This window comes from Megalobrama amblycephala, linkage group LG24 (genome assembly GCF_018812025.1).
Source record: "Megalobrama amblycephala isolate DHTTF-2021 linkage group LG24, ASM1881202v1, whole genome shotgun sequence".
NCBI classification, from domain to species: domain Eukaryota; kingdom Metazoa; phylum Chordata; class Actinopteri; order Cypriniformes; family Xenocyprididae; genus Megalobrama; species Megalobrama amblycephala.
In genome coordinates, this window is record NC_063067.1 from 24,976,769 (window position 1) to 25,094,144 (window position 117,376).

At 39.4% G+C, this 117,376-nt stretch overlaps 1 protein-coding gene, 1 long non-coding RNA gene and 1 other non-coding gene across 3 annotated transcripts; all 3 read left to right on the forward strand.

Moving 5' to 3' along the window:
* Positions 1–43,303: 43,303 nt before the first annotated feature.
* LOC125260197 lies at positions 43,304–46,647 on the forward strand. Its single transcript, XR_007182988.1, has 3 exons — positions 43,304–43,446; positions 43,895–44,009; positions 46,259–46,647. It is a non-coding gene; the product is annotated as an uncharacterized LOC125260197 (long non-coding RNA).
* Positions 46,648–78,380: 31,733 nt separating this feature from the next.
* LOC125260846 lies at positions 78,381–78,544 on the forward strand. Its single transcript, XR_007183141.1, has one exon. It is a non-coding gene; the product is annotated as a U1 spliceosomal RNA (small nuclear RNA).
* A 1,246-nt stretch (positions 78,545–79,790) lies between these two features.
* LOC125260275 (EMILIN-3) lies at positions 79,791–109,817 on the forward strand. The gene is given in 6 exon segments (XM_048178559.1): positions 79,791–80,754; positions 100,611–100,733; positions 101,678–101,955; positions 102,652–102,902; positions 102,904–103,185; positions 107,243–109,817. Coding segments are annotated over 6 exon segments (2,397 nt in total). The 5' UTR covers positions 79,791–80,593; the 3' UTR covers positions 108,545–109,817.
* Positions 109,818–117,376: the final 7,559 nt, after the last annotated feature.

Sequence of the window (117,376 nt, forward strand, 5' to 3'; positions counted from 1 at the left end):
AAAATGAAAGAGAAAAAAATTGAAAGAAAAAGAAAATTTGTTTTCTTTTTACAGTGTTCATGAAGTAATGCTACATGAATAAAATTGTTTAATCCTTAAACGGCTATTTGTATTATAATACATTTTTATATCATGCATTTGTGAATTCTTAAAGAATTAATTGAGCATTTGAGAGCTACTTTTTGCTTTGTGGAGGATGAATGAATCACTATTGCAATGTAACTCTATTCACATAGTAAGAATAGAATGTGTAATTGTACATTAATTTATTTTTTAATATAATTACTCCAGCTGTGCATTCTGATTCATGAAAAAAACATAGTGACTTGCCCCGTTGTAAAATGTAAACTCCAACATTTAGCATACTCTTTAACAGAGTAAGCTTCTTTTACAAAACAGAAATCAGGGCAGATCCATCAGAAATATAAAATTGTTTATCAATGAATAGCTACATTTTCAACTATTAGAGATTATACAATTTCTAACAACTGAGCACTGTTCCCTTTCAAAGGCTACACTCTAAGCTGCGCTTTATTCGCGCTGTGGGAATGTCTTTAGTCGTGACCAGCTGTGAATATATGTGTAAAACAATGTCAATGAAATTGACCTATATTTATAGCCTTGCGTGACATCATTGGAATGCGCCGTAAGCGAGGCTATAATTAGATGTGCCACCTGTACATCAGCAGGTCTTTTGTCTTCAGAGGCCACTCTGTGAAGTTGTGTGTGAACTATTGTCTCAAAGCATCTTTCATTTCTCTCTTTCCCTCTTGTCAGGAGTTAGATTTGATAGGCAGAGCACAGAAAACTTTCTCTCATCTGTTCCTCCTTTCACTCTGCAGTGCAAGTGAAAGTGAACGTTGCGTATATCATATATCATATATATATATATATATATATATATATATATACATAATATTATATTATATTATTATATATATAGAGAGAGAAAGTATGACTGAACAAGGCAGACGTTGTGTTCCTCCATGTTCGCGTCCGATCGCCAAAATGGACACACATCCATACTGTTTTGTTTGTTTGGGGGAAGAGCATGCTGGTGTCCTGGTCCTGCCCTTTCGCCCGATCCTGAAGCGCACTCCAGTGCTTCTTCAGCTCACGCGGGGGACGATGAAACTCTTCTCAAGTTTGCTGCCTCTGAGCGTTCCTCACGTGATGATAAAGCCGTTGAGGAATTACTCGAGGTAGTAACTCGAGCTGTGGCTAGATTACAGCTAGACTGGCCACAGGAAAAACAGACCCCCAAACCATCTAAGCTTGAGGATAGGTTTTTGTCCGGTGGCAGAGGGGAGGGGCCACAATGCCAGTCTCTCCCCTTCTTTGAGGACCTCCATGACGAGTTATCTAAGTCATGGAAAAAGCCATATAGTTCCCATGTTTTTGTGCCCTCAACGTCGATTTATTCGACTATCGTGGGTGCTGTAGCACGGGGGTATACGATGATGCCACAGGTTGAAGAGACGCTGGCGAGCTATCTCTCGCCTGTGTCAGCATCATTGTTAAAGAAACCTACCCTCCCCACAAAGCCCTGTAGAACCACCTCAGCGCTTGTGGGAAAAGCTTTCCAAGCTGCAGGTCAGGCTGGTGCCGCGCTGCACACTATGGCAGTGTTACAGGCGTACCAAGCTGACCTGTTGAAGGATCTGAGTGCTGGCACTACCATCACAGAGGAAGCGCTCACAGAGCTTCGTCGAGCCACAGATCTGTCTCTCCATGCCACCAAGCAGACGGCACGCACCATCGGCCGTTCTATGGCTACTATGGTTAGCACGGAGAGGCACCTGTGGCTAAACCTCACGGGCATCAAATATAAAGATCGTGTATTCCTTCTTGATGCCCCAGTATCACCTTCTGGCCTGTTCAGAGACTTGGTCAACACAGTTGTGAGCAGGTTTCAGGAGGTGAAAAAATCAGAAAAAGCGTTTGTGAAGTTCCTTCCTCACCGCACTCAGGGGGAGGGGCCGTCAGCCACCCAGCCCCAACCCGGTCCTTCTAAAAGAGAGGTTCAGAAGCAGAGTGTGGCGAGCTGAGCTCCCCCTCGTAAAGACTGGGGACCGTCTCGCCGCCCCGCACAACCTCCCAGGCAGGACCTCAGGACTATTCTCCAATAAAAGAAGAAATCCTGATGGTCTTGCGCCCAGCCCTGTGGGGATGGCCCCCCTCGGGATGGGGCGCGTATTAAATCTAAAACTTGCTCCTTCTCGACATCTCCACAAAAACCCTCCTTCCCCGCCACCTCTGGTGCTTCGGGGGGCAGCGGTTTCCAGCGAAATGTTAGGTGTTCCGTTAGCTCCTGTAACACATCAGGATGTGGAACACCTAGTATCCCCTCAAAAGGAAGTGTCAAAATTAGTGCCCATTTCAGAAAGCCATTTCAGAAGGATTTCCACATGGGTTCTAAAGACAGTAGAATTTGGATACAGAATCCAATTTTTCCATCGTCCTCCACGTTTCAACGGCGTGGTCTCCACTACCGTGAAGCCGGGGCAAGCAACGTTACTGTCACAAGAGCTGCAAACTCTTCTGGAGAAAGGGGTGTGGGATTACAAATTTAAGAATCTGTTTAAGATCTGCGGATCCTACATCCTGACCATTTGGCAGGACAAGCTCAAGATACAGCAGTGCCTTTGTCTCTATGATAATGTAAAGGTATGGGCGATACTGTCAGACTGATTGGATTAGCACCTATGCATTTGAATGACACATTTATGCTGATTAGATCATGGCTGGGAAATGTAGGGAATGGGCTGATTCCTGTATTGCATTTGCATGCTTTGTTTAGATTGTCCACACCTCTACTCTATGTATCCCTCCCCCTTGAATGTATATGAACTACCAAGTCACTGCCTTAGTTAGATTTTGGATGACCACAGCTACGCACAGCGTGTTTCTCAATAAAGAGTAACTTCTGCTTCAAGAGATCCCAAAGTCTCCTGGTCTATGCTTCTGAGATTTCCAACAGTTTTGGTGCCGTGACCCGGATAGAGCTTCTCACCTCAATCCAGATTGGAACTTCAAGCACAACAGAGATCTGATCCAAAAGAAGATCCAGGCTGAATTTTCCTGTACACCCAAGGGTTGGAGAGTGATACTCTATCCAAAAGAACCATTAAGACCAGTACAAAGTTGTTATCCTCTGCACCGTCAGAGAAGAGTTAACAGACAGCTGTAGGGTTTGGTTAACTAAGTTATCCTCTAAAATGTTCTTTTAGAGATGAAGTTTATCCTCTGTTCAGGCAGGGAAGATTAACATTAAGTGCTAATATTGGTAACCTCTGTTCAGGCAGGGAAGATTGGCATCACATGCTAATATTGGTTTATCCTCTGTAAAGTTAGAGAAGTTTTATCCTCTGCTTTATAAGGGAAGGTTGTTTATCCTCTGTTTAATCAGGGAAGATGGTGTGTTAACAGAATAGCCATCCTCTAATTTGCTAGAGAAGAGAGTTCATCCTCTGTTAATTCAGGGAAGATTACAATTGTTACAGTGTGCTAGCAAGTTGATTCTACTCTGCTCACCAGAGAAGGTTGAATACATTATGATGTGTATTAACTAGGTTAACCTCTGCTCTGTTAGGGAAGTGTTGAAGTGTATTGTTGTGCCAGAAAGACATTACACAATTTTGAGAAAGAACGCTAGACTAATTCCAACAACTGAGAAAGGTGGACTAGCTACCCCTTTATGGACAGATAGTGAGTTCAAATCATTGTTAGGAAAGCACATGGACTCAATAGTGACTGAGTCAGTCAGACTGGATTTGACAAAGAAATTTGGGATTCATCCAGAAAAAGTTTGGTCCATTGAAGAATGCAAAAAGGCACTTGGTGCTTGTATTCGGAAGAAAAATATGAAGGGCATTATCTGCTGCCACAGAGAATTTACTCTATCCATTGCACAAGACCAAATTCAACGTATTGCTAAGTTAGAAGAGCAGAACAAACAGTTGCACACTCGAGTGTCTCGTCTCACTCAGAAGTTGGGCCTTAACAAAGCCTCAACCAAATGTGACTCAAAAGACGAACAGTCAGATGAAAGCTATCCTGATTTACAATCTTTCTGTAGACTAGAGGGCAACAGCAATACTGAATTGATGGATAAAGATGTAAATGCAGTTGAAGTGTGTGGAGCGAGACAAAAGGCTCAGAGTAGGGCAAAATGGGTTGACACAGTTCCATTTGTAACCCCCATACTGCAGTTACAAGCAGTCATTACCGCTATAGGTCCTGAAGACATAGAAAGAATTGCTGAGAATTTGCCATCAGTGCATAGAAACTTTTCTGAGTTTAGGACAGAGTTGTCCAGAAAAATGAAGCTCTATGATATCTGAGCTAATGTCACAAATCCTGAAAGAGTCAGAATTCAATGATTTTGAAAGTGCTGTAAATAATTCTGAGTTTCAGCATTCCAGCAAAGGTGAATTGAGAGAAGGAGTTCTGAGAGTGTTACAGAACCTTGTTGGACCAAAGGTAGACTGGTCAAAGATCACTAGTTGTGTACAGAAGAAGGATGAAACTGTAAGTGAGTACACTGAAAGATTTTGTCAGTTAGCTGCAGCATACAGTGGAATAGCTGACACTCCAGAGAAGGTGTTAGAGGATAATGGACCACTGGTCCGCATGTGGTTTGATGGGCTCTCATCAGAATACAGAAATGCATTGTCTTTCTTAGACCTCACATGGTCCAATGGAACTCTGCAAAACAACTTTAATAGGTTAGCTGTTTGGGAAAGAGACTCTGATGTCAAGACAAGAGTATAAATTGCAGCAGCATCCTTTAAGGTCAACACAGAGAATCAACAGAAACGTAAATGTCCTAAGAGAAAGGGCAGTTGTCATTATTGTGGTAAACCTGGACATTGGATGAAAGAGTGTAGGAAAAACAAAAAGACATTTAAAGAAATGAACAGCTTTACTCAGCTCCTACTCAGTCTACTTGCTACATTGAAACTGCCCCTCCCCTCTTCTCCAAACTCTTGGAGCAGCAGCTTGCTGACATGCTAACCATTTGGGCTGTGAGTGCTTAATTTCCCCAGTAATCTACAAGAAAGCTGAAAGACTCATTCTGAACAAAAGAAAGTGACTGTCACTTCCACCATTTGGGGGACACTGGTTAAGTACACTCACAGCCTTAAATGTTATGCTACAGCACACTCCATTCACTTGTCCATCCTCAATGGGTTATGATGTCTACTATGACTGATGTTTCAATGGAAGATGGAGATGTAGCACCTTAAATTTGGAAATTAACTACAGGGAGAGAATAGGACACACAGACCAGTGAGGAGCCCAGGGAAGAACCGAAGTGCATAAGACCTCGGGGGCTAACCCTGTGGTGAAGACTTCCTCATAGGTTTCCCCCTCTCTCATTTTATCCCCACCTTACTGGTCTATAGGTGTCAAATTGATTAAGACTAGGTTAAGAAAAAGAAGAACAAAACCACTATACGATCACTAGAAGTTTATGATGATCAGAGTTAGACAGAAAAACTATACGATCATCAGATGTCTAACATACTAAAGTCTCTGCATGAATACTGCTGGTCTGCTTGTCTCTTTGTTTTCTTGTGTGCAGGTATGTGTATATGCCATGACGTCTCAAGCAGCACCTGGTGTAAAGCATCACCTCAGATAACCATGAAGAACCTTCATGATGACGGAGTCATCTGAGCAACTCGGAGTTGCACAACGACAAAATCATCTTGGGACAAACATGGAAATGGACTCTACAGGGAACAGACTCCACAGCTATTCAGGCACCATGGACTTTTAGGACTTCCACGCTTATGCTACATGGTTTTTTCTGTGTCATCATGTAGTTAATACAACATGTTACCACCCTGCATTGTATATGTGTGTCAACAGTATACTCAAGTTAAAGAACAACACTTATGTAAATGTTGGACACGACACAGAATAAGATGTATGTGCCTGTAACTGTTACAAGTTGCATGACTAGAAGATGGAACTTATGTTAACAAACATATGTTATAGAAGGGATTTAAGAAGGTTTAAATTTGTATTATGTGAGAGTTATTAGAACTCTCAAAGGGGGAACTGTGGGATTACAAATTTAAGAATCTGTTTAAGATCTGCGGATCCTACATCCTGACCATTTGGCAGGACAAGCTCAAGATAAAGCAGTGCCTTTGTCTCTATGATAATGTAAAGGTATGGGCGATACTGTCAGACTGATTGGATTAGCACCTATGCATTTGAATGACACATTTATGCTGATTAGATCATGGCTGGGAAATGTAGGGAATGGGCTGATTCCTGTATTGCATTTGCATGCTTTGTTTAGATTGTCCACACCTCTACTCTATGTATCCCTCCCCCTTGAATGTATATGAACTACCAAGTCACTGCCTTAGTTAGATTTTGGATGACCACAGCGACGCACAGCGTGTTTCTCAATAAAGAGTAACTTCTGCTTCAAGAGATCCCAAAGTCTCCTGGTCTATGCTTCTGAGATTTCCAACAGGGGCCATAGAACGTGTTTCCCCTCTACAGAGAGAGTCAGGTTATTACAGCCGATACTTCCTAATTCCCAAAAAGGACGGGGGGCTGCATCCAATTTTAGATCTTCGAGGCTTGAACCGTTCAGTCAAAGCTATCAAGTTCAAAATGTTAACAGTAAAGATGATTGTGTCGCAAATCCAACAGAGCGATTGGTTCGTCACGTTCGATCTCAAGGACGCATATTTTCATATCGAAATATTGCCACAACACAGGAGGTTCCTGAGGTTCGCTTTCGGGGGCGAAGCTTACCAGTATCGGGTTCTTCCATTTGGCCTAGCCCTATCACCCCGCACATACACAAAATGCATGGATGCAGCACTGGCTCCGTTGCGACTCCAGGGCATTCGCATTTTGAATTACAGTATATAGACGACTGGCTAATTTTAGTGCAATCACGAGAGATAGCATTAAAACACAGAGATGTCGTTTTAGCTCATCTAGTTTTTCTAGGGTTGAGACTCAATGAGAAGAAAAGCGTTCTCTGTCCAACCCAGAGAACGACATATTTTGGGGTCATTTGGGATTCTACTACGATGCGTGCACAATTGTCTCCCACTCGAGTCGAGACCATTCTACACACCCTGAAAAATGTCAGGCTAGGCCAAGATTGTACTGTTCTACAGTTTTAGAGAATGTTAGGTCTCATGGCATCAGCGTCCTCGGTAACTCCTATGGGCCTGCTGCATATGAGACCGTTTCAGTTGTGGCTCAAAGCCAGGGGGTTTCATCCATGGGCCAAACCCCTGAGGCAAATAAGGGTTACGCACCGCAGGCTTCGTACCCTATCTGTGTGGCTCAGACCCCGGTTCCTCACCTTGGGTCCCACTCTAGGGGCGCCATGTCGTCGCAGGTTGCTAACGACGGACGCCTCCCTGACGGGCTGGGGAGCGGTCTTAAGCGGCCGTCCAGCCCAAGGGGAATGGGAGGGCCAACAGCTCGTCTGGCACATCAACTGCCTAGAATTGATGGCTGTATTTCTGGCCCTGAAATACTTCCTCCAGCAGCTGAGGGGCTGTCATGTCCTAGTGCAGATGGACAACACAACAGCAGTCTCTTATATAAATCGCCAGGGAGGTCTGCGTTCGCGCCATCTCAACAAGATAGCGCGACAGATCTTTCTCTGGGCCCAGGACAAATTCCTGTCACTGAGGGCAGTGTATATTCCTGGGGACCAGAATGTGGGAGCGGATTTACTGTCCAGACAGAAACTACTGAGCGGGGAATGGAAACTTCACCCCGACGTAGTGAAACAGATATGGCTGAGATTCTACGAGGCGCAGGTGGACCTCTTCACCTCCCATCAGACAGCACAATGTCCCCTTTACTTCTCTCTGAGTCACCCAGCCCCCCTAGGTCTGGATGTGATGGCGCATACATGGCCATCGATGCGCCTGTATGCCTTTCCTCCAGTTGCTCTGCTCCCGGGAGTTCTAGCCAGAGTTTCGCCAACAAGGGACTTGCCTCTTACTGATAGCGCCGCATTGGCCGAACAGAATATGGTTCTCGGACATAATATCTCTCCTCGACGGCTCGCCTTGGGCGATACCGAGCAGGAGGGACCTTCTGTCTCAGGTGCAGGGGACAATATTTCATCCCCGGCCTGAGATGTGGAATGTTCATGTTTGGCCCCTGAGGGGAACCAACTGAGGGACACAGGGCTTTCACCTGAAGTTATCGAGACTATTTTAAATGCTAGAGCTCCCTCTACTAGAGCAAGTTATACCAATAAATGGGGTGTCTTTGAAAGATGGTGTACTGCACACAATGCAGATTCAGTAAACTGCCAAATTGCTACAGTTCTGGACTTCCTGCAGAAAAAGTTATCGACAGGTACATGCCCCACCACTCTCAGGGTTTATGTGGCCGCTCTCTCGGCTTGCCACGCTCTGATTGACGGGATACCATTGGGAAAGCACGTCCTGCTCTCTCGCTTCGTTCGAGGAGCTAGACGGCTTAGGCCTCCTTCTAGAACCAGGATCCCTTCATGGGACCTAGCAATAGTCCTAGAGGGCCTGGTTGAGACCCCCTTTGAACCATTAGAGTCAGTTGTCTGACAAGCTGTTAACTCTGAAAATGTTTTTTCTTATGGCTATAACTTCTCTGAAAAGAATTGTGGATCTGCAGGCGCTGTCCATTGTGCCATCCTGCTTAGACTTTGCCCCAGGTATGGTAAAAGCTATTTTGCATCCTCATCCTGACTATCTGCCTAAAGTTCCTTTCTCGAACTTGCATCCGGTCACTCTTGAAGCCTTCAGTCCTCTGCCATTCAGTACGCCGGAGCAGGAGAGACTTCACAGACTGTGTCCAGTCCATGCTCTTCAGACTTATTCCACCGCACCAGAGTGGCTAAGTCAGAGCAACTGTTTGTTTGTTATGGCGGCCATAACAGGGGTGCGGCCGCCACGAAACAGACCATGTCACATTGGGTGAGAGATACTATTGCCCTTGCCTATGAGGCACGTGGTCACACTTATGCCAACGGGTATTAGGGCTCATTCCACCAGGGGAGTTGCCTCTTCTAGAGCTTTGGCAGGGGGCGCTCCCTTGCAACATATTTGTGATGCGGCAGGATGGTCCTCACCGCACACATTCATAAGGTTTTATAGTTTGGATGTTCATGTTACTCCGGGCTCTCATGTCCTTGAGTCGACCATCATAACCTAGTGTCTGAGACTCTCTGTGCTTTGTGACACACTTCACAGCCAGGGGGCCCGGACACACAGTGCGGCAGCATGGGTATTCTCGTTCCACAGCGCTGAATAAAGCGCAGCTTAGAGTGTAGCCTTTGAAAGGGAATGCTCCTGGGTTACTTCACTGTAACCCTGTTCCCTGAAAAGGCGGGAAGCTGCACTTCATTGCCGCACTGAGATGTCCCTGGACTGCTCTTCAGACAAAATATCTGCTGATGTACAAGTGGCACATCTAATTATAGCCTCGCTCACGGCACATTCCAATGACGTCACGCAAGGCTATAAATATAGGTCAATTTCATTGACATTGTTTTACACATATATTCTGGTCCAGGCCCTGGTCATTTCTAAGCTTGATTACTGCAATGCACTTCTGGCTGGATTGCCATCATGCACAATCAAGCCTCTACAAATGTTTTAGAACGCAGCAGCACGTCTCGTCTTCAACGAGCCCAAAAGAGCCCACGTCACGCCTCTCTTCATCTCTCTTCACTGGCTACCACTTGCTGCTCGCATCAAATTCAAGGCGTTGACGCTTGATTACAGATCTACCACAGGCTCAGCACCCTCCTACTTCCACTCACTCTTAACGAGTCTACACTCCTACCAGAAGCCTGCGCTCATTAAAGGAACGAAGGCTTGTGGTACCATCACAGAGAGGCACGAAACCACTTTCCAGAACATTCTCATTCACTGTCCCTTGCTGGTGGAATGATCTTCCTGCCTTCATCCGGAATGCAGAATTCCCTGGCAATAATCAAAAGACAGCTGAAAACCCATCTCTTTCATGAGCACTTGACCTCATCTTTAAAAAAAAAAAAAAAAAAACCTTCTTATTCCTATCCTTTCACTTCCTCTAATCCCTCTCTATTGTAGTTTATGATAATCTGAGCACTGCCTATAACTTGTATTATGAGCACTTCTTGTCTATTTGCCTCATCATGGCAACTCGCTTGTTGTATTCCTCACTTGTAAGTCGCTTTGGATAAAAGCGTCTGCCAAATGAATAAATGTAAATGTAAATGTAAATGTAAATATATTCACAGCTGGTCACAACTAAAGATGTTCCCACAGCGCTGAATAAAGCGCAGCTTCTTGTTCCCGCCGTTTCAGGGAACAGGGTTACAGTGAAGTAACCCGGGGCGTTCTTCAGAAAAATCCTCCAGGTCCTGCAAATTCTTCAGTTTTCCAGCATCTTTTGCATATTTTGAACCCTTTCCAGCAGTGACTGTATGAATTTGCAATCCATCTTTTCACACTGAGGACAATTGAGGGACTCAAACACAACTATTAAAAAAGGTTCAAACATTCACTGATGCTCCAGAAGGAAACATAATGCATTAAGACCCGGGGGGTGAAAACATTTTGAATTTGAAGATCAAGGTAAATTCTGTTTAATTTGTCTTCCGGGAAACATGCAAGTATCTTCTGTTGCTTCCGAAGGTCAGTACTAAAAAAAAAGAAGAAGGAAAAAAAAAAAGATATTTCAACAAAATAAGAAAAAATTTGGACATCTTCATCCTGTTCAAATGTTTTCACTTGAGTTTGCATGAGTTAACACCAAAGGTTGGGTGATTCTCAAGACAAAACTCTTAAACTTAAAACTTCTTAAGACCTCTGAGTTACCTCTGGAACACAGGACTGAAATCCACTCTAAAATCCACAGAGACTGCCTTTACAGATCAAAATGCATCAGATGATTCCAAAACAATGCTAGACAGAATAATCAAATGTCAAATACTCAAATGTCATTTAATTGCATGATTCTACATAACGTCTGCAATGCACATTTTTGAATATCATTTAATCACTCATTGTTTATGTCCTTTTGATAACTATTTATAGTTCATAGAATACCTGTGGTATGAATCAAATCTGTGTAAAATGTATCATATTCATATTATAGAAATAATGTTTAAATTATCCCCTGCTACAGCAGGTAAGTTAAGAGACCATGTGACTAATAAGATAACAGCTGTAATTTATTTGAGAGGAGAAGAAACAGTCACACCCTTGAACCAAAGATGTACTTGGTCAGAACTCTTTCAAATGGTTGGACAAACATCTAAGTTTAAAAACTCTGGATACAAACAAAGCATTAGGAGAAGGATGTGGATAGTACTGGTAAAATGGGTTAGAGCCTAACAACATCATGCAAGCCATCTAACAATTCTCGTCTCATTTAATTTTCCTTCTTTTACTTAGGTTCTTTTCTTTTCCATTGAGAGTCTTGTACTCTTTCAAAGGCTACACTCAAGCTGTGCTGAGCGCTGTGGGAACGTCTTTAGTTGTGACCAGCTGTGAATATGTGTAAAACAATGTCAATGAAACTGACCTACAGTGGGTACAGAAAGTATTCAGATCCCCTTAAATTTTTCACTCTTTGTTATATTGCAGCCATTTGCTAAAATCATTTGAGTTCATTTTTTTCCCCTCATTAATGTACACACAGCACCCCATATTGACAGAAAAATTGACATTTTTGCAGATTTATTAAAAAAGAAAAACTGAAATATCACATGGTCCTAAGTATTCAGACCCTTTGCTCAGTATTTAGTAGAAGCACCCTTTTGATCTAATACAGCCATGAATCTTTTTGGGAAAGATGCAACAAATTGCTCACACCTGGATTTGGGGATCCTCTGGCATTCCTCCTTGCAGATCCTCTCCAGTTCTGTCAGGTTGGATGGTAAACGTTGGGTTTAATTTAGGGTTTAAGTCAGGGCTCTGGCTGGGCCATTCAAGAACAGTCACGGAGTTGTTGTGAAGCCACTCCTTCGTTATTTTAGCTGTGTGCTTAGGGTCATTATTTTGTTGGAAGGTAAACCTTCAGCCCAGTCTGAGGTCCTGAGCCCTCTGGAGAAGGTTTTCATCCAGGATATCCCTGTACTTGGCCGCATTCATCTTTCCCTCGATTGCAACCAGTTGTCCTGTCCCTGCAGCTGAAAAACACCCCCACAGCATGATGCTGCCACCACCGTGCTTCACTTTTGGGACTGTATTGGACAGGTGATGAGCAGTGCCTGGTTTTCTCTACACATATCGCTTAGAATTAAGGCCAAAAAGTTGGTCTCATCAGAACAGAGAATCTTATTTCTCACCATCTTGGCAAACTCCATGTGGGCTTTCATGTGTCTTGCACTGAGGAGAGGCTTCGTCGGGCCACTCTGCCATAAAGCCCCGACTGGTGGAGGGCTGCAGTGATGGTTGACTTTCTACAACTTTCTCCCATCTCCCGACTGCATCTCTGGAGCTCAGCCATAGTGATCTTTGGGTTCTTCTTTACCTCTCTCACCAAGGCTCTTCTCCCCCGATAGCTCAGTTTGGCTGGACGACCAGCTCTAGGAAGGGTTCTGGTCGTCCCAAACATCTTCCATGGAGGCCACTGTGCTCTTAGGAACCTTAAGTGCAGCAGATTTTTTTTTGTAACCTTGGCCAGATCTGTGCCTTGCCACGATTCTGTCTCTGAGCTCTTCAGGCAGTTCCTTTGACCTCATGATTCTCATTTGCTCTGACATGCACTGTGAGCTGTAAGGTCTTATATAGACAGGTGTGTGGCTTTCCTAATCAAGTCCAATCAGTATAATCAAACACAGCTGGACTCAAATGAAGGTGTAGAACCATCTCAAGGATGGTTAGAAGAAATGGACAGCACCTGAGTTAAATATATGAGTGTCACAGCAAAGGGTCTGAATACTTAGGACCATGTGATATTTCAGTTTTTCTTTTTTAATAAATCTGCAAAAATGTCAACAATTCTGTGTTTTTCTGTCAATATGGGGTGCTGTGTACACACTAATGAGGAAAAAAAATGAACTTAAATGATTTTAGCAAATGGCTGCAATATAACAAAGAGTGAAATATTTAAGGGGGTCTGAATACTTTCCGTACCCACTGTAATTATTAACTTAGGGGCCGCTTAAATTACACCTTTTTAACTGAAAACAGAAGACTTTTAATGCGTTCTTGCCATTCATTTACGTGTTTAGTCTATAGGTTTGCACGTTTGAATGTGTATGTGCGCAGACGCTTAGTCTTTTTTACAAAGTGACATTGCCAAATTACTTGACGCTTGTATTACTCGCATAATACAGAAAAAATTGTCGTTTCTGCGGATCTATGCGAACTGGAATCATTTTGATAACATTTTATCTATACATAGGGAAAGGAAAGGAAAGGAGGCCTTCGCAGGGGATACTTTAGTTGACACTTCAGGGCTGCGTTTTCATCGTTTCTAGGTGCAGGTTCTTCATCTCATCTGGATACGGCCTGGATCTGGCAGACTACGGCAAACCTCGGGATAAACAGAGAGAGACTAATATTAGTGTAGACGGCATTCTTCTTATGACGTAGCGAGTTCATCAGGTGTTATGGGAAGTGTTCCCGGTTCTGGCTGACCTAATTTATGCAGCCTAACAATTTACATGATTTGAATTATAGAAGAAGATAATGTGTTACGTGTATGCCAGGTTAAAGAGATGTGGTTTTAGTCTAGATTTAAACTGACAGAGTGTGTCTGCTTCCCGAACAATGCTAAGAAGACTGTTCCAAAGTTTAGGTGGTAAAAAAGAAAAGGATCTACCACCTGCAGTTGATTTTGATATTCTTGGTATTATGAACTGGCCTGAATTCTGAGATCGCAATAGACGTGAAGGACTATAATGCATTAAGAGCTCGCTCAGGTACTGGGGAGCTAAACCATTTAGTGAGAGAGAGAAAAAAATGTTCACATGAGCATCATGGATTAACATATTAGAGCATTTGTATGCCCTGACACCATATTTATTCAGAATCTCATGGTATATTAATTCCAGTATTTTTTGTTTACATAAAGCCCAGCTGTTGACTTTTTGACAAACACAGGGTTTTGATCTCTGATGCCAACCAGAGTGAAATGTGATCTGCCTAAATTCCATTTTCCCACACCGGATTAGTCCTGGGCAGATTAGTTTGATCGCACACCAGTCTGGCTGGATTCATGTTCCTGGAAACCACAATGACCCTAGAAAAGTCATAGAAGGATCTTCTTTTTATGCTTCTGGGATAAAGGGAGTATGTTTTAACAGCATGTTTTGGCACAGTTTCCCTGAACTTCTCCCTGGAGATGAGCTTAGCCTGTAATACAGGATAAATGGTTAATGCATCATGACTATTATAACAGATTTATAAGTATAAATACACAATCTGGTATATAGACAACACTTTCCTGTTTATCTGAACCACAGAGGCTTAAAATGTAATGAAAATGATATGATGCTGCCATCTTTCTAAAGTCAGTTTTACACCCCTCTAATTTGGCTCCAAATTTCATAATCGCAGATGAATCGCCTTCGATTATGAACGCGATATTGCGTAGCTTGTCCGCGAACTACGGCTCTGTATATTAAGTGCCGCTCCATTTGAAAGCAGGTGATGGACATTTACCGCTAATCACAGAACCGGCTTTACTGACGAGACACGCATGACAATCTCATGCGATTAATCGTGCAGCCCTACACGGAATGACCCGGAATGACTTGACTTGACTTGATTTAAATATAATTGTAATTACACATTTGAAATTATGAAATTGCAATTTATTATATTTAAGATACATTACCTTTAAATGTAATATCACTTACTTAACATGTGCTTTAGTGTGCTGGTCAACGCATCAAAATAAGTTACTTCTTTAAAGTACTGTATGTCAAAGAATTAATAAAACAGTAATATACAATGTACTTCAAAACTTTTAATTTGATATTATTACAAAGCGCACATTTTAAAAGTGTACTTAAGTGTGTTAAAGGGGGTCATGAACTGCATTTTTTGTTAATTTTAAAATTTTTATGTTATCAAGATTTTTACATCAAAAAACATCCTAATTTAGAAGTATTAAGCTATTTTCTAACCTGTTTTGACCCTCTCTTTCGAACGATCCATTTTGATAGGCATGTCGCATTCAAGACTTGGAAGTAAACGCCCACTGCTATGATTGGGTAACAGTTTTGCATAATAAAATAAGTAAGTACTTGGAGTTACTGCAGTTATAATTGACAAAGGATGACTTACGGTGTTTTGTGTAAACAGAATTGTGAATGAATGTATCATCAAATTGTCACACTGTCGTTCTTATAGGCTATTCATCGTTCATCCTTTTCGACAAAGTGAAAAACATATGCATTGTCTTTTGCAGTGTTGTGTTTTAAATAAAATGAAACATGTTGTAATGTCTTACTGAAGACAAAACAGATGTCTCTCACTGGAGCTTTTATTTCTTTATTACAGCAAATGGCTTAGATCAAAACAACAAAAGCAGTGTTCTCTATGTGCTTTCTTCCATATCCTATAGTCCATTTGGGAGCATACGTCACAGTTACGTCACTCGCAGCTGCACGCGCATTGTGGTGGCAGAAAAACATTGGTAACAAGTGGAGGAAAATGGACAAAATTGCGGGATATAAAATTGGGATATAAACTTGCAGTTCTGTGGACAAAAGACAAAATATCGAGTTTATGTCTCACAATTCTGATTTTTCTTCTGAGAATTGTGAGATATAAACTCAGAAGTGCAAGGAAAAAAGATAAACTCGAAATTAAATTTATTCTTTTATTCCGTGGCTTCCATAGACTGCTAATGCAGAACTGTCATTTTCTACTACCAGATAGACTCTGCCCACAAAAACATCATCGTTGTTTGCACCTAAAATGGTGGGCCAACCCCCAAATGGTCTATAATCCAACACATTAACCTCATAAATGTCAAAGAAAAGGAAAAAACAGCAAATCACAACTATCACGACTATTCAGTTTGACTGTGGTGCTACAGTTTAAATACTCAGTATACATATCGAAGGATCTGTAACAGACAAAGCAATAAATTAACTTCTTCTTTTTCACAAAGGTAGTGTTTGCTAAGGAAGGCAACAATAACAATTTTGTTTGCTTAGTGACTCTAAGACACAAAGTATGAAACTTCAGTGTGTAACTGGTCCTGTGCTGTTTGAACAAAGGAAAAAATGCCTTTTGTCAAGGTGATTTACAGAGAAGGAGCAGTTACCTGTTCAGCGTGATGATGTTTAATGTCCTCTGTATTATAAACAGTATATTCCCATTTAGCCAATGCTAGCAACTGCCTTATTCAAGACGTAAAAGCTTTAATAAAATCACAAGTGGGATATTACTGATGCATTTTATGTTATAGAATAAAATGTGAAAATATCTCAAGCTTTTGTTCACCATAGACCTTGTTTCAGGCATTTAACCAAAAGCTCATTCAAGGACTTGATGTCAAGGACAATTCAGGATGATGAAACCGGAAGTGCAAAAGTGCTAACTTGCTTCCAGGTTTTAGGACTCATTCCTGCAGCACTATTACTGTCAATCCCAGAGACAAATGAATGAAACTGTTGAAACAATGAGAATGAAAACATACTTTTTCTGTTTTTTAATGTTATTTTTTTCTTTTACTGAAGACACCATGTCATTATACACACGGTCTGACCTACGGTTGTTATCAATTGCTGTAGCCAAAAGATTGTGAAAATATCTGATTGAATAGATAAACATGTTCACCCTAGTGAAGAAAAAAAAAAATCTATACCAAAATGTATTTAAAATACATTTACTTCATATACTAAGTATAATTAAACTTTATTTGAAGAACTTCTTTATTGCACAATTCACATTTCTTAATATTAAGCCTAAAATTTGTTTTAATATCACTATTAGTGAGGATAGTATGATCACTATATAATATCAGTCTGTAAATGCAAAGTCAAAGTATACCTAAAGTATACTTGCAATAGTTCCATTTTAGCACAATCAGATATTAAGTACACTATATTGTCAAAAGTTTTGGAACGCTGCCTTTACGTGCACATGAACTTTAATGACATCCCATTCTTAATCTGTAGGGTTTAATATGGAGTTGGCCCACCCTTTGCAGCTATAACAGACTCAAATCTTGTGGGAAGGCTTTCCACAAGGTTTAGGAGTGTGTTTATGGGAATTTTTGACCATTCTTTTAGAAGTGCATTTGTGAGGTCAGGCAGTGATGTTGTTGAGAAGGTCTGGCTCGCAGTCTCCGCTCTATGCCAAAGGTGTTCTTTCGGGTTGAGGTCAGGACTCTGTGCAGGCCAGTCAAGTTCCTCCACACCAAACTTGCTCATCCATGTTTTTATGGACCTTGCTTTGTGCACTGGTGCGCAGTCATGTTGGAACAGGAAGGGGCCATCCCCAAACTTTTCCCACAAAGTTGGGAGCATGAAATTGTCCAAAATGTCTTGGTATGCTGAAGCATTAAGAGTTCCTTTCACTCGAACTAAGGGGCCAAGCCCAACCCCTGAAAAACAACCCCACACCATAATCCCCCCTCCACCAAACTTTACACTTGGCACAATGCAGTCAGGCAAGTACTGTTCTCCTGGCAACTGCCAAACCCAGACTGGTCCATCGGATTGCCAGACAGAGAAGCGTGATTCGTCACTCCAGAAAACACATCTCCACTGCTCTAGAGTCCAGTGGCAGCGTGCTTTACACCACTGCATTCGACGCTTTGCATTGCACTTGATGATGTAAGGCTTGGATGGAGCTGCTCGGCCATGGAAACCCATTCCATGAAGCTCTCTATGCACTGTTCTTGAGCTAATCCGAAGGCCACATGAAGTTTGGAGGTCTGTAGCTATTGACTATTGGCTATTGAAATTTGGCAACTTCTGCACACTGTGCACCTCAGCATGCTCTGACCCCACTCTGTGATTTTACGAAGCCTACCACTTGGTGGCTGAGTTGCTGTTGTTCCCAATTGCTTCCACTTTGTTATGATACCACTAACAGTTGACCATGGAATATTTAGTAGTGAGGATATTTCACGAATGGACTTATTGCACAGGTAGCAACCTATCACGGTGCCATGTTTGAATTCACTGAGCTCCATTCCTTCACAAATGTTTGTAGAAGCAGTCTGCATGCCTAGGTGCTTGATTTTATACACCTGTGGCCATGGAAGTGATTGGAACACCTGAATTCAATGATTTGGAGGGGTGTCCCAATACTTTTGGCAATATAGTGCATATCTTTAATTGGACCTCAGCACTATTTCTGGATAAATAAAGTGCATTAAGTACAAAATTAGTTGTTCCAATTAAGCAGACTTTAAGTATATTAATTTAGTATACCAAAAGTACAATTGCAGGGTATTTATATTAAGAAAAAATGTAAATGTATTTGTAGTAAACTTTGTAGTAAAATAAATGTATTTCAAATACATTTTGGTATATTTATTTTTCACTAGGGCTCCCCTGCTTTCCTTTTAATATCACACTTAGAAAGGAGCAAAATCACATTAAAGTTTACTTTTCAATTCATTAAATCTCTCAAGTATAATCCCCTGATGTTTGGCAAAGATTCAAACATATTAGTTTATGTCCAAAACCACTTATGAGAAAAACATGCCTTTATCTCCAAAATCTGTGTCCCATTTCACAGAGCTGGCATCATTTCCACCTTCATCTCTGCAGTCTTTCTGCAATTATATTTATTTTGCGCTAAGATGTGAAACCAAGTCCGCTCATTTGAACCCAAATCAAACATTGCGCTGTATATTCAGCACTTTAGGAGGCATATTTTCCCAATGTTTCCTACCGCATCATTTCCATTTTTAACATTCAGTTACTGTTACTGTCTTTATGACATCAGGCGGTAAAGTGTTTATTTTCGTGTTGAATGTTTACCCAACCGCTTTGTCTTCTTGTGAGTTGGATTTTCACTTGTCTGCCTTGCCTTTGGTTGTTGACAACTTGTTGTTTCAACATTATCATAATAACTTAACATAAATAACCCATTTACTAACATGCATAACGATGTCATTATATTAAGAGTGCAAAATTTTTGAGAGACACAAATGTCATTGATGCAAGGAGGCAACAAACAACAACAGTGAGACTTAAGATAATCAAACGCTCTTACAAGCCCAACTGTGTGTGCACCATTCAGAATATTGTATGTGCACGGGTATATATGTGTGTGTGTGTTCAGAGGGTTCAGACATCTGTTAATGATTCTGCAGATGTTGGGGGGAGGGAGGGGGGTCTTTAACAACAGGAGCTGTATTGTGTTGTCTCTCATTTCTGCTTTGCATTGGGCTCATTTCTGTGTGTGCTCAGAGTCTGACGTACTTCTCAGTGTGCATTCACCAATCACTTGCACCATGGAAGCCTATATTACAGGAAACAATGGTTTCATAATAACATTCATTGATAAGAAGCATCATTAATTGAATGTAAACAGTTGGGAGAAAATTGGATGTGTCACAATAGTTGTGTCCCAATTCAGAAGCTGCAGGACTTGAACTTCAAAGGCCATGCCTTCGAAGGCCCCAAAGGTCAGACTGAGCATTGTTAAATGGGATGGTCTAGCCTACGGAGGACTGCTCTTATCAGCGTCTGTGACTGCAATGTTTGTACTAGACTTTTTTAGGGCTGCCCATGACTAAAGATTTTTCTAGTCGACTAGTAGTCATTAATTTAAGCCATTAGTCAACTAATTAGTTGACAGTTTATGTCAATAAGCCATTAATCATAATAATGAACCTTTAATTGCTTATAATACATAGCAGCCTAATCAGCACTCAAGAGCACACATAAAGTTTGCCACAGCGCACCAGCAAATGTAATGATTATAAGTGTGTTGTAAAAAAAAAAACAGGAGACTGTTTAAACATTTCAATATTTCAGTGACAATTTTTTTCTGTGTTTTTGGCTGCAGAGATTAAGTCAACGGTGCTGACTCGTCATCTCCGCAGTAGTGGATGTCTAAATGCATGTTTCATACGGATTACATAATCTAAGAATATTTATTTTCCATTTGAATTGGTTTGTTTAAAAGTAGACATTCCAAGCTTTCTATAGATGTATTTCTCGTAGTTGTGAGACAAGTATACGCTGAGTTTCGGTTCATGTTTGTTACATGCTCAAGTTCACTGAGACTGAGACGGCAGAAAGCGCATCGTGATTGTTTTTATTATTTTACAAAAGCACAACATTTTGCTGTTATTGTGAGTTTACAGAATTAAAAGTGGACCCTTTTACAGTTTGCATTACTCTTATCTGTATGACCAAAATGACTATGGGTATTTAAGTTAAATGCAAGTGATCGCACCGGCACCTACATGTCATGCAGTAAGTGCGCACCTCCACACAAGCATGGATATGCACCTAATGATAGCACACATTTATCTAGGACTAGGTTAACATTTAGAGTGAGCAGACTTGAAGAGTTGCTAATACTTACAGTACATGTTGCAAGTGATAAGCCATATTTGAGGTTGATGAATGATAGGCAAATGTTTGGATTTCCTGCCGTTAATGATCTCTCCCTCATGGACTGTGTGACTTCACCACTTCTTGTGGAGTTATTTTTTTCTGTGACTAACCAACTATTAAAATCTTTTTTGAAAGTTATATTAAATTATCTGAAAACAAAACAGGGTTCACAAACTGTCTAAATATGTTCAACATGGTCCAAAATCTTGGTCAACAAAGCCTCTTCTAGTCGACTAACGGTTAGTCAACTATTAGACTTTTTTGAAAGTTATATTAAACTGTCTGAAAATAAAACAGGGTTCACACACTGTCTAAATATGTTCAACATGATCCATTTCTGCATATAATAAAGAGAATTCTGGGATAGGCAAGGGGAACGAAGGATGCATTTGGAGGAGCCTTTGAACTGGGACAGACTTCGTCATGCTGCGGTGACACAATCGGCCTGTCATTGTGACTTTAGAAGGATGCAGCCTCTGAATTGGGACGCAGCATGTCAGTATATTCGATCCGTGCATTAGATCTTAAAGTGACAGCAGCCTAATGAACTTGCTGCTGTCTGCGTCCTTAATGATAATCAAAGTACAAAAGCAAAAGAGAGAATGATTCACTGCTCTAGATTTAGTAACTTTAATAATGATAATTTATATTTAATTTATAGTGTAAAGATTATGTTGTAGAGAGCGATACATAAAATGCATTACCATTCTGATAAGCCTGTATAATTCACTCTTCCACTTCTTCTGAATCATTATAATCCATGTATACTAAGTGAAGCATGGGTGTAGAGTTTCATTCAAGCTATGTTAAGGCATGAATTCTTTTCTTTTTTCACAAAATTTTTTAAATGTCATTTTGTTGATCAAAGATGAGTTTTAAAGGATGAAATTATTGACTACAGTCCCCTGTAGTCAACTTTATCCCTTAAAACTCATCTTAATCTTCTTAAATTTAAATATTACATTTATCCTATTATAGACATATTATAGTGTGATTAATAAGTAGATTATAGATTTACTTTGTCATTTGTGTAGACTACATAGACTTATTGTAAAGCTATAGTAAAATTGGTGATATTAGAGAAGATGTCTTGTTTTTGGTTCCTGTTTTGGGTAAATGTCAGCTTTTAAAAGTGAAAAAATTCCATTAACATAAATGTTACGTGCTTAAAGTTGTTAAATTGAATGACCGCAACATTTAAATGAGATGCAGCTGTTGCGGTGTGGGGAGGAACAAACCAAACAACAAGGGATGCAATTAATATCCGATATTTATTAACACGGTAGAAATAAGTCAACAAGTAAGACATAAACTCAATGAAAGTAAGAAAAAAAACGAGGATGTCGCCAAAGAAAAGAAATAATCAAAACAAAACCCACTAACTAGCGCCCACGCCCCTAAACTAACTACCAAAAATAAAATGTAGAAACAAAACCGAAAACTTTGGCGCGGCGCCTTAACTAAACTCCACTAAATAAATAAACAAAAATACAAGGGAGGCGAGCACCCACATTATAACTAACATTAATTGCTAGCTACCAAATCGAGCCGACACGCACTATACGGAATTAACAATGGTTAGTGAGGTTGATGTTATCTCTAAGCTGTCCGCAGCAAAAGGTTTCATTATCGGTCAACCCTTCGGTTGACAGATAATGACTTCACGCCAGAATTCGAATGGATTCAAACATTTAACACGAGAAACTTGTCTGCAGCAAAAGGGTTCATTATTTGTCAACCATTCAGTTGACAGATAATGACTTCACGCCAGAATTCAAATGGGCTCAAACATTTAACACGAGACTTGTATCACTCTCTAACTCCGTCAGCTTAACTATTACACAGAAACAAACAACCAGGTGCTGTCTCAATAAACCACAGACAGTAAACCACAAACAGTTCGCAGACACAAAGGATGGCTGGCTCTGGCTCGACAAGCGTGAGTGAGGTCCGAGCCCAAACGCTCACTGCAGATGGAATGCCGCCAAAGCCTTTTAAATGATCAGCCACCCGCAGATTGGCAGAACGCTGGTTGGGACGTCAAAGCGTCATGACGTCACCAAGATGAGCACCGCTTTACCGTTAACCTAAAATTCGACAGATAGATAACAAAAAAAGAAAAAAAGAGAGGGAGGGAAAAACAAAATACAAAAACATACGTGGAACGTAACAACAACATTCTGCAGTATTTTAATAATAATAAAAAAAGACTTTAAAATAGACATACAAGAAAATGCTAAGGTGCTCAGCGTGAATGAGTACACCCCCTTTGAAAAGTAACATTTTAAACAATATCTCAATGAACACAAAAACAATTTCCAAAATGTTGACAAGACTAAGTTATATATAACATCTGTTTTACTTATAACATGAAAGTAAGGTTAATATATAACTTAGAGAACAAATTTTCAGTTTTACTCAAATTAGGGTGGTGCAAAATGAGTACACCCCACTGAAAATCTCTGGAGCAAAGCTAAATTTTAGACTACAAATGTCTAATTTAACAAGAATTCAACCACAGGTGAGTGTAATTATTCATTACACAGGTGTCCAGCAGACAGTTGATTATAAAAGGGTGTTAAAACCCCTTCCCATTTCATGCTGCCAGCAATGGCACCACATGGAAGAGAAAAGTCACAAGAAAGGTGAAGGCTACAAGAAGATCAACAAATCTTTACTTATCAGTCAGAATACTGTAGCAAAAGTGGTTCAAAAATTTAAAAAAGATGGAACTGCAACCATCTCACAAAGATGTCTAGGTCATCCACAGAAGTTAACACCTCGACAGGAGCGTCTTCTAATGAGAAGGGTCGAAGAAAATTGCATGCAAGTTCACTGCAGTTATCTAAAGAAGTAGAAAGCCAAACTGGGGGTGACTATTTCCTGTGACACAATACAGCGTACACTGCAGAGGAATGGCATGCATGGGCATGCAACACCTATGGGGAATTCTGAAGAGACATGTTGAGCATCACTCTCCAGTCTCTAAAAGAGAGATGGATGTTGCAAAACGTCGCCAACTTGTTCATTCCATGCCTAGAAGACTTGGTGCTGTCATTAAAATTCATGGAAGCTTATAATGATTATGGCAGGAGATTTCAATTTGTTGATGGATGAGGAATTAGATACTCAGAGTACAAGAAAACATAAATCAGTAAAAGGGGCTACACTTCTGCAACAAGCAGGTGAGGAACTTGGATTGACAGTTGTGTGGCGTTGCATGCACTCACAGATTAAGGAATTTACATATTACTCTGAAGCACATAATATTTATTCCAGATTAGATTATATATTTACATTCAAAAATGATGTGCTAAGGATGAAGAGAAATTTTACCAATAACTGTAGTAGATCATGCAGCAATGATAATGGAAATGGATCTTGGGAGTATAGAAGGAACTTCAATATGGAGGCTGAATAATTATCTTCTTGGGGATAATATTTTTAAAGATAAAATAACATGCTGTTTTAGAAATTATATACAGAGTAATAAGAATGGAGAAGTGGCACCAGTTATATTATGGGAGGCTGCTAAAGCCACAATGAGAGGGGAAATTATAGCATATGCATCATGGAAAAAGAACAGAGAAGTTAAACTTGGAAAATAAATTAAAAGTTTACAAGAAAAGCACAATACAAATAAAAATAAGGAGGTTTATGAAGAGTTAAAGAATGTTATGAAGTCTTTGGATAAAATAGAAATTGCAGAAATCGAGAAGAACTTAATGTATACTAGACAGAAATATTACGATAATAGTGCAAAATCTTTAAGAAGGTTACCATTTAAATAAAAAACAAAACAAAACAAAGCAAAAAAAAAAAAAAAAAAATCTGCAATAATGAGTATAAGGGATGAAGGGTTAGTTGAAAGAAAGAGAAAGCTAGAAATAGTTTTGTGCTTTAGAGATTATTACCAGTCTCTTTATAAACCAGATTCTGAATGTTTGGATACAAGTAAAATTAAAAATTATTTGAATTCCTTGAATCTTCCTACAATAACAAGTCAACAAAATAAAGGGTTGACCTCTCCAATAGCAGAAGAAGAGATTTTAAGAGTTAATAAAAAAAGTAAAACAGAAAAATGTCCAGGGAGTGATGGATTTACAAATGAATTTATAAGGAATTCAATAAACTGCTGTCCCCAATATTATGTGAGGTTTTTAACTGGATTTTAGAACAGGATGAGTGGCCACAAACATGGAACTCATATATTATAACTGTAATATTAAAGTCAAGTCAAGTCACCTTTATTTATATAGCGCTTTTTACAATGTATATTGTGTCAAAGCAGCTTTACATTGATAACTGGTACATTATTTTGGCTGCACAGCAGCTCTTAAAGAATAGTGTCAATACAGGCAGGTTTGTTATCATTGCCAAATTTGGAGTATTATTATTACACAGCCCAGATTAAGCCAATTCTGAGCTAGATGCAAGCAGATAACACATCAAAGTGGAAATGTATGGAAACTGGGTCACTTGACGCAATGAGTACAATGATATTTTGTGGAAGAAATAAAAAGGTAAATACTAGTTATTATTGTATAGGTGAAACTTTTAAATGTTGGAGAATAATTTGTAAAGTAATGAATATTAGTGATCATGAGATGGTTTGTTTAAGAGAAATAGCAAGAGACCAAGATTTTAAACCAAATACTTTTGATGATGTATTTAAGTTCTGGGCCACTCTATGGAGAGGATAACACATGAAATGAAGAGCAGAAGTATACATTTTGAAAAGATTTGGGCACCTTTAAAATTAAAATTAAAGTATATATCATAAAAAATAAAGGAATGCATATTTTAATTACCTCCCTTTTAACTTACTTATTATCATTAAAATTATTACTATTATTATTTCCTTTTTTTCTTTTTTTATATTTACTTATTTATTATTACTATTAATTGATGTTTAAATAATATCATTTGAATTACTTCTCAGGAAATAGGTGTCATAAGATTTTGAAATGAATATGTTAATGTCAATTTTTTTTTTTTTATCTGTGTGTGTATATATTTCTTTTTTTTTGTAAAAATGTTTAATTATGTATGTATTGACTAGGTCTTTATTTATTTATTTATTTAGTGTTGGTGATGGGGATTATCACAAAAGAAAAAGAAAAAAGTGAAAGGAATTAGGAATAACTATTGATAAAAAATATTGTGTCTTTAAAGGAAATGTCTTTTGGTATAATTGTATTAAATATGCTTGAATTGGAAGACGTAATAAAGTACAAAAAAATCAAATAAAAAAAAAAATCATGGAGGACATACAAAGTACTAGATGTAGCAGTTTTTGTTGTGGAGTGTACTCATTTTTGCATCACCCTAATTTGAGTAAAACTGAAAAATGTGTAATCTAAGTTATATTATTAACCTTTCTTTCATGTTAAGTTAAACAGATGTTATATTAAACTTAGTCTTGTCAACATTTTGGAAATTGTTTTTGTGTTTACTGAGATTGTTTAAAATGATACTTTTCAAAGGGGGTGTACTCATTGACGCTGAGCACTTTAATTGAAATTTTGGAAGGAAAAAAATACAAATATCTAATACAAGAAGCCTAAACATACTGAGCAGGTTTTGTTTAAAGCAAGGTTTTCAGGTGTTATAAGCACATGATTTGGTTTGGATCTGTGTGTGAGTGTACACAGGTGCATCTCTTAAACCTCTGTACAGATGTGGAAACACTCTTTGATGATATTGGTTCTGTCACCTATTGAGAGAGAGGCTAATTGGCCATTGCTGTTGGCAGCAGGGGGTGTTTAATGGGGTTATTAGACTGTGTGATGTAGAATGTTATGAGGGCTTGAACTGTTGTGAAATGAGCACTGTTCAAATGAAACTGGTTTAAAAGAGTGTGCAGTACAAAGTAATCTACATAAGACAAACATGACTGACCTGTAGTAATCACGACAACAACAGAAAACTAAAAAAACTGTTTTTGTGTTATTTGAATTTTGAAAATACATTTGCAACTTGGATGGAAACTTATGACTAGCACTGTTGGTAAGCAAACCTTTAGGTATTTGCTTTTGCTTTGATGAATGATAAGAGTGGCAAAAACCTTGTGTTTACTGTAACTTTGCAATCATTTTAAATTTTTGAACAAAGTCTTAATTTCAGTACATTTTGGGGATTCGTTGTGGTTTTGGTAACGTCAGGCATGGATCATACTCATTTCTAACCACAGTAATAAAAAATGGTACTTCATGCAGTGAGGAAAGAGAAAAACCAGGCACAAAAATTTACAAGCCTTAACAAAATAGTGGCACCCTGTTTATGTTAGCGGGTTACTGGAAGCAATCCCAGAATAAGGTAAAGTGACCAATGTGTGTTGGACTCCATGTGTGTAAGATAGGGGTTGGAGCCTGGACTAGTGGTCTGAAAGCATGCTGTTTTACTATTGTGTGAAGAATAAAAGCACAATGCCTTTGATTTTGTTTTTGAGATGTGATTAACTTAGTTTGACAGCTACTTTATATTAAAATATGTGAGTCTACAATTAGTGACTATTTCACCGGCTGTCAATTTTTATATATTAGTAAAAAAAAAAAAAAAATAGAGGGTAAATGGTTTGGAAAATAACCCCTGTGCCAGTTTGGCTGGCGATATATAGCTACACCTCTGGTCACTGTAGGGCTTCTTTTTCATTCTTTGCTTATGGATAAAAACACATTTGAAATACCTTTGCAGTGGTATAATGTTAGCATGGGTGTAAATTTCATCTAACAGTTATTGGGGACAATAAACTTAAAATTTTCAAGCGCAATTTTTGAAGGAGACACAAATAATACAGCCAAATTTGTGTAAAAATGTAAGGATATATGTGTGCCTTTTGGTGGACTGAAAAAATAATCTTATGTCCGTTTTTCTTTTCTTTTTCATTTTATCTGGCCAACAACACAAAGCAATAGTTGTTTAAATACGAGCTACTGTAGATGCCAAGGCAACATTGCTTTTTTTAAGTTTAAAATATGAATATTAGATGAAAAAATTATTAGCTTCATTTAAATGACTGAAAACAACTTGTAATAGTTGTAGCTTTTGTTAACAATAACATAAATGTTTAGTTCAATTAATGTAGTTAACTAATGTTAAATGAATGAAACCTAAAGAGTTACCAGTGTTCTTTACTTTACATGTAATAATTGGGTTTAAATCAAGAGGACTGTGTTGTAGGAGCTGTGGTCTTGTTGGAACACCAGCACCCCAGCATAAAAAAACAACAACATAACTTTAGGAATCTATTTAAATGCCCCCTTGCATATGAAATGAGTAGCAGACAGTACTTAATCATGGACTCACAAGCCAAGTTGCTGAACACTGAATAGGGACTGTTGATGTGTACATCATAGGATTTCAGTTTTGTGCATTTTGCAGCTTAGTTTCAAGAAATGCTGTATACAAAAAGCACTATATAAATAAATGTGACCTGACTTGACTTGACTTGACATGATATGACCTCTTTAACAACAGCATGTTTTAAGATTTGAGCAGGTGCTTGAATCACCTGCTCTGGCAAACATTGACTTTCACTGAATGGAAAAGAGCAGCATGAACATTCTGATAATGCTCTGCTGATACAGGTTTGGAACAACATCAGGGTGCACAAATGATGATAGAATTTTGGGGTGAACCATATTTCCTCTGATGGTCGATAATTGTGTTTTAGTGGATTTGATTGCCAGCCCATGTTACTGGAGCTCAGGCTTATGTCTGCCAACTGCAGCTGCTGCTTTATGCATTCACCATTTTTATGCATTCACAGTCTTTACTCTGACTTCCTGTCTCTGCTGCCCTGGCACTCCAGGAAGGGCTCATGCCTGTATGCAAGCCATATGAGCTCCCTCTGAAACCCTTCCATTGAGGGGAAATTAAGACAAACCCAGCTCTGACCTGACTGTTTTCATAGATTTCAGGAGACTCTTCATTCCTCTGCATAAAAGTCATCCTCTTCTAATCTTCTCTCTTACATAACCACCTCCCCCTAAACTCCACCTATTCATCAACACTGTCCTGCAAAAAGTCCAGTCTCAAAACTGCAACACCCCTCTCTGAGGACCCATCACACATCATCCAAAACTACTTACAGCAGATCAATCAGTCTTCAAACTCAGTCCCTTCTCCACTTATAAACAAGCATTTATAATGTCAGCCAGAGCATCATCTTTTACAAGTAGTTCAGCCAAAAGTCTGTTATTATTTACTCACCCTAATCTTGCTCCAAACACATGACTTATCTTTTCTGTGGTCATTTAACTTCAGAAAAAAAGCAAAAGCACCATAAACATTGGTCTCATGTTCTTCTATAAGTTTTCTGAAGCCATATTGTAGCTTAGTAAGATCTCATTGGTGTACTCCTTGCTAGCAAAGTCAATACACCATCTGATGTATTTAATTAATAGGTTGATGAAATTGAATTTGTAATGAATCAGACTGATCTGATATCAATAATTCAGTTGCAGCAGCTCATTGGAGGGAAATATTTTTAGTGAATAGCTTAAATATGGGTTACACAAAGCTATTATATGACTTCAGTAGACTTGGAACATAGCACACAACTCATATTCACTACTTTTATGATACATTTAAAATGTTTTTACTTCCTGGTTGTTGAAAGCCTCAATTCTCCAGTAATGGCATGTACAAATACAGAACAAGACCAGTATAATTCCTCAAATATTCACGAGTTTGGAACGAGATGTGAATGAGTAAATGATGACAGAAATTTTTGGGTGGAATCTTCTTTTAAGTTCACACTAATTCTTATGGAACTGTCTGCAGTGTTCAAAACTGCCAAACCAAACCAAGTTGATCTCCAGACTGGCGACTTCTCTGACCACTGTTATGCTGATGACATTCAATTGTACATAACATTCCTGTTACACAAATAATCTTTGCTTGCTTTTCAACATACTAAACCTGATATCTACCTTTCATCTCATGGTCAAGCTCCAGCATCTTGTCTTGGTATTGGTTTACAGTTGCTCAATATGTACAATTGCCTAGCTTAGTAAGCACTTTATTTTCTCAGTAATAATCATTAATGTTATTTAACAGGATGACTAAAGCTCAGGACTTATAACCAGAAGGTTGCTGGTTTGATTCCAGAAAGGACACTTAACCCCCAATTTACTGTAGTTCATGGCACCATTCAGTAGTAACATTATATGACAAATTTGGTGATGTATAGATCAAAATCTGTTGCTTTAGTATGAAAGCATGTAAATGATGTCTGATCCTGGTAGAACTACGGTGGCCGAGAGAGCTCAACACGCTGCAAATGAAGAAAACACATGCAAATAGAAAAAACACCAGCAAATAAAGAAAACATCTTCATCAGTTTGACAACACATTTGCTGCAAATTCCACAACACTTACAAATAGTGAAACGCGCTGCAAACTCCACAACACTTACAAAAAGACAAATGCACTGCAAACTCCACAACACTTACAAATAGTGAAACGCGCTGCAAACTCCACAACACTTACAAAAATTGAAACACGCTGCAAACTCCACAACACTTACAAAAAGACAAACGTACCTGTATCTTTGGAGTTTGCAGCGCGTTTGTCTTTTTGTAAGTGTTGTGGAGTTTCCACAACACTTACAAATAGTGAAACGTGCTGCAAATTCCACAACACTTTTGTTTGTTAACATTCTGATCGTATGTGCATTATGAGCAGGCCTATTTGCAGCGCATTTGTCTTTTTGTAAGTGTTGTGGAGTTTGCAGCGCGTTTGTCTTTTTGTAAGTGTTGTGGAGTTTGCAGCGCGTTTGTCTTTTTGTAAGTGTTGTGGAATTTGCAGCATGTTTCACTATTTGTAAGTGTTGTGGAGTTTGCAGTGCGTTTCACTATTTGTAAGTGTTGTGGAGTTTGCAGCGCGTTTGTCTTTTTGTAAGTGTTGTGGAATTTGCAGCGCGTTTCACTATTTGTAAGTGTTGTGGAGTTTGCAGTGCGTTTGTCTATTTGTAAGTGTTGTGGAGTTTGCAGCGCGTTTGTCTTTTTGTAAGAGTTGTGGAGTTTGCAGCGCGTTTGTCTATTTGTAAGTGTTGTGGAGTTTGCAGCGCGTTTGTCTTTTTGAAAGTGTTGTGGAATTTGCAGCGCGTTTGTCTATTTGTAAGTGTTGTGGAGTTTGCGGCGCGTTTGTCTTTTTGAAAGTGTTGTGGAATTTGCAGCGCGTTTGTCTATTTGTAAGTGTTGTGGAGTTTGCAGCGCGTTTGTCTTTTTGTAAGAGTTGTGGAGTTTGCAGCGCGTTTGTCTATTTGTAAGTGTTGTGGAGTTTGCAGCGCGTTTGTCTTTTTGAAAGTGTTGTGGAATTTGCAGCGCGTTTGTCTATTTGTAAGTGTTGTGGAGTTTGCAGCGCGTTTGTCTATTTGTAAGTGTTGTGGAGTTTGCAGCGCGTTTGTCTTTTTGAAAGTGTTGTGGAATTTGCAGTGCATGTGTTGTCAAACTGATGAAGATGTTTTCGTTATTTGCTGGTGTTTTTTCCCAGTGCTAGCACGCTGGGTTTTTCTCCTAGGGGTTTTTTTCCACCCCTGGGAGTCAGCCGACATTGGCTTAATGTAGCACCATCTTGTATATGTTACATATTACCACGCTTGCTTGTACAGCTTATTTTTAACCATTTCTCTTTTTTCTGTGCTCCTAATATGTAAAGCTGCTTTGAAACAATTACAAATTGTAAAAAGCGCTATATAAATAAATTTGACTTGACTTGTTTTCTTCATTTGCAGCGCATTGAGCTCTCTCGGCCACCGTATAGAACAAACACATCACATATTAAAATACAGAACCAACTGTCTGAGAATTTGCTTCCCTGACACCTCCAACACTGGTGCATCATGGGAGTTGCAGTCTGAGTCTTTGGGGAAGCTTTGAAAGCTTAACTCTCTTTTCCTGAAGGCTCTGTTTTTCCAATCTGCCCTCATAAATTTCCCAGATGCTTATCTGAGCAGCTTACAGCTTTTCAAGTAGACAGAAATAAGCTAAACAAGGCTTTTTTATATATATAAAAAAAAGGGGGGAAAAAAGATGACAAGGTGTTAACAGATGTGTTTGTCATTGCCAGAACACTGAGACAATGTGCTATTCATAGAGACCAGAAAAGAAGAGAAATCAAAGGAAGACCTTGATCTGGAATACTTTCAGAGCCTACTGTCGATATTATTGTGATTTATTAAAGAATGTCTTACGGTGGAATGCACATTGACATTTTGCTGGAATGGATTTACTGTACATGAAAATGTGCTTTTCTTGACAAGAGAATTTGAAAAGAGAATCCAACTCCCATGATAACTTTTAGGAATATATTTTTCATTTTAGATATTATATAAGTCTTGTTTTATATAGAATTTTGGTACAGCAGATGGTTTTTGCTTGGACACTGGTTAAAGAGCAGTCATGTGGCATAATGATGAAATCAATGAAAAATCATATTAGCCTACATAATCTTATCTGTTTATTGATTGTAATTCAGTTTTATCCTAACTCACTTAACAGCCAGTGAGTGTCTGCTAATGTGGAGTAAGGTCATTTAAGTTCATTATCATGGACTGGAACAATGAATGAGCTTTTAAAGCACTCTAAATCAGTGCAGAGCTCCAGAGACCGTCTGTGATCCCAGTGCTTGAGGGAGGATGGGATTTCACAGTCTGATCTTTTCTGTTTCTCAGGCACCTGAACATTGTGTTATAGGTCTGTTCTGGGAGGGCTTAGGGACTGGTATATTGGAGGTGGTATGGGTGGTTTGGGTGATGGGTACCCAGGTTAGTCCACTCACTGAAAATTTACAACAGAACTATCAAATGAAGTTGTACTTAGTATAGGGTTTTCCTCACTCCTTTAGAAGTCATCATTGTATCAATTCATTTTAAGATCAGTTCCAAACCAAGACTGACTCCTAGCAGGGATTTTTTTTTTTTTAATTATTAGACTGTTGAAACAATTTCAATTAAGACTGGATTACTAAGCCTTCATAATACGTATGTTTAAATAAGTAAATCTTTTGAAAAAAAAAAAAAAAATGAGAGTAAAAGCATGGTCAAATTTACCTTCTTTTGGCAAAATATTACAGTCAAAATCACCATAATCTCAATGGGAATTCATATGATTTTTCCCTGTATTTTTTCCGGTGAAATGCCCCTACCTGAACTTCTCATCAGGTTCATGTTTGGTGAACTTTAAAACTTTAATTCACAGCACTGACCAGTAGAAGTTGTTTGATTTGGCAGTGACCTCTTTGTGGTCAGTGCTTCATCAAAGCTACACTAAACATCCACAATGAAAGAGGTGTTGTCTTCTCAATCACTTCTGTACAACGGCACTATTATGAAGAAGAATGCATTCATTGTTTGGAAGGTGTGTTTCACAAAGGCCTTTTTCGCCTGCATAATTCTGCAGTGCAGAGTTAAAGGTGCCTTAATGCTTACCTGTGCAAAAGTCAGAGCCACTCTGCAAGTGTGTTTTGCTAGGCTGTTGTAACACTAAACATGATAGATACATCAGTCCATTTATTTTACTCTTTACTGTTTGTGCTACAGGATGTCTGTTGGATTTGTATCAGCAATCATGCAAGATTTTGAGATAGAAGAAATGTGGCCAAAAGCATAATTAAATGCCTTTTTCTAGACAGCGGATGTAGCTTTTATGATACAACTTACTAATCACAAAGCTCAAGGCCTGTCCATGGGTCTGCACACATAATTGTGTTGTCCAGCACGTTTGTGTTGGTACACATGTTGATGGATGGATGTACACACACAGCTGCTCTATGAACAGGAGACATAATCAGTGGATGGGCTCCATGTGAGTTTGAACAGTGAGTTTGAACAGTGAGAAAGGCCTGTGTGTTAAATAAAGAGAGACATTGTGTTGAGCTTGCATGCACGTCACTGCTGAAGTTTCAGTAGCAAGTGAGATGTGTGTATGTGAGTGTGTGGGTTAGGAAGGTAATTAAGTCCAGATGCTTAGTTTACACAGGGTAGTATACTGTTTGTATGAGAAACAAAGCAAAGACAACTGCTTAACAATCCAATATAATTTCATCTAAACCACAATAACTTAAATGTGAAATGATCATGACAGTAAACATGATCTCAGCCTTCTTATGGATCTCAAAGAATAATTTCTCACTGCAAGCTCTGATATAAGAGAAACATCATACATACCTGTACATACATGCTGAACAGTCTGATTACAATGAGAGTATTCATGTTTAATTCAATCTTTTGAGGTTTAGTCTCTCTCTGCATTACAGTGATATGAGATCTGCTCAAATGCTAAACCCTTCCTGTTTATGTGACAGATTTTGGCACATGATCTCTGGTTGCCTTTCTGGTTTGTCTGACTGTTTCTTCAACATTTTCTACCTTTAAAAGAAAAGCAGCTGATTAGAGAATGCATTCCAAGAGGAAATCTGTAGATGCCCTTTCATTGCTCAGAGGATTTAATTGAAATTTACCCCTGATTTAATTTAGTTCTGTTTAATTCAGCTTAACTTTGTCACAGATTTTTTTTTTTTTTCTATGACAAAGTTAAGCTGAATTAAACTAAATTGAGAACTAAATTAAAAGAGTCCATTGTTAACATTAAAAGCACAGAGTTTTCTTGAAACCCTCCCGAACAAGTTGTGGGGATGTAGGTGCTGTTTTTTTTTTTGGTTGTTTTTTTTTAAACTTTAGTGAGACTCAAGACTCAACTAATCTGCAATTCTCCAGCTGTGATCCTAGGAGAGTCCTGGGCCACTCAAACTTTCCTCCTCACAGCGCATTAGGACGATTTAAACACACGTCCTCTTCCAGGAAGATTTGTAACTGTCAGCGGATAGACGAGGAACACAGAGGTAAGTGATGTAAACACCAGTGGGTTTATTGAAAGCAGACGATTGAATTGATCAACACGGCAGAGAAAGCAGTCCAGGTAAGTGGGATTGGTATAGTTGTGGAGTAATATTGGAGTGACATTGGTATAGGGATTGGTGGAAAGCCTTGGTACGGCTTATCTGATACTGATGTAGTGTTTGTTTCATTTCCAGGTGATCCAGCAAACAACGAGTCAAGAAGCAATGGAGAGCAGGGACTAAGGAGAGCCAGGACGGCACAGGAACCACAGGTGAGTAGCACAGGTAAGGCGATCCAGGAACACAACAAGGTAAGGTTGTCGTGGAGCTTGACATAGGGGTTGACAAAGACGTGTTGCATATCCAAAGACGAGACCCGACATTGAGTGAAGTGAGTGAGGACCTTATGAATGGTGTAGAAGTTGAGTGGCAGCTGGTAGTGATCAGTGATGAGAAATGAAGTGCAGGTGAGGAACCAGAGGGATGCTGGGAAGTGGAGTCCGGGGAAAGTGAGACAGACGGTGACAGTGACATTACTCCCCCCACCCAATAGGCGATGTGGCGGCGGCCATCTTGTGACGAGGCTCTGAAGTGGCGGTGGCCATCTTGAGAATGGACTCTGGACTGGCGGCCATCTTAGGAAGGGACTTTGGATTGGCGGCCATCTTAGGAAGGGACTTTGGACTGGCAGCCATCTTAGGAAGGCACGGGAACCACTGGTGAGTGGCACAGGTAAGACAATCCAGGAACAAAACAAGGTTGTCGTGGAGCTTGACATAGGGCAGGGGTGCCCAATAGGTCGATCGCGATCTACCAGTCGATCGCAAAGACAATGTTGGTAGATCGACACAATTATAATAAATGCTTTTTTAAAATTTTTATAAAAAGATATATAACAATGCCCTTTCTTATCATTTTAGTTTCTGTCTGACTTGCATTTGACTAATACATTTTTACCAGGCAAGATTTTTGTTTATTCAGTTGCCATGACAACTAGCCGGAGAACAGAGCGCGAAGTCGGCTTCCTCCAAATACGCACGAAACAAACAGCCGTGAGCGTCTGAAGTGAGCGTGCACCAAGCGGCAACCTCCCCCTTTCTCTCGTGAAGCCAATACGGAAGTAACTTAAACTGCGATTCATCGACTGGCCGCTAGGGACAGGCTCCAAAAGAGAGCAGAATCTCATAGATTCCCATGTTAAATTGGCCAAGTTTATAGCAGAAAAAAACATGTTTACAAGTTGGTTCAAATTGTGGTTTTGGTCTATACTGCTATTTTTGCCCTTCATGACAACTCTGAGGGGGGTGAATTTTTTTATAACTTATCCGTTTAAATTATATAAAGCCTTAAAGTTCTGCATAATTAAGGGCGTGGTCACTTGAGTGACAGGTAGATTGCGCTGCTGTCTGTGAGCCGTCATGTTACCTCAGCTGCCGCTGAATTTGGCATCTCAGCCGTTTTTGTGCTTTTTTTCTCGATTATTTTATACAATTATAAAATATGGCTTGCTGCATAATATTCGAGACTGATGCGTGTTTGTGTAGATGTGCATGCATGGGGAAGAGACACAGAACACACGTTGTTGGATCGTGGCATTGGCTGAAAGTTTTGATTGTGAGATTTACTACAATGACAATACCAGGAGGATATACAACTATGACAGCACTGCTTGGATATTATAACTAAAACTGCTGCACTATTTTGAAAAAATATACTTTGGACACAGGCACATTTTGTTAGATACGATCGTATACAGTTTTACAACATAAAGGCTGCTCAGATTGCATCCTTTTCTTGAAGAACGATGACAGAGAGCAGATCATTCAGAAGAAATGTGAAATGTTTTTTGCAATGGACACTCATATTTTACCCAAGTCCCACAGATTGGATTCATCTCGCGATCTCTATTTCATTATAAAGGTATGAAGTCCCATTTGATTTTCCATGTTGTTATTTGCACACCCAACACTACTGGTGTTGGAGCATCTATATCTTAAAGAAACACCGTAGATTGACAGTAAACCTTTAGAACTTTCTGATGATAAAACTTATCTTCATTAATATTTTAGATCGTATCTAAGATAGATAGCTCCTTTGCTTGCTAACATGGTCACGTCGAGCTAGGCGGGCGTGGTTTCAGCAACCAGTCACATCAGCTCAAACCACCTCCCCACCTCTTTGCCCATTTTCAGTTATCCGGGAGTGACGTGCGGTGACGCGCAGCTAAGATGGCCGCGGCCTCATTTTCGCTTCAAAACTGCTGTTCAGAACTCTATGGGTGACGTCACGGACGCTACGTCCATATTTTTTTACAGTCTATGGCGTGCACGTATAGAGGGTATGCACGTGACGTCACCGTCGACCATTATGACTGCTGTTACGGCCACTGAGTGGCACAAAGACTGAGCGGCAGCATTGATTTTCAGCGTGAATGCCGCGAAAAACACACAAAACGCATCCAAAACGGGAAAGAGCTTTGTGATTGACTGTACAAATAGCTTTGACACAAAATCTTAGGTATATATTTACAGACTGCCGAAAGCTACAGAAAAAAAGAAGCAAATGGATTGCTGGGTGATACACATACCAATGAAACGCACAGAGCTCCTCTCGTGCGTCCTCCACTGGATGAGGCAATATCACTTTCGTTTCTATTTCAGATATCTCTTTTATAGATGCCATCAATGCTTTTGCCTTTCAAGATGTAATTACCGAAATCAAAACAGTCCATAAACTATAAATCCTCACGAAAACTTTAGTCAAGTCAGCTCGCGCGTCAACCTGAGAGATCAGCCTCCTTACCTTAACGTGTCAAATTTCTCGGTTTCTGAATGGACGGTTTGATTGACAAACGCTAACGTTCGGGCATGATTTATATACCATCAACCTGTCCTAAAACGTTAGCACACTTTGATCGATGGTTTGGAGATCGTGTGTTTCTCCGTTCCACAGCGCATTTCCTGTTCACATCCGCGACAAAACAGCTTATTATTTACGAACGGAAGCTCACAGAAACGTGAAAATGGTCTCATTTGAAAGAAAATATCCTAAGCTAAAAGATGATATAGTGTGACTAATTAAAGCAGCCCTTATCAAAAGTGCGGGGTCGACTTCTATCTTTTCAAAACTGCGGGGGTCCTGACCCCCCTGTCCCCCGTGCCAACGGCGCCCCTGCATAGAGCTTGTTAGTGTATAATACAGTGATAATTAAGGAAGTCAGGGAAAGCATCCTCCTCCTTGTAGCTACTTAATAATGAATCCGTTTTAACGGCCGACCATCGCATGTGCTATTGTGCTCCGTCAGTTGATTGACACCAGTTTAGACATTGGCAGCTGTGTTTTGTCGACAAAGATTATGTAAAACTGTCTGATTCTATTCAGTGCAAGTCATCAGAATAAGGTAAATGCCCTGGCTAATGTAATCTGTTGTGCTGTAAGTATTTTGAGTTTAGTGTTAAAATTGAAAATTGTTAAAATTGAATATCAACAATTAACATTTATTTTTATTGTCCTGAATTCCATGTAGAGATTAATGCAGTAGTACACAGTAAAAAACGTTGGGTTATTTTATTAACCCAACCGTTGGCAGGGCTCTCAAGTTTTGGAGACAGGCAAGAGTGACATCTCCAAAACTTGAGAGCCCTGACCCCCCCCCCCCCCCGCCCCCCCATAAAAAAAAAAAAAAAAATTTCGCCACCTTCTCTGGGCTAGCATCCAGGGTGAATGAGATGATGCTTATTAGTTGCCTTTTACCTGACACCTTTGATTAATGAATCCACAGTGTTTCCCACAGGATTTCGTGAGACTGTAGTGGGTGGACATCGGTTCCTCTAGGGGGGTCCGGGGGCATGCCCCCCGGAGGAAAATTTTGTACATTTTAAATTTAAATGCATGAATCTAGTGCATTCTAAGAGCAAAATTAAGTGACTAGATCAATGAAGAAATTTGTTCTATTGTAAACAATTTTGTGCTCTAAAAGTAATTTATTTATTGCTGATGGTTGGGCACATTAGTCATGTACACAACATATAGTAGGCTAAATGAGAGTTCGTAAGTGGTCAAACATGTAGAGTACACATTTAAACCATTAAAAATATGTAGCAAAAGAGGTTACCTTTGTTGAATTAATGTATTAGTGGGAGCCTGTGACTGTATTTGTGGAACTAATGGTCACTCTTTGATTTGTTAACCAATCCAGAATGCACTAAACACACCACTTCATTATAGATACAAATAAAAAATGAATAAAAATATATAATCATAAGCTGACCAATAAATAAATAAGTAAACTAGGTGAGTATATAATTCAGCAGCAAAAAGTATTCTAGCCTAATTCTTGGAAGGAAAAAAAAAAAAGCTATGGAATGGCTTCAGATGACTTTGAATATAATGCACGAAAACTTAATTGGTGCTAGTCTACTTATTTTGCTCTATGACTCCCACTTTTGCCATATAAAGGAGCGCAATTATCAGACGGTAATTTAAATATCGCGTCATATCCGTATTCATATTTTGAGACTGTGGCGGGACCAATTAGAATGTGGCGGGCTGCTACAGTCTAGTCAATGTATGGGAAACACTGATCCATGGCCTGGATATAAAATGTGACATGATTTAAAAAGTGACCTATAACATTGACGATGCAATACACTTTAATTTATTTAGTGCTAATAAAATTATTAAAACTATTTGGAGAGAGAGAGAGATGTTTAATGTAACAAAATGTCAGTCATCGTGTGATAGCAAAATATAACTAGGCCTAGACTACTTGTTCTGAGCAGGTGTTGTCAGTGAACAGGCTGTAAAACTGCTGGCTAAGTTCAGACACTCATGAAAAACTGATTCTGATTATCTAACAGCAGTCAAGTTGTCATTGTTTGTGTCAAACAAGTTGTGAATTTGTTGTAACATTAAAACAGGAGATCATGACTTACTCTGTGCTCAAAGTGATGCTCAGAGCTCCATTGGTTTCCTCTGTGGGTGAACGAGGATGATGGTGAACAATTCCAGGATATGCTTTTTTTTCATTGGTTGTTGCGTTAAATCTTACCCAGATACAATAGTGCTATTTTCTGATTGGCTATTGTGTAGCCTCTTTCTTTTTTTTGATTGGCTGATAAGTGGCAGGTTCGAGACGCGCTTGATTCCTGTCCGGTTCCATAGAGAGAGGCGCGGCCAGATACATTTTGGGCGCTGCGGCATATTAAATATATGATAAATAGTTTTTCTGCGTGAGAAATACAATGTGTGGCGTGAGTGCGTGACAAAAGACTGAAATGAGTGACTGTCACGCTCAATGCGTGACACTTGAGAGCCCTGCGTTGGGTTACACATATTGGGTCACTAGGTTGGGTTATTTACCAAAAATGTTGGGTCATTTTTAAAATCGTTGGGTTATTTTTATTAATAACCCATCTGTTGGGTTAAATGCGGATCCCGTGACGGTTCAAATTTTAACGGTCCCGGGACAGTCAACGGAAAGAAGCTGCTGCAGCCTGATTATGAAGGTAAGCCATGTCGTTTTCGTATATAAAACTTTTATAACATTAGGTATTGTGTAGTGAAACATTAACTTACGTAACGTTATATTCTAAAACTGAATTTTATATTTTTACTAAGGAAGAGTAGGTCTTAGCAATCACTATCCAATATTACGCATGTTTTACGGTCTTCGTGATAATCTTTCATAATATGACAACTAAATTTGAGCTTCAGACTTTAAAAAAGTACTTTTTTTGTACAGGTCTTTTAGAAATGCGGAACGAAAGTGCCGTTTGAGACGAGCCGAGCCGCGCCGCACGGACCGTTTATCAGCTCGGCCTACGCAGCGTGAGCTCAGTCCTCGATCATACGGTACTACAACAGAGCTGTTTGAATTCGCTAAAATCTAAGATATTGTAAGATGAAAAAGCGCAATATTCCCAACAGCTTCTATGCAAAACCTGGAAAAACGTTGTGCAACCAATGAACGATTAGTTCATGAGTAGTTATCGATAAATAACCTACTGTTTATTAGATTTACTGTAGTAACACTAACTGCAAATCTGGTATTTGCAGAAATGTGGTCTATTAATAATGCATGTTCTATATAGTAATGCATGTAAATGTATTACAGGGGTATCTGAAGCATCTTTGTACTATTATTTCTTATGAAGCTAACATTATGTTAGTTCTTGCATTTGTGTTGTACTAAATGTGTTTATTCTTGTGTTTTAGACAAATGGAATAATTTGTGAAGCAAAGACTACAGCAACCTGCTATTTAATGGAAACATTTGAAGGTAAGCTATTTAAATAAGTGACAACTTATTTGTTTTGTTGTAACACAGGATGAAAGTTTTATGCTGCTGGATGACCGTGGTTCTCAACTGGTCCTAGATTATCCCCAACAATACACATTTTTGATGTCTTCTTTATCTGACACCCTTTTACGGCCTTGGAGTCTCTCTGCTAACAAGCTGGTAAGTTAAATCAGGATTAGAGAGACAAAATGTGCAGTGCTAGGGCTACTACAGAACCAGGTTGTTTGGGAAACACTGGGGTACAGTTTATTACTCTTGTTTTGTTTTTTTCTCAGTTGTCTTCCTTCATTTTAATACATTATGTTTTAATTTAAACAGAATCCAAGTTGTTTAATGACTGACAACGATTTAGTATCAAAAGAACGCAAGAAGTCATCACAGCCAAGCTAATGTGTTCATTAGACGTACAACACCTCAGCAAACTGCATGGATTTGATCCTTTGGAACAAAAACTATTGAAGAAATGGAATACTGAGTTTAATGATGTTCAGAATAGTGAAGGGTTGTTTTATTTTGGGAAAAAATGTATTGACCATGTCATGCTTGTGAAATTTGTCCACACACATGTGGTATAAATACAATTTTTTTTAAACTTGTCTTTCAAAGATGGTCATGGAGAAACTGCCTTCAAAACCCTTCCCGCTGTCCTGCCATCATCGCCATGTCTCACAGATGGGAAAATGGTGCTGAAATGAAGCACAGCTTAACTGACAATCACCCTGTAAGTAAAAGCAACACTACAAAATTAGCTTCGATAAATTACACTGCTCTGTACATATTGATTCTGCTTGTTAATGTGTTAGTTTACCCAAAAATGAAAATTCTGTCATTAATTTCTCACCCTCATGTTGTTCCACAACTATAAGACCTTCACTCATCTTTGGAACGCAAATCAAAATCTTTTTAAAGATATTTAAAGGTCCCGTTCTTCGTGATCCCATGTTTCAAACTTTAGTTAGTGTGTAATGTTGTTGTTAGAGTATAAATAAAATCTGTAAAATTTTAAAGCTCAAAGTTCAATGCCAAGCGAGATATTTTATTTAACAGAAGTCGCCTACATCGAACGGCCAGTTTGGACTACATCCCTCTACTTCCTTCTTTAATGACGTCACTAAAACAGTTTTTTGACTAACCTCCGCCCACAGGAATACGCAAGAGTTGCGTTTGTAGAGTGTGTTTGTCGCCATGTCGTCGAAACGCTGTTATTTTCATCCCGCAGTCCAATCACCGGGTCTGATTCCGGCTCAAATTGATAGGGTAAAATTAAAGACATGTTTACAATAACACTGAGCGCGTGCATCTCCACGTTATGGTAAGAGGCGTGATCTTTCCGGGCAAGATGCGCTCAGAGCTGTCGAATCACAACACAGGAACCGCTGGCACAATCAGAACTCGTTACGTATTTCTGAAGGAGGGACTTCATAGAACAAGGAAGTCATCAGCCCGTTTTTATGACAGTGGAAACAGCGGTATAGAGATAAGTAAATTATGTGAAAAATACTGTGTTTTTTTACACGCGAAACATGAACACATGTTATATTGCACACTATAAACACAATCAAAGCTTCAAAAAACCACGAAAAACGGGACCTTTAAAGAAATTTCTGTCCCTCCATTAAGAGTCCACGCAACTAAAATTTTTAAGGCCCAGAAGGGTTATTTGAAATTATTTAAAAAATGAAAAGACACTTTAAACCTGAAATTAAACCCGCCAGTAGGTGGCAGCAAGTCCCTGCTAAAGAGCGAGTCATTGAGATTCAACCGGATTCAACCAATTCATTCAAATGGCTGATCAATTCAGCCTTCATAATTGATTATGAAGGTAAGCCATGTCGTTTTCGTATATAAAACTTTTATAACATTAGGTATTGTGTAGTGAAACATTAACTTACGTAACGTTATATTCTAAAACTGAATTTTATATTTTTACTAAGGAAGAGTAGGTCTTAGCAATCACTATCCAATATTACGCATGTTTTACGGTCTTCGTGATAATCTTTCATAATATGACAACTAAATTTGAGCTTCAGACTTTAAAAAAGTACTTTTTTTGTACAGGTCTTTTAGAAATGCGGAACGAAAGTGCCGTTTGAGACGAGCCGAGCCGCGCCGCACGGACCGTTTATCAGCTCGGCCTACGCAGCGTGAGCTCAGTCCTCGATCATACGGTACTACAACAGAGCTGTTTGAATTCGCTAAAATCTAGATATTGTAAGATGAAAAAGCGCAATATTCCAACAGCTTCTATGCAAAACCTGGAAAAACGTTGTGCAACCAATGAACGATTAGTTCATGAGTAGTTATCGATAAATAACCTACTGTTTATTAGATTTACTGTAGTAACACTAACTGCAAATCTGGTATTTGCAGAAATGTGGTCTATTAATAATGCATGTTCTATATAGTAATGCATGTAAATGTATTACAGGGGTATCTGAAGCATCTTTGTACTATTATTTCTTATGAAGCTAACATTATGTTAGTTCTTGCATTTGTGTTGTACTAAATGTGTTTATTCTTGTGTTTTAGACAAATGGAATAATTTGTGAAGCAAAGACTACAGCAACCTGCTATTTAATGGAAACATTTGAAGGTAAGCTATTTAAATAAGTGACAACTTATTTGTTTTGTTGTAACACAGGATGAAAGTTTTATGCTGCTGGATGACCGTGGTTCTCAACTGGTCCTAGATTATCCCCAACAATACACATTTTTGATGTCTTCTTTATCTGACACCCTTTTACGGCCTTGGAGTCTCTCTGCTAACAAGCTGGTAAGTTAAATCAGGATTAGAGAGACAAAATGTGCAGTGCTAGGGCTACTACAGAACCAGGTTGTTTGGGAAACACTGGGGTACAGTTTATTACTCTTGTTTTGTTTTTTTCTCAGTTGTCTTCCTTCATTTTAATACATTATGTTTTAATTTAAACAGAATCCAAGTTGTTTTAATGACTGACAACGATTTAGTATCAAAAGAACGCAAGAAGTCATCACAGCCAAGCTAATGTGTTCATTAGACGTACAACACCTCAGCAAACTGCATGGATTTGATCCTTTGGAACAAAAACTATTGAAGAAATGGAATACTGAGTTTAATGATGTTCAGAATAGTGAAGGGTTGTTTTATTTTGGGAAAAAATGTATTGACCATGTCATGCTTGTGAAATTTGTCCACACACATGTGGTATAAATACAATTTTTTTTAAACTTGTCTTTCAAAGATGGTCATGGAGAAACTGCCTTCAAAACCCTTCCCGCTGTCCTGCCATCATCGCCATGTCTCACAGATGGGAAAATGGTGCTGAAATGAAGCACAGCTTAACTGACAATCACCCTGTAAGTAAAAGCAACACTACAAAATTAGCTTCGATAAATTACACTGCTCTGTACATATTGATTCTGCTTGTTAATGTGTTAGTTTACCCAAAAATGAAAATTCTGTCATTAATTTCTCACCCTCATGTTGTTCCACAACTATAAGACCTTCACTCATCTTTGGAACGCAAATCAAATCTTTTTAAAGATATTTAAAGGTCCCGTTCTTCGTGATCCCATGTTTCAAACTTTAGTTAGTGTGTAATGTTGTTGTTAGAGTATAAATAAAATCTGTAAAATTTTAAAGCTCAAAGTTCAATGCCAAGCGAGATATTTTATTTAACAGAAGTCGCCTACATCGAACGGCCAGTTTGGACTACATCCTCTACTTCCTTCTTTAATGACGTCACTAAAACAGTTTTTTGACTAACCTCCGCCCACAGGAATACGCAGAGTTGCGTTTGTAGAGTGTGTTTGTCGCCATGTCGTCGAAACGCTGTTATTTTCATCCCGCAGTCCAATCACCGGGTCTGATTCCGGCTCAAATTGATAGGGTAAAATTAAAGACATGTTTACAATAACACTGAGCGCGTGCATCTCCACGTTATGGTAAGAGGCGTGATCTTTCCGGGCAAGATGCGCTCAGAGCTGTCGAATCACAACACAGGAACCGCTGGCACAATCAGAACTCGTTACGTATTTCTGAAGGAGGGACTTCATAGAACAAGGAAGTCATCAGCCCGTTTTTATGACAGTGGAAACAGCGGTATAGAGATAAGTAAATTATGTGAAAAATACTGTGTTTTTTTACACGCGAAACATGAACACATGTTATATTGCACACTATAAACACAATCAAAGCTTCAAAAAACCACGAAAAACGGGACCTTTAAAGAAATTTCTGTCCCTCCATTAAGAGTCCACGCAACTAAAATTTTTAAGGCCCAGAAGGGTTATTTGAAATTATTTAAAAAATGAAAAGACACTTTAAACCTGAAATTAAACCCGCCAGTAGGTGGCAGCAAGTCCCTGCTAAAGAGCGAGTCATTGAGATTCAACCGGATTCAACCAATTCATTCAAATGGCTGATCAATTCAGGAAGTGTTGCTCAGAGAAGCAAAACAATTGTGTGGACTTTGTTTGGAACTATTTTCGTTGGCGAAATGGAGTGAAACAGGCGATTTAGTGTCTAAAATGAAAGTCCATTGATATTAAGTTCTTGTTCATTAAACTGTACGCTGAATAAAATCAGTATCACATTTGTAATTGTTGATATTTGGAGAAAAATGGCACTGTGTAATATTGGTTAACTATATTAAGTAATATAAATATAAAGGATATACTGGAGCATTTTTGCCTCTTACCTTGAATTCTGGGTCATTCTAAAGGCATTTTTATAGAATAAACCACGCGCAGTGAAAGCGTACACTCTAAATATGCACGTGCACTAGTCTAACCTAACTGTTACTAGACTACGTCACATATTGCATGCGTGCGCTCAATGGGTGTGTTTATGTTTGGTTTTGTAAATTGAGGGACATACTTGATAATTTCAGATCGTTAAATCAACAATTACGATATCATAGACAGACGATATATATCGCATACCCTACAACACTGGCCCGATCAGACAAGTGACCGTTCCGTCTACTGTCCCGAGCATCGTTCACACTGGCCCCGGGCCATCGGGCAGTCCTTATTGTCGAGCCCTGAAACTTCATCCACTGTTCCCTTAACACTGTGCTCTTTGGGAAGCTGAAAAAGGCAGTCTTTCCATCACAACCAAAAACACACTTCTTTGGTGACCACTGTTGAAAAATCTCTTAGCTTCCATAACCCGAATGAAATGCGTTGATGGGCGTGCTCTTGCTTATCAGAGAGAAGTGCCCATACAAGGAATTCCGTCCTTTATTACATGATAAGGGATACGATAAAGGGCCATGCTCGAAAAAAACTATCCGAAACCAGAAATAGTGAATCCGTCATACATCCAACTCGTGTTTTGAAATTTTGGGCATGTTTAGCATGAGAATACAACTCTAAATAAGTCAGAATACATGAAATAGCATTAGACTCCCCTCCCCCCTTTATGTAAATGTAAAATTTACATTTACATAAAGGGGGGGGGAACTAACCCTTTAACAGCAGGTGTAATGCAGTGACTATATTTTAATTCAGTACAGCACTGCTTCAGTGTAACTTTTACATAATTTTACATTGCTTATGTCGTCACAGTGCGTGCCAACTAAACTTTATTTATTCTTTTGAAGGTTGGCACTAATACAATGCATTACCTGAGCAGTGAGACAAGCCAGGATCCACATGACTTGATGCCTTGAGGACAAAGAGAACTCCCAAGTTTATGTATATTTTTTTTTTTTGGATCCACTTCAAATGTTGACTATTAAGAGGGGTTCCTTCAACACTGCTGCCTCCTTAAGAACTTTGATCATCATCATTAGGTCCAACATATTTGTGGTTTTATTACTTAAGGTATGTTTACAACACATCAATGCATACAATGTACAGTGTTGACCCACAAAATAGAACCGGAGTCCTATTCCATTATTCCTACCTGTGGCCGACCTCACTGTGGACCTCAAGCGCCTGCTGTACGCGTGATATGTTTATTTATTGAAGAATTTAATGTTATGAATTTATGTGTACTCGTTTTCATTTAGTGTTCATTTTGTATTTGTGTGTTCTGTATATGTGCATATTTTATGTATGTTTTGAGTTTACATGGTTGCGAAGGTTTTAAATATAGGTTTTAATTGTGTACTGTTTGCAAATTTATAGGTTTTGAATTTAATATTTACTGTACACTTTTGTGTATGCTTTAGTATAATTAGGCCTACTACTAAATTAGTAGTGATTACCATAAGATTAGTTAAAAAATAGTGTAATAATATTTTAATAGTGTTCATTTTGAATTTTTGTGTTCTGATCTGTATACATATTTTATTTATGTTTTGAGTTTACTCTGTACATGTTTGTGTAGGTTTTGAATGTGTACTGTCTGTACAAATTTGCATAGGTTTTGAATTGATTTACACTTGTGTTTTGATAATGTACACTTATATTTACATTAAATGGCTCCACAATATTTCATTTGTAATTTAAAATATATTTGTTAAAACATATTATTTTATACAAATAAACAATCTAGAAAACAAAGTGTATTTTATATATTAAAATAATGTCATGAATAAAAGTTAATAGTCATAGTTAGTAAATAACCCAACAAGTAACCCAACTATGGGTTAACATAGCACCTTCCCAACTGTGGGTTATTTTAACCCAACTGTTGGGTTATTCTTTTAACCCAACTGGCTTTTAACCCAACCATTGGGTTAAAAATAACCCACAGTTGGGAAGGTGCTATGTTAACCCATAGTTGGGTTACTTGTTGGGTTATTTTTAACCCAACATTTTTTAGTGAGTAGCAACAAGCATTTGAAATTAAGCTTTTTTTTTTTTGGTTGGTAGATCTCATTTAGTTGATCATTTTAAAAGTAGATCATCAGGCAAAAAAAGTGTGGGCACCCCTGACATAGAGCAATGTCCAAATACAATTTAGATTTAATTAAGTTTATCATTAAAGTGATTTTTTCATTAAAAATCAAATTTTCATAAGCCAATTTATGACATGGTAAAGTAATTGTGCAGTAAATAGGTAAAAAAAAAAAAAAATCCACAAAAACACAGCATAAATGCATAGATGAGAAGTAAATAAAAAAAATGATATATAGTTTATGTTATAAAAAATGTATATTTCCTTATGCAATCGCTCTGTAAAAGTTTGGGGTCAAGGGACTAAATCGTTGGTACAATTAAGGGACCTACAAGGGTTAAATGTGTCTGCAACTACAGATTGGCAATAATGGAGCAATTTAGTACATTTAAAATGTATTAATTGTGATACTGAATAACACACTTCAGTTCAAATTAAAAATGAAGTACTTTACATGTGCTTTATAGAATGTTACATCAAAGTAAGTGTTCTTGTTTAATGCACAACAAAATACTTTATTTAATTTAAAATGTACTTTAAAGTAAAACTTTTAATTCGACATCATTACCTCATTACTTTTTGAAGTGTACTGAAAGTGTTAAGTAGGCCTACACTTAATTGGTCTTTTATTGAATTAAAATTACATTATCTGCAAATTCAGTTTTTTACAAAAATACTTTTAAGATTTGAAATAAGCTACAAGTGTGCTTCAGTACAAGTAAGCATACTTCTTTTTCACAAGGGATTTAATCTCTTTAAAGATTTTTCTTTCCTACGGGTTGACAAGTAAAAGAAACAAACAACTCTTCAAACTCTGAATACCTAGAATATTTGCTAGGTCAGGTTTAGGCCGGTGTCTGCTGAAGATCAAGATGTCAAATTAACAGTGTTAAAGCTGTCCAGGTATTCATCAACAAAGAACTGCAATCATTGAGTCCAGGTGTGAGAAAAGCTATTCTTTCCCAGCCTTCTAAAGCACTGAGGAACCTACAGTATGTGCTTCCAAAACCTTCTAAACATTCCTTATCTGTGTGAGGAAGTCACAAACCTTCTGTTCTTAACTGTATTGTCAAGAAGTTTTGTGCACACAGACTCTGAGCTGAGGTATTTATGGTTCAAACAGATAAATCTAACTCACAGTCAGTATCCTTTTTTTGTATTGTCACCAGGACTTGACATTAACTTTTTTGCTCACCAGCCACTGTGGCTAGTTGTTTTTCAAAGTTACTAGCCACTCAGCATTTTAACTGGCCAAAATTTTGATGTTGGTAAATTACATTTTATATGATTAAAGTTGACTTTGTTATGCTTAAAATACTTCATTTTTACTTGATTTAGAATATTTAAAACCCTTTCAAACTTTTAAATGCAGATTGACCACCCAAATCAAGACTACACTGTATATCAGCTGGTAGTAGGAGACCAGGTATAGTTGTAACATGGGGAGAGTTGTAACACTAGCAATTCCACGAATCAGGGATAAGATAGGAGTCATGTGACAGTTTCAGTCTCATCAGGCTTCCTTTACGATCCCACATGGAGGTTTTCCAGTCTGTGTTGCTATCTCTCCTGAAGCTACAGCAGAAAATCTAATTCTGAGGTAAGAAAGTAAAAAAAAAATAACAAGATAATATTTTGTTTAGTACTTCTACCGTTGTAGATAATGTTGTATGAGTTATATCAGGTCAAACTGTAGTTTCTCTAGTAAAGAATCGTGTATCAACCTCCTGCCAATTTCAAAGCACCATGCTAATACAGCTAGCTAAACAATGGGTGACAGTGGCGGGTAGGTTGTAACACGTGTTTAAAAGTGTTACAACCATCCCCTTATATACAACTAAGAACATTTTTGTGATTTTAATAATTTTACAGAATGCCTAGAACTTGGGTGAGAAAAACAGATTGTGGAGTCGATGCCAGTCTTTTAAAAAGAGCAGCAGAGGAAGTAAAAAGAGGAGGAAAGGAAAGTCTGTTAGGGCAGTGGCACAATCCCATGGAATCTGCCATGTAACCTTGAACAGATATTGGCAGAAATATAAAGAACTGAAAGACCAGGGATCGAGGGACCTTCCTCATGTAGGATACTACAGTCCTCACCAGGTCTTCACCAGGGAGCAGTAGGAGACTTTGTCACAGTATATAAGCCAGGCAGCCGATATATACTATGGGCTAACTCCACGTGAGGTGAGCATGATGGATAAGCGTCTTGAGAACAGGGTAGAAAAGGCAAGATTCAAGACCTCTTAATGTGTATTAGACCTTTCATGCAAACTCAATTTAATGTTTGTGAATGATGAATAAAATATTTAAAATCAGGTAAAAGTTAAATAAATACCAACACATACATTTGGCAGAGGGCGCTGGTGATTGCTGCTGCCTGCCTGCTGTCTGACCTACGCTCGGAGCTTCGTGGAGTTTATCCTAAATCCTTCTCTTTATTCCTATTCACATAATATAACTTTCTTATTTTTCACTAGATTACTTAACCTATTGCATAGTATTACTAAACGGAACAATTTATTACTAGCAATCCACCAGCGTAATCACCTAGTGTTAGCCATAGCCTGCTAGCTACCGTCTACTTACTTTTTTCCTCTAAACCAACCTTCCTTGTCGATTTAATGGCAGATTTATCAGATGTATGTTATTCTGATCAGTCCTCGCCAGATCAGGAAGCTGTGGAGACGTTGCTGCCCGGCATTCATCGATCCACCGCGAGGTACAGCGTCCCGCACATCACCCTTGCCCCAGGCACCGGCAAGCGACCGAGACATCCAGCCAGCGAGTCCCGTGTGCGTTGCAGTTTTTCGGACGGCGTTCATCAAACACACGGTCAGTCATGTCCGTCGATTATCATGTGTATTAAATGCAACATGTACAGCTTAGCTCTTTCTGTCAGCAGTGAGCCTTACACATGTGATAAATGCAGGGATATTGTCAGGCTGACAGAGAGAATCTCAGAATTAGAGACACACATCCAAACTTTAATTGAGGATAGTGAGAATGAAAGGGCCTTAGATACTGCTTTGGATGCGACTAGCCTAGTAAACACTGCACATTCGGTTCCGATTGTAGAAGCCACGCAGCAGGCTAACTGGGTGACTGTGAGGCGGCATAGTGGCAAGAACAAACACCACTCTTCCGTTCCGATTAGAACATCAAACAGGTTCTCCCCACTCAGTGACGCACCCACTGAGAATCCTGTTGAAAGTGCCCTAGTTATTGGCGATTCTATTACACGGAACGTGAAAATAGAGACACCAGCCACCATAGTCACATGTTTGCCGGGGGCCAGAGCACCTGACATCAAAGCAAATTTAAAAGTGCTGGCTAATGCTAAACGTAAATATTCTAAAATCATTATCCACGTCGGCACAAATGATGTTCGACTTCGCCAGTCGGAGATCACTAAAATTAACATTAAAGAGGTGTGTGAACTCGCAAATTCAATGTCAGCAGAAGTAATTTGTTCTGGCCCTCTTCCTATTCGTCGGAGTGATGAGATAGTTAGCAGGTTATCATCACTCAATGGCTGGCTGTCTAAAGTGGTGTCCGCAGAATAATATAGGTTTCATAGACAATTGGAAAAGCTTTTGGGGCAGACCTGATCTGTTGAAAAGAGATTCATCCCTCCCGGGATGGTGCTGCTCTTCTATCTAGAAATTTGGCAAATAGTCTTAGAGCTGAAACATGACAAACCAGGGCCCAGATCAGGACGCAGACAAACTGGCTAAACCGACCGTCTGCTAGCCGCCTCACGTCACAGAACTCAGATAATTCACAGCACATAGAAACTCTTTCACCTACATATTATCACATAGAGACTGTGTCTGTACCTCGAACTAATAAATACAAAAAACTTCCGAAACCTTTTAAGGGTAAAAATTTAATTGATGTTCAAAAAAATGAAAATCACAGATAAATCAGATAAACAAATGATAAAGCTTGGGTTACTGAATATTAGATCTATTTCTTCAAAAGCACTTATTGTAAATGAAATTATCACAGACAATAAACTAGACTTGCTGTGTTTGACAGAAACCTGGCTAAAACCAGACGATTACATTACTTTAAATGAATCTAGTCCTCAAGGTTATGATTATCGACACAATCCTCGACAGAAAGGCAAAGGGGGAGGTGTTGCTGTAATTTATAGTAATATATTCAGAATCATTCAAAAGAATTTCAAATATAATTCCTTTGAAGTGATGGTGCTTTATGTAACATTATGTAAGTTGACATTTGTGCTGGCTACTGTATACAGGCCACCAGGGCACCATAATGACTTTATCAAAGAATTTGCTGATTTTATATCAGAGTTAGTACTGGCTGCGGATAAAGTCCTTGTTGTTGGTGATTTTAATATCCATGTAGATAATAATAAAGACGCATTTGGATTGGCATTTGCAGACATTTTAAACTCTATTGGAGTTAGACAACACGTGTCAGGACCCACTCATTGTCGTAATCATACCCTAGATCTAATACTGTCGCATGGAATTGATATTGATGCTGTTGAAATTCTACAGCAGAGCGATGATATATCAGATCATTATTTAGTCTCGTGTATAATACAATTAGCCAAGGCTACAAAACCACCACCCAGCCATAAATATTGTAGAACCATCATGTCTACCACTAAAGATTGCTTTATAAATAATCTCCCCGAGCAGTTTCATCGCCTTAGTATACCTGACAACTTAGAAGAACTCGATGCTGCAACAGAAACTATTGGCTCTCTCTTTTCCAGCACATTAGATGCAGTCGCTCCTTTACGTCTAAAGAAGATTAAGGAAACTAATCCAACGCCGTGGTATGATGAGCACACTCGGGCTCTAAAACGAGCTGTTAGAAAAAGCTGAACGTAGTTGGAAGAAAACAAAACTAGAAGTTTTTCGCCTTTCGTGGAAAGAAAAAATGATTGAGTACAGAACGGCTATAAGAAATGCTAGATCTACTTATTTTTCAAATCTCTTAATAGAAAACAAACATAATCCTAGGTATTTATTTGACACAGTGGCTAAATTAACTAGAAACAGAGATTCAACTGCTGACGTTTCCATAGAGCACAGCAGTAATGACTTTATGAACTTCTTTACTTGCAAGATTGATAATATTAGAGAGAAAATTAAAAACATGCAACCGTCTACAGTTTCGCTTCAGACAGTGCACTGTAGTGTCCCTGAGGTAAAACTAGAATCATTCGCCGCTATAGGAGAGGAAGAATTATCTAAACTTATCAAATCATCAAAATCAACGACATGTATGTTAGACCCAATGCCGACTAAACTACTGAAAGAAATGCGTCCAGAGGTCGTAGGTCCACTTCTTGATATAATTAATTCATCTTTAACACTAGGATACGTGCCAAAAACCTTTAAGCAGGCTATTATTAAACCTCTTATTAAAAATCTCAAGTAGATCCGAGAGATTTAGTAAATTACAGGCCAATCTCGAATCTACCTTTTCTGTCAAAGATACTAGAAAAGGCAGTTTCAACACAACTGTGCTCCTTTTTAGAAAGAAATGGAATCTGTGAGGATTTCCAGTCAGGATTTAGACCATACCATAGTACTGAGACTGCTCTCGTTAGAGTTACAAACGATCTACTCCTATCATCCGATCGTGGCTGTATTTCTCTATTAGTGTTATTAGATCTCAGTGCTGCTTTTGACACTATCGATCACAACATTCTTTTAAAAAGACTTGAAAACTATATTGGCATTAGTGGAATTGCTTTGGCATGGTTCAAATCGTACTTATCTGACCGTTATCAGTCTGTAGTAGTTAATGAAGAGATGTCGTATCGATCACAGGTTCAATATGGAGTACCACAAGGCTCAGTACTAGGACCGTTGCTTTTCACTCTGTACATGCTGCCCTTAGGAGAGATAATTAGGAAGCATGGTGTTAGTTTTCACTGCTACGCTGACGATACTCAGCTCTATATTTCCTCGCGCCCTGACGAAACCTACAAATTCACAAAAACTAACAGAATGCATAGCTGACATTAAAAACTGGATGACAAGAAATTTCTTATTATTAAATTCAGAAAAAACTGATATCCTAATCTTTGGACCAAAAACTTCCTCACGAAAAAACCTTGAATACTCTCTAACACTTGACGGGTGCTCCATTAAACCTTCGTCCTCAGTTAAGAACTTGGGTGTGCTCTTCGATACCAATCTTTCATTTGAAAGTCATGTTTCTAGTATCTGTAAAACCGCCTTCTTCCATCTAAAAATATATATCTAAATTACGACATATGCTCTCAATGACAAATGTGGAACAGTTGGTTCATGCATTCATGACCTCAAGACTAGATTATTGTAACGCTCTACTGGGTGGTTGTTCTGCTCGGCTTTTAAACAGACTACAGTTGGTCCAAAATGCGGCAGCTAGAGTTCTTACTAGAACCAGAAAGTATGACCATATTAGCCCAGTTCTGTCAACATTACATTGGCTCCCTATTAAACATCGTATAGATTTTAAAATCTTGCTACTTACTTATAAAGCTCTAAATGGTTTAGCTCCCCAGTACCTAAGTGAGCTCTTAATGCATTATAGTCCTTCACGTTTATTGCGATCTCAGAATTCAGGCCAGTTGATAATACCCAGAATATCAAAATCAACTGAAGGCGGCAGATCCTTTTCCTATTTAGCACCTAAACTCTGGAACAATCTTCCTAGCATTGTTCGGGAAGCAGACACACTCTGTCAGTTTAAATCTAGACTAAAAACACATCTCTTTGCTCTTGCATACACATAACACATTATCAATACATTTACATTTTTCAAATCCGTTAAAGGATTGTTACGCTGCAATAATTAGGTCGGCCGGAACCGAGAACATTTCCTATAACACTAGATATACCTGTACATCAGAATAAGAATGGCATCTACGCTAATATCTGTCTCTCTTCTTATCCTGAGGTTTTCCGGGTGCTGGATCCAGGCCGTATCCAGATCAGATGGAGAACCTGTGTCTGGACCTGACTACAACGTAGCCCAGGAGACAATGGGCCTACAGATCCAGTTCTGGCTGCATCTATAATTCAGATTTTTAATCCCCGTATCCGCTTACATATATTTATATATAATCTATTTTTAATCTCTATAATAAAAATGTATAATTCAGATTTTGATCTCCATATCCATTTACATATATTATATATATCTTCCAAGGGTTTTTTTCCCTCCTAGGACTTTTTTCCCAGTGTTAGCACGCTGGGTTTTTCTCCTAGGGGGTTTTTTCCACCCCTGGGAGTCAGCCGACATTGGCTTAATGTAGCACCATCTTGTATATGTTACATATTACCACGCTTGTTTGTACAGCTCATTTTTAACCACTTCCCTTTTTTCTGTGCTTCTAATATGTAAAGCTGCTTTGAAACAATTACCAATTGTAAAAGCGCTATATAAATAAATTTGACTTGACTTGACATTTAGACAATTTCTAAAAAAAATGTGTGTCCCGACTCAGACATCATGTTATGATTTCTTTTAGGTCAGAAAGTTTGCCTATCAACTCATGGTGGAATTCAACATACAGCATCCACAAACCTGGGATGAGAAGAAAATGGCGGGGCCGGATTGGTTTAGCTCGTTTATGAAGCGGATCCCCAGACTTTCAGTGAGGAGTCCACAGGCAACTAGCCTTTCAAGAGCTACCAGTTTTAATCGTGCTAATGTGGAACTCTTCTTCAGTCGACTGGGGGAGGTGATTGATAAAAATGGGTTTGATGGCAGTGACATATGGAATGTCGACGAAACCGGCGTGACAACTGTCCAAGCACCATCCCGAGTCGTAGCACGGGTATGAAGCAGGTTGGTGCCATGACGTCGGGGGAGAGGGGCACACTTGTTTCAGTTGCATATGCTGTGCAAGCTCTGGGGAATACCATTCCTCCATTCTTTGTGTTCCCTTGTAAGAATTTTAAAGATCACTTTGTTCAGACCGGGCCATTGGGGCCATTCCTCGTTCACTTTGTGAAGCATACAAAGGTCAGTCCAGAAATAAAGGTGTTGCTCCTGCTTGATAACCACTCTTCCCACATCTCTGTGAGAGTTGTGGATTTTTGCAAAGGCCATGGAATTGTACTACTTACGTTCCCACCACATTGCAGCCATAAACTCCAACCACTTGATCGTAGTGTGTTTGGTCCGTTTAAAAGGATGGTGAATTCGGCGAGCGATGACTGGATGAGGGGAAATCCATAGTAAAACTATGAGTATTTACGACATTCCAGGCATTGTGAGGATCGCCCTGCCTACAGCCGCAACACAGAAAAACATAAAGGCCGGCTTCCAGTGTACAGGCATATGGCCATACAATTGTAAAATTTTTCAGGACTGTGACTTTGCGCCTTCTCAAGTCACAGATCGTCCTGATCCATCTGGGGCTCTTCAACAGAACTCCTCTCCATCTCACCTGCCACCCGGCTCCTCTCCAGCTCACCTGCCACCGGGCTCCTCTCCTCCTTACCTGCCGCCCGGCTCCTCTCCTCCTTACCTGTCGCCCGGCTCCTCTCCAGCTCACCTGCCGCCCAGTTCCTCTCCTCCTTACCTGCTGCCCGGTTCCTCTCCAGCTCACCTGCCGCCCAGCTCCTCTCCTCCTTACCTGCCACCTGGCTCCTATCCAGCTCACCTGCCGCCCGGCTCCTCTCCAGCTCACCTGCCGACCGGCTCCTCTCCTCCTTACCTGCCGCCCGGCTCCTCTCCAGCTCACCTGCTGCCCGGCTCCTCTCCAGCCACTCATGCTGTCCACCTGCACTCTGTTGAGATGCCGAGCACCTCGGGGTCCATCGTAGATCAGTCGTTCAGTCCATCACTCATTAGGCCATTTCCAAAAGCAGGCCCAAGGAAAGAGACAGGTAGGGGTAGGAAGAAGAGGCGCTCGGAAATCCTCACTGATACACCAGTGAAGCTGGCATTGGAAGAGGAGGAGCGTCGAAAAGGGAAAAACATCAGAAAAAAAATCTTGGGGAGTGAGAAAAGCAAAAACAAGAAGGTAAAAAACCTGCCGGGAAAAGGGTGAAGGCTGATAACTCCTCTTCAGAAGAGGAAGATTTCTGTGTCGTCTGCATGGAACCATTCAGAAATTCAAGATCCAAAGAAGTGGGTCAAGTGTGTTTTATGTAGCTTTTGGGCCCACCAGGCATGCACTCCAGGCCTGACCAATTTTATTTGTCACCATTGTGACTGATTAACTATGCATTTAATTTGTTTGTTCTTGTCACCATTGTGACTTAAGTATGCATTTAATTTGTTTGTTCTTGTCACCATTGTGACTTAAGTATGCATTTAATTTGTTTGTTCTTGTCACCTGTGATGCAGACTCAGGCTGGTTGGGATCCATAAGCGGTTTATTGGCAAACAACAGGAATACAGTACAGGCAGGCGTGGGTCGAATCACCAGAGCAAACAACAGTGTCAGAGACAGTCCAATAATCGTGGTCATAACCGGGCAAGAGGTCGGGGCTAGCAGCAAATAATCAGAAACGCAGTCCAGGCAAAGAGGGTAACAGGCAGGCGGCAAAACACTCAGAAGGTCAGTAATCCAAAACAAGGTCGATACACAGGCAGACAGAAAACAAGTAATAAACGCTCAGAAATTGTTGCGGGGCAAATAATACTTCGTGAGGTGCGTGTGTGTGTGTGTGTGTGTGGGGCCTAAATAGCTGGCTGACGTGAAACAGGTGTGTCGTAATCAGGCCAGGTATGTGGGCGCTTGGGATTTGTAGTCCAGTTAGTACTTGAGAGAGTGAGACCAGTGGCCGATCGAGGGAGCTTCGCTGGCATTCGTGACATCACCATTGTGACTTAAGTATGCATTTAATTTGTACATGTGTGCATGCACAAAAACACACAATATGCTCATACACTCCCCATATTCACACATATTTTATTGTTGCAGCCATTCATTTATAATAAAACTGTTGTTGTGGCATATCACTACCCTTAGTACCCTTAGGAGTACCCTTAGTTTTTGTGCATTTTGTCTACCTGTTACAACTTACCCCAGTATGTGTTACAACCTACCCCAGTAGTGGGGTAGGTTGTAACAAAGGACCACCTTGTATTTGTCATCATCTCACAAAGTCTGTGACATAGTTGAATACATTAAAATTGTTGCCATTTGTAGTAGACAAATGTGGGTACTTTGCCTAAAAGTTTCAGACATGTAGCCTAAAAAAAAAAAGGTAGTTTTAGGTGCTGAAGAAAAAAGTGTTACAACCATACCCGGTCTCCCCTACAGGTGGGCAAGAGGTGGACAATATGAGCATGGGCTAATATGAGATAAGTTATTTGTGTTAGGCTATATAAAAGAACAAAGAAGCAAATTACAAAAACAATAGTAAATTAAAAATCTTTTTTCAGATACAGTAGGTTTATTTAACATATAGTCTACATTTAATTAACATCTTTTATTGTTTGATTAATATTAATGACAGACAGGTAGGCCTATTTAATTGGGCTGCTGAATGCACGGACGTAACTGACGTATATTTAGTTATTACCCACCTGTTTACGTCCACTTAAGCCATAACCGACTGTATTCACACGAGATACTCCACACGATGGACATTTAGACATCTCTGTGCACATGTATTTGACTATTCAGGCGCGAGGAGAACTGATCGCGCGCGCCACAGAGCGGTTCTGTTGTGTGTCATTCAGCGCAATTCCGCCTATCTCTCCTTCACTAACTGCACGTAAATAACGAATTGTGTGATTGGACGATCATTTGGCTGTAAACTGAAATTATATTCAACCCGCCAAAGTGGCTAGTGGGAGTGGCTGTTTTACCCGCCACAGCTGAAATCTACCCGCATTCGGATGATTGTCACCTTCAGACCTGATTGTCACCTTCAGACCAAGCCTACTGCAGCACATCACTAACGTCAGCAGCAGAGGACAAGGTGTGTGCATTTACACTTCACAATAAATGTACATGAATAATCATGTACTGTATGAGCTAATCATGAACCAATGAAGAACTATCCTTAACTACGACAGTAGTCATATGGATTCATAGCTTACATGAATAACAGCAGCCTTAACTACATGTTTGATAGTTAATACATTAATTAAGAGTTAGGGGTAAACTAAATCAGCCAGGCTCCATAAGAAGGAATACAAAATATTTTGACTTTGAAATAAATGTAAACAATTGATTATTGTCATAATTTAATTTTAAACTATTGACATCTGAAGCTTTGTCATATACATTACTGAATGGCACAGGATTAGTTTGTCATTATTTTCACTGATCATCCTTATCAAACGTAGAAAATACTAATCCACTAAAAACTGATCTTAAAAGGTCTTAATCTGTTTTGTTTTGTTTTGTATTGTTCTGTTCCCATCAACCTGCTATGACTTATACACAGCTAAATAACAATGTAAAACCTACAAAGAACATTTGTTGATGAAAAAACAAACAAACAGGAAACATTCAGGTCAGGGGAACGTTTGCTGGATATCAGTACAGTTCGCTCTCCATCCAAATGTAGGCTGTGATGATACTGTACCTCCACTCTGACTTTTTGAAAAGCCACATAACATCACTAAACTGGGCTGAATACTAGTTGTACTAGAACATGTGTATTTGATAGTAAGTTTATGATCAATCATGAGCTGAATTTAGTTAGTAGTTAACAGTGAATTAATTATGGAGTAAATTCATGACAAAATAATGCATTAACAAAGCTATGAGTTAATGTTAGTGTATGGTTATGAGTTAGTAATGACGTGCCCCTCAAAATCAAGTCATGACACAATGATGAACTTACAAATTAACTAAAATATGAATATGAATAAACATACACTAACACCATGTGTACACCAGACACGACTTTTGTCACGTCGCATCGTGCTGCAACAGACCGACCGTTGCAAAGCGCTTGGACTACATTAGAAATAAAATGGGGAATCCGTTTTCTGTCGGGAAGAGTGCACATACATTTAAAAGACAAAAAAATACATTTAACTGATTAGACAGATCTTTGTTTCTTAATGGCTAAATAATCATGTACCATTCCAATTATTTGTCACAAAGCTGCAGCCTGATTGATTTAGTTTACCCCGAAATGTTAAAGGGGTGGTTTAATGTGATTTCACTTTTTTAACTTTAGTTACTGTGCAATGCTGCTGTTTGAGCATAAACGGTATCTGCAAAGTTACAGCACTGAAAGTTCAATGCAAACGGAGATATTGTCTTTTAAAGTTATGGCAGTTTAATGCCTACAAAAACGACCAGTTTGGACTACAACGAGCTTCTTCCCGGGTTGGTGACATCATAAACCCTGCAAAATACGCCCCCGGGAACACGCAACAAAGTGGGCGAGGCCATGACACGCTGTGATATTTTCTACACTGGATGCGGCATGGAAGACAGCTTCCAGAATCTACACGAGTTCAATGCTGGATTTGCACAAAGGCTTTTACTGAAAGATGAAGCAGTTCCCACTTTAAAAGCAGAAGCTGCTGTTCATTGCTTCAGCTGTAAGTCGTTTTATTGTTTGTACATGTCTTTTAAATGTATAAGTAGTTCTGTTGCTATTTTTTGGTTGCACTTAGGAAGAACACTTAAAATTACGGTAACTTGCTACATAGCAAGTCTGTGTTTTTCCACAGTATGCTTATGTAAATGTATCACGTAACTATTTTGTTCTGTGTTTATTATTATACAGTAATTTTACTGTAATATAAACACAGTAACAAAATAGTAACTAAATCGAATCAAAGTATTTTTTTACTTGTTTATTATTACAGTAAAATTACTGTATAATAATTAAAACGGTAAAAAAAAAAAAGTTACTGTGATTACATTTAAGAACATACTGTGAATAGAACACAGCAACTTACTTGCTAATGTGCCACAAGTTACTGTACATTTACAGTGTTCTATTATTACTGCTATATGTTTTTATTACAGCAAATATAAGATTACTGTAAAGCTTTAATTGTGTACTGTAAAATGAAGCAATTTTTGTCACAAAATGACATTTATTTTAAACATTTTAAATGTGAAAATACATAGGCATAAAATATTACATTATATACACATTTATAGGCTATATATTTTTATTATTTGGTATACAACACTCCTAAACATACAATTCCATCTTCTTTGTTGAAGTTGAATTAAAATGTCCAGATACAATTGGTAATGAATAAAACAGAAAGTAAATATAATTCAAAAATTGTAGAATTTTAAGCTTCAAAATCCTTAATAACTATTTTGTTACTGTGTTTATTGACAATTATACAGTAATTTTACTTAACAGTGATTTTACTTTACAGTGTTCTTCTTACAGTGCATTGAACTTTCAGTGCTAAAAAGTAACTTTTATTTTATTGAGCAACAATGCTCACTTTGCTCCCTTAACGGAAGGTCTGAAGCATGAAACTTCGATCACATGAGCCAACTCAGTTTTCCCTTAGTCTTCATCAGTTCTTGTGACAGGATAGCATTTACTTTTTATTCCTGTTTTCTAAGCATTCATCATTAAAGTCTGTCCTTGAATGTTTCCTCATCTTTTTCCTTCGCATTGTAACAATTTTACTATATTATTGTCACACAATGGGTGTGTGTGCCGGCAGACAGAAGAAGACTATTGCAGCATTGAATATAAATCCAATGCCAAGTTTAATAAATCCCTCAAAGGCAAGCCAATCCACTAAACAGGCAGAGTGACACAAAATAGGCTTGTTTGAGATGAGTAAATTCTGCGCAGAACCGATCACCGGTGATCACCGCAAGATGCATGCTGGTTAGAAATGTGTCCGAGGGTGGGCCGCCTTGCTCTGATGTCATGCCGACGTGTGTCAAAAAAGTCTCGCAAGGGTGAGGCGGCTTCATCAGATTCTGCAGTCGAGCGCAGTTGGTCTCCACCTACTGTGCTGACCAAAAGCACGACGGGAAACGACTTGCTGACGACACAGCTTATATGCTTATTGGTTTAAACAACCGTGATGTATTGATCTCTTTTTTTAAAATGTTTTATTTTAAAACTCTAATACCATGTTTTTATGTGTAAAAATAATGTGCAAATATTCCCAAACTCTCTCACACTGCGATCTCTCTATGGGTTATATGATTGTTGTCATATCTATAATTAAAGTTAAAATGAGTGATACACACATCTTTTGAATGGAAATAAATAACACGTACTTTGGGTGTCTTGTTCATTATGTTTATTTTCATATACAAGCAACAGAACTTAAATTACATCCAGTTTATCAGCAACACAGCGCACGAGTGTGAATCCCGCGATATCCGCCTTTGATCTTGTATGTGTCTGATCCACTTCGAGAGCAGAGAACTGTCCGTCTTGCCTGCACTTTTTTCACTCCTCTCCTCACTGCAGCCGCCTACTCTCGGCTGAACTTCAGGCGAGGCTAGGCGCATCTCAAACAAGCCTCTTAACATAATTGTAACACCAAACAGAGAATGGAGACAAGGCAAAACTTAACTAGTTAATACAAATGAGACTAATTAATCAAGCACAGCTGAAACCAAATGAACTAATGAGAGTTACTATAGAAACAAATGAAAAGCATGTTGCTATATGGTCATGTAGATTATTTTACACTAAACTTGTGGCCTTGAGAAGATATGAACTTCATGACAACATGGTCATGACAACACAACACAATGTACATAGTTCGTCATATCCATTTTATATCAATGAAGTTCCATATCGATCAAGTTCCTGAACAAAACTCATCGAACCAGTCACAATATATTATAATGCTCATTTCTCTTCTCTATAAAGCACGAATCGACATATCGTATGCACAGTTAGTACGTACCTGAAATGACTGTCATGGTTTCTTTGATGCAGCCTGAAAGAAAGGGGTTAAACAGTAAGTGAAGGGTCCCGTGACAGTTAAAAACAAACACATTGACAATACAATGGCATATTATGCTTCCACAAGGCAGGAGTTCACTTAAAAAAGCTAGCATCTATTCTATGTAGCTGCTGTATTTTGCCTGGCAAAGAAGCTCAGAAAAACATGACCCTTTGAAAAATGTTGTGCTGTTTTAAATCCTTACCTGTTGCTGTGTTTTACTTCAGCCCGCTTCAGTATTTGATTCATCATGCCATAGCTAGAAAAACAAGAAGAAACAGCCAGCGCACTTTGCTAACACACATGCATGTGCATGTGCATAGAGTTCCAGTTTACTTTTATCCAGCAATGTTACTCCACCAAACTGATGACGTTATCAAATATTGACAGATAAAAAAAAAAAAAAAAAAATCTATCAAATTTACATGAGCAAACAATTATGTTTGCAATGATATGGCTTACTAGTGCCGCTCTCTGCATCTCTCTCCTGGCGCACTCCTAAACACAGGTAAATTTACATGAGGACGCCTTGGTAAATTAACCTAACATTGCAAAATATGAGCAAAGTTACCTTGTTGAAGTCAAATCCTAAAGAAATTGTGGAATCTCCTCAGTTTCTGCTGCTGAAAAAAGTCCTGCTCAAAATTTCTTTATTGTGATTCACAGCAAAAAATAAATTTACTGTAGAATTTACCCACCATTAAAATTACAGCAACATGCTGTATACAGGTTCTACAGTAAGGATTTGTTCATTTTACAGTAATAATGCTAAAACTACAGAAATTTGTTACAGTGTGCATCAATGATATAAACAAAGACCAACACATTTTTGCTTCGCTAACCAGTTAGCCAAATTCTACAAACACCAACAAACTTCTTTGTTCATAGACAAACAGTTGTTCATGCTATAAATTAAACGCTACCTTTACAAAAATGCTACTACTCAGTCATGCATTTGGCTACAGTAAAGCTTTAATCAGGATAAAACTGCATATTGAAAGCTAACAAACAGCAGTAACAGCGTATCTAAACACTTTGACACAAGTACAAAATGAAATACCATTCATAAACGTCCTTTAACGTCCCAGCTTGGCCCTCTTCATCTGGGTCTGATTCGGCTCAATTTGATACAGCAATATAGATGCCATTATTTACATTTCCACCGAAGCCCATGTAACCGGTAACAACTAAAATGGTAAGGCGTGGCATTTCCGAACGCTTCAGTGAATCACGATGGCTCTGGATACACTGGGCCAGCTAACCAATCTGAGCACATTGCGTATTTTGGAGGGATCGGCTTCATAGAAGCAGGAAGTCAAACGAGCCGTTCATATGACAGTGGAAACAGAGGTGTAGAATAAAATATATGAAAAATACAGCTTTTTAAAAAAAAAAAAAACAAAGCATTAAGACATGTTAAACTGCGCCCCCAAAAACACAATCAAGCCTAGAAAAAAAACACTGAACCACCCCTTTAATTAATGCATTAACTATGAAACATGTACTAACATGTAGTTAAATCTGCTGTTATTCATGTATGAATCCATATGACTCCTGTCGTAGTTAAGGATAGCTCTTCATTGGTTCATGATTAGTTTATATCTTCACTAATCATGATCATAATTCAGGTATTAGTACATGATTATTCATGTGCGTTTATTGTAAAGTGTTACTACATAATGTGATGCAGGAGCAAAACAAAACAGTTTCCCATCCACTCTTATAAATTTCCACAGTTCACCCCTCATCACATTACAGTTGTTTTCCTCCAGCGAAAATGGAGCACTTCACATGCATGAAGGCATACTGTAAAAATGATCATGATGCTATTTTCATTTTAAAATGTCATTTTTACATTAAACATTTGAATAAAAATATTAAACAAATATGATCCCCTCTAGGTTGTTGGGATCTGGGCGTTTTTTTTTTTTTTTTTTTTCTTCATCTTAAATGGCATGAGATTTTGTGACTTTACCTTTACTTGCTATACTTCATACTTCAGTACAATAAAATTGATAAAATTTGTTGGAATAGTCATTTTATAATAAATCTAATAAATCAAAGCACTTAAAAAGAACTATAAAAGGGAGTGGAAATGGCAAATAAGCTAATGAGTGATCTTCTGCAGCTATCTACTTGTTGTAGTGGTAATTTCATGTTAAAAGTGTTTGTTTTCCACCAGGTGACCTAAATTGTTTAGTAAAGCATGGCATATTATCCATGTTATCTCTGGTAGCCATGTCCATTGTCCCCCTGTCTATATTTTTATTGTTGCAGAGACCAGCAGCATCCCCCCCATCAATCTATAGTCCAAAACCATAAGCTGAAATATATATATATATATATATACATATATATATATATATATACAGGTGCTGGTCATATAATTAGAATATCATCAAAAAATTGATTTATTTCACTAATTCCATTTAAAAAGTGAAACTTGTATATTATATTCATTCATTTCATTTATTTCTTTTAATTTTGATGATTATAACTGACAACTAAGGAAAATCCCAAATTCAGTATCTCAGAAAATTAGAATATTGTGAAAAGGTTCAATATTGAAGACACCTGGTGCCACACTCTAATCAGTGAATTAACTCAAAACACCTGCAAATGCCTTTAAATGGTCTCTCAGTCTAGTTCTGTAGGCTACACAATCATGGGGAAGACTGCTGACTTGACAGTTGTCCAAAAGACGACCATTGACACCTTGCACAAGGAGTGCAAGACACTGCATTGCAAAAGAGGCTGACTGTTCACAGAGCTCTGTGTCCAAGCACATTAATAGAGAGGCGAAGGGAAGGAAAAGATGTGGCTGAAAAAAGTGTACAAGCAATAGGGAATAGGGATAACCGCACCCTGGAGAGGATTGTGAAACAAAACTCATTCAAAAATGTGGGGGAGATTCACAAAGAGTGGACTGCAGCTGGAGTCAGTGCTTCAAGATCCACTACGCACAGACGTATGCAAGACATGGGTTTCAGCAGTCGCATTCCTTGTGTCAAGCCACTCTTGAACAACAAACAGCGTCAGAAGCGTCTAAAGACAAAAAGGACTGGACTGCTGCTGAGTGGTCCAAAGTTGTTCCTTATGGGGGTTCTTGCTCCAAAATTAATTGAACATACAAGAGCTTTAACATTAACCCCCCCGGAACCATCAGCTTGGAAATACATAGACAATTAAGACAGTAGTAATGGCTTTAAAAGCGAACAGTGGTAATCATGTAGATGTGGCAGTGGGACGTCTATACTGTTGCTTGGTTATGAAGAGTGTCTCAGCAGTGAGGTCCATGCCAGCCGGGACTTGAAAGTGATATGAAACAAAAGAAGACGACAACCAGAAGGTGCACAGTAATATGCTCATGCTTATAACCGGGAGGGAGGGAGGGTTGCGAGCAGCTTGAGCATACTTACCGAGCAGTAATGCCATGTATATATGTCCCGTGTCTAATAAAGGAATGGTAGTGATCGGAGCGATTTGACAGCTGACTGCATCAGCGCAGCACTATGCCTACGTGGCCTAACTGAACTAACGCTGTGCTCGATTAAAATCAAAAGTTGTAATTGTTAACATAGTTAATGCACTGTGAACTAACATGAACAAACTATGAACAGCTGTATTTTTATTATCTAATGTTAACAAAGATTAACAAATACAGTAATAACAGTATGTTATAATAACATGTTAGTTATTACCGAATGTCTGTTGGGGAGCATCAAAATAATGTGTTAGCAGATATTAAAGGATCAGTTTACTTTAAAATGAAAATTACCCCAAGCTTTACTCAAAACATCTTAGGTGTATATGACTTTCTTCTTTCTGATGAACACAGTTGGAGTTATATTAAAGGATTAGTTCACTTTTAAATAAACTTTTGCTGATAATTTACTCACCTCCATGTCATCCAAGATGTCCATGTCTTTCTTTCTTCAGTCGAAAAGAAATGAAGGTTTTTGATGTAAACATTCTAGGATTTTTCTCCATATCATTCATTTCAATGGGCACCAAACGGTTGAAGGTCCAAATGGCAGCTTCAGTGCAGCTTCAAAGGGCTTTATATGACACCAGACGATACCAGACGATGAATAAGGGTCTTATCTAGCGAAACGATCGGTCATTTAAAAAAAAAAATTAAAAAGTTTAAGTTTTATAAGCACAAATGCTAGCTTTGCTCTTTTCTCCGATACGCGTTCGTGACGTCACGTAATACGCAATTACGTTGAAAAGGTCACGGTTGATGTAGGCGTAGCAACCACAGTTTCATTCGCTCAGGATTGTTTGTAGGAAATCTCTGAAAAGTCACAAATTTCTGTCCTGACAAAAATTTTCTTTCAGGCTTTCTAATATTAAAACACCCAGGATACGCACACCTTTCAAGCGTGAGTTTAAAATATTCTAAATGACCGCCAGAGTGAGTTTTTTTTTTAAGGCGACCCTTATTTTAGAACGTTTGCCCTTATTGTTTCCATGGCGACGCGTGCGTGTCACGAGCGCTGAATATAGCCACAATAACACTGTATGAGAGATGGATCACTATTATTTTGTTTCCTTTTTTATTTAAAATATTCGCAAACTTGCTTACATGTCTTCAACTATATGATATTCCGATTCTCAAATATGTGTGAGTGAGTGAGTGTGTTTTGTTGTTTAAAAACCTTTATAAATGATCTTTATCTTGATCTATAATGCGAGATGGGCACCGCCATCTTAGTTTGCACTACAGTTCACAGAGTTCTGTCAGTCTGATTTACAGCAGGTGAATACATCAGTTTCTCCTGAAATATATGCAAGTAAGTGGCTGGTGAACTGGAAGAATAAGAGAGTAAACTTTATAGTTACTTAGACCCATTATGTGTGTCTGATATGAATAAATGTCGGCAAATTATATTTGAATTCACTGTTTATTGATGCTTCCACTGACGTCTGACATCAGTGTGTATTATATAAACTCCAAATGTATTATGGTGCTTATGCGTATTTAAATGTCTGAAACCTTAAAAGAAACATTATGTGGCTGAAAACACTGCATAGCTGTGATGACAAGAGAGCGCGCGTCCGTCTCGCAGCCAGAGCGCGAAAGCACAGTTTGAATCTAGCAGTTATCTGACGTCGCTGAACATTCTAAATCCCATATGTGGAACCGTACGCCCAGGGGCACAGAAATAAACATCCCATATGTGGGAACGTACCGCTCAAAGGGTTAAACAATAAACTGACACAAAGACATTTGAATATGTGTATACGATCCTCCTTTCGCACATTTGTAATGTAAATTTTCAACGTAATTGCGTATTACGTGACGTCACGAACGCGCATCGGAGAAAAGAGCAAGGCCAGCATTTGTGCTTATAAAACGTAAACTTTTTTTTTTTTTTTTTTTTAAATGACCAGTCGTTTCGCTAGATAAGACCCTTATTCATCGTCTGGTATCGTCTGGTGTCGTTTAAAGCCCTTTGAAGCTGCACTGAAACTGCCATTTGGACCTTCAACCGTTTGGTGTCCATTGAAATGAATGATATGGAGAAAAATCCTAGAATGTTTACATCAAAAACCTTCATTTCTTTTCGACTGAAGAAAGAAAGACATGGACATCTTGGATGACATAGGAGTGAGTAAATTATCAGCAAAAGTTTATTTAAAAGTGGAGTAATCCTTTAATATCCTGATGCGTCCAGCTTTATAATGGCAGTGAACAGGACCAACGAGTATGAAGCTCAAGAAAGTGCATCCATCCATTATAAACTTGCTCCACACGGCTCTGGGGGGTTAATAAAGTCCTTCTGAATCGAAGAGATGCGTTTGTGTAAGAAAAAGTCCTTCTGAATCGAAGAGATGCGTTTGTGTAAGAAAAATATCCATATTTAACAAGTTATAAAGTAAAATATCTAGTTTCTGCCAGACCGCCTTCCATATTCAACTTACTTAACTTACTTTTTTGTAATTTGAATACGGAAGGCGTAGGATGTAGCGGAAGGGTTTTGAACTGTGAGAGCCATTACACTTTCTTCGCAAGAGGCATTACAATTTTTTTTTTTTATCCAGACAGTGCATTAAAGGTACATTATACACATTTTATCAGTTCATGCATACAAGTCACACATTTCTGAAGGCTCAGGCATCATTGAGATGAAATACTAACTCGTAGCTCTCTCCAGCTATCACAGATTTCCTCCTCTGTTATGTGTACACAGGGCAATTTACCTTTTTCATGATTTAACATGTTATGACTGGATCTGTCAACATGCCCACATTATTAAACCAATATAGTTGTCATGTCTTCTCAGCTTTTATTTCATTTGATGGGGAGCAGGTCACCATTAGAAAAATTTGGCCAGCAACTGCTTTGTTAAATAGCTTCTGTCATTTCTCTGGTGTCCTTCCAAAGGTTGTTTCAGAACAACTGCTGTAAAGAAATGAGAGTAAAAAAGTATACTGGGGAGAAATGGGCCTCATTTCTGTAGAGAAAGGTATCAGTATCATTTTCAATATAATGGATCACTCTTCAGTTTCTCACTACATAGGACAGTGGTGTGCTCATGTGTAGTGTGTGTGAATGTGTTTGCATTGTGTTTCTAGCTCATGTTTTACACATTCTCTATAAATCTGTGGTTCTTTTAACAACTTGACAGTTCGGGACACATTTCAAAAATCCGCAGAGACACCCGATTTAAAAATTACACTGCATTTGGGGGGTTATTGCATTAAATTAAATCCCTCGCTGCAGTCAGAAAACAGCGACCATGTGAGTTTTCTACATGTCTGCTATGTATTAACATTTTCATGTGGTGAACAGTACACTGCAAATATGTTAATGAAAGTACATTTCTCATCTGTGAATGGAAGTGATTTGGCAGTAGAGATAAGTGTGCTTATCTGAAACTATTCACAGATGTTTCATGGTTCATGGGTGGTGAGGAGTCCAGAGAACTAAATAATAAAATGACTGAACACAATTAAATGAAATAATTTAAATTTATAGATTGAATGTTTGCTGGCATTGTGTTTCACAAAGTAATGCAGGAGAGGGTCATTCCAACAGTTTGGCATAAAATGTTTATCAGCTTTCAAGCCACATGGTTGTCCATGCATAGATTAACAAAACATCATAATGATTGGCACCTAAGAATAATTTTTAAAATATAATTTTGAAGCTCTTGACAGACAAATTCCCATGTCCCCAATCATGTTACTCAACTTAAAGGTGCAATATGTAAAAATTTTGTCCGCTAGAGGCCTATTCAAAACAAAGACGTAGCTTGATGACGGCAAGTTTGAGCGTGGAATCTTGGGACATGTGGTCTTTACCTCAACGGACGGTGGAAACAATCGGGATAGGACTCGGAAAGAAATCATGTTCATGGATGCGATTATTAACGTTACTGTAGTATGAAGCAGAGCAGGACCGAGTGTTGTGGGAGCTGAATGAGGCCGCTGGAGCGATTGCGCAACACACACCTCACGAGCAGCGGAACTTTTGCTGCAGTTGCTGGCGTCGCTTCCGCTTTTCCGGTCATGAGTATGAGGTAATGCAGCTCTGTTTATCATAATAGATATATTTGAGAGTGTCGAAAATGATGTTATAACGTTAACTCTGTGCGATCGCTTGCCGGCTGCTGCGAGACACTTGTTTGACACACACTGCTAGATCGATTTTACAACTGTAAAATACAACTGTATATGCTTTATAAACACAAATGATTGCCTTACGGAACGAACGCGGTGCCACGCGGTTTCCTTAAGTAGAATAGAGAAGGCTTAGGACATACAGTGTAAGCTTTTTGAAGAATACGGATAGCAGAAGCATGTGCAAGGCGATAATTTGTGTTTATAAAGCATATACAGTTGTATTTTTTTCAGAAAATGACCAATTGTTTCGCTAGATAAGACCCTTATTCCTCGTCTGGTATTATTTAAAGCCCTTTGAAGCTGCACTGAAACTGTAATTTTGACCTTCAACTGTTTGGAGGCCATTGAAGTCCACTATAAGGAGAATAATCCTGGAATGTTTTCATCAAAAACCTTAATTTCTTTTCGACTGAAGAAAGAAAGATATGAACATCTTGGATGAAACGGGGGTGAGTAAATTATCAGGAGAATTTTATTTGAAAGTGGACTAATCCTTTAAGCATATGTCCTAAATCACATGACTTGCTAGAAGTAACAATTTCTTTAGAGGGAAAGCAACTCCAAGAACAAAGTAAGTTTTAGTCATAAACTTTTCTCTCTTTTCTTCATTTTTAGAAGACTTATCTAACAGTGCTAAACATAACATGTCCACCCTGTTACACTTTGCATTGGAAAATTGTCATGTAACAGGGTGGGCAAACTTTGTATATATATTTATATGAAATAATTGATTATAATTACTAGGTTATGAGCTTGAGCTTGAGGCCTGAGCTCGAACAGTGTGCTTTCTGATAGACAGACATTTTCTCCCTCTCATAAGACTAAAAAATAACAGAATTCCCTTTCAAGGGAACTTGCACTGCGTCAAGCGCTTTGGGAACGCCTCTGCGTGATTGAGTCGTGAAGCACATGTGAAATCAGTCCAATGGTGTGACGGAATGTCATAGGTGGGTGACGTCACGACCAGGAAACTATAAAGCACACCTGAACCAAACAGTGTTAGCATCTGTGTCTTCAGTAAGCGCTCTCTGTGAATTCGTCTGTCTTATTTACTGTTGTTTGTCTATCACGTTGTTCAAGCACTCAGAAAAGACAAGTTATAATGGCGAGTAAGCAGCAATTCAAACCGTGTGTTACTCCCTGCCCTCATTACATCACGGGTGGGGATACACACGAGCTTTGTGTTGTTTGCTTGGGAGCGGAGCATGCCCAGGCAGCCCTCGAGGGGGCTGGCTGTGAACACTGCGAACAGCTGTCTTTCAAGATGCTTCACTCCCACCGGGCACTTTTTGAGGAAAGCGGTTCGGCTCGCATTCCCCGCGGCTCGGGGTCCTGCTGCTGCTGAGGCACATCGAAGGCTCGCGTCGTGGGGCTCGCAAATGGATCTTGCAGAGGGGTTAGCTTTCTCTGCCTTTACCTGCAGGATCCAGCGCTTCACTTCAGGAGGTAGAAGCACGGTCTGTGGTTTCTTCTGCCCCTGGTGAAGCGCCGGTGCTGCAGCGATCTAGTTCTGAGGAATTAGACGTTGTCTACATCGATGCTTGTGATGTTGAGGACTCGCCACCTCACACACAAGCTTATGAGGAGCTTGTGGATGTTGTGACTAGAGCTGTTGCCAGATTGAACATAAGCTTGTTATGTTCATAACCAAGCATGGTTATGGAGAGATGCCTCGGGTGGAAGAGACGCTTGCAAGCTATTTCTCCCCTGAGTCTGCATCTTCCCTCAAAGCCCTGAAGTTACCCACTAAGCCTCTCAGAACATCATCTGCTTTAGTGGGTAAAGCATACTCAGCAGCAGGTTAGGCAGTGGCATGCTTGCACATGATGTCCATACTCCAAGCATACCAAGCCGGCCTGCTTAAAGACCTTGATGGGGGTGGGGGAAGTTAGTCTTTCACTGAGCTATGAAAAGCTTCCGATCTGTCTCTCCGTGCTACCAAGGAGACGGCAGCAACCCCTGAGACCTGAGAGTGGCGGGGAAGAAACGTTTGGAACGCAGAGTATGAGCTCCTCTCACAGGGTGCAACAGACAGTGAGCGTTGCTTCCCGTGCTCCCCCACAGAAAGAGTGGGAGACGGGGCAGTGCTCACAACCGAAGCCTTCTAAGGGTAAGACAGATCTAAGGACCGTCATTATCTAGCGGAAGGCTTCAGGAAAGAAGCCCTGACACCAGTTGTGTCGGGCTTCTGAGGGTAGTCGGTTTCCACCTCATTATACAGTGCCCGTCTCCCCCCGGTGCCCTCAGGGGGCCATTCTGCCAACCCTGCCACCTTGTGTACTTCAGGGCGCAGCAGTTCTCAGCGAACGCATATGTCAGTGTCCACCCGGCAACGTAGTGGCGCTGGGATATTCCAAGGAGGGGTCAAAAGTGGCCAGTTCAGTTGCTCCCTGCCGGTTCGCCATTTCAGGGCACCGGGCTGGTCACACATCTAACACCAGAGGTCAGTCTCGAGAGACTGATTCCCTTAGTAGACTTTCTAGCAGCGTGGAAACTTCTGTCAAATGTATCTCAATGGGTCCTGCACACAATAGAATTTGGGTACAAAATTCACTTCGGGTTGTGACCGCCCAGGTTAAACGGAGTTTTGTTCACCGAGGTGAGCCCTGAGCAGGCTCTGGTTATGGAATAAGAAGTACAGACTCTCTTGCGAAAAGAAGCTATAGAACGGGTTCCTTCTCCCAGCAGGGAGTCAGGGTTTTACAGCCGATACTTCATAGTTCCGAAGAAGGATGGAGTGTTGCGTCCTATTCTAGATCTGCGCCTATTAAATCACTCTTTCAAGAAGCTCAAGTTCAGAATGCTAATTCTGAAACAAATCATGTCACAGATCAGGTCCGAGGACTGGTTGTCACGATAGATCTAAAAGACGCATACTTTCATATATCCATCCTTCCTCAACACAGGAAGTTCCTGAGGTTCGCTTTCAGGGGCGAAACGTACCAATATCGGGTTCTTCCCTTCGGCCTAGCTTTATCACCCCGCACCTTCACAAAATGCGTGGATGCAGCTCTGGGTCCGTTGCGACTCCAGGGCATCCGCATGTTGAATTACATAGCCGACTGGCTGATCCTGGCACAGTCAGAGGAGTTGGTGGTTCAGCATCAAGATGCTGTTCTCGCCCACATGCAGCATCTGGGCTAAAGGAAAGTGTGCTATCTCCAGCTCAGAAAACCTCTTTTCTGGGCGTTGTTTGGGATTCGGTCTTGATGCAAGCACAGCTGCATCCAACGTGATACCTTTTGGCCTGCTGTACATGAGACTTTCGCAGTGGTGGCTCAAGGGGAAATCTGTTTTGCATGATCAAGATCACGCGGCGATGCCTTCGTGCTTGTGTGGAAAAAAACCTTGGTTTCTTTCCCAAGGGCCGGTGTTGGGAGCTCCTTGTCGTTGCGTAACACTTATGACGGATGCGTCCCTCACCGGCTGGGGGGCGATCATGAGTGGTCGCTCAGCTCAAGGTCTGTGGAGGGGCTATTATCTTTCCTGGCACATAAACCAGATGGAGATGATGGCTATGTTCCTGGCACTCAAACACTTCCTCCCAGATCTCAGGGGCCATCATGTGTTGGTCCACACAAACAATACAGCGGTGGTCTCTTATATAAATCATCAGGGGGGTCTGCGTTCGCACCCATTATGCAAGTTGGCACACCAGATCCTCCTGTGGGCCCAGGGGAAGCTACTGTCAGTCAGAGCAGTATACATTCTGGGGCATATGAATCACAAAGCAGACATCCTGTCAAGGCAGGGGCTGAGGCTCGGGGAGTGGAGACTTCACTCCTTATGCCCACCAAGGTGGTGGAGTTCCTTTGGGAATGCTTCAGGAAAGCGGAAGTGGACTCACTGGGGTTGGATGCGATGGTGGGATGGAACACTTATACAATTTGGGTTCGGAGACTCCTTTATACACTGGTGGTGGAGCTCCTTTGGGAACACTTCGGGAAAGCAGAAGTGGACTCACTGGGGTTGGATGCGATGGTGGGATGGAACACTTAAACAATTTGGGTTCGGAGACTCCTTTATACACTGGTGGTGGAGCTCCTTTGGGAATGCTTCGGGAAAGCGGAAGTGGACTCACTGGGGTTGGATGCGATGGTGAGATGGAACACTTAAACAATTTGGGTTCGGAGACTCCTTTATACACTGGTGGTGGAGCTCCTTTTGGGAATGCTTCGGGAAATCGGAAGTGGACTCACTGGGGTTGGATGCGATGGTGGGATGGAACACTTAAACAATTTGGGTCCGGAGACTCCTTTATACACTGGTGGTGGAGCTCCTTTGGGAATGCTTCGGGAAAGTGGAAGTGGACTCACTGGGGTTGGATGCAATGGTGGGATGGAACACTTAAACAATTTGGGTTCGGAGACTTCTTTATACACTGGTGGTGGAGCTCCTTTGGGAACACTTCGGGAAAGCGGAAGTGGACTCACTGGGGTTGGATGCGATGGTGGGATGGAACACTTAAACAATTTGGTTTCGGAGACTCCTTTATACACTGGATTAAAAAAATATATAATATACCTTTAGCATCTGTTATAATAAACGGTATAATATCATCACCATTCCAGCTTCAGCGCGGGACTTGACAAGGGTGTCCCTTATCTCCATTACTTTTCGCTTTATTTATAGAACCACTTGCCGCTGCAATAAGACAGAATGATAACATCTCTGGAGTTTTATCAAACAACACTAATCATAAAATTTCCTTATATGCAGATGACATATTACTTTTTCTACAAAATCCCAAAACATCACTTTCAGAAATAATTAACGTCATCAACAAATACTCTAATATATCAGACTATTCCATAAACTGGATCAAATCAACAATTGTACCACTGAATATGAACTCACAGGACACTAGTATACAGGACACATCATTCACACTAAACAATATTACATATTTAGAAATAAACATTTCCCAGAACCTTTCTGACTTATTTAACCTTAATTTTATCACACTGTTAAAACAATAGAAGATGACTTCCTAAGGTCCCCACTAATGCAGCGGGCCCTATTATGCTGCAGGCCTTCTGTCTTCCTCTGTTCCAGGATCCAGACCAGGAAAAACTTAATTTTCTCTGTCCTGTCAGGGCTTTGGAGGTTTACGTCCACAGAGCTGCCCTATGGCGTAAGACTTATCAGCTGTTTATCTGTTTCGGGTCCCCACATAAGGGGCACCCTGCATCTAAGCATACATTAAGCAATGGATAGTTGAGGCTATCTCGCTGGCTTATGAGTCGGCCAGCCAACCGTCACCTCTCAAGGTCCAAGCCAACTCTGCTCGGAGTATGGCTGCCTTTCTGGCATTACTCTCTGGAGTTGTGATGCGGCGGGGTGGTCCTCGGCTCACACCTTCATTAGGTTTTATAACCTAAACTTGGCCTCGACCCCAGGGTCACGAGCGCTTGTGTCTTAGTGTGCGCATCCAATTTCACACAGACAGGCACTTGGTTTTATGATGGTGTGGGTATTTCGTCCCCAAAGCGATTGACGCAGTGCGAGTTCCCTTGAAAGGGAATGTCTCAGGTTACGTATGTAACCATGGTTCCCTAAGAGGGAACGAGACGCTGCGTCACGTTGCCATACTCCCAGCATGCCTGTGACCAACTTACTTTGGCTCTCCAGAAGCTAACACTGTTTGGTTCAGGTGTGCTTTATAGTTTCCTGGTCATGACGTCACCCATCTATGATGTTCCGTCACGCCATTGGACTGATTTCACATGTGCTTCACGACGCAATCACGCAGAGGCGTTCCCAAAGCGCTTGATGCAGCGTCTTGTTCCCTCTCAGGGAACCATGGTTACATACGTGACCTGAGACGTCACGTTTTACATTGTTTTCAAAAAACTTGCTCAGTCCAAAAAACCACCAAACTGTAATGACCCAGGATGAAAAAAATGTAATTTGTGGTTTAAAATTATCAGTTGTATCAATCTAGAAATGTATCATGAATGTCTTAACCACAGTTCATAATGTATCAAGTTCTAAAAACACCCCAAAAGCAGCATAACTATCATTAAAATGTCGATTCAGTTTGTGTGCTATATTCTGAATCTTCTGAAGTCTCCAGTTAGTCTCTTTGCTGGAGGGGAAGATTATCAGTGACCAACTTAATTCTCATCACACAAAGAAGGACTTTTTGTTGCAACCTGCGAAGATGAAGATGAAGATGAAGAATAATGCACAAGATTATGGACCACTTTTTTGGCCCTTTTTTGAACTTGACAGATGACTGCCACTATGTAAAGTCTAGTTTAATCTTAATTGGTAGACTCAGGGGCATTACATTTTAATAGCTGGTCTACCCTTGTGAAAAAGAAGTACACTTTAGAATATATATATATATTTTTAAAGAATTCTCATTATAATATAATTTAAAAGCATACACTTAAGTACAAAATGGAATGTTTTCAGACACTTAACTGCATTTTAACTGCAGTTAAATTAAATGAAAATTCAACTAACAAACAGAAACTTTCAAGGGGAGAAAATAAAAACTTAAAATTGCCTGGTTGCAAAAAATTTACTCTTTTTTTTTTTTTTTTTTTTTTTTTTTAACGGGGCATGTTACTCTGTTTGTAATTAACAGATTCTACAGCTGTAGAATCTGTGTTTTTTTTTTTTTTTTTTTTTTTTTTTAGCATCTTCTTGATCGTACCTTATTGCTGAAGATGGGATCACAGAGGATGTGGTGAGATCTTATTGTGAAGAGGTACCAACTAGGAGAAGGATACAGAAGTATTTCCAAAATTCATTATTACATTAAGGGTGAAAACAGATCTGACACAATTTACCTTAGATTTGTTTTTACATCTCAAAAACCTGCAATTTTAAGAGGGTTGTGTGGACTTTTATTTCATTATCAATATTATATTATCTACATAAGTACAGTTTTTTTAAAAATATACTTTTAAGATTTGAAGAACACTACAAGCGCAAATTCAATCAAATTAAGAACACTTATTTTTTCACAAGGGTATGTTTTTTGAGTATGAACTGAACTTTTCACAACAAGTTTGTCACCAGTATGTGTGAGTAAAACTGAGTGTGTTTGGTCTCTTTCCATTGGTGCATTCTTGCAAGAAACTTTCTGCAAATAAGACTGCTTGGTGCTCTTTGCTTTAGATAATTTTGTGTGAATGAAAAGCAAACATGACACTGTAAATGTGATCTCCTGACACCTATGAGAGAAGTGCTTTTCCTCTGGTTTTAGTAAACATTGAGCAGCTGTTAGCGGATGAGGAAATACTCCTGATCCGGTAACATACTGTCTTGTCATGCCCCACAATAACCTAAAACTGCATCTCCAGTCGTTTGGTCACTGATTGATCGGTGGAGATCAGGTCCAAATCCTGTCCTCGTGAATCAGTTTATAAAATTATACATTTCTGATACTTACCAAACCAGTTCTGTCTCTTTTGTTTGGTCTTTCTGGTGTTTTAAAACAACACGAAATCAAATCATCTCTATTTCCTTTCTAAGGCCGTGTGTCCACCAAAGCATTTTTTTCCAGCGGCTATCGTACTTTTCCAATTGTTTTCAATGGGAGCGCTGTGTTTTTTAAACGGCAGGAGCGTAATGAAGCGCTGAGTGTCTTTTTCACGCTCAAGCACTGAGAGCTCAGCATTTTTTACAAGTCTCCTTGAATTGAAGAATGTTCAACTTTGAGTAAAACACTGCGCTCATCACTGTAATTTTTTAGCCAGTCATCCAATCAGAGTGGTGGAGAGGTAGGAAAAATACAACACCAACCAACTGTCACAACATTCTTGGTGTACAACAAGTGGAGAATGGAACAAAATGGATGAGAAATTAATATTGCTGGTCTCCGTACATACATATCAAGTACTCTACATTGTGTCAACATTTTATTTGCAAATTATCTGTAAAATCAGTTACAAGTAACAGTGCTACAGATATTCCATATCATAGCAACAAAGCGTCTCAACTGAAAAAAAAAACATTGCGCTGCTGAAGCGCTCACAGCTAGGTGTTTTCAGCAGAGCATCCAGCTTTTCACCTGGCTAAAAACACTTTGGTGGACACGCGGCCTAAGTAACTGTCCCTGGTCTTATGGTATATAATTTATAACTGCATTGTTATGCTCCACAAGTGTTTTGTGTTTTTTTTTTTCTTTTTTTTTTTCTTTTCACTTTTTGAATGGAATTAGTGAAATAAATCAACTTTTTGATGATATTCTAATTATATGACCAGCACCTGGTGCTTGGCAGTTTGCCGGCTTGAAGGCATGGTCACGGAAATCGCAGTCAAGTAATGGAAGGGATACGCCCTTCCTTTGCTTGGGGTGGGGGAGGTGGGTCACCGTTGATGAGGATGGCAAAGAGGGATAGGGTAGTCTCTAACTGGAGGCCTGGGGACTCATACTTACCTGGCAGGGGAGACACCATGATCAGGAAGGTGGTTCACCCAGGGCAAGGCTCGGCCATTGCACTCCGGTCGTGCTGACCCCTGCGAATTCCCCAAATGTGGGAATCTTGACTGCATAATTTATGGTAGTGGGGGACTGCGTTCGCGCTTTCCCCTGGACATACTGGTTGAAAGCAGATTAGGTGGTGCTGAGAGAACCTGTGGTTTTTAACAGTCGTAGCGTTGTCTGTGGCTCTGTCTTCGTATGCGTTTGCACCCCCCTTTTTGGAATCGTGTGTTGCATGTGCTCACCTGGTTTTGCAAAGTTCTGGGTTTTTGTTTAGGGACGATAGGCTCTTGGTGGGGGGCATTTGACCACGCCCGTTTTCTACATGTGTCGCAGGTGCTCACCTAGTTTTGTAAAGTTCTGAGTTTTCGTTTAGGGGCAATAGGCTTCTGGGGGCACTTGACCACGGCCGTTTTCTAAATGACCCTGTGGTAGCTATTGTCACGACCGGCTCAAAGCCGTGACAAATGAAACGGAGGACATAATCAGCTTGGTAGGTTGCAACAAAAAGAGATTTATCAGCATAAATAAGAAAATATATAAAACAAGAAATCAACAAAACCAAACACAATTTCTGTCAGACACATCAATAATCAAACATCAGACAGAACCAAATTTAAATTAATAGAGAAATCAAAATAAACAAAGACCAAAATAAAAACCAAATATTCATCCAGATCTCCTTCCGTGAGATTCTGCTTTTTGCACATTACGTAATCATCCCACCATAACATTAAGCATGTAACAGCATGCAACAGCATGCATACACTGCATGTTTACGCAGAAACTGTTTACAAAAAAGCAAAATTATTATTCATGATCAACATCCATCAAAAAAGTAATGTCATATGAAATCATGTAACCAAGGCCATGTGTGGCCAAAAAATTATTAACCAATTACAATTACAATTCAATCAAATCTTGATGATTTGATAAATATGGATATTTTTCTTACAAAAATGCACTGCTTCGCTTCAGAAGGCCTTTATTAAGCCTTGGAGGCATATGAATTACTTTTATGATGGATGGATGAGCTTTTTTGTGCTTCAAAATCTCGGGTAACATTTACTCCCATTATAAAGCATGGAAGAGCCAATATTTTTTAATATTACTCTGATTGTGTTTGGATGAAAGAAGAAAGTCATATAAACCTAGGATGGCTTGAGGGTAAGTAAATTATGGGATAATTTTTATTTTTGGGTGATCTAACCCTTTGAGTCATATTAGATGCAGTGACATGGAGAATCATAATTAAAAAAAAAAGAAAAGCATAAAGTTGCATGAAAACATTTTCACAAAAGTTTGGCTTTTACTTTCAGAAAGAGATGCAGAGATGAAGCCTGCTCACATTTTTTTCTGCAGAAATGAAGGAAAATCACAGAGCAAAAGAAATGTTTGGAGATTTATAGCTGCAGGCACGTGAGAAGGTTATGGGCTGAGGTCAATGAAGGGGGGTGTAGATTTGGCAAAGAGGAACCCAAAGAAAATATTCCTAATCCCAGCGTGCTTTTACACTTGAGCCACAGATTAAAGCTGCACTGAAATAAGCAAGTGGAGAGATTGGTTAATTTTTCAAAATGTGCTCTTGTTTTTGAGGAGTTCGATGGGTTTCTGTTTTGAGAGAAACAAAGTGAGCGGGTTCACCCCTGCTGTCGCCTGCTGGGTCTCATTTCAGGCAGGAGTTTGGGGAGGGATATGCAAATGCAGCCATCCTGACTGCGGCCCCCTCAGAGCTGCAGCTGCAGGGTCGAGCTCACGCGGCCGACTGTTGACAGAGAGATCTGAGCGCTCACAGCGACTCCTGCTTTAGTATTCTGCTACTGCTGCCCTGTCGCTCTGTCTTTCCTCTTCACTTTCTCCTCTGTCTGCCTGTCTCTCTCTCGTGTGAGTGGTAAAGTGGGCAGGATGGTGCCAGAACAGCAGATGTTTCGATTGCAGCACTGCTTGCCCGCCAACAACTGAAGTCAGTGCTCCAGAGAAACCTTGTGGGACTCAGCAAGGAAAACAAGCAACACTTCACAACCTCCGGACTCTGCAGCCCAGCTGACTTTGCTTTTTTCCCCCCTTCTCCTTATCCTCACCAGCTTTTGCTTTCTATACACTTTCTCTGTCTTCCTCCACTTTAAGTGTTTTTGTCAGCCTTTGCTCTGCTGCTTAAAGATGAGGGGGATATTCACGTGTGGGGGTCTTCTGTTAGTCACGTTGCTACTGACTTCAGTGGATGCCAAAGGAATTCTCTATGGAAGTCCATACAGATACAATCTACACAAGTCTGGGAGCGTCCCGCAATACAACCCTGGAAAACCAATGGGTCACCATAAGTAAGTAAACGGTAAAGCTTGATGTCTCTCTGTGTGTGTGTGTGTGTGTGTGTGTGTGTATACTGTATATGTGTGTACAGCACAGAAGCCCAATTTATCAAGCATTAGTCCATATGGGTGTGTGTGTGCACAAGAAATGAAATGTCAAGCAGTGACAGCAGCGTCCTGCAGTTTCACATGCTTCATCTGCAGTTATTTTAACAACGTTTTCTGATTCTTTTAATTACACATGTAGTTTCAGGAGCTGAAATTCTTTGAGAGACAACATGTAATGTTTGAAGTTACAGAAATTAATTTGTCCACCTCAGGACTTTTAGTGAACTAAAAAAGGTGACTAAAATACTTTTACTTTAAATACGGATACTTTTCTAAAATCATAACAATCATCACAATGCTTAAAATTAACAATTTTCTTTTTATGACCATATTAAAAAAAAAAAAGATCATATTTTTTGTTAGGTGGCATTAACTACTATGCACTAATAATAAATACCTACATGACGATGTTTTTACTAACTCCTATGTTCTGGAAAATTCCCACATTTATGGCTAATGAGTTTGAGGTTTGGTTAGGTTTAGGAGTAAATGTCAGATTAGGCTTTTGAGTGAGGGTTGTTACAGGGGTAAAATTAACAGTGTAACTACAAATGTTAATTAAAAGTCCTTTAAATGTAATTACAATGCACTAAAATGTACAAAATTGTATTATTCTGTCACGTATAGAGCTACATTGAAAAATGAAAATATGTTTGATTATCTTTTGATATTTTGGTGAACTAATTCTTAATATAAAGAATTGTCAGGCTTCAAACTATATACATGCTCCAAACTTCCCCTGCTCACTGCATGCAAAACAATAAGTCATTAGCACCAACCAGTGAGAATGGTTTTGTACTTAAGAAAGCAGATTGGTTAAAATATATGTTGAGGGCCAGTAGGATAACCTCTAAATATGTGTGCTCTGTTTCACACACACTGTTACTATGTAATGCACTTGTTAATCACCTGGATCATTAAAAAACAAAAACCAGAACACAAAATCCAAAATCTGATATTTTGAATAGGAACAGGATCGGCTCAAATTAAGCACTAGTCAGTATAAATGTCCTAAAATCAATACTGATATTTTGTTCCAAAAGTTGCTCTGGAGCAATTTGAATCTGACTGAAAGATAAGCAGTTGGCATGTTGAGAAAATTTCCATCAAAGACCTGTTGGCATCTAGGAATTCTGAAATGCCAGTGGTATCAAATGCAGATCGCAAATGTTGGCAGTGGTGTTGTATCTGCCTCATCTGTCCTCAATGACCCATGCTCTGAGCACTATCTGCTACCACACAAACCATTTGTGTATCTGAACATGTTCATCTTGGTCACTTGGGTAAATCACAACAACCTGTAAATCTCTCGCCTAACACTGTTTCCAGTGAGCTGCTCATGTAGGCAGCATATTAAGGCCTCCTTGGCATGCTCCCGATTCGAAAGCTGTTCACAATTATACTGTCTTCTAAGATAGCTTCTTTTGTCCACAGTCTAATGCAGCATATTCGTGTATTCTTCACAAAAAAAGGCAATCCCAGAATGCATTGCAATGAGCCCAGTGAAGATATTCCATCCAGTATTGGACAAAGAAAGGGAAATGTTCTCTGCTTTGACAACCCTTGTGAAGTATAATTTAGCATACTTTTAAAAGGACTTATGGAAATAATTTTCTTTAAAAGAATATACTGAATGTAAATTAATGTAAACTTAATTCTATATTATTTACAAGAAACTTTCTGTATATATCTGCAAATATATTGTATAGCTCTATGTAAAGCGACCTTGAGCTACGGAAAAGCGCTATATAAATAAAACTTCTTCTTCTTCTTACAATTAAATGAAATTGTATTATTGTATTTGTATTGTAGTTATTTTAAATGCAATTTGTTGAACATACTGTAGTTGAACTTAAGAGTGCTTTTTGACCCACTTTAGTAGGAATTAAGTACATATTTATATGTAAGTTCATAATTACTTATATTGTCTTTGAGATATGGTAAAGTGTACTGCTGAATCATCACACGTCATCAGAACGTTTCATGAGGCAATGCAGAGTTGTAGACAGACAGTCACAGAGAGCCACAAACAAACAGTAGCCGCCTTTTACAGTTCCTCCTGAACCAAAACAACGAGCTTATGCTGTGTTTACGCCATGTCATAACCATAATTATGAGATGGCAACCTGTTCAGGCGAGCTGTTCACATCGTCAGACACGGATTTATGCGTTTCTAAAGGGAGGTTGGGATCTTATGCTTTCAAAGCTAGCTTGCTATTGCTAGGGAATATTTGACCTGACTAGGAAAATTCATCATAGAAGATGTACAATGCCTACTACAGCACGTTGAGAATGCAATGTGCACCTGAGCTGCATTATCCATTGCATTCTGACTCTTTGTGTTAATTTGAGCATGGAATAAAGAGTATGTTTCAGACCTTAATCTTGGTCTGTCGGGTAACCACAGAGCCCTATGCCATGCCCACCCACTCCAGTTTGTATCTCGTCTTCTCTTTTGCATGGTTTGTCCATAACTTTGTGTATGAGCAATTCTCAAGTGGTCTTTTGCTATCAGCTCATGACTGCTACACTGGGGTGCATTTCTCCAAAGCATCGTTAGCCAACTATGGTCGCATGTTCCATTGTTACCAACATAGTTGAACAATTTGCCATTTCCCAAAACCATAGTTCGCAAACTTACATGGTTGGAACTACAGCCCTTGAGCTGTGGTTGAGAAGTTTCTTGTTAAAGGGCCTATATGCAAGAATCTTCATGTATTAATCTTTTTTTTTTTATTGCCAGTGTGTGAACAGCTTGTAACGAAACTTCCCTGACTTCCTAGGTTGTCTATAAAAGCTTGTAGACTGATTTTTATGTGAAGGACTCGGGACATTTTTGCCATGAAAATCCAAAGGATGTGATGGTTGTAATGGAACTGGGACCCGGAGACAGAGGAATGGGTGACAGATGTTTATTTGTGCAGCAGAGGGCAAACAGTCTATATAGACTCCAGGGCAGAGCCGGCAACTCAGGAGACCAGGACGGAGCCGGCAGCTCAGGAGACCAGGGCGGATCTAGCACTTCAAGGGTCCAAGATGGTGTGGCCTCCGTGGCCCCAGACTCGGTCACTATGGCCATGGGCATATGGCTGAGGGCTCAGGCGTGGCGGCCATCTTGGCTGAGGGCTCAGGGATGGCGGCCATCTTGTGACGAGGCTCTGGAATGGCAACCATCTTGTGACGAGGCTCTGGAATGGCGGCCATCTTATAATGAGGCTCTGGAATGGTGGCCATTTTGGGACAAGACTCTGGAATTGCAGTTGTGACAGGAAGGGACAGTTGGAAGACAGGGACAGAAGGGATATCCGAAACTGCTTCCTTGACAGTGTAGGACGATCCACACAACCACAGAATGTAATCGATGTACCTCTTAAGGGAACACGTGGTGGCAGCAGATGGTAATTGCTTGAAGAGTGGAATGTCTAAACCATTCCAAAGGATGGTCTTGAGGGTAGCATCGTTCCAGGGTACCTGGATGGCGACTTTGAGGAACTCTTTGATGTAATCCTCTATCGGATGGTGATCCTGGGAAATGGTGATAAGCAGATCGGCAGGGTCAACTGGGGTGAGGAGAATGCCCATTATTCTGCAGTCTGGGTCCAGTCTTCTGTAATGGAACTGGGACCCGGGACAGAGGAATGGGTGACAGATGTTTATTTGTACAGCAGAGGGCAAACAAACAGGCACAAGGAGAACACAAGGTAGTGGAGAACACAGTGGAGTGGAATGCAGGAGAAGGACGCTGGGAAGATCACATGAGGAATCACTGGAGACAACGCTGGAGATGACACTGGAGATGACGCTGGAGATAACACTGGAGATAAAAGGTCCAACAAGTTCCACACAATAGGTATCAACGAGACTCGTCCGCAAGGATAGACAAGAATAGTGCAGGTGATTAGGATGATAGCTGGCAGGTGCAGGTGATTGAGAAGGACTTGCAGGTGGGAGACAAGGAGGATGCTGGGAAATGTAGTGAAGGAATGGAGGCAGAGATGGTGACTGTGACAATGGTAACATGCGCTCACGAGAGCCTCTCTTCTGTTCTTACAGATGAAACATGCAGAAAGAGCCATTCTGTACTACAATGTCAGTGTCATGCAAGGAAAAGGAAATAATTCAAACTTTAGTCTCACATAGCCAGATCTATACTGTATATATATATATATATATATATATATATATATATATATATATATATATATATATATATGCAATAGAGCATTGTGTTTACATACTGTATATATTTTTTCAACTTTGTGTATTTTTGTTATAAACTGATGTTTATCATCCCTAATTACTGTATATTACACATGCAATAAAAAAAATTAATGATCATCTTTAAACAAACAAGTCCATGAAAATGTCATGTGTAGTTGTCTGTATGACAAAACCTGATGAGCACATCACAATAGCTCATCATTTAAGTAAGAACATATGAGAATAAAGCATCCCAGACTTACACAAAGTCATTATGCCTTTGCCATGAAATTTTAGTTCTAAGTGTTTCTCATATGTTTCACATTTTTCTCTTTATATCATTCAGTGCAACAGAAAGATTAGTTTCTGCAAACAGCAGCAACATCATATTGTAATACAATTAAAACTAATTTGGGTTTTTTAATTTTTACGTAATCGTTAAACATCACTGTTTTTTCATCAGTGACTCACCACAAGCTGAGAGAGAAAGAAGCTATTGTAAATTTGGACAACTAATTAATCAAAAATAATAGTCATTCAAATAAGACATAAAATATGTACCTAAATTAACAGTTTTGGCAGATAACCAGATCTTGAATGCTACATAGGCAGCAACCCAGTGTCATACAGTGTTAGCATGTTGCTGTTATCAATGTGACACTCTAAAAATCATATGTAACACAAGTACAGCCTGGAAAGTACTGCGTAATTACAACATATTTACAGCGTATCTTCCAGTAATTATAGTGTACCTATAAAGTATGTACGTGTAAGTATAGGGGAACAATATGTAAAGTCTTGGGAATAAAGGGGTAACGACCAGGAAAATAACAAATTATTTATACTGTAAGTATTTTAGAACTAAGGGGTACTTACACTATTATGATAGACAGCAATCTTACATGCAGCTATTTTGGTTTGGGCTTACATGTTTAAAGACAAGTGAAACTATTGCAATTTTTTTTAAATACTGGGGAAATATACTCTTGTTCCATGTAGTTACAGGGTAAGTATGACATCTGCGGGCTGTAAATTAAAGTGGTGCTTGTTACTCTCTTGTTTCATAAAGTTACAGGGTAAGTTACTAGGTAAAAAACACACAATCTGATTTTACAGACTCTAAAACATTTATATGAAAAACAGCTTAATCCAAAACAGGTTTACAACACTTCTTATTCATTTATTGATTTTTTAAAATCAACTTTTCATTTCAAATTCTAAAGTCCTGAAAGAAAGTAGCACATTTTGTCCTCTTTTTCCTCTTCTTCTTTTTCAATCTTTCCACTGATGAATCTTAAGAAGGAATCCCATGTCTTTTACTATTCTGTATTATGTATGAAAAGAAAATACAGTACACCCAGAAATGTTCTCATGGTTTACTTCATCTTTTCACTTCTGACCAACTGTCACCAGCACGTGCAAAGTCGACTTCACGTTTGACGAAGCAACATGTCGTGAAGCTTCAAGCTTTCATGGCGTTCTCGCGGGTGTTTCATGTGAAACTCGCGCAAGAACTGCCGTCTCAGTTCTTCTGTCTTGTTTCTCATTATTATTATCTGTTATTCTGTGTATTTTGTTTTGAGCATTAATTAAAAAAAAAAAAAGGATGGCATCCAACATCTGCATGACTTTTCATATAAAAAAAGACATTTTGATAGTTGTGTATAAATCTCTTATTGAGTCTGTGCTCACTTTTAACATGGTTTCCTGGTTTAATTCTCTTCTCTGTAAAATGTAAGAACAAACTTTTAAGGATTATAAACATGGCTGGTAAAATTATTGGAGCAAAACAAGCATCTCTGTCTGACCTTTATACTGTTGCAGTAAAAAGAAAGAGTTCCGCTATTTTGGCAGATACATCTCATCCACTTTATAGTTCATTTCCAGTACTTCCATCAGGTAGGCGGTACAAATTACCCCTGATCAAAAAGGCTAAGTATAGGAAGACCTTCGTTCCGACAGCCATTGATATTTTAAATAGGATTGTAAAATGAGTTGTTGTTGTGGTTGTTGTGAAGTTTTAAATTAATGTTTGTGTGTTTTGTTTTTGTTAAGCCTTGTCTGAAGACAATTTTCTACCCCTGTGGGGCTAGATAAATAAAGCTTTTGAATTGAATTTGAATTGAATTAAGTTTCTTGGCACTTACGTCACGCCTCAAGTTATGTCAAGCATGAACTCTCAACCCTCTCATGTACGTGCAGGTGACAGTTGGTCAGAAGCTTTAAAGTCTACAGTTTAAAAATATAAAATATTTGGTATTTTTCTTACAAACACTTATCGTTTCACTTCAGAAGACATTGATTCACCCATTGGGGTCATATGGCTTACTGTAGTTATTGCTGTAGCCTGCCCTATGTGCTGTTTGATGCATTCCCAGAGATTATTTATTTTTCTAAAAACCTTTGTTTGTGTTCATCCGAAAAAGGAAGGTTATATACATCTTGGATGGCATAAGGGTAAAAGATGAGTAAATGGTGAGGATATTTCTGGGTGTACTGCATTTTCTGTTAATACATAGGCCTACAGAATTTAAAGAAAGAAAAAGAAGAGGAACAAGAGAAGGAGGAAGCCAAGCAAGAGAAAGTGTTTTAGCATTAAATCTGTTTTGAAATAAGTTGTTTTTCCAAATAAATGTTTCTAAGGGTTATCAGATTGTGTATACATGTGTTTTTATTGTACTTACCCTGTAACTACATGAAACAAGAGGGTAAGCAAGCACCACTTTAATTTACAGCCCGTAATGTAACCCTAACCCTGTAACTACATGAAACAAGAGTACATTTCCCCATATTAAAAAAAAAAAAAATGCTATAGTTGTAGTTTTAATTGCCTTGAAACAACTTAATCAGTGCACTTTTGCAATAAAAAAAGTACTGTGTAAACGCACTATTGTAGCCTTACCCCGTAAATTAAAAAAAAAGCCTTTACATATTTGTACACTATTATTACAAAAAGGTACACAGTGTACCTTTTTGTAATACACTTCCGCCTGGTCCTCATCTCCTGCCTCGTCTTCCTCGTCCTCTCCTCCTGCAAAGGAAAGTAAACAGTTATCTTCCATTTAAGTGTTCTACGTGTCAAGATATCCTCCTGTGTTCAGCCTGTGTCCGATACCTCTGTTTAATAAACTGACTCACTTGCACTTACCTTCTGTGTCCTCGTCTGTGTCTGACAGAAGACCAGACCATATGCAGAGCTCTCCGGACACAGGCGGGGACCGCACCGCTGACCCATTCACTGCCCTGGTTCAAGCTGTATGGTCCTCACTTATGCAGAATGCCAACCCTTCACCACCAGCGGCTAGCACGACCGTACAGCCATCACCATCACATGCGGCACCCGTCACTTCCTCAGCTGCCTCTGCGAGTCCCATGGCCCGACCAGCAACATACAGCGGAGCGGTGGAGGATTGCAGCGGGTTTCTATTACAGTGTTCACTCTACATGGAAGCGAACTCTCACCTGTTTCAACATGAGAGAGGCCGAGTGGCATTCATCATCTCCTTGCTCTCAGGACGAGCACTGCAATGGGTGCAGTCCTTGTGGGAATCGAATGCTCCGGTCACCGGTTCTGTCTCCGCCTTCTGTGATCATTTAAAGGAAGTCTTCGGTCAACACGCAGCCGAACTGTCTATCCATGACCAACTCTTCAACATTCGTCAAGGAAGGAGAGAAACCGCTAGTTCGTATGCCTTACGTTTCCGCACGCTGGCATGTATTAGCGGTTGGAATGAAACTGCCCTCATCACTGCATTCCACCATGGCCTCAGAGATGAGGTAAAACATCGCATCGTAGTTTATGAAGATTCCTTGGGTCTCGAGTTATTAATCCAGGAAACGGTCCGAGTATCACAACGTCTATCAGCCTGTTGTATCACCGCGCCCACTGTCAATCCTCTGCCCATTCTACCATCTGTCGCACCTCCAGCACCAGAACCCATGCAGATTGACACCCACCATCTCACCACTACCGAACGCCAACACCGCATTCACCAACAGTTGTGTTTGTATTGTGGGAGAGAGGGACACGGGATTTCCACCTGCCCGGTTCGACCTCCACGCCCAGCGGTGAGTACAATTCAGTTACCTCCACATACTGCTCATCTCACAAAGACCTTGGTGTACGTTAATAATTCTCACTCCTCCATTTCAGCGCAAGCCCTCATCGACTCCGGGTCGGCCGGGAACTTCATCAGTCAGCAAACCCTCCAAAGACTGAATGCACGTCGCCAACGTTGCCCAGTTGACCTCAGGGTCACCATGATACAGGGAAAGCCGCTGGGCCGAGGTCGTGTCCGCCATTTCTCCCCCACACTCACGCTCCGCGTAGGTCACCTGCATGAGGAGACCATCACATTTATGGTGCTGGAGGAGTCAACCGCTGACATCATCCTGGGACGCCCATGGTTAAACCTGCATCAACCCCACATCCTTTGGTCCTCTGAAGAAATCCTCAAATGGGGTGAAAACTGCTTCCAGAACTGTATAACTCGTCCAAGTAAAGTTAAACCTAAATCCTCTCCAGTCCACCAGCAGCTTCCAGTGCAGTCTACATCAGTGGAAATTCCTGACACCCACGTCAGCGTAACCATTCCTCCAGCTTACCGGGCGTTCCAGGATGTCTTCAGTAAGTGGTTGGCTACCAAACTTCCACCTCATCGGCCATGGGACTGCGCCATCGACCTCCTGCCTGGGGCAACCTTACCCAAAGGTCGCATCTACCCACTGTCCATCCCGGAGCAGCAGGCCATGGAGGAGTACGTGCACGAAGCGCTCCAACAAGGGTTCATAAGACCATCTACCTCCCCTGCCGCTTCGAGCTTCTTCTTCATGGCAAAGAAGGACGGAGGCTTGTGGCCGTGTATTGATTACCGTCATCTCAACTCCCAAACCGTTAAATTTAGTTATCCCCTTCCTCTGGTCCCTGCAGCCCTTGAGCAACTCCGAGGTGCCACCATCTTCTCCAAGCTCGACTTAAGAAGCGCCTATAACCTCATTCGCATCCGGAAGGGTGACGAGTGGAAGACTGCCTTCATCACCCCCTCCGGGCACTACGAGTACCGGGTGATGCCGTATGGGTTGTCCAACTCACCAGCCATCTTCCAGAACTACATGAACGAAATCTTCCGTGAGTACCTGAACAAATTCGTCATCGTCTACATAGACGATATCCTCATCTACTCTCGTGACATGAGAGAGCACGAGGGGCATGTACTCCAAGTCCTCCAAAAACTATGTGAACATCACCTGTATCTCAAGTTGGAAAAGTGTGAGTTTCATACCACCTCAGTCCATTTCCTAGGTTACATTATTGACAACCATGGTGTCAAGATGGATCAGAGGAAGGTGGAAACCATTCTTCACTGGCCATTACCCAACACCATCAAAGAACTACAGAGATTTCTGGGATTTGCCAACTTTTATCACTGCTTTATCCACAACTACAATCTGCTCAGCTCACCTCTCACCTCCCTGTTAAAGAACCGGCCCAAGTCTCTGTCCTGGAACCCCTCTGCCAAAGAAGCCTTCCACCAGTTGAAGCTCACCTTCCAGTCCGCTCCGATCCTGGTCCATCCAGATCCTAACCGCCAGTTCATCGTGGAGGTGGATGCCTCCTCTACCGGGGTCGGAGCGGTGCCGTCACAGCGGCAGGGAGAACCCTCTTGACTCCATCCATGCGCCTTCTTCTCTAAGAAGCTATCCTGGCGGAGCAGAATTATGATATTGGTAATCGGGAACTCCTGGCTATAAAGCTCGCCCTGGAGGAATGGAGACACTGGCTGGAGGGAGCTAAACACCCCTTCGAAGTGATCACCGATCATCGGAACCTCGAGTATCTGAGAGATGCCAAACGGCTCAACCATCGCCAAGCAAGATGGGCCTTATTCTTCACTCGCTTTAACTTCAAGGTCACGTATCGTCCTGGAGACCAAAACAACCGAGCTGATGCTCTATCTTGTCTATATCAAGCGGATCCTGAACCGGAAAACCCTGAGACCATTCTCCTTCCAGCCATGCTCGTCAGTCCCATTCAGTGGGCCATCCATTCAACAGATCCAAATAGAAAACACCCACAACCCTGCTCCGCCGGGAGGTCCAGAGGGGCGCCTGTATGTGCCACCTAACCATCGCCTTCCCCTCTTGGACTTAGCTCATTCTTCACCGGGCTCTGGACACCCAGGCAGGAGAAGGACCCTCTCGCTCCTACGTCAGCATTACTGGTGGCCCTCCATGCCTCAGGATATCTCCCGTTACGTCAAGGGGTGCTCAGTCTGCGGATACTCCTAGGAGATTGCCTGAGGGAAAGCTGGTGCCTCTACCCATCCCAGAACACCCGTGGACTCACATTGGGGTGGATTTCATGACGGATCTCCCCCCATCTCAAGGATTCACCTGTGTCTTGGTCATTGTGGATCGCTTCTCGAAATCATGCAAGCTCATTCCCCTCAAAGGGTTGCCTACCGCTCTGGAAACGGCGGAGGCACTCTTCCAACACGTCTTCCGTCACTTTGGACTCGTACCTGAGGACATCGTATCCGACCGTGGACCCCAGTTCATATCTCAAGTCTGGTCAGCCTTCTTCCGCCTCCTAGGAGTATCCGTCAGCCTATCCTCTGGGTACCATCCTCAAACGAATGGCCAGACTGAGCGCAAGATCCAGGAAGTCGGGAGATTCTTGAGGGTTTACTGCCATCGGAACCAGGATTGTTGGAGCCAGTATCTACCCTGGGCCGAGTACGCCCAGAACTCCCTCCGGCAGTCCACCACAGGCCTCACCCCGTTCCAGTGCGTCCTGGGATATCAGCCCCCTCTCTTCCCATGGTCTGGTGAGCCCTCGGAGATCCCAGCGGTAGATCATTGGTTCCGACAGAGCAAGAGGGTCTGGGACTCAGCTCACGTGCAACTCCAGCAGGCAGTCCGGAGACACAAAGCACAAGCTGACGTCAGGAGAGGACCCACACCGCAATACCAACATGGGCAAAAGTTTTGGTTATCCACCCGGGACATCCGTCTCTGGCTGCCTTGCCGTAAGTTGAGTCCCCGCTACATTGGACCTTTCACCATCGAGCTGAATGATGTTACTTACCGACTCAACCTTCCTGCACAGTACCGTATATCACCATCATTCCACGTATCACTACTCAAGCCCTTCACTGACCCTTTGTCTCCTCCTTCCACAGAGCCTGGTGATGATGCCGTACCTCCTCCTCCTGTCATCGATGAGGACCCCAACATCTACAGGGTGAGAGCTATCCTCGACTCGCGGCAGCGGGGATCACAGCTGGAATACCTTGTGGACTGGGAGGACTACGGACCTGAGGAGTGGTGCTGGATCAATCGGAATGACATCCTTGACCCCAATCTTCTGACTCAGTTCCACCAGGACCATCCTAACCGACCTGCTCCTTGAGGCTCCTTGAGGCCACTCTTTCACAATCACCGGAATTCTGATCACCTGTGCATCATCACCAGAGCCACATATAAGCACGCCACACTCTACCACTCACTGTCTGGTCTAGTACCTCACCTCTTATGTTACCCGCGTCTACTAACCTGTGGATTACCTACCTGTTCCTGTCTTCCGCCTGGTCCTCATCTCCTGCCTCGTCTTCATCGTCTTCCTCGTCCTCTCCTCCTGCAAAGGAAAGTAAACAGTTATCTTCCATTTAGTGTTCTACGTGTCAAGATATTCTCCTGTGTTCAGCCTGTGTCCGATACCTCTGTTTAATAAACTAACTGACTCACTTGCACTTACCTCTGTGTCCTCGTCTGTGTCTGACAGTAATAGTATAAGTACCCCTTATTTCTAAAATACTTACAGTATAAATAATTTGTTATTTTCCTGGTTGTTACCCCTTTATTCCCAATATATTTACATATTGTTCCCCTATACTTACACGTAATTACTTTATAGGTACACTATAATTACTGGAAGTTACTCTGTAAATACGTTGTAATTATGCAGTACTTTATTCCGGACTGTAATCCAAAGTGTTACCCAAGTTTTAATAATTAATTAATTAATTAATAATCAAATAATTAATTAATTTATTGTAATTTATCTGAATTATCAACACTATCTCACGACCAATTCGTACGTATTTTAAGAGGTGGCTAATTCGTATAAATTCATACGACCTTGTACAAATTCGTCCGATGTGTCTAAACCTGGGTAGGGTAGGGTAGGTTTAGGGGTGGGGTTTGGGGCATTCGTATGAATTCATACGAATTTGTCAACTCGTAAAATATGTACGATTTAGCAAAAAATGTATAAATTCGTATAAGTGAGGTCGCATGAATTCGTACGAATTAGCCGCCTTGTAAAATACGTACGAATTGCCTTGAGATCGGGTTGGATTTATACATTTCTGTTTTCACAATATTGGCTGGAATACCTCTAAAACTCTATAGGTCAAAAAAGAAGCCATATCTAACCCTCTGGAGTCTGAGGCTGATTTGGGGCCTGGAGAAGTTTTGACATGCCCTGACATTTGTGCTTTTTTCAGTTGTTCATAAACATATTAATGGAAAAAGTGTCATTACACTGTATTCAGCACAAACTAGGCTACAATAATATGTGAGGAACATGTATGTACATGTTGGTGTTTTTGAAGGAATAACATTTATGCGTGGTTATTGAAAAAACAAAAAACTTCAGTCATGAAATAAGGCCAAAAAAAGTATAGTAATCTGTGTTTACAATACTTTAGGGTATTGGAGGTTGTAAACTAGAGTTTTTGCTTCAAAATTATGTAAAATTATGCTGCCTACTCCTTCATATAAAACAATATATTGATTTAGTTTTTGTAAGACACTTTTGCCAAGAAACACAGTATGCGTGGAGGCATGAATCACCACTGAATAATGGGCCATTCTCACCTGAGAAGACAAAAGAATTGGATAGTAATGAGCTGAAATTACTTGCATATTAATAGGCATTTCAGTCAGGTAGGCTGTGAAAAAAACCTTCTGTGATGTCTCAAGCTCATCATGATATATGAAACATACAGAAAAATATTATTACAATATAAAGTAATGGTTTTATATTATACTTTAAAATATAATGTATTTCTGTGATGCAAGAGTCTGAATATAGGCTTTTAGTTTAAAAGCATGCACATTTGGAGAAATATTGGATTCTCATATGCTTATGTCAATTTTCTATACAGAGGAGTTATATTTATTTAATATTCATTGTCATTACTATGAGCGCTGGTGTTTTCAATTCATCCTTGAAGTCGGAGGGCGCTCTCTGTGCATTTTTAGTCCACAAATTCATCTAAAAGAAGAAGAGCTATTCCATGAATGGAGTTTCCAATTCAACTGCAGCCGGAGGGCGATAAAGAAACAAAAACTATCTAAAATTCATCTTAGAAGAAAAGAAAACAGGAACTAACTGCATGTCTTCTAAGTCGCTAACCAGACTTTTACATCGATAAACACTTTTCAAGACAATAAATACACGATTGAGACGATGAATGCATGCATTGCCTCGAATTTGCCTCTGAATAGCGCTGGCTCCGTGGGCGTGGCCGCATTAGCAGATAATGAGCTGAATCACGGACTTCTGAATGGCTCTCTTTTCAACGATTTCATAAACACGAAGGTTTGTTTTCGATTTGACTACATGATTTAAAACCTGACATCTTAACGTTTTTTTAGACATGGTTTAATTTTTCTTGATTAGATTCACTAGTTACAGTTCATTTTCTGAGAACTTCAGATTGGACTTCGTTCAGAGGGAGAGGAGAAATCACGCAGTTTGCATGCATGTTGTTTTCTTTATTTTACAAAAAGCACAACATTTTGTTTTTACTCTGAGTGTATACAAATAAAGAAGATATTCTATAGTTTCAATTGATATATTACTTATGTCTCTATGACAAAAAATAACGGAGTATTTTAGTCTGTTTTGTCAATGTGAAAAAAAACCTGCAAAACGCGCCGGCGCGTTTTCAGACCTCAGATTGCTAAACATGATCCAGAAGTGCAGGCGTTTTCTGTGGGCCAAGGCTCATTTAAAATGGACTGTGGCAAAGTGGAAAACTGTTCTGTGGTCAGACGAATCAAATTTTGAAGTTCTTTTTGGAAAACTGGGACACCATGTCATCCGGACTAAAGAGGACAAGGACAACCCAAGTTGTTATCAGTGCTCAGTTCAGAAGCCTGCATCTCTGATGGTATGGGGTTGCATGAGTGCGTGTGGCATGGGCAGCTTACACATCTGGAAAGGCACCATCAATGCTGAAAGGTATATCCAAGTTCTAGAACAACATATGTTCCCATCCAGACGTCATCTCTTTCAGGGAAGACCTTGCATTTTCCAACATGACAATGCCAGACCACATACTGCATCAATTACAACATCATGGCTGCGTAGAAGAAGGATCCAGGTACTGAAATGGCCAGCCTGCAGTCCAGATCTTTCACCCATAGAAAACATTTGGCGCATCATAAAGAGGAAGTGCGACAAAGAAGACTTAAGACAGTTGAGATAGAAGCCTGTATTAGACAAGAATAGGACAACACTATTCCTAAATGAGCAACTTGTCTCCTCAGTCCCCAACATTTGGCTGTTATAAAAGAAGAGGGGATGCCACACAGTGGTAAATATGGCCTTGTCCCAACTTTTTTGAGATATGTGTTGATGCCATGAAATTTAAAATCAACTTATTTTTCCCTTAAAATGATACATTTTCTCAGTTTAAACATTTGATATGTCATCTATGTTGTATTCTGAATAAAATATTGAAATTTGAAACTTCCACATCATTGCATTCTGTTTTTATTCACAATTTGTACAGTGTCCCAATTTTTTTGGAATCGGGTTTGTATTTGCAATATGTGAAGATCCTTATTGGCAGCAGAATGGTGTTGACAGCATCACCAGCATGGCAGATAACCAGAAGTTTCACCATCCAGGAAAGCAGCCCTATTTCAAAATGACAATTTCAACAAATTTCAAATTTACAGTTATAAACAGCTTTAGGAAAGAATTATTATAAGTGCCATAGACAAAGGTATGCCTACTTTTAAAAGCTCTGGAATTTTTGCTTGCTAGGCTTCCATTGTGCATCATAAATAAATGAACATAATTGAATATATTTTCTGTTCATTTATGCATGATAATTGACACTTTACCACAGACGCGGTCCGTAGTGATTAAGCTGAAAATAACTCAGATCAGTTTGACATCTATTTCTGCATGTATCTTTGAATGCTGTGCATGAGAGCAGGCCAAATTAGTTGGAGTGAAGGTCCATTTTTATGCACTTCTCTGAACTAAAGCTATTCTGGAGGATGGATACAGTATATCCATACTAAATGTATCCCATTGTTCAATAGTGTGTAGCAGCTCCTCTTTCTAAAGAAAGAGTTAATGGATCCTAAAAAGCTTCCATGCACCGTATCTCCATATTTATACTGTCAGTAGCCCCATCCCTTTCAGAGTGACTCTTTAAAGCATGACCAATGACTGAACCCAACGACCGATGAAAGATTGCTTCCATTAGTGTGAGTGAGAGAGTGGATGAGATAGAGAGAACAATGAAAAAATGGAGGGAGATATTTATATGGAGAACGAGAGGAAAATTCTGGCACAACTCCATCTCACAACTGTAAGCTTTAAGTGCCATTAAAAGCTTTTGACATGCCTGTGCATTACTCAAGGGTGACTAGGGGTCATTTTAAACAATGCTGGCCATTTATATTTAGATTATGAAAATCCACAGCTAAATCTTGAGCTAGATGATGGTCTAAAACAATTTGTGTGGCTCTGCTTTTTTTTTGCACTAGTCACATGTAGCCAGCTGCATAAAGTCTGGTCTGTAAAGTCTGGCCAAGAACTTCCCACTTAGACAGGAAGAGACAAAGTGACTGACATGTGCAGTTGCCAAGCACCATTTGTTTTGTTTATTTAGTTAATTAGTTAGTTCTGTGAATGATTCTGTAAATAATTATTCAGAAAATTAAAAAAAAAAAAAAAAAAAAAAAAAAAAATTGCAGAAACGTTTATAGATTTCCAAAAGTAGTAAGTAGTGATGCCTTGATAGTTTTGCTTATGAATATTCAATTTACTAGCTACTAAGTGGTTCAAATAAAACTCTGAATATCTTTAAATGATCTAAAACCACAAACCTCATAAAAAAACAATGATTAGTCTGATAAAAACCTTCAACTTTTAGACTCCCGGAAATTGTATTGTATTTGCCCAATCTGATGTTCTGTCCAGCTTTCTTTGCTGTTTGCATCAGATGATCAGTAAATGTCGTCTGCTTGAGGCTGAGACAAGTTTTGCACCTCTTTCTTCATGTGGTGTACCTCAGGTGTATGTACTAGCACCCCTCACATTGTTATCAATTCTTCGCTGCATTTTATACCATGAGATGAATCCAGTACACACAGAAGACACACCAGCTGAAAGATCTCTCCCATAGCCTCTTTCACCATTCCTCTGACAGATGAACACACGTTTTCCACATGCTGTGTGGTCTTTGTGGTTTGGGAGATCAGCCTGCAGAGCTAATATTCGTCTTTCATATGCAACACACAGATCATAGGCCCTGTTTAACACATCACAGGAGGCTCTTAGATCACTTTACATGTCTGACAATGTGTTAATTTGTCCTTTCACAAGTCACAGTACTGTAATTTGAGCAGCATCACAAGATACTTTGTTCCATATGAGCAAATGCAAATGCATGAAATACTAGTAAAGGACCTTTTTATTGTTAAACATTAGGTTTTTTTTTGTTTTTTGAAATTGTTGACAGAACTTAAGCAATGCTTGCAACTTCAAACAACATGTCTAACACGCATACTGTATCTGTGTCATGTCTCTCTTGGTCTTCCTGTGGACATAATTTCATATTGATGAAATCAACTCATGCAGCTATGGTTGAACTGGGCTATGTGTATACATGTGGAACATTTGAACACCTGGACTCATTTTGCTTGACTACAGAGGTTGTCCTTTTTCATCCAAGTGTGCGCTCACCTGACAAACAAATGCTGAATGCTGAAGTCTGTTTTTCGTTACACACAGTCAGAAAATCTTGAGAATTCTGCATGTAGTTATTTGCATTCCCTTCATTTGCAGTGTTTGCACAGATCTATTTAATGCTGCCTAAATTAAAGACACAAGTCACACTATTAATCACACAACACAACAATCACTAAGTATGATTTACTGTTTTCCTCATGGGGGCCAAAAAATGTCTCCACAAGGACAAGGATTTTGGATATTGCCTTTTGGACATTTTGTTCATTACACACACACACACCTATACACACACACACACACACACGCACACGCACGCATGCACACACACACACACACACACACACACGCACGCACACACACACACACACATACTATTTTTAAGAATCTCCAAGCTGCTTTAAGACAGAAAAATGAAGACACACCAGACTTCTCCTGTTAGTTAGTTCACTGGCCACACTTGTAATTAGATTCATTAATGTCAGGAATTTCTCTACACCTGAACTCTCTTACACACTGTGAATGATTGAAGCTCTATAACAGTCCAGATCTCTCAAGCAGAACAGCAGGACTTAGAGTTTTGCTCCAGGCTCACTGGAAAATGCCAACCTCTAGTACAGCAATGCATGACTGCTCTTCTTTCTATGAGCACTCTGTGTTAAGACACATGTACATGTGGGCTGTATTTTGCAAATTTATGGCCAAATATGGGTTTCTTTGTGTGTTTTGTATGTATCACTTCAACAAAACTGTTTGTTTCATAGCTGTGATAGCATTAGACAGCCATAAATCAGATTTCAACAGCTGTTGAGCTGTGTAATCACTGTATAATGTGGTTCCTAATAGAGCTAGTAAACATGACTTTGGGTTTGACAGAATAGCATATTTCTATACTATTCATACTATGTTTTAGCAAGCTGAGAACAAAGTAAATGCCAGGCACTATAAAATCAGACGTATGGAATATAATATACATATTATGGAATACATATTTGATGAAATTTAATGATATACAGTATAAATCTCAGAATGGCCAAATATTGACAAATTATTGACTTGGTCAGTCTGTTACTATTTTTGCAGTATATGCAGTATTTACACTTTCCACAAGTGTGCATTTTTTATGTTTATGTATTGAGAAGCATCAGTGTTAGGGAAAGTTACTTTAAAAAGTAATTGCATTACAACATTGTGCTACTTCCTAAAAAAGTAACTAATTGCCTTAGTTACTTTTTATGGAATGTAATGTTACTCTTTGGTTACTTATACCTGGGCTGGGCTTGCTTTTTTTTTAACAACAACAACAACAAAGTTCTATTTTTGGCAAATGTAAAGGCCCTTTCACACCAAAAGTGAAATTAATAAGCCTCAGGCTTAAGGAAATGCAAATTCAAACAAACCTTTCAGATGTGCTGCCATTCTGGATCGCAGGAGAAGGTTCGCTGAAGAAGATTCAACACTCTTCAGCAATAAAAAAACACAATGTGATGTTTGAAATAATTTTTGCTTATTCGTATGGTTGAATTGGATTATTGAAGGTCAGCAGCAAAGACACTGATTAATAAAGTGAGATTAAATTGAACATATTTAATTATTGCAGGTTTGCATAATATTCTGAGTTTTCATTTCATTTCATTTCTTGTTTTTTTTTTTTTTTTTTTTTTTTTCATTTTGAGGAATACTGAATCTATTTATGTGCAAGTGATGCATAAGTAAATGCATGCTCACATTTAGTCTAGATCTACAATAACCATCATGTTTGTTTACACTGCGCACGCAACACCTTTGCACTCACTCCCGATTTCAGGGAGAAGTGCCAGTCAAAAAATGTGACAACAAATTAACTTGCATTACTTATTTGAAAAAGTAACTCAGATGTCTTGTTGTAAATTTAAAAGTCATGCGTTACTTTAGTTACTTGAAAAAGTAATCTGATTAAGTAACTCTCATTACTTAGTAATGGATTATCCCCAACACTGAGAAACACACTGAATGGAATACTGTGTCCCACATTACAAAAAAACAACAACAACTTGACCTTCCATTTCCTGTGTGATAAATGAGCCATTAGCAATATCGTTTTTATATCTTTCTTTAATCATTATTTAATCAAACTGCTAAAAATTAGGACATCTTACATGAAATTGTATTAAAAAAATGATTCATGATGACATGCAGCATACTGTGGCTGCATAATCTGTTCCATTGCTGTTATTACATAGCCAGTATCTCTTTGTTGTTTCTTGTTGCTGTGGACACTAGGCAGTTAGCTGCACTTCCGATGAAAAAGTTTGAACGAATGTGAATGGGTGTTTTTAGTTTAACACTGATGCAAGGTTCAGCATGGACTGTGGAACTGTATATTATTTCATGCTTTAATGAATCATTCTGCAGCATTTTCTGTTTACAATCCTGAAAGATTCTCTGGTGGATGTTTAACTTTATTGTTTTTTTGTTTTGTTTTTTTTAGCTGATGTCACTTTGCCCAGTGAAAAAGTGATTGTAAAAATGTTTACAAATAAATGATCATTTCCATCATGAAACTCTTTCCTCACAACAGGAACTTCTGTGCTTACGTTGTCCAGAAGAATGTCACCTGTGTAATGCAAGATGGAGTGGCCACATATGTCAAACCAGAGTACACTACCAAGTGCATATGGGGACAGAAATGTCCTGTGCTCATGTAAGTCATGCACTAAGAATCTTGAATGGAATAGAATGTAGAGGGATTTTAGTGTTACAACAAAATATAGTTCCAAATGGCTTTTTATTTTTCAAACTAGCAATAGAAAGATGGTCTCAAATATGTTTATTTGAATGTTGTATGTTTTGGTGGTGTTTGAAGACGTCAAGCAAATTTTATCGTGTCCTTGAGTTGCCCTCTAGTGGCCACTTAGAATACTGTTCAAAGTCCAGTTCAAAGTCCAGTAAAGCTGTTCAGTTCCACATTCAAAGAGCAGCAGAAGCATATTATATGATTTGGCTTCTGTGTGTAAACATGTGAGATAAACTGATAAACTGATGGAGTACACTGAAAAAAGTGAAAGTGCTTTTCTACATTGGTCTAATTGAAAATCATGCTTTTCAAGTTGAAACCTGTTTTTTTTTTCAGTTTGTCTAAAAGCAAATGACAGAAACAACAGAAAAAGTTAAGAGAAAAAAATAGTATTTTTAAATAGTGTTGATGTGTAGTACACATACTAGCTCACTGACTGCAGAAATTATATTTCTGTCACACGTTCTTTCTTGCTTTTGTTATAACAGAAAATATGATGCCTATTTTAAAAAAGACATCACAATAAACATTATGGTCTTTTAAAGTTTTATTTATTTATTTTATATTATTTATTTAATATTTGTTTGAATAAATGTTTGAACCAAACCATAAATATAATTTGACAAAAAAAAAAAAAAAGTAATACATTCAGCTGTAACAAATTAGAAAAAAGTATTATTATTATTTTTCAGAGTATAATAGGCTGCATCATTACGGTCTTACCTGAATGTCAGTGAATAAAAACCCTGAAGCTAATCTCCCTAGATTTAATTCTGATGTACACAGGGCAAATGGATGGTGAAGTGTGAAGTTCATTCTGTTTGTGACATTCAGCGTGTTTTTCCCTGCAGGTATCGGACACTCTATAAACCGCAGTACAAAATCGGTTACAAAACCATCACTGAATTGGAGTGGCGTTGTTGCCCTGGTTACTCTGGAGAGAACTGCTTTGATGGGCCGACCTCTGACCCAGATGCCATGATGCCACCCTTCAAGGGCTCTTTCCCTCGGCCTGGGGTGAAGGGTTACCCCAGGGGTCATCCCAGGATCCCCTTTCCTGGAGGTCACCCTGACAACAAACCCATCCCTAGTGGATTCATACCACCAGAAACTCCAAAAACAAGTTATGGTAAATGCAAATTACATATCTCACCATTAGCAGTTTGGTTATTAATGTTACATGAACACTGCAATTAATATTAACAGTTGGGTAAAGGATAAATGTAATAAATAGATCATTACAATTAAAGTAATAATGTTTACAATGGTACATTACTGTTTTAAAGCCAAACATCTATGCAAGGGGTTCCCAAACTTTTTGTCAGCTGAATCCCTAAGTTGTAAAATATTTACTTGAATTACCCCCTGTGCTTTGAAGTTTATATTTAAATAATTTGACAACACTTCTGTATGTTCATGGTTCTCTGATATCGGTTAATGGTTACATATAAGCAAGTAAATAGATACAAATTTTAATCTTTTTTTTCCCCTCGTTTGATAAAAATTTTATTTTGACTTTTTTAGCTTGACTGAATTATTTTTAGTTGTGATACTATTTCAGTCCACATTACAATTGACACTGGCTGTTGTTTAATTAATTACAGTAATAACTTTGATTTGACAATCACACTAAACTATATCACGATTATCATGGAGCTCTATTTATTTGTGTTAATTTTACATTGGATATAATTCGTTATTAGATTTTCATCAACTCACAAACCCCTTGAAGTTCCTTCACAAACCCCCAGAAACCCTGCTTTTCTAATTTCGTAAATGTAGTTTGCAAAGGTTTAAAAGTTATCTTTTTCCCACTTCTTCCAAGGTCCAAAGGCGGGAGTCTCTGGTGAACGTTTGGACCGCATTGAAGAAAACCTTCGTAAACTCTCTCAAGATCTGGACACCTTGAACGGCATGGTGATTGGCATGGAGGAACGTCTGCGCATCTCTCTTCGTGAGGACACCAAGAAGATGCTGACCACATTGCTCAGTGGTGCCCCCCGGCTGTTGGATACCTCTGTGGGCTTCGGGCTGATCCCAGAGGGCACGCCAAATGGCTTAGATGGCGATGAGAACCGTCCCTGGTTTTGGAGAGTTGGTGGGAAGAGTGATGGAGGTTAAAGATGAGCTGAAGGTCAAAAGTGACATGCTGGACGAGATCCGTGGAATGGTGATGGGACATGATGGCCAGCTAAAGAGACTGATAGACACTGCCACAGGGAGACCAGTCCCTGGTGATCAGCGACATCTAGAGGAACTTCTGGACTCCAGATTGGCCGGAGTGAGGGCAGATGTCCTCGATGGCTTTGAGAGGAGACTGACGGGTCTGGAGACTCACTGTGATGAGAGAATCGGTCAGGTGAGTGGTTCACTTTTCACAAAGACCGTTAAGCATAATGACATTTGTTTTGTTGGTTCTAATTCCAGTCGGCATGAACCAGAAATTGTGACTAATTTAATTTTTGCGACTAATTTTTCATACATGAATATGTCACAGTGCAGCATTGCAAGCAGGCATTGAAATGAAGAATTATTAACTTTAGCGATACTGGATGATCAAACATGAGTATATTAACATATATCAATCCTGCAAGATCTGTTTTAATATGAGCTGCACATTAACTACCTCACATTCATTATCTTTGGTGAAGACTGGTCATGAATGTTAATTACACAACTAGACATTCTTGGAAGATTAGCAAACAAATCAATATTCAAACTCACACTTTCTCAGTATGACTCATGCAGCAATTTTGAAATACTTGCACTGTAGTCTTTGGTATTAATATATGAGTACAGACTAGGATTCATTAATCACTGTCATTACCCACAACTGAGGTGCCTTGAGCAAGGCACCTAACCCTCAATCCTTCCCCGGGCACCGCAGCAAAAATGGCTGCCCACTGCTCTGGGGGTGGGTGAGTTCAAAACTTACTGTCAGGGACGTGCACAGACATTTTGGGGGACAGGGCCTCAAATGGAAAAAAGGGCACTTCTCATAATTATTTATTTAAAAAAACAATAAACCCTTAAATATATTAAGACAACTCTGACTTCTCTTACACTCATGCAATTGTTTTATACTCCACAGATTTCTACAAAATAATTAGTTCACATATAGAGACCATGGTCTTCTTTTGTATTCACTAGGTTTATCACAAGAGATGTCAACAACAACTATTTTCAAGCTATATATTTAGAATAAATGACTGCACATAGGAGAGGGACATAGTTTCACTAATAATTTGTTTAATCAATAAATCATTTAATTTTTATTTTTTTTATTTTTTATTTTTTTTGGTGTTATTGAAATACTTCTTTCATGAAGTGGACAATTTTAATATTTGTGGTCCATTTTTGCTGCCATGTCTTTTACTCTAATGGAAAGAAAACTCAACCCTAACCCTAACCCTACACATTTAGATGGTGTTTGTTTTAAGCCTACTAGCCTTGTTTGCATCTGTAGATTTATTCTAAATTAACCAAAACAAGCTAATCTGCATATTTAAACACATCAATAATTTGTTTTCCTGAACTGTTAATGCTTAATGCATTATATATTATAACAAATGTCTGCAGAGGGCGCCAAAAGCGTACTGGTTTTTGTTGTTAGACAGCACAGCACGATCAAATCCACGATCAAAGCCAACCATGATTAAACATATATTATTAGTTAAATAATAATATTCGGCCACTTCTTTGTGATAGAAATGCTACAGCCACTGTAATTTCTTCAATAAGAATATGTGGACATCAAATATGCAAAGACAGAGCAAGGGTTTAAACTTTTATTGATGTATTATCATGTGTAAGCGTAGATTTAAGAATAGCATTATGTAGCTAATGCTGTGTTATGATTTTTAAATAGATTTAATAAACCATGCATCCTTAGAAAAATGTCTAATAATTCGGTTCATGGATGTGCGTCCATGGAATGCTCCTCTTCTGGTATTGACAGCCCTACAGATATCTTCACCATGGTTCAAAACGCAATGCATAGCACAGTAAAATAATTGAAATTATAATATAACATAAATTAGTATCAAATCAGGCAGATGCGTTAATGGTGGTCAAACTATTAATGCAGCGTTACATGTATAAATAACCCTTAAATAGCCAAAACTTTCAGGTTTGTGAACATAGGCTAGCCTACATGAAAGAAATGCACGGGATACATCCATCTAGGGCTTTTTTTCTTTTTCGCTTCTCATCGCCAGACAGCAGTTGCATTTTCGCGGGAATAGTTGTCACAAGTTTTCAGCCAGCAGCAAACTCGAGGTTAGGTGGGGCGGGGCGCGCGAGCGTGCGTGCGGGCATGAATGGCCCGATCGCGGAGTGAGGGCATCTGAACTCGACAAAGCCGACCTGATATAGTATTTTTTTATTTGTTTTATTCAGTAAATATATTTGTTTGACAGCTAATTTATATATTAATTTATTAAAAAAAAAAAAAAAAAAAAAAAAAAGCACCCTAGAAAAAAGGGCACTTTCTCTCGAGGAAGAAAAAGGGCAGGTGCTCAAGCCCCTTTTTTGTCTATGTGTGCACGTGCCTGCTTACTGTTGTGTGTGCGCACTTGGATGGGTGAAATGCAGAGCACAAATTGCGAGTATGGGACACCCATTCACTCACTCACTCACTCACTTACTTATACACGACTTTAACCAGCAGATGTCCTCAGCATGCTATGTTTCGAGTGAATCTAGCTAGTGTAATCAGTCTAATCCAGTGGTTCTCAAACTTTTTTCCCAGTGGGCCGCACAATGGTCCAAGTGCAAGTCTCACGGGCCGCATATAATTTACATATGACGTCACCAATGCTAACCAATCAGATTTAATGTTATGGTATTAGCAGATAATACTATTATAATACCTAGATGTTGCACACAATAAATAATAAATAAAAACGAACTTACTGACATTAGCTTTACAATAATAATCATAATGCTCAATGAAGACACAAACTGTATACAATCACTTTAAGTTGCTATTTAATTCTGTATGACTTTATGACTCTATCAACAGCATCGCAATAGTCACCAAACAATCACATAAACTCCTTAATAAGCAAATGTTACTCAGCTCCTTTTTACAAACAACACTGAGCGCATTGTAATTACAATCTCTGACGATATCAAGCATTCTGTCATGTCGCAATCGTAGACTCGCAATCCCACGTGCAGCATCGGATCCGCGAGCGCGCGGCCGAGTTGGGCTCATTCCAGCAGCACTTGTGTTTGTTTCGTTAACTGAGTGATTGCGTCATTAGCGTACATTGCCTGATGTCTGAAAATAATAAATGCTCACCAAAATTATTTTATATGACAAATAAAGCATTATAGCTCATTTATATTTAATTTAATTCACTTTAATTTAAATTTTAAAACAAAAATAAATTGTATGCGGGCCGCAGGTTGAGAACCACTGCTCCACACCCAATTCAAACGCTTACTGCGGTGAAGTGTCGCGTCGCGCGACTCGCGCCCCGCGCCCAATTATGTCAAAAGTATACACTCACTGGATGTCATGGCAACTGAATCACAGAGGAAAACTTTAAATATCTCGCTTTCGCTTTAATTTCGGACCATCTCCAAAAAGACATAAAACACTAAACAAATGATTTTGACATGCGTTTATCAAAGTAGGACATACAGACTTTTAATCCCTTACACACAATTAACGTACTGCTGTTGAAATACGAAATGGAGGCGGGTCCGGATTGAATTCCCTCCGGGTCCGGATCCGGACCGGAGTCCGGACTTTGAGAAGTACTGGTCTAATCTAACAATATAGTGGAATAAAAACAACACCTAGTCTTTTTACCTAAGTTAATTTTATGTCATGCTAGCCTGGCATAATGATCTCATCTCTGTTAATACTTCTCACCATTTATTTTGAGGGTATGACCAATTGTTTTCCACATCCATTTTCTTTAAAGTATCCTTGAAAAGGGGGTTTGACTTGTCAAACAGTGGTGGATTTTTCTGGACCTCAGCAATGAACTTTTCTGCAATGTCATCTGCCATTTTAAATGTGTGAGCCCTTAAATTCAAATGGATACTGATTGGCTGTCAGTGTTTTATCATTAAACAGCTCGAAAAAAAAAAATCATTCTGAAAGTGATCCCAACGATATCGTTCCTTTATATCGTTATTGTTATAGTTGTAGTGTGGACTCTGCTATTTTTTATATTTAGAACGATTTTTAGAACTGTAAGAGTATAAAGCGTATAAAAAGTAAGAGTATAAAATAAGAGTATAAAGATATAAAGAGTATATGAAGATATATAAAGAGTATAAAGAACTTATTTAGCATTAGGATTAAACTGAAAATAATAAAAGTTTTTGAGGCAGACCAACATCAGCTATGATACAAAGTTGATTCATCTAATCTAAGTTTTTCTGTATCCTGTCCTTAGGTTCAGCAGCAGTGTCATAAAGAGCACCTAACAGGTCAGGAACAGATTCAACTATCCCTGGATGGCCGTGAGACGGGCTTGAGGAAAGAGCTGGGTGAGCTGCAGGCACAGATCCAGGGTCTGACTGTGACCGAGAGCTGCTGCGGCGACATAAACAGCCTGACCCAGAGGATGTTCCAGTTGGAGGACTCAGTTACGGGCCTGACCGAGTCCCAGAGGCAGCTACAAGTGGACATGACTGACCAGACACTCCACATCGAGACCCTACTGGAGAACCGGCTGGTTTACATGGAGGGCAGGATTAATGCCTCTGAACATGGCCACCAGGATGGGCTGGAGCCTGGGTTCAACTCCCTGGATGGGTTCAAGACTTTGTTAGACGATAAGCTGAAGACATTAGAGCGACGTCTGTTCGTAGCAGTTGAGGAGTTGAGCAACGCCACGGCACCGGCTCTGCTAGAGGGGCAAGTTGTGCCGGCACTGGAGACGGAGATCGACAGTGTCCGGAGGAGGGTGGAGGCTGACCTCGATGGGATGCAGAAGCAGATGTCTGTCCTTGAGCTCCTCTGCACCTCTGCTTGCTCCCCTGCCTCCAGCCCGGAGACGGCCCTCATCCAGACGGAGGTAGAAGACTGTAAGGAAACAGAAAAGAAGATGATGGACCGCCTGGACGTGCATTCCAGCAAACTGGATCATTTCAACAACACCTTACAGGGTCTCCTTACACAGCTATCCCAGGAGGACACAGAGGGCTCCATTCAAGGGGAAATCACACTCCTCAAGATCAATGTCAACTCTGTCAATCGTACCTTGAAGGGGCTACGTGATTCGGTCAGCCTGTTTGCTCGAGAAGTCGGTCAGGTGAATTCCACCTGGCAGGAACGGGAAAGCCGGCTGGTCTCTCAGGTGCAGGGCATCTCGGATCTGGTGGAGCGGCAGGCATCCATGCTTGGGGCCGGTGAGCGGAGGCTGATCCAGTTGAAGGCGGAACTCCAGGGCTTGCGGCGGAGGTTGGCCGGGGAACTACAGGGTTGTCGCACTACAACGCTGGGAATGCAACAGGAAGTGATAGGGGTGGAAAGTCGAATCACCCAGGTTGAAGGACAGTGTGGCAGCCTAGGAGAGTTGGCCGATGACCTTGAGAGAATCCGCAGTGAGCTGGAAAGACATTCGGACAGCTTCCTGGAACAGGTCAACGGGACGCTAGAAAGCCATTCTGAGCAGCTGGTCCAACTGAAGGACGGTCTTAAAGACTGCATGAGCAAAACGGACCCCGCAAGACTGCGGGGTGACGGTCAGTAATTCTTCCTATACAGAGAAACCACAAGGCCTGAGGCTGTACAAACTTGCAATATTTTTGTTCCCTCAACAGGGCATTTTGTCTCCTATTATTTGTTTTAAGCCTTTATACCGATTTAACTGAGTTTTGTTAACTTATATGAAGAAAGTGTGACTGCATTATTAAACATATTTGACGATTTGTTAAATGAAGTAACAAACATGCAAAACACAGGAAAGCGAATGTTATGACACTACTAAGCTGCTACGGGTTTCTAATGGCAAGTACTGTTCGCTACCTTCTCATCTCAGCATCCAAGTCATCTCCTGATTTAATTACTGTTTCAATTACTGTATTATAACACTACGAAGCTACACATTTTTATAAAAGTCTGATGTGTGTGAAATAGTTTGTTTTAAAAATATATTTCGCATTATTGAAATGTTTTCTAAGAGATTATAATTTTTCATAAATAAAAGTGAGATGTGTGAACTGAAGAAAAAAGATTGTCAACTATTTCCTTTAAATTCTGATTATTCTGATTCTGATGCATCATTTGTGTATGTTCCAGTAATGACCACCCAGTGTCATCAAGAACTCAAACAAACAAATGAAACTGAGGCCATAAAGGGATAATGAACTTTCAGCTGGTCATTTTTACAAAATAAACCCAGTTTGACATTAATGACAACCTGAATGGACATTAATCTGCTGAATACATGGTTAATTACCAAATAACGAAAAATTGTTATTTAAATTATTAAATTATTATCTGAGAACACAGAAGTGATGTGCGAGACTAGCACAGTCATGTAGGTTAAATTATTTGCATGTATAGAAAGTGATCAATACTGTTCAACAGTCATTATACTGAAGTATATATTCCAGAGAAATATTTTATGTTTATCATATTAATGATCAAATGTTATGCGATACACAAATAAATAAAAGATCTCTTATTTCTATATTCATATATGGATCCGTATTCCAACCATTTTCTTATATACTGGGTGAGCATTATATCATATGCTAATACAAACAAAAGGATCTGTTTGACTGTAATTTTTTTTTTTTTTCTATATTTCATGATAACCCTGTGATAATATGTTTATCTTCAGGTTTTAATATTCATCACTACTCTGTGTATTGTGTATTGTGCATTGTGAAGAAGACTGATAACATGAATGTAGACAAACGCACACTTTTTCTATTTGAAGAGTGCATTGTGTGTAGTGTTTTGGCCTCAGATACAGACCATCCCTGAGTTGCTCTGTAAAACCACCCAATATTATAACAAGGCCACACTACAGCAGCAGCAGATCAAACAGGAGGACAAGTGTGCGAGAGTTTGGTGTGTAAATATTTGTTTGAGAAGTGTGTGCATTTTTGCTTAATTTTGGCAAATATCTCAGGATAAATAACAAATAAGAGGACTTTTTTGACATTAAAAGTTTTCATTTTATTCAGATCACACACAAAAGGGGGACTAACACAATATTAGGAAGGTGGTTATAATGTTATGCTTGATATATATATATTTATATATACAGGTGCTGGTCATATAATTAGAATATCATCAAAAAGTTGATTTATTTCACTAATTCCATTCAAAAAGTGAAACTTGTATATTATATTCATTCATTACACAGACTGATATATTTCAAATGTTTATTTCTTTTAATTTTGATGATTATAAATGACCAAATTCAATATCTCAGAAAATTAGAATATTGTGAAAAGGTTCAATATTGAAGACACCTGGTGCCACACTCTAATCAGCTAATTAACTCAAAACACCTGCAAAGGCCTTTAAATGGTCTCTCAGTCTAGTTCTGTAGGCCAGTGGTTCTCAAACCTGTCCTGGGGACCCCCCACCACTGCACATTTTGTATGTCTCCCTCATCTAACACACCCAATTCAACTCTTGCAGTCTCTACTAATTAGTTGATGACTTGAATCAGGTGTGTTAGATGAGGGTGACATGCAAAATGTGCAGTGGTGGGAGGTCCCCAGGACAGGTTTGAGAACCACTGCTGTAGGCTACACAATCATGGGGAAGACTGCTGACTTGACAGTTGTCCAAAAGACGACCATTGACACCTTGCACAAGGAGGGCAAGACTCAAAAGGTCATTGCAAAAGAGGATGGCTGTTCACAGAGCTCTGTGTCCAAGTACGTTAATAGAGAGGCGAAGGGAACTAAAAGATGTGGTAGAAAAAAGTGTACAAGCAATAGGGATAACCGCACCCTGGAGAGGATAGTGAAACAAAACCCATTCAAAAATGTGGGGGAGATTCACAAAGAGTGGACTGCAGCTGGAGTATGCAAGACATGGGTGTCAGCTGTCGCATTCATTGTGTCAAGCCACACTTGAACAACAGACAGCGTCAGAAGCGTCAGAAGCGTCTCGCCTGGGCTAAAGACAAAAAGGACTGGAGTGCTGCTGAGTGGTCCAAAGTTGTGTTCTCTGATGAAAGTAAATTTTGCATTTCCTTTTGGAAATCAGGGTCCCAGAGTCTGGAGGAAGAGAGGAGAGGCACACAATCCACGTTGCTTGAGGTCCAGTGTAAAGTTTCCACAGTCAGTGATGGTTTGGGGTGCCATGTCATCTGCTGGTGTTGGTCCACTGTGTTTTCTGAGGTCCAAGGTCAACGCAGCTGTATACCAGGAAGTTTTAGAGCACTTCATGCTTCCTGCTGCTGACGAACTTTATGGAGATGCAGATTTCATTTTCCAACAGGACTTGGCACCTGAACACAGTGCCAAAGCTACCAGTACCTGTTTTAAGGACCATGGTATCCCTGTTCTTAATTGGCCAGCAAACTCGCCTGACCTTAACCCCATAGAAAATCTATGGGGTATTGTGAAGAGGAAGATGCGATATGCCAGACCCAACAATGCAGAAGAGCTGAAGGCCACTATCAGAGCAACCTGGGCTCTCATAACACCTGAGCAGTGCCACAGACTGATCGACTCCATGGCCACGCCGCATTGCTGCAGTAATTCAGGCAAAAGGAGCCCCAACTATGTATCGAGTACATGCTCATACTTTTCATGTTCATACTTTTCAGTTGGCCAAGATTTCTAAAAATCCTTTCTTTGTATTGGTCTTAAGTAATATTCTAATTGTCTGAGATACTGAATTTGGGATTTTCCTTAATTGTCAGTTATAATCATCAAAATTAAAAGAAATAAACATTTGAAATATATTCAGTCTGTGTGTAATGAATGAATATAATATACAAGTGTCACTTTTTGAATGGAATTAGTGAAATAAATCAACTTTTTGATGATATTCTAATTATATGACCAGCACCTGTATGTGTATGTGTGCACATATATTATACATATATATATATATATATATATATATATATATATATATATATATATATATATATATATATATATATACATACATACACACACACACACACACACACACACACACACACCAATCAGGTATAACATTATGACCACATTCCTGATATTGTATTGGTCCCGCTTTGGCTGCCAAAACAGCCCTGACCCATTGAGCCAATGTAAGGCATTGTAAGGCGTCGAGGCAGTCTGGTCCTGGATTTTGCTCACATAGTTGCAACATGCAAAGTTACTTATAGTTAGTAGAATGTCTTAAATGGACCATCGGAATAAAGAGTTACCAAATATATTTTTTAAAATAGTAATTATAAATATACAGTATATGATACAGTACATGCACAAACATCCACATCCCATCAAGGTCTAAAACGGCTGTTTCAATTCCTTATCTGTGCCCAACTGAAGCGGTCCATTCGGAGCTGTCATTAAAACTCATTCATGCTGTGTGAAAACTGCTTCCTGCTTGACATAATCAGGATCTTTGTATTTCTGCAGCTCTTTGAGTCTCTGCAGATGTCTGTTGAAAAGAAGCAGATGAGTTTTAAATGCTGTTAAAACGGGGAACGTTATTTTTAGTGGAGGACTCAAAAGAGTCCAGTTCTATTTCAGTGTAGTGTTTGATTAAATGGCAGATGGGGCTGGATGATAATGACAAGCTGTGAATGGAACATTCAGTGCACTTTCAAGTTAAAATTTTAGCATGTATTCAAAATGGACTATTTACAGTACTTTCTTAAAGGCACAATATGTATTTTTTTCACCTCTAGGGGTTGCTAAACTCTTCAAAACAATAACAAAGGCGTAGATTGATGATACATTGAATGAGCGTGGAATCATGGTACTTGTCATCATGGATGATGGATCTAATTATGTTTATGGATGAGTGAATGCAGTCATGTTTTTTAACATGACTGTCGTATGAAGCAGGGTGTGGCCGAGAATCGCGGCCACGCGACTGCTAATGAGAGACAAATATCAGTGCCACACACGAGTCTCAGGGGATACAAAGGAATGAGGACATTTCATTCTACCAAATTTCCTGCAAGTGCTGGAATACTACTTATACAGGAAAGTTTATATGACGTTTCACATGGTCTAATGGTACACTATCAAACTAAACTGCATTTGAGTGTGTTGAAAGTTGTAATGCCATTCTATAGTTTGTTGGCTGTATGAGATTAACAGTAAGCTAGATCAACATTAGAATATCATACTGATAATATTCTAACATTTCATCGTGTTGAGCTATATAAAATTGATTCGTCTTATGTAGCCTACATTTGCTTACCTGTCTAATAACGTTCAAGAGCGGCATCTCTGTCAAGTCACAAAGCTCTCGCCATCTCGAAAACACCGCGCCAATATTGATCCTCATTTTATTTCTCCTTTTGTCCCAAAGTTTGCTTGCCATGGTCCATAATGTTTGAACGAAACAACAACAGCATGCCGCTAGATGTTACGCAGTTGTCCACGTCTGTTGCCATGGTTACATGTAACTGTGCAGTACAAGTGGAAACCAGGGATAACGGGTAACAGGAATAACAGATATTATGTCATTGACAGGCGACAAGGGAGAAGGGAGGGATGGGCACTATTTAAAATTGTGAATTTCTCTGAATTTACAAATTCTTGGAAACATTTAGGATAATGTAAGTACACAGCTGAATGAAATATATAACACCGTGCAAGTGGTTTTTGGATATTTTAATATAAAAATCTTACATATAGTGCCTTTAACACAATTTATTGTCACAATTCATCAGTTCATGCTATTCAAGAGAAGGAAAAAACAACTTTTTTGGTTGAGGTCACTGAGCCCTTTTTACTTTCCAACCCCAAACACCATCCCTTGTTTCTCATGGAAGATCCTGAAACATTTGTTACAATTTTTCCTTTACAGTAGGACACACTCTCAAACACACTTACATATAACATCAAATGTAAGAGATATGTTTGATATGACAGAGAAGGGAAAGGTTCAATTGAAGATTAATACAAAATGTGCTTTGGTCACTGTTAGCACAGTGAAAGATATTTTAAACATAGAAAAAAACAAAAACAAAAGCTTCTTACCTAAACGACATTAATGCATTGCATCTACTTCATGGCAAACTATTTAAAATAAACAAACCCATTTTTAATGAATGCATAATTTATATTATATAAGAATAACTTTTCATACCTTTGATGCTCTGAAATACTACGTAAAAATAAATCAAAGTGAATTGTGACTCCCACAACCGCTTAACCTTAACACAAAAACAAACAGACTGTGTTTCTAAATAGCATAGGCCTAGTATCTGTGACGCGGACCCCCAGTTTCACAGACAAGGCTTAAAGGATTAGTCCACTTTTAAATAAACTTTTCCTGATAATTTACTCACCCCCATGTCATCCAAGATGTCCATGTCTTTCTTTCTTCAGTCAAAAAGAAATTAAAGTTTTTGATGAAAACATTCCAGGATTATTCTCCTTATAGTATACTTCAATCGGCACCAAACAGCTGAAGGTCAAAATTAGTTTCACTGCAGCTTTCAAATTGTTCAACACGATCCCAGATGAGAAATAAGGGTCTTATCTAGTGAAACCATTGCTCATTTTCTGAAAAAAAATTGAAAATTATATAAGTTTTAACCAGAAATGCTCATCTTGAACTAGCTTTCTTCTTCTTCTCCTCTATTAGAATTCCAGCAGTGTAGACGCTGCTAAGCGTATTACTGCCCTCCACAGGTCAAAGTTTGAATTAATGTTTATATGCAATATGCTAGTTCAATAGTATATAACAATTAGTTCAAACTTTGGCCTGTGGAGGTCAATCACTGCCATTACGTTCCTTGTGATAGACGTGCGCGGATTGGCCCTCTGGCTTGTCAATCACTGCCATGACGCTCCTTGTGAGAGACGTGCGTGGCTGCGCGCTCCAATAACTTTCCACACTCTACAGGCGCCGCATGCAATGTTTTTGTCAGGAGACAGGAGTAACAACTGCAGATTATGAGTTACCTGCGGTGAGTCCGACATAATGAATCCACTAACACGACACAGCGAATGCCGGTGGTAAACACTCGTGTTCCAATACTCCTGCACAAGTTTTGGGGCTCGTTCCCTCGAAATGAGCTGTGAAGGAGGGGGGTTGTTCTTACGCATGCTCTCATTTCAAAAACTCACTAACAGTCTTTGGTTTCTCAGTTGACGAAAAGATCCTCTTTAGCACCTTTAAATTTTAAAGAAGTATTAAAAAAAAAAAAAAACCTACTGTTGCGAACTAGTCCTATAGGTTTTTCGCTCATTCTGAATAAAACCAGTGCAGTACAATTCTCTGGACTCTCTAGATCAATAAATATATATATATATATATATATAAAAAAAAAAAAAAAAAAATGAACTTTCACTAAAACAGCAGATGGCAGTAGAGGACCACTAATTGGCTCATTCTCACTGAAATAGGGTTTTTTTCATTTAAAATCTCATTTAAACTTTATAAAATCATTATAATAACAGTATAAATCACATTTTGTCAAGGTTTACAACTTCAATTGTTCATTCTGAGTATCGGTTTTTCCAATAATATAATATTATGATTGCAATGAGACCTGAAATGTATGTTTTAAAGGGGAAACCTGAAATAAACACAATTTGAAACATTTATATGACTATGAATGTGAGAATATGGATCTCATACTTGAGGAGAAAAACACCACAGTTTTATTCAGAGTCCAAAACTGAGCAAAAACAGTAGCTGATATTTATATGGCTAAAAAAGATGAAATTCACTTCGTAATATGCATGCGAATGGTCAGCGTTTCTCAAGTTCGAGTTTTTGTAGTTTACATGGAGACAATAATAGTATCGTTTTCAAAAACTTGCACATTGAAAACCATTTTAAAAAGTTTGCATTTTCAGGCCCTCAAAACGCTGTTGTCATGTAAATGAACGCCCAAAATGCATGCAAATGGTGTTGTGTAAAGTTGCTTAAGTCCAGTAAATTTTCATCTGCAAATATTAACAATATAAAACTTATTTTTACATTTACTATATAAAAATCAAGACATGTTGTGGATTGCATACAACAGGGTTCCCTGACAGCAACATAGTGTCGGCCCAGATCCGGCCCACATCTGGTCCACATGTAATCCACATGTACCAAGGCAAGGCAAGGCAATTTTATTTGTATAGCACATTTCATACACAATGGTAATTCAAAGTGCTTTACATAAAGAAGAAGAATAAAATTAGAACATAATGAATAGAAATAACAGTAAAAACAGAGAATTTTGCTATCTGGATGGAAGAGCTAGGAAGTCTTAGGGAGTTTTTGTTGTTGTTGTTGTTGTTGTTGTTGTTGTTGTTGTCCATCAGAGTGGATCTAATTGTGGATTGTGGAATGAGTGGATCTTCCCCATTGGAAATTTCCCCCCCAGGAAAGTGTCCTGACTGTAATCCAGAGATATCTTAACAATGCACCACAGCTCAAATTTTCCCATGGTTTGTCCCCTTATCCAAATTTACCAAATTTTAACCTAATCACAAATGCTTTCTTCCTAATTCTCCCAGCTCTTTCAACCAGACAGCAATATTTAAAATGCATTAAAAGTCAGAAATAACAAGATGATACATAAAATATATAAAACACATTAAAAATGAAATAAAAACAGGAAAAGGAATTAAAAGAATAAAAATATAAATAAAATGCAAACAGTTCGGACATACCACAGTGCTCAATCAGCAAATGCATTGGTAAAAAGATGTGTTTTGAGTCTGGATTTGAATGTGGCTACTGTTGGAGCACACCTGATCTCTTCTGGAAGCTGGTTCCAGCTGCGGCTGGCATAACAGCTAAAAGCAGACTCTCCTTGCTTTGAGTGAACCCTTGGTATTTCTAAGTGACTTGATCCTGACGATCTGAGTGATCTGTTTATATTCTATGAGCATATCTGCAATGTATTGAGGTCCTAGGCCATTGAGTGATTTATAAACAAGTAACAGTACTTTAAAATCAATTCTAAATGCAACTGGAAGCCAGTGCAAGGACCTGAGGACTGGTGTGATGTGTTCATGTTTTCTGGTTCTGCTCAGAATCCTGGCAGCAGCGTTCTGTACGAGCTGCAGCTGTCTTATGGTCTTTTTGGGAAGACCAGTGAGGAGTCCATTACAATAATCCACCCCGGTGGTGATGAAAGAATGAACAAGTTTCTCTAAGTCTTGACTGGAGACAAAGCATCTAATTCTTGCAATATTTTTGAGATGATAATATGCTGATTTAGTTATTGTCTTTACATGGCTACTGAAACTCAGGTCTGACTCCAAAATCACACCAAGATTCCTGACTTGATTTTTAGTTGTTTGACCCCTAGAGTGAAGGTACATGTTCACTTTGAGAAATTCATCTTTGTTTCCAAATGCAATGACTTCAGTTTTGTCTTTGTTTAACTGAAGGAAGTTTTGGCACATCCAATTTTTAATTTCATCAATGC